The 144,179-nt window shown below is 41.4% G+C and overlaps 3 protein-coding genes across 6 annotated transcripts; 1 reads left to right on the top strand and 2 right to left on the bottom strand.

Annotated features, from left to right (window-relative positions):
- Positions 1-6,548: 6,548 nt before the first annotated feature.
- On the bottom strand, positions 6,549-17,338 carry LOC137661588 (histamine H3 receptor-like). Its single transcript, XM_068397195.1, has 3 exons — positions 17,092-17,338; positions 14,287-14,453; positions 6,549-7,343 (listed from the first exon to the last, which is right to left on the bottom strand). The coding sequence occupies exons 1-3, from the start codon at positions 17,336-17,338 to the stop codon at positions 6,549-6,551; spliced, it is 1,209 nt and encodes a 402-aa protein (XP_068253296.1).
- A 9,181-nt stretch (positions 17,339-26,519) lies between these two features.
- IMPACT (impact RWD domain protein) lies at positions 26,520-54,455 on the bottom strand. 2 transcript variants are annotated; one of them, XM_068396830.1, is made up of 11 exons: positions 54,366-54,455; positions 53,510-53,638; positions 52,687-52,739; positions 51,652-51,714; positions 47,307-47,392; positions 44,431-44,559; positions 44,042-44,136; positions 33,475-33,548; positions 31,869-31,959; positions 28,568-28,702; positions 26,520-26,719 (listed from the first exon to the last, which is right to left on the bottom strand). In XM_068396830.1, exons 1-11 carry the CDS (start codon positions 54,399-54,401, stop codon positions 26,648-26,650), a joined length of 963 nt encoding a protein of 320 aa, XP_068252931.1. In that variant the 5' UTR covers positions 54,402-54,455; the 3' UTR covers positions 26,520-26,647. The 2 variants fall into 2 exon arrangements, with proteins under 2 accessions (XP_068252931.1, XP_068252932.1); XM_068396831.1 differs by lacking the exon at positions 53,510-53,638 and having other exon boundaries at positions 54,366-54,440.
- Positions 54,456-65,503: 11,048 nt separating this feature from the next.
- OSBPL1A (oxysterol binding protein like 1A) lies at positions 65,504-143,680 on the top strand. Of its 3 annotated transcripts, XM_068396066.1 has the most exons (29): positions 65,504-65,590; positions 71,122-71,244; positions 75,813-75,898; positions 78,106-78,180; positions 79,293-79,404; positions 80,545-80,630; positions 84,160-84,304; positions 85,570-85,637; positions 85,725-85,769; positions 86,807-86,880; positions 86,962-87,025; positions 87,954-88,055; positions 89,509-89,634; positions 90,801-90,882; positions 93,682-93,788; positions 115,555-115,717; positions 124,537-124,693; positions 128,643-128,718; positions 130,220-130,354; positions 130,691-130,788; positions 131,502-131,684; positions 132,189-132,296; positions 132,388-132,477; positions 132,720-132,846; positions 136,460-136,576; positions 137,366-137,489; positions 138,650-138,740; positions 139,645-139,668; positions 142,497-143,680. In XM_068396066.1, the coding sequence occupies exons 2-29, from the start codon at positions 71,124-71,126 to the stop codon at positions 142,597-142,599; spliced, it is 2,889 nt and encodes a 962-aa protein (XP_068252167.1). In that variant the 5' UTR covers positions 65,504-65,590; positions 71,122-71,123; the 3' UTR covers positions 142,600-143,680. The 3 variants fall into 3 exon arrangements, with proteins under 3 accessions (XP_068252167.1, XP_068252169.1, XP_068252168.1); XM_068396068.1 differs by lacking the exon at positions 131,502-131,684; XM_068396067.1 differs by lacking the exon at positions 139,645-139,668.
- The last annotated feature ends 499 nt before the right edge of the window (positions 143,681-144,179 follow it).

The following is a 144,179-nucleotide window of genomic DNA, read 5'->3' as shown; positions in this document are numbered from 1 at the left end:
CTCAGGAAACCTGCAGGTCTTTAAGGACTAAGCAGCCTCTATGCACGAGAAAAGCCCATCCCAATTGTCAAGAAAACAAGTAGAGGCATCACTATCACAGAGATTGGCTAACCAGGGAAGCTACAATGCAAAAAGGCAGCATGGAGGAGTTTGAAGCAAGGACAGGCTACAAAGGAGAAATTTAGAAATGTTGCCTGGCTGCATAAGCATGATGTTAGGGAAACCAAAGCTCACCTAGAGCTGATGCCTGTAAAGGACACCAAGGACAACATGAAGAACTTCAGCCACCCCATTAATAGTGAAATGTTAAACAAGAAAACTGTAGGCCTCCTGCTGAATGAGGCCAGTGATCTAGTGACAGTAGACATGGATAAGGCTGAAGTACCCAATGCTTCCTTTGCTTCAGTCTTCACTAGCCAGGTCTCTCTCTCCTCCATGCTTAGTGAATGAATTCAAGGAGAAGATCTACAATTAGATCTGGCAATTACAGAGACTTGGTGGGATGCCTCGCATGACTGGAATGTGGTCATGGATGGCTATGTCTTGTTCAGGAAAGACAGGCCGCTAAGGAGAGGTGGTGGAGTTGCTCTTTATGTGAGTGAGCAGCTAGAATGTATTGAGTTCTGTCCAGGGGCGGATCAGGAACGAGTTGAGAGTTTGTGGGTGCGAATTAAGGGGCAGGCTGGCAGGGGTGATACTGTTGTGGGTGTCTATTACAGGCCACCAGATCAGGATGAGGAGGGTGATGAGGCCTTCTACAGGCAGCTGAGAGCAGTCTCGCAATTACAGGGCCTGGTTGTTGTGGGGGATTTCAACTACCCTGATATTTGCTGGGAGGACTACTCAGCCAGCCATCCTCAGTCCAGGAGGTTCCTCCAGTGCATTGATGATAACTTTCTGATGCAAATGGTGGATGAGCCAACTAGGAGAGGAGCGCTGCTGGATCTGATCCTCACTAACAAGGAGGGTCTGGTTGAAGAGGTGAAGGTTGAGGGCAGCCTTGGTTGTAGTGACCATGAGATGGTAGAGTTCAGGATCTCATGTGGCAGGAACAGAATAGCTAGCAGAATTACAACCCTGAACTTCAGGAGGGCCAACTTTGGCCTTTTCAAGCAATTGCTAGGGGAAATCCCATGGGACAGGGTACTACAAGGTAAGGGGGCCCAAGATAGTTGGTTAGCATTCAAGGACTGCTTCTTCCGAGCTCAAGATCAGAGCATCCCAGCAGGTAGGAAGTCAAGGAAGGGTACCAGGAGACCTGCATGGTTAAACAGGGAACTGCTGGGCAAACTCAAGTGGAAGAAGAGGGTGTACAGATCGTGGAAGGAGGGGCTGGCCACTTGGGAGGAATAGAAGTCTGTTGTCAGAGGATGTAGGGAGACAACTAGGAAAGCTAAGGCCTCCTTGGAATTAAACCTTGCAAGAGAGGTCAAGGACAACAGAAAGGGCTTCTACAAATACATTGCAGGTAAAGCCAACACTAGAGGCAATGTAGGCCCGCTGATGAATGAGGTGGGGGCCCTGGAGACAGAGGATAAAAAGAAGGCGGAGTTCCTGAATGCCTTCTTTGCCTCTGTCTATGCTGCTGGAGGCTGTCCTGAGGGGCCCCGGATCGCTGAGGCCTCAGAAGAAGTCAGGATAGAGGAGGAGTCTGTCTTGGTTGATGAGGGCTGGGTCAGGGACCAATTAAGCAATCTGGACATCCATAAATCCATGGGCCCTGATGGGATGCACCCGCGGGTGCTGAGGGAGCTGGCGGAAGTCATTGCTAGGCCACTCTCCATCATCTTTGCTAAGTCGTGGGCAACGGGAGAGGTGCCTGAGGACTGGAGGAAAGCGAATGTCACTCCAGTCTTCAAAAAGGGCAGGAAGGAGGACCCGGGTAACTATAGACCGGTCAGCCTCACCTCCATCCCCGGAAAGGTGATGGAGCAACTTGTTCTTGGTGCTGTCTCTAGGCACACCAAGGATAGGGGGATCATTAGGGGCAGTCAACATGGCTTCACCAAGGGGAAGTCATGCTTAACCAACTTGATAGCCTTTTATGAGGACATAACCCGGTGGATAGATGATGGTAAAGCAGTGGATGTGGTCTATGTTGATTTCAGTAAAGCGTTTGACACGGTCTCCCACAGCATCCTTGCAGCTAAACTGAGGAAGTGTGGTCTGGATGATCGGGTAGTGAGGTGGATTGTGAACTGGCTGAAGGAAAGAAGCCAGAGAGTGGTGGTCAATGGGACAGAGTCCAGTTGGAGGCCTGTGTCTAGCGGAGTCCCTCAAGGGTCGGTACTGGGACCAGTTCTGTTCAATATATTCATTAATGACTTGGATGAGGGAATAGAGTGCGCTGTCAGCAAGTTCGCTGATGACACAAAACTGGGAGGAGTGGCTGACACACCGGAAGGCTGCGCAGCCATTCATAGGGACCTGGACAGGCTGGAGAGTTGGGCGGGGAGAAATTTAATGAAATATAACAAGGGCAAGTGTAGAGTCCTGCATCTGGGCAAGAACAACCCCATGTATGAGTACAAGTTGGGGACAGACCTGTTGGAGACCAGCGTAGGGGAAAGGGACCTGGGGGTCCTAGTGGACAACAGGATGACCATGAGCCAGCAGTGTGCCCTTGTGGCCAAGAAGGCCAATGGCATCCTGGGGTGTATTAGAAGGGGTGTGGTCAGCAGGTCAAGAGAGGTTCTCCTCCCCCTCTACTCTGCCCTGGTGAGGCCGCATCTGGAATATTGTGTCCAGTTCTGGGCCCCTCAGTTCAAGAAGGACAGGGAACTGCTAGAGAGAGTCCAGCGCAGAGCCACGAAGATGATTAAGGGAGTGGAACATCTCCCTTATGAGGAGAGGCTGAGGGAGCTGGGTCTCTTTAGCTTAGAGAAGAGGAGACTGAGGGGTGACCTCATTAATGTTTATAAATATGTAAAGGGCAAGTGTCAAGAGGATGGAGCCAGGCTCTTCTCAGTGACATCCCTTGACAGGACAAGGGGCAATGGGTGCAAGCTGGAACACAGGAGGTTCCACATAAATATGAGGAAAAACTTCTTTACGGTGAGGGTGACTGAACACTGGCACAGGCTGCCCAGAGAGGTTGTGGAGTCTCCTTCTCTGGAACATTCAAAACCCGCCTGGACGCGTTCCTGTGTGATATGATCTAGGTAATCCTGCTCCGTCAGGGGGATTGGACTAGATGATCTTTCGAGGTCCCTTCCAATCCCTAACATTCTGTGATTCTGTGATCTGTCAGGAGCAGGTGAGAGTAAGGTAGGGATTATCTGAGAGGACTTGACCCATATGAGTCTATGAGGCCCGATGGGCTACACCCAAGAATGCTGAGAGAACCAGTTACAATCCTTCAAAGGCCACTTTAAATCCTCTTTGAAAGGTCATGGAGATAATGGGAGGTTCCCAACAACTGAAGAAAGGCAAATGTTGCACTCATCTTCAAATGATGCCACAAGGACGAAAGGTCAGCCTCCCTTTGGTCCCTAGGAAAATAATGGAGCAAGTCCTCATGGAAGGCATTTCTGAGAACTCGAGGGAGGAAAAGGTGACTGGGAACAGTCAGCCTGGGTTTACCAAAGGTAAATCATGCCTGAGCAACATGGTTGTCTTCTTTGATAAAATGACTGGATTAGTGGACAAGGGGAGAGTAGCCATTTGCTTTTCAAAATTAGGGAATAAACCAAATGTTAACGTTTTAATCATATTCCTTCACAGGGCTGAGGGAGAAATCTATGTCTCCTTCCTTCCTCCCTGTGGAAGAAAAATCATAGCCTAACACAAAGGAGACAGAGATTAGGAGATTAGGGTTAAATACTTGTCCCAGAAATAAACAAACAAACAAAACCACAATTTCTTCCAACATATATGTTTTATTTGTTATTTTTTTTTAAGACTCGAGAGGGTAAAGTTAGAAAAACATTGTTGTGGTTTGAGTTGAACCTCACAGTCATAGGTCTACCTGTCACCATGTATTTACAAGAGCTCTTGGACATCTGCAAAGACAGAAGAAAATGCAAGGGTGTGAAATGCTGAAATGTATGAGTGAGTGGATAGAGAAACTTGGCTTAGAAATCACTTTGGCAAGCAAAGCCCATTTGCATCAGTGCAGGAAAGGCACGCCCAAAAACAAATGCTGAATAAGCATCTTACCACAACCCTGCAAAATGTCCAATAGGGAGGAGAAGACTTAGGCTGCCACCTTGATGAAGACAGCTTTAATGCTGTGAGCACAGCAACTAAGTGCTTGACTTACCCTGGGAGCACTGAGCAAAATTTTCAACAATTAGAAAAATATAAAAAATTCTTCAAATATACAGGAGTGGTGTGACAAAAAGGTTTGAACACTGTGTGTAATATAGAACATCAAAAACATTGATCTCTAGTAGCTTCACTACTCTACGTGGTTTCAAATTTGCTGCACATTGTGCTTCCTGACAAACTCTAGTTTTCCAGGACTGCAAAATGTGGATACAGTTTACAGTCAATAATTTTGTAAGCCATTTTTCCAAAGTAAACAACACATTCTTTAATTACAAAATGCAAACTGAATTTTTATACTAAAAGCATAGGGATAGAAAAGCAGACAACTCAAATACTTTCCCATTTTGGGCCTACATGCAGTTTCTCTGTTTAACAGATGTTTATTTAGTACACCACCTATTCTATAAATGTTTTAAATGTGTGTGTGTGTGTTTGGTTTTTTTATGCCTCACAGAAAAACAAACCCCACAAAATCTATGCCAGCACCTTAGCACATGACAATGAAAACAGCTGTGCTGAATCAACGGCCTCCTCCTGAAGCTGCATCTCTCTTAGCAATCAATCAGGCTCACAATCCATAACGCTATCCATGTGGCAAGAGAAGTCTTCAGTTGCAGACCTCTGAACAGAATGGCATTTTAGCTCCTCAAAGCCATTGACTTTTGTGCTATGCTTAAGCTGTTTACATGCATTTGAATTGTGCTTGCAAAGGAGTACTCTGCTTTTGAAACACTTCTATAGCCAATTTCAAATTAGATTAAAAATACCATTTAAATTTACTATTGCTCTTCATTCTTCTGTGCATTAGATTTCTTTTTCCATATTTTATACATTTTTTTATATATATACACAAAGAGGAAAGCAAATTATATAAAAGGAAAGGAAAAAAAATTAACCAGTGACTCTCACTTCCCCATCCATGAAAGCCTTCTGGGTGAGTTGCAACACCCTACACAAGGTAAGAAAGTTTGGCACATGGAATGGATTATAATGAAGCTCCATTGCCTTCTCCAACACATCTACCCACTCCTTTCAGCACTTCATATTCAACTCCTTTGTTTATTAACAGCTGCTTAAGACACCTCTGTCAGCTTTCAGACCTCTGTGAATCCCATTCTCAAGCAGTGTATATGGCCCTTGTTCAGTGACAGAAAAAATCCAGTTTGATATTGGTTCAGTGGCAGAGAAAATCCATATAATGTCACAGTAACAGGACACAAAGAACTGAGCTAGTATAAAAATCACTCTGTCAGTTCAAATTTGTTCCAGACGTTTTGATGGAATATCTTTGCACTTGCATAACTTTACACCCAAGAGGGTATTGTCTATTCTCACACAGCCAGCCAAAATCATAAATCCAGCATGAACTTTGTATTGATTGCTCTGCTAATTCAACAGGAATGTGATCATGTGCCCAAGCCTGGCTTATCTTTTAGGTAATCAAATAGTGCACAAATCTGGCACCAAATATCGTTTAAACATGACCAAAGAGGCAGCCACTGTCAGGAGAAAAGACAGTACTGGTGAAAAGAGTAACAACCGTTTACGCCTGTGACAATTTTGATAACCAATCTCAAAATTCCATTACCATGGAAATTTTCATTCTCTGAAAATCATCCAGAATTACTAACTTAAGTGTACTGTGTCCTGCAACACCAGGTATGGAGTATTTTAAAATTAGAAAAGGACAGATATGCCGGATTAGGCAGTCCATTCACTTGCGTATTGCTCACTGTGGGAACTATAATGACTACAAGGCACTATCTTGTCTTCATAATAGTTTTTAAAAAGAAATTGTACTGCTCCTGTGAGTATTTATACAACATTTTGAAAATGTAGCAGAACCACTTCTTCACTAATAGCTTTAGGTTCACAAATAGGAATAAATTTTAACACATACACAAACAGGTGTCTCCGTCCAATGAACCTCTACAGAGATATCTACAGAAGAGTTCTTTCATAGTACCAGCTGTATATATATTAAAAAAAAAAAAAAGGAAAAAACAAAAGTACCTCAAACCCACAAACCAACAACCCAACGACATCCAGCAAAACTTGTTATTCTTTTCAGTGCACTAGATGGTGTTAAACCTGGCATCATACCAACAAAAACAAGATCCTGAAAAACAACAAAATCAAAGCAAATACATACCTTTGCTACACTCCTAAACAATGCCATTAGTAAACAAGATTTTTTTCTCTATTTCTGTTGAAGATACATATGAAAAAATAGCACTAAATAAGAGGAACCTTATCTGTAAGTCATTTATTTTAACTCTCTAAAAAGGAAGTGTGTTACGTGATCTCAGTGTTGCAAACTTTTTGGGACACAATATTTTCATGAAAGCCATTCGAAACCTCATATGACAGAGAGGATAAAGAAATGGATTCAGAGAGGAATTGAGCCACAAAAGCCAGAAGGTTATTTCATACAGGGAGTTATGAACACAGGTTCCTTGGCAGGCCCCACGAATAATCATTAGTAGAGTGTATGGGGCCCAGCAAATGGCAAAGACACACACAATTATTGCAAGTGACTTTGCTATTTTCTTGTCCTGCTGCAGTTTTGACCCAGTCCTTGAACGGAAAGAAACAGAAAAGTCCCCTTTGAGAGCCATGGGACTGGTTTGTGTTGGAGAAGGACAGTTAGCCATCACTGCTGGTCTCCATGACCTCATTAATGATGAAACACTGTCCTCTGCTTCCGATGGAGGAGAAGATGCTCCTGGCTTTGGCAAGAGGCAAAATCTCCAGGACAGGCTGCTGCTCCTTGGAGGCTCGCAGTCCTGCGTGCTGCCGTGCCGCTGGCGCCTCTGGATGTTCTGGAAGATGTGCACATTGAAGTAGGTCACTGAGAGCAGCGGCACAAAGAACTCCAGGGTGGACGCGCACAGGAGGAAGTACCAGTTGTCAAAGAACTCAGCATAGCACTGATCTGCCGCTACCACGCTGTGTCCGGCCACGTGCTCCCAAAAGAGGATTGCCGGGCAGTAGAGGAGGAAGGCAAAGACCCAGATAGCCACCATCTTGATGATGGGGTTGGACGTTATTCCCTGCTGGGCTCTGTAAGATACCTGTGAAGGAAAAGGACATGTCACGTATTCAGATAACATTTTGGAACAACTACCTCAAAAAAAACATAAGCAAGCAAGTCAAATGTAATATTTGTTCTGTAATTCCCCAGACACCTAGAACATCTTCACTTGTGTAGGATCCTGAAAAACTCCATTAGTATTGGTCATCAAATACTGTAGCTCTGTGATTGATTTTTAATGCTTGGGATTGGAGAGGAGCAGAAATTATGATGGCTAAACTACAGTTTGGCTTCCAGGTGTGAAAGGACATGGCTTGTTCTCATCACCACCACAGTAAGGTAGCAATAAGGAGTCAGTTTATGATTCATGAAATGCCCAGGCTCAGAGGAGAGTGAAAGCAGCTGTGGGACTTCCTTCCTGCACAGGCAAAAGTAGAACCTTTCTATATTAGACAGGTTGCCATGTGAGACTGCAAACACTAGACAAGTTAACTTTTAATACTGTTTCCTCTTGCCATAGTAGAAAAATCTATCCCAAACATGCTTTAACATCCCTTACTTCATTGAAACATTCTATTTTAACACTCACTCTACCTTGTAAACAGCTCATTGTATTACTGCAAATCTTGTTTTTATGTCTACCCAGACTGCATTAATTTATTTTACTCTCTAGCCATAAATATCTACCTTTTTAAAAAATATTAAGAATTAAATCATGTCATTCAAAATTAGGAAATATGAGAGTTAAAACCGTCCTTCTAATAGCCCAGCCAGTGTGTACAATACATACTTCTAGCTCTTGGTCCCCTGCATCTTTCAGAGCACAAGATGATCAGTTAATGAGAAGCTGGACAATTTTATTTCCTCCATACTGTTCAACATTTGTCATCCCAGGCTTTACTCAGACCCAGAACTACTGCCTTCCTCATCAGCTTCCTATGCTGTTCATTAGTGTAGCACCTGCATGCTACACAAATACTAATGAATGGTATCTTCACAGCCACGTACGACAGGAGGGGGATTATCCCTGTTTTACCAGTGAGTTACAGAGCAGTAGTGCAGAGTTACAAATATTCTTTTAAATTCTCTGTTTTAAACATCTGTAGCGTGAAGATTCAGACTCCTCCACATCTTAAAGCATCACCCCGGCTCAGAGCACAGCTCCAGTTCTGCAATAATGAATTTGCAGCCCTTTGCAAGACCACAAGCATCTCAATTTAGTAGGCAGAAAACAGGAAGCTCAGCACGGCTTCACAAAAATTTAAGTCTGAAATGACTGGCCCCTGGCTACAAGCTACATTTGCAGCAGAGGCAGAGGTGGATCCCAAGTCCATGAGGAAGCAGGGTATCTTTTCTTTAGACAACAGCCCTATGTTACACACACCTGGACTCACTCCATCCTAATTACCAAAAGGAGAAAACCAGAATGTGATCATGTAAACGAAGACCATCAACAGTGCGTAAGAACATGGAGCCCAGTTGGGTTGCAGAGGCCTTTTTAATTTACATTTCTCACATTCTGAGTTCTGCAACATCATTAATATTTTTCAATATTACTATTTTTAAATACAGGGATTTTCATACTTTATTGTTCAGCTTTAAAAAAAAAAAAAAGCAGCAACAGCCAACCCTAAAACCACAACACTGGGGAAGAGAAAGAGATTAAGCATTGTATCAGCACCTTCCAAACAAGAACCTCTCGACCTAACAGAGCCCATGTCACTCGAGCTAGCAGACTCATCAAAAGAAAAGGGTGTTGATTGGACAGCGGCGGCAGCAGCGAAAGCGGCGGCAGCGACTTGAGGTTAGTGCGGGGGCGGGGGCGACAGCGGGCTTAACCGGGCGGTTTTTCGTGCTCTGGGCCCCCCCTGAGCCCCCCGCGAGCATCAGCCCCGAGCTGCTTCCCTCTGACCCCGGACCCTGACGCTCCCGGCAACGAATCAGGAGAGGAGGGGGCGTAGCCGGAGGCACCGCGGGCGATTTAAACGCTCCACCCCCTGTTATCATTGATAAAGAGCCTCCTGGAGGGCAGGGACTAGTCAGAGGGGAGTGGGAGACTCAGCAGTGCCTGTGTGAATCTGCAGTGACTGGGTGTGTCCAAGGGCAGGAGAGGCTGCAGTTGTTTGCAGCTCGTTGGTGAGGGCACTGACTCCCTCCCAGTGCACAAGGCGAGGAAGGTGCCAAGGAGCTGTGAACCAGGGGTGCCACCAACAGGTATTTCCCAGTTCAGTGGAAGAACAATGGTATCTACCCGGCAGAAGAAGACCAAAATGGATGTGGGAACCCAGACAGAGCTCCCACGGAAGGAGGCGATGGTGCAGGTTGTGGGCTGCAGGGAATGCTACACTGTCTCTGTGGTGTCAGGGGGCTGTTTGCGCTGTGAACAAGTAGATGATCTGCTTGGCCGAGCGGCACAGCTGCAAAGCCAGGTTGAAAGGCTTCAAGCCGAAGTAGAAAGGCTTAGGAGCATTCGGGAGGCTGAAATGGAGATAGACTGGTGGAGCCAGGCTCTGCCCTCCCTGCAACAAAAATGGGAGCACCTGCCGGAGAGCTCCCAGGATCGAGGGACCCCTGTACTCTGCCCCTCTCAGGTGGAAAACAATAACCTAGAGGAGAGGAGTGAGTGGAGGCAAGTCTATGGCCGTGGCAAAAGGCGAGTGCCCTCCTTGCCTACCTTGCCTCCACAGGTGCCTCTGAGCAATAGATATGAAGCCCTAGTGGAATACAGCCGGTCCAATGGGGATGTGGTGGAGAGGCAACCTATATCAGAGGTCCCACCACAGTCAGAAAAACCTGACAGGCGTATAGCTACCTCCTCCACAAGGAAGAAGAGGAGAGTTTTAGTGGTTGGAGACTCCTTCCTAAAGGGATCTGAGGGCCCAATATGCAGAGCTGACCCCCATCACAGGGAGGTCTGCAGCCTGCCTGGAGCCTGAATCGGGGATATCACCAGGCAACTCCCCAACCTGGTGAAGGCCACAGACTACTACCCCCTGCTGATCTTCCAGACAGGTGGGGAAGAAGCTGCATCCCGTAGTCTGAGGGGGATGAAGAAAGACTACAAGGCCCTAGGGCGGTTGGTGAAAGAGTCTGGGGCACAAGTTGTTTTCTCCTCCCTCCTTCCATTTTCAGGTGATGACGTTGTTTGGAATAGTAGGATTCTCTCTATTAAAGCCTGGCTACGAGACTGGTGCTACAGGCAGGGCTTTGGGTTCTTTGATAATGGCTGGTTTTATAAGACAACAGGCGTGACAGTGATACATGGGAAAGGTTTATGTCGTAGGGGCAAAAGGGTTCTGGGACAGGAATTAGCAGGGCTCATTCGGAGAGCTTTAAACTAGATTCGAAGGGGGATGGGGTGGTAGCTGGGCTTGCACCACTGGGGCAACGCTCTAGTGTTGAGGTAGACCAGGAGGCCCCCCATCCCCCTGGGGTGAAATCAGGGGGTGAATCTGGGATGAAATCGGTGTGCCCAGCTCGCTCCCTGAAATGCCTGTACACCAATGCACGCAGCATGGGGAATAAGCAGGAGGAGTTAGAAATCCGTGTTCGGTCGGGGGGCTATGATCTAGTGGCAATTACAGAGACTTGGTGGGACGCCTCGCATGACTGGAATGTGGTCATGGATGGCTATGTCCTGTTCAGGAAAGACAGGCCGCTAAGGAGAGGTGGTGGAGTTGCTCTTTATGTGAGTGAGCAGCTAGAATGTATTGAGTTCTGTCCAGAGGCGGATCAGGAGCGAGTTGAGAGTTTGTGGGTGCGAATTAAGGGGCAGGCTGGCAGGGGTGATACTGTTGTGGGTGTCTATTACAGGCCACCAGATCAGGATGAGGAGGGTGATGAGGCCTTCTACAGGCAGCTGAGAGCAGTCTCGCAATTACAGGGCCTGGTTGTTGTGGGGGATTTCAACTACCCTGATATTTGCTGGGAGGACTACTCAGCCAGCCATCCTCAGTCCAGGAGGTTCCTCCAGTGCATTGATGATAACTTTCTGATGCAAATGGTGGATGAGCCAACTAGGAGAGGAGCGCTGCTGGATCTGATCCTCACTAACAAGGAGGGTCTGGTTGAAGAGGTGAAGGTTGAGGGCAGCCTTGGTTGTAGTGACCATGAGATGGTAGAGTTCAGGATCTCATGTGGCAGGAACAGAATAGCTAGCAGAATTACAACCCTGAACTTCAGGAGGGCCAACTTTGGCCTTTTCAAGCAATTGCTAGGGGAAATCCCATGGGACAGGGTACTACAAGGTAAGGGGGCCCAAGATAGTTGGTTAGCATTCAAGGACTGCTTCTTCCGAGCTCAAGATCAGAGCATCCCAGCAGGTAGGAAGTCAAGGAAGGGTACCAGGAGACCTGCATGGTTGAACAGGGAATTGCTGGGCATACTCAAGTGGAAGAAGAGGGTGTACAGATCGTGGAAGGAGGGGCTGGCCACTTGGGAGGAATAGAAGTCTGTTGTCAGAGGATGTAGGGAGGCAACTAGGAAAGCTAAGGCCTCCTTGGAATTAAACCTTGCAAGAGAGGTCAAGGACAACAGAAAGGGCTTCTTCAAATACATTGCAGGTAAAGCCAACACTAGAGGCAATGTAGGCCCACTGATGAATGAGGTGGGGGTCCTGGAGACAGAGGATAAAAAGAAGGCGGAGTTACTGAATGCCTTCTTTGCCTCTGTCTATACTATTGGAGGCTGTCCTGAGGAGCCCCGGACCCCTGAAGCCTCAGAAGAAGTCAGGATAGAGGAGGAATCTGTCTTGGTTGATGAGGGCTGGGTCAGGGACCAATTAAGCAACCTGGACATCCATAAATCCATGGGCCCTGATGGGATGCACCCGCGGGTGCTGAGGGAGCTGGCGGAAGTCATTGCTAGGCCACTCTCCATCATCTTTGCTAAGTCGTGGGCAACGGGAGAGGTGCCTGAGGACTGGAGGAAAGCGAATGTCACTCCAGTCTTCAAAAAGGGCAGGAAGGAGGACCCGGGTAACTATAGACCGGTCAGCCTCACCTCCATCCCCGGAAAGGTGATGGAGCAACTTGTTCTTGGTGCTGTCTCTAGGCACATCAAGGATAGGGGGATCATTAGGGGCACTCAGCATGGCTTCACCAAGGGGAAGTCATGCTCAACCAACTTGATAGCCTTTTATGAGGACATAACCCGGTGGATAGATGATGGTAAAGCTGTGGATGTGGTCTATCTCGATTTCAGTAAAGCGTTTGACACGGTCTCCCACAGCATCCTCGCAGCTAAACTGGGGAAGTGTGGTCTGGATGATCGGGTAGTGAGGTGGATTGTGAACTGGCTGAAGGAAAGAAGCCAGAGAGTAGTGGTCAGCGGGACAGAGTCCAGTTGGAGGTCTGTGTCTAGCGGAGTTCCGCAAGGGTCGGTTCTGGGACCAGTTCTATTCAATATATTCATTAATGACTTGGATGAGGGAATAGAGTGCGCTGTCAGCAAGTTCGCTGATGACACAAAACTGGGAGGAGTGGCTGACACACCGGAAGGCTGCGCAGCCATTCAGAGAGACCTGGACAGGCTGGAGAGTTGGGCGGGGAGAAATTTAATGAAATATAACAAGGGCAAGTGTAGAGTCCTGCATCTGGGCAAGAACAACCCCATGTACCAGTACAAGTTGGGGGCAGAGCTGTTGGAGACCAGCGTAGGGGAAAGGGACCTGGGGGTCCTAGTGGACAACAGGATGACCATGAGCCAGCAGTGTGCCCTTGTGGCCAAGAAGGCCAATGGCATCCTGGGGTGTATTAGAAGGGGTGTGGTCAGCAGGTCAAGAGAGGTTCTCCTCCCCCTCTACTCTGCCCTGGTGAGGCCGCATCTGGAATATTGTGTCCAGTTCTGGGCCCCTCAGTTCAAGAAGGACAGGGAACTGCTAGAGAGAGTCCAGCGCAGAGCCACGAAGATGAGTAAGGGAGTGGAACATCTCCCTTATGAGGAGAGGCTGAGGGAGCTGGGTCTCTTTAGCTTAGAGAGGAGGAGACTGAGGGGTGACCTCATTAATGTTTATAAATATGTAAAGGGCAAGTGTCAAGAGGATGGAGCCAGGCTCTTCTCAGTGACATCCCTTGACAGGACAAGGGGCAATGGGTGCAAGCTGGAGCACAGGAGGTTCCACTTAAATTTGAGGAAAAACTTCTTTACGGTGAGGGTGACTGAACACTGGAACAGGCTGCCCAGAGAGGTTGTGGAGTCTCCTTCTCTGGAGACATTCAAAACCCGCCTGGACACGTTCCTGTGTGATATGGTCTAGGTAATCCTGCCCCGGCAGGGGGATTGGACTAGATGATCTTTCAAGGTCCCTTCCAATCCCTAACATTCTGTGATTCTGTGATTCTGTGATTCTGTCTTCCATCTGGACAAACACCAGGTAGAGCTTAGAAATGGTGAATGATAATATTTACCACTGGATTCCTTCAATATCTTCTGAAGCAGAAGAATGATAATACTCAATAAACACCTCTTACCACTCCGCATATTTTGATTCATTCTTCTTTTTGCTTCAAGGGATTAGTTTCCACTCAACTGCTTATTGGCAGCACATGTCAATCACCCCCTGTGGTAACGCAGATTCTCATCTGATCTTCAGTCATTCCATCCCACATCTCTCTCCATGCCCTCTTCTCCTTTTAAAATTTTTTCCAAGCCTAAGTACATCCTTGACCCAACCTAGTTTTCATTACCACTCTTCTAATGACCAAAGCCCAAGTTTTCCACCCTTTCCTACCTTGACCTTCCCACCTCCTCTGTAGTGTAATTAAATAGTTTCTAATCCAGGCAGCAGTAGGGAAACACTGAAATCATAGGCAAGGCGTCATCCTATCTCTAAGTCCCAATGCAACACTGAAGCATCAACAGTCCTCCAGAAGAAAATGGTACAATAATGAAGGACTATTCAGCTTCTAGTATTATTGTGAACACTCTGAGTTTTATAGAAATCTCAATATATATAAAGAAATAATAAGAAATGTTCCTCTTACAGCTTTTGTAACTGACAGGAAACGGTCATAGCTGATAAGGACGATGTTAAACACTGAAGCTGTGCACAGGAGATAGTCCGTAGCTAGCCAGAGCTTGCAGACGCGTCTTCCCAAGTGCCACGTCCCTGTCAGGGCATAAGGGATGTACAAAGGCATACAGAACGCACCTATGAAAATAAACCAAATGCACATGTCAGTCAGCACTGCAGGCAGTGCTCATGAAAGCAAAGAAACGTTTCTGCAGTATCTGATAAAGGTGCAATACTGACTGGAATTGCCATGTGGAAGGCTTTGTATTCTCATGCAGCCAATGAACACTTGACTACAAACTAGGCACCAGTAACGTTCTTATAATTAATACCTTTCTGAAAGGTGTATCATGTTTATTGCGTATCATTATCACTTCTCCTGTTTATATCACCTGCTAAAGGAAGGAGCAGCTGACTTTTTTACCTGCTGAAGTAAACACTATACTGTATTAACTACTGAAATTAAAACAAACAAACAAAACCCATCTTTTTCCCCCTCTAATGTAATTTACTAACTGTTTTCTACAAGTAATGATCTAATTGCCATGCTTCTGTCCTCTTAGAAGCATGGTACGGTGTCCAAAAGTGCTCCAGAAGTAACTTTTATAGCAATACAATACGAATTTCAGACTAATGTTTAAAATTGTATGATCAAAAGGTTGATAAAACCTGCACAGTTAATTAAGTACACCCAGTCTAACATTTCTGCTCATCATAATTCTTGATCTTAACCACTTCTCAGTGGTAAGCTGATAGGGTATTATCTAAGGGAACACACCAAGCAGTGGGAACATACATGAGTGACCCGCACCCATGGCTATCTAAATTTAGGCTGTTAAATCCAAATGTTGTGAAAGTGCCAACATGACCTAATTTTAATGAATTTCTAGGTGATCACACTACACACACAGTCGCAACGCAGTCTTGCGAGGCTGAAGAGCTAACGGTGTAGTTTACTGTGACGCAGAAAGGCAGTGAACAGCATCAACACTGCAATGAAATGGAATCACTGCATCTACAGAGCAACTAACACTTGCTCTTTTGAGCAAAAGGTTATATTATAGAATTTAATAATCACGGGGGGGGAAGGGTATTCTTTCAACTTTAGATTTACTTCATAATATTGTGTACTCCTGCAACAGGTACTGAAGAGTATCTTAAGAGTTTCCATTTCCCTAAACACCTTACAATTCCTGTTATCCTCCCTCTGCTAAGAATCAAGAGATCTATTCAAATCCCGCTATACGTCCAGAAGCACAGAGACAAAGCAAAAGTTGGTGAAGGTCAAAATCAGATAGATTAAATATATTAAAAGAATAAGCAAAGGTCTCTGCAAGCATGGAAGTGTGTGCTTTTAGCAATTAGGATCAAGCAGAAATTAAGGATAATTTAGGTATACTGTGAATCTAAATTAAGTACCTACAGAAACACAAATCAGTTTGACTCTAAAATATGCAAAACTTTTAACCAAATTTAGAATGGAAAACTAGACATTCAGTTAAACATAGTATCATGAAACAAAAATTTATGGAAGTTAGGTAATACCAAGTAAGATCTACTTCTTTCTTTGATAGAGAAGTATTAAAGCTAGATCTCAGAATCTCAGCTAGATGCTGGTATTTGTTCAATATGGTGCTAGATTGTGAGCCAGATGACAGAACCCCACTCTGTCCCCTGGCTTTTTGTTCACTGCTGTGTTTTTTTCCTGTGTATCGTAGCCAGACAGCAGGTAGCAAGAGCTCTGTGGTACAACAAGGCAGTTATAAGCTGGAAGAAGACATAAGTGCTTGGGGAAGGGATCAAAACATTATACAAAGAGATCTGGACATCACGAGGACTGGACTATTAGAAGCTATGCCCCTAACAGAACTACTGACACTGGCAATAAACTTCAAGAAGAGTTTCTTCTGTTCTTTCAGTAGCCTTTTTAAATGTGTAGGTAAAAAAAAAGTAGAATAAAAACAGTTTAAAAAGATTTTGTTGTGATGTGACAAGTCAGAATACAGATTTCATTGAATAGCCACACCTGTTTAAAACCATCCTTATGCATACCCAATAATTTAACCGAGACTTTTACCAGAGACACTCAACACTTCACAGAATATTGCAATACATCAATCTCCAATTGCATACCACACTAGCGTTTTAATTGTACTTTTTCTCAGTATAAGTTTCAAAATAAAGTGTGTCCCTATGTATAAATACATATGTATAACATAAAACTTCTTAGAAACTCTTTGATTTGTTATTTTTATTTACCTATACAAACACATATTGCTAAGGTATGACTCTAGACAGAGCATGTACAGCAAAACATTTATTCATCGCTATTTAGTTGCAAACTTCAGGTGATTATCTGTATTGTGTGATAGTACATTGAAAAAGGAGACATCAACCATGTATGCAAGATCTGCCAGATAATATAGGCTGTATTCGATTCAACTATCTAGGCTTTAGTCAAGACTTCACAAACAACTCCCATTCTTTGTTATTCCACATAGGTTCACGCGTGCTAGTATTTTCTCCTGAAGCAATAACATTAAACATTACCTGTTTACCTGGCAAAGGATCCACTTCTTATGATAATGTATTTCTGAAAAATAGTAGGCTGCTAAGACAATTAATGCAGTTTCCACCATTCCTTACCCTTCCCCTAAACACACAGCTGGGAAGTAATTCTCTTTCTTAGAAGAAACCATCCAGCAAAAGAAGCCCCCTTGCTTCTTCTAAGATTACTAGGAAAAAAACAGTACATGCCTCCACGGCTGCAACTTACCCACTGCAAAGTCAGAAATAGCAAGATTGAGAAAGTAATAGTTACTCCGATGCCTGAGGTTTCTGTCCATGATGAAAGCAAGGATCACCAGGACGTTTCCGAGGATGGTGACCAGAGCTAGCAACACCATGAGGAAAGCCAGCAGCACCAACATGCCCAGTGACAACTCGGAGCTCGGTGGCAACGTACACAAAGTCTCGTTACATGTTCCAGTCGCGTGCAGAGTTTCGGCAGAGCTGTTGTGCATGTTGTGTATCCAGGTCACTTCAGTCTGGGAAGAAATTCACACCTGGCAGATTCATCCAAAAGGTTGAGATTCATAAGGAGTATTAACAGGATGGGCCAAAAATCCAATAAACATAAAAAATTTCCTCCGAAGGGGAAAAATTTAAAAGGTTCTGATGCTAGATAAATCTAGCTTTCCTAAGATTTTTTAAACCGTGTATATCTCTAGAAGAGTTACCAGTAAGAAATATGTAGCTTTTCCAAGCTCTTATTTTAAAATGCAAGTTCTTCTTTATGCAACCTGATCCTTATCTGTGGAGGTCAGGAGGGCTGGTTTGAGAATATCTCTTGCTTTCATCCCTTCCTCCCTCGCTCCCTCCCTTGCAGAAGTGTTTTGCTTCTAGCATTACAGACAACAACTTTTTCTGGAAATTTTTTCTTAATATCGAGTACATATCCCTATGAGAATTTAAACTACTTTCTGATTTCATCCTTGTTTATCTAGTGTCATTGTATTTCAGCAAGTCTGTGGTCCCTCTCTATTGTGTTACATCTTTTTGTTGACCAAAGGCATGGCCAACTTTTGTTGTCGCTGTTATTGTTCCTCTTTCTGTGGACCCTAGGGCTGAAAACTGATATGCTGTAAGTAAGCATATATACTATTACTTACCAGAGCAGTTAACCAGTAATGGTCCAACCCTCAGAGATCAGTTGCAAAACTCCCACTGAAATCAGTTTCAAAACTCTTAGCAGCAGCCTCAGTGACACAGCATCAGCTGCTGCTGATCCAGAACCAAGGAACGAAATATTGACTCCCTGAACGTGAATGAGAGCTCAGCAGTTAACTTTAATAGGACTAGGCTTTTCTTTCCACATTGATGGGAGAAATCATGTGTCTTCCACAAGTGCTTATATTTTGTATGAGTAATGAAGCCACTTGCAGAGAGCTGTGACTATTCTACAGTTGTAAAAATTCAATCATTTTTATTGTGGGTTCTAAAAACACTTTGGTGTCTAATTTTAGATACCTAAATTTGAAAAATGTTGGCTGTCATGTCTGTGTTTCTGTTGTGGAAACAAATTCATTAGCATTTTCCAATTGCTTTTACTAAATGTTTGAATGGCAGCAGTAGCAAAAATGCAAAACTTTTTTATTCATACAAATATCTTCACAGCATGCCCATCCATTACTGCTTTAAGCTTTATTTCATTTCCAGGTAATGCTGGAAATGTAGAAAACACGCTTTCACTATGACTACTAAGTAATGCCATTAGCCTTTCTTCTGCTAGCAATACTGAAGCTGATCTACATGAAGTTTTTGAGGTCCAAGCTACTATGTGATTGAAAAGAAAATAAAGTGGTGAACAAATGTAAGGTCAAATTAAGGGTTAGGATTCGGCCAAGTCTGTATCCTGTCTCAACTGCCTGTAGCCTAAGGAAGAGTGTAAGAACATGGCAAAATATACTGTAGGTGTGCTCCCCATGCCTCCAGTGATTTGTGGCTCAAGGTGCCAATATGGTACTAGCAGTGACATTTGATCATTTTATTTTCACTTCATCTTCTAAACAGTTACGTTTTTACCCCAAGAATTTCTGCTTCTGCATTTTATTGATAATAAAAGACACGCTAGGGCTCCTATAGGCCTCTAAGGAGGGTAACAGTCCTTCTGTGATTTCTTCGCTGCATTCAAATCCATGGAAGAGCAGGAAAATTGCCATGGGTACTGCCAAACCACATATCCTACATAAACTGTTACCATGTCCCAATTACATTTTTTTTTCCTCATACCTAACGCAACCAGTCCTTTTTGACTAGTCTCATCATAGGAGCAGCAGCTCCTTCCTGTGCATTCAAAGTGACAATCCCTTGGTAAGAAGCACTGAACCTAGGGCAGCTCATATGCACACAAACCTTCACAAGCGGGTGCTCAGAAACTGCAGAGAGACACATACCCTAGAGGAAAGCACTTAAAAGACTTTCTTCTAGTAGCCATGGGGGTGCTTGCTCTCAGTCGGGAAGGGGTCCTGGAATGGGTTTCCCCATACTCAGTAACACTCCCCGCTTTACAACTGCAGAAGATGAGCGAAGACCCAAGCTCTTCAGTATTCTTTACTACTGGACACTTTTGGATATACTTTGATTCCTAACTTGTCCTTGAACGGTCAGAAATGCCAGGTTGAGCTGGCAGGCTTTCTACAGACTGGTGTTTATGACGAATCAATGCACAGCCACCAGTCCCAGAAGAAAAGAATTTGTTACAATCTCCTGAAAGCCCCATGAGGACCAAAAGCCTGCAAAAATCTTATAAAAACAGAAAAATCATAGATCCAAATTGTGTTCCTAAAAAATATCATTTTGTAAAAAACACACAAAATAGAAAAGTCATCAGGCTGAAAGCCACTGTTTGTAGCAATTGCAGTTAAAACTGAATCCTCTTAATTGCAAAGCCCTGACTCAAGTTTTATGCATTTTTTTCTTCAGTGAGAATCTATGCTAGGGAAGTGATTGTTGCCCTGTACTCGGCACTGGTGAGGCTGCACCTTGAGTACTGTGTTCAGTTTTGGGCCCCTCACTACAAGAAAGACATTGAGGTGCTGGAGAGAGTCCAAAGAAGGGCAACAGAGCTGGTGAAGGGTCTGGTGAACAAGTCTTATGAGGAGCAGCTGAGGGAACTGGGGATGTTTAGCCTGGAGGAAAGGAAGCTCAGGGGAGACCTTATTGCTCTCTACAACTACCTGAAAGGAGGCTGTAGCGAGGCGTGTGTTAGTCTCTTCTCTCAAGTAACAAATGATAGGACAAGAGGAAATGGCCTCAAGTTGTGACAGGGGAGGTTTAGATTGGATCTCAGGAAAAATTTCTTCATGGAAAGGGTTATCAAGCATTGGAACAGGCTGCCCAGGGAAGTGGTGGAGTCACTATCCCTGGAAATATTTAAAAGACGTGTAGATGTGGTGCTTAGGGATATGGTTTAGGGGTGGACTTGGCAGTGCTAGGTTAACGGTTGGACTTGATGATCTTAAAGGTCCTTTCCAACCAAACAATTCTATGATTCTACGATTCTATGCTAAAATAATTAAAGCTACAGTGGCAGTTAAGTTACTGATGTAATTTGCAACCACTGTGCCTTAGAATGGTGCAATTACAGCTCTTTGCAAAAGTGAGCATAATGTTTTGGACCCTTTCTTCTCTCAAGCTGCTTTACAAAGTATAAATAGACTGATTCTCATTGTATCTTAAGCCAAAATCTTCAGTGCTGAGGAACTGAGTTAGAAGAGTATTATGAGTATTAACTAAGGAGGCTGTCCACATAATGGCTTCCAAGATGCAACGACCACATCCTCACTTTTGATACTAAACTATCATAGTCTTAGTACACATATATATAACAGCTGTGTTATACCTTATTAAGGTAAGACACAGAGAAGAATCTAAACAATTAAGCTAAGAAATATGGTATCACTTTGAATTCTCTGCTTTTCTTTGACATTTTTATTTATTGCTGCAAGAAGTAAGACATCAGCTTAAGTGTAATAAAGTTTAGCAGTCATAGAGTCCCCTGGGAACCTGGAAATTCTGGGCTACACTTCTAGTCCAAGTGGACCCCTCTTGTAACTTTTCAGTCTGTTACTTGATCTCTTTGCTTCAGTTTCCTCAACTCTAAGAGAAGGTAATGCTTAGTGAGCTTCTCAAAATCTGAGGGAAATTCTGCATTAATTAATAAAGTATGTCAGTGGAAGAGAGTGAAAGACACACTCTCCAAAGTACCTTTAGTCTATTAGTTAAGACAACTGATTTGGGAAGCAAGGAAGCCAGATTTCACAGCCTCCACAATCAAGCTGAAGATAGGATTCACATCCTAGCTGAGCACTCTACCCATGTATTCTTCAGTCTCAAGAGGAGATGCAGCAGCTTCACCGTTTTCCATGAGAAACAGCTGAGCTTGACAAATGGCTTAAATCCTAGGGTGCTTTCTAGGAGTATATAGCTACCTATTTCCTTTCCATCTCCCTCCCTCAACATTTCTTATTGGAGTTAACTTAGATCTAACTTTGTTTCTTGAAATCTTAAATACCTCACTCTTCTACACCGTCCTTGGAAAGCCTGTGTGCAGCAGGGCACCTAAAAATATGGATGCTACACTCGTGTGCCTTGTGAACGTACCTCTGGCATGACAGACCTATTTTGCACAAGTCATGATGCCACGTAACTAATCTGTTCACGTCCAGAAGATAATATACACCAGTCAGCAGTTTTTTTAAAACATCAGCAGTATAAGTGAAGTTTGAGAGAAGATTCACTACACAAGCTTTTAGCAGGTATTTCTTGTGTGTGTGGCTATAACTGTGATTAAACCAGTATAGAAAATGTGTCTCTAGCTAGAAAAATACCTGAAGTAGATAATAATCTGCTGATTTTCTACTGGGGTCAAGGCAGCATATGAACTGTTCAACGATAACCCTATAAAAAGATATGGAATTTTTATTCAAATAGACATGCTGGACAATAAATGCATAGCACAGATGAATACACCAAAAGGATCCATGAGTAAATGTTCCAGCCTTCTCTTCCCTTCCTTCTTCCCCAGGCGTTAAACAAGAACACATACTAAACAGTAGAAGAACCACTCTGAATTACCTCCTTATTGACATGTTCAGACTTTGCAATATCAAGAAATTACAAAGAGTCCAAAATTGCTATACTGCAATTAGAGAGACAATTATTTTCACTTTTAAAAGTTAAAGGCAGTAGATTTTACAAACAAGTGACCTTTCCATACTTCAGCATGGAAGACTTCCAGATATATGGTAGAACATTTAGATGAAATGTTCTGTCTCATCACCATTTCTTGAAGAGAAGCTGGTGAGAATGACGGGAGTTCTTTTCCACTGCTCAACTGTCTTGAATTCATTAAGGCTCTTCTATCTGAAGTCTGTTTTACAGAGAACCCACATGGCAGTTCTTTAGAAGGTACTTTGCTAACAAAAAACACTAACCAGAGACCAGATATAAACTCCAGCTCTTGGTCTAGTCACTGAAGTTTGAGCAACAAAGAAAAATACACCATTCTGATACTACCTTGTAGGAGACTGGTCCTGTAATGGCTAATCTGGTTTCAGCCATACTTCTGATCCATTTCCAGAAGAGCAACACAAAAAACTGTAAAAGAAAGAGATAAGACAATAGAGAGGCAAAAAAAAGACTAAATAGAAGTCACAATCCACCTTTTTCTGCTAGTATTTGATTCTTCACGGACATATTTTTATGATAGGCAACTGTACTTTAGGTATGAATTAATGCTATAATCCTTTTCTTCTTTTTTTTTCCAGATAATGAAATTTGTAACCCTTCCACAAGCAGAGGATATGTCTACAGCTTATATTGTCTTAAACAAATTTACCATATTTGATAATAAAAACTGTTAAAACTGCTGCTTCAGTTTAACATTATATATTCTGTTAGGACAATATTTTTAAAGTCAGAGTTGTTGCAAGCCATTTTTGTAATCTCTTTCCCTTGCTGGATCCCACTTGCTAGTTCACATACACATAATTTGTTTAACGCAATCTGATTTCTCATCAGGTTGCATTGTCAAGTTGTGGACTGAACACTGGTGCTCCATTCTAGTTTAGTTGATCTTCAATACATTTCTCTAGATCCTTATTTATAAATCTTTAACTTGCAGGAAAATATTAAACCATCATAGTTTACATTCATAAGATTATTACATTGTTTAGCAGTAGGAGTTTAGAATATCAGTATTTATAATAATGCACCTAACAGGAGTATGGTGATTGTGTCCCCAAGTTACCCAAAAGCAAAGGCTGAACCCACCCTTGTTACCTGGTAGGGGAGGAAGCTGTGCCAAATCTAAAGCAGATCTCTCAGCACACTTCAGATAACAGAGTGCAAAAATTCATTCCTTCCTCACCTCAGGGGTACGTTTGCTGGTTCTGCTTACCTTTGTTTCACCACAGAAACCTGCAAAAATGGTGACACATACCTAACAGAAAAGGCAAATCTTTCTCTTTTCTGCATAGACACATAACGAAGGCTGCTTCTCTCTTAATATCTGTAAACCTTACTCCAAAATAAAAAATTATTATTTATGTCAGCAACATAAAAAATATTGTTGTTAGTTATAGAAATAACAAGATTGTTATGATTACAATTAGTTGTCTATTTTGTTCTCTTCACATTTTTTAATTAATAAAGGAATATCAATCTAAAATTACTATAGTTTAGAGACAAAAGATGTCAGGACCGCCAGTCCGTTCAAGAGCAATACACTGGCTTCACATTAACATGCTTCACGTGCATGTACTTCAGCACTCTCAAACTTCATCAGAGATACCAGTTGATTCAAGGTTAGACTACAGGAACCCAAAACTTCCACAAATATTATGAAGTATGTCACTTTTTCTTTTTTTCTTTTTCTTTTTTTTTTTTCTTTTTTTTTCTTAAGATATCTGCATATTTTTATGGAGCAATGGCTTACGGCCTCAGAGCACAAGTGACTTAGGAAGCAAGCCAGCTGCTTGTAAGAGTAGGCTGACTTGTTTTCTTTCTCAAGTTCTGGGGGACCTCTGTTCTCCACTAAGAGAAACAAAATGTTTTATAGCCCAGTTTCTAAAGAATTTAGGTTCTCGATTTCTTTGTTAACAAGCCAAATGCATTATAGGCAATGATGAAAACGGGAGGAACAAAATATATTCTGTGTGTCTGCTGCTGATCTGCTTTACATGTGGATTAAGTTATTAGCATCCCTCGGTTACCAGTCCCAGTGTGAAGACACTCTTGACACCTCAAGTACTTCACCTGCTGCATCAGTGCTAAATTTTTGATCCTGACACTTAACGACCTCTGCTGCTCTAACATTTTCTCAATTACAAAGCAGAAGCAATTGTAATCAATTAAGTGATGGGATACAGCCTCCTTGAAGCATAGCTAATAATCAAAAAGCAAGAATCACAGGTTCTTCAGGCATGAGGTATGCTGAGGCATCGCTCTCAAAGGAAAGGACAAAATCCTGCGTTGCAAAACTCTTCTGGAGAGCTGCATGAAAACTTGTTCTTAGAATAAAGGAAGTTGAAACTTAGGAAATGCTTATAAACAAAAATAGGAAGAGAATGCAACTTCTCTAACCAAAAGCGTCCACAGGACAGCTAGCCAGTGCCTCATGTTCTCTCTGAAATAGCATGAAAATACACATTTCCACTTCGATGGTCTGTTTCCAGCTATTTTAAGGGATAGGGGATTCATTTTGCTCTCTGATTGGATGACCTATACAGTCTATTTCATTTACGCAGCAAGTGGTTATCAAAAGCTTGTTTCTCCCATTTTGGGGTTTTAGTTTTTGCTAACACACAACACTGAAACGCGAGGTTCCTGGGGACAAGATCAGTATTTTCTGAAAAAAACAGTAATAAAAAAAAATAATCAGACACCTAGCTTTCACATACCTCAGACTGAACACCCAAAAGTTCAGACTTTCAGAATCACCTGTTGATTCTGAGAGTTCAAGCTTAAAAGATGCTCTTTGGAAAAAGAACATGCATTACCCTGAGTGGAAGTGAATCCTGTGCACTGCAGCAGAACATCTTGCAATTCACCTGCTTCCCATATTAATTGCTACAATTTCAAACTGCCAGAAAAGCAACAGAAACTTTGGCCTACTTAAGTTAATAAGGTACTGGAAGCGAATGGCAAAATAAAAGAGTCTATCAGTAAGACAGACAAACTATGAACAAGAAATACTTGTATGACTCAAAAGTATTATGTTATGTATGGATCTCCTTCCCTGGGACAAATGCTATTTTATTATTACAAGTACGGATGCTAAGGCTGAACCCAAAAGAACTTTACTACGCTGACAAGGTAATGTAACTGCATAAAATTGTTTCAAAAAATCAATGCAGGATCTATCTGCCAGAGAATCAGTGGCAATTTTTTTTTTAAATCATGTATTTTAGTGCTACTTTTCAAGTTACTGAAATTCTTAAGGAATATCTCTGTTGCTCTATCAAATTCTGGAGTAGTTACTTTGATTAGATGAAGTCTGCCTCAGGAAAGGTTTTCTGGGGTACCCCTACTGGGGAACTATAGTGAACAGTTCAGTGTAAGAACATATTGGCAAAGAGCTATATACCGAACTGGTGGTCAAATAAGCTAGTCTTACAAATACACATTTAAACTATGTAAGTGCCACTAGAGAAATGCCATTAAAAATAGTCACAGCCCTGACATTACTATATGAGCAATCTGTATAAGGTGTACCTGACCTAAGAAAGCACCTGTGACTAGTAATTAATGAATCATAAAGTTTAGAAATTAACATAAGAAAAAAAAGAAAAAAGACCCAACACACCATAATCCTCCCCAAGTGGAAGATATCAAGGAAATGTTAAAAAAAAAACAAATTAAATCGTATCTACATAGCAATATGCTAATTAACTGACAAAAGGTCCTGTTAATTTTTTAGTAATGCATTGGAGAAAAGTCTGGAAGCTATTAATAAAAGAGTAGAAAATTCAAGTGTTTGTGATCATATTAACACTTGTTTTTCTCCCACTCTACACCAACGGAAGTCACTTCAGAATGTTTACTAACATTCACTACTAGCTGTAACAGTGTGATTTCAAAATCTCCATATTCTTTGTTGAAATCACTGGTTCCTTTAATTATACAACACTTAATCCTCAGCTTTTCAACAGGCTCCTAGACTCCCAACACTCACCGCATGAGCCTCAGAAATTCTGAAGTAATTTCTTTGCATTTCTTAGTTCATTGTCCATGTTCAGTCTTTCTTATGACCAGGCAGGCCCTATCTAGCATGACCAAGAACTGCAGAGGCAGGACCAAGCTCTCAAAGGCCATATAGCACTGGGCCACACACTTTCCTTTTAGGTGCAGGAAATCTAAAACTTTATAAGTGACCTGGTCTATGAATGACGCCGGTCTCACCCTTAACACAACAAACTAGGGAATTCAAATTCTAACACAAGACGGGAGTTCAAGTTCCAACCTAGGAATGGAGGAGATAAGTAACCCACGTTTTAAATTAGTCAACCATCGTTGGGTGGGATGGGTAAATGGTTCCAGATGTTACAATGCCCTCAAAGCAAGGAGCTAAAATGTATAAGAATACAGAAAACTTGTGTTTAAGCTCTACTTCACAACAGCAGAAGAAATCACAGAACAAGATGAAAATATATCTATAGCTTTACTGAATTCTCTTTTGAATACAAAATGTCTGTTGTATTGGATAAGGCACGTGTCCACGTTTTCTTTGTATAAATACGTGCAAAATAATCTTTTACAGTTTTAAAAAATTAGTGTTCTCTTCTCTTCTTGTTGTCCTTCTTTATCTTTTTGCTCTTTCCTGCTTGTTTAGATGACTCTTCCTGAAATGAAAAACAAGCATTTAAAAATTTAATCATCATTCTTATAGACTGTGAGCATTCTCTCAAAGTCACCCATGAGAATTATTTTTAATATGAACAGTGTTCATAGTTCACTGGTATTTATGAAAGTTTTGAGTTGTATAATATTTAACCACTCAGTTTCTTTAATTTGTCTGCTCATCTTACTATTGAGAAACTTTTGCCTTCAGCAAATGATAAAATTATAGACATAGCTATGCCAACAGAAATATATAATGTAAAAATAATCTAAGCCGGTTACCGGTATAGGAGTACATTTACACTATACTGCAAAACTGCTTCTAGTGTGGATGTGGCCTTATCAAGACGTATACTGTACACCAGTACATTAAAACCATTTCCCTAAGTGAAACAAACTTATGCTGGGAAAAACAAAATTTTGCCAGTCTTGATGGATCATCATTGTAATGTTCAGCTTACTCTGACTGCCAATTCTGAAAAATAAGACTTTTCTTCAGTAGGCATTTGTCACAAGCCTTCCCCAAAACGGTGAAGGAATCTGCCACTATGCCTGACAGAACCTGGGACATTTTAATCTTCTCCCTTCTCTCTCTTGTACATGGGACAGAAACGGACAATAACAGGATGTTTAAATTCTGCTATTCTGAAGTTAGCTATAAGAATACTTTTTCCAATAGCCACATCTATGGTACTAGAATAATAATTACCACAAATTCCATCTGTTATTTTTCTGATGGACACTGGTAGCAAAACACATTTGTTAATACACAATAAAGAAATACAGTCTGATTTAAGTTATTAAATATATAAAATAAATAAGTCATTTTTGGTACTAAACCTTCTCTTGAGGGTAAATACTTAAAAATCTTGTTAGAGCTTCCTTTCATTTTATGAGCAACGCATTCAAATAAGAACATTGATAAACTGCCAACAAGGTAAATCAGCAAGTATATTCAAGCATCTCTAAAATGCAAAAAGCACGTAACTGAAAAGGGCAGGGGGAGCAATGGGGAAGAATGCTCAGCTTTCAGCCACAGCAATCTTAGATACTTTCATATAAAAAAGAAAACTGTCAGTTTTATACTTTTTCAAGTACCCATTAGTAATTATTTCCTACTGTCTTAAACTTTCTATTGTTAGCACTTACATACTGTAATGTACATAGACATATCTAATATGCTGTTCTGAGGATGAAGAAATGAAATGCTGGAAAACAAGAACATTAAATGATTAAATGACCCAAGTCCCTTAAGAAGTAAAATGCCATTTAAAGACATTTGGAACTTTGTCTTTCAAGTTTTTTAAGCTCCCTTGAAACATTTTCCCTTAATCTTTTCTGTAATAGTTAATGTAACTTTGAATTCATAGAATCATAGAATGATCCTTCTAGTCTAAGTATTTTTTTTAAATGGTGTCTATCATCTGTAATTCTGAAAACTGCTTTGGGTCTAATAAAGCCTTCACTTTCTAAAATGCCTACTAGTTACAGTGATTCCCATGCTCAGTCTGCCTACATACTAGAACTGGTGGCACAGGTAAGCATGAGAAGCAGCAGTTTCCAGTTTGCTGAACATGCAGAAAGAGGCATCTCCCCTTCCCATCCTCCCCCAGCCCTCCAATTTGTGTTCTGGACCAATGTCCTCAATGATTGCACACTTACAAACTAGGTCACTAGCTTCTTTGGAAGTTGTTCAGGATTCTTTGCACTGATCCTGTGCATACTATGAGTGCATCAAAGCAACCAGACGATGACACAGGTAGCATGGCTTTTCTTCTGGCTTCATCTGACAGTGACAATTTACACAAGTTCACATATAAATGTCTTCATTCTAAGTGGCAGAAACTTACCACTGAATGTACATAGTTGTATTCCACAAGTACATTTCTTGCACAATTGTTTATATGTTTAAAACGATCTGGTCCTAAGAGAATACCTCCATACCAGCGGGATACCACGACTAACACATTGTGGACATTCAAAATCTGTTTAAAAAAAAGAAAAAAAAAACATTAAAAAAAGTTGTTATTTTTTAATTGAACTAGTAGTTTTTTTACTGTTGACACCTATTTTAAACATAGAAAAAGTCTACTGTCTTGCATTTTTAAGAAGAACTTACAGTCAGGTCTGTGTCACACATGTTATCTGAGGGTAAGAAATAAAGTCAGCAGTTGTGGTAAGTTTCCCTCTCCAAGCTCCTACCCAAAGGTAAATTCGAAGTAAAATGACTCAATATATATCCCTCAGAAAGAGCACAGAGCTATCTCATGTGCACTACAGTTGCTCATCCATGTGTCAAAGGCTTCAGTCATCAAAGGGAAAATTACTGAGTTACATTTATTATTCTTTGATATGACAAATTATTATTTCCAGAGAACCTCTGTCACTAAGCAGATTGTCTATCCACATTTTTTGAAGTGCTGATAGATGAGGCTAGTAACAGTCAGGTGACAGGCATGATTCATATCAATACCTAAAATGCCATAAGCTAGTACTGTTGCCACGTGCAGGACAGCACCTGGATAATACATAAAAACCTCTGCATTTTCCAGGTTTGATACATAGCCCCTTACAACCTAGCAGTTGCTCTCTGAATTCAAAAAGGCATATATAAAGTTCACACAATATGAAATAATTGCATTAGCAATTAGGATTGAAAAGAACTAAACAACCTTTATATAGCTTTTTTAAGAGTAAGTAAAATCAAGTAGAGAGCTAAACAGAAGAAAAGTGATGGTTTATTTTACTGCAATTAAAGGCAAGAAACCTGGAAGGCCTTCAACAGCTTTATTTTTCACTAAATGTGACTTGCCTAGACTGGAAAACTAGCATTTATTCCTCCTTACAGCAATTCTGTCCTCAAGATCCTCACATTGTCAGCAAACACTAGTCACACAGGGAACACCAATTGACTAAGTATCAGAAAGAAACACGCATCTTGTGAAAATTTAACATACACATTACTGCATGGAAATGTGGAGTGACAATCACCAGTTAGCATTTTTGCTCACATTTGTCTTGCATGGTTAGTGACCATGATCCTGAATTTGTCCCTCAGACTAAGGCATCTGAAATCTCTGTGGAAGGTTGTTACTTATAAACAGCTTTCTCTGAAGTCCTGTGCAGTACTACACAGATGGCTGGGAGCCAGACAGAGCAAACACAGCTTTATCTGCATAGAGCAAAAACATTGTGGTCTGTAAGATATCAGGGTGGTTTGGTGGAGGTGAGAAAAATCCCTTAAGAGCTAGCTATCAATAAAGCATGTTAACAACTCTTCATCGTCTCCATTACGGACAAAAATATATATATATGACTAATTTGAACAATACTATTAGAAGATTCTATCATTGTTTCTGAAAATAGAAATATTCTTAGAATTTTAAAATGAAAAGCATAATGTAAAAAAAAAAAAAGGATTGGGACAGGTTTTGTGACAGGCATTTTCTACCCTCATTTACTCATCGGCCATAGAGTCTATGTATAGCAACTGTTCACAGTAAACAGGATGCCAAACATAGTTGGGAAAGTTTTTAACTCTAACTTTGAAAGAATTAATCTAAAATACGGTTTCTGGTAACCGGAAAGTGCTATCTTCACTGAAGCGCTAGGTTTATCTGAAACAAGATAAGATTTCTATTGCAAAAGAAGAACTGTAAGTACAGCAACAATAAAGAGTATTAAACCACCTAATTTTCATGCCTATATCATATGTTGTAAGGGCTTATAACAGAAAAACTACAAGACCTGTGAACATCTAGAAGTCAGCCCATAAACTATTTTTATCTTTTCCCTATTAGTGAAAATTGCACTTTTCTGATCACTACAGCAGTACTCTTCCAAAACAAAAATATTCCCAGTAACTAGGACTACAGATGGAGAGAGATGATTCATACAATTTAGACACATTCACATTTGAAAGGGGAAAACTTCATGTCACCTTCTAAACTGGATTTTTACGGAACGTTAAGTCCCTAGACACTTTCAAAGTCTGACAACTTTCAAAAGTACACATTAACATGTTAAGAAAAAGCTGATAAGCTCAGAACAAATTGAGGTACAGTAACTGCAAAGTTGTTTCTTTGTATTATTTCTATGACAATAATGTTTTTACACTTAGCACATATACTTGCATATATTACATAAAGTAAGTTTTCCTTCCCAAGTCAGGTTTGAGTTACTTAGGAAGTTTCAAAAAGTTCTAAGTGAAGAATGTCAAAATATTTCTATTAATTATATTTTTTTCAGAAAAAAAAAGAAAGCTTTGAAATTAAAAAAAAAAAGCTTTAAAACATTCTCTAGGAATATGAGTACAACACATTAAACAACAGTATATGCAAGCAAGCAAAGGACAGGAAAAGAAAACCCTTGCTGTGAAGGGGACATCAATCTAAAAATCGAAATTAAAAACAATAATTAATTAGTGTACTGATACAGCTAAGTGACTTGAGGCACTTCATGAGATGTACCCAGCTGTCACCTGTAGTTATGATATTTTATTTATGGTTTTATTAGGGCTTGCATCATGCCAGTGAATCAAAATTTATCAATCTCAATTCACATTTAGTAGCAACTTTGTTGAGGGAGTATTATTTCAACACTTGAAAACTAAAATACATGTGAGTATGAGGGCTAAGGACCCAGAACTGGGAACAGCACAAAGAAACAGATTAAATGATGAAAACAACCTTAAACTCCTTCACCCCCACTACCTTTTGCATTTGAATCTCTACTCTGCAAGTTCAAATTTAAGCATCTTTTTTATTACAAATATCTGAGGAAACTGAATGAAAGGCTGTGCATAGGTCAGCTGTTACATTCTGTCAATCAGCTTCTTCCAGTCTTCATTTTCTATATACCTTACACTACATAGTAAGCAGAGGAATCAAAACTTATGTCTCTTTTAAACTGTTCAAACTATTACTACCATCTATGAAACACTACTTGTTTCTATGACCCAAGACTTGGAAATCCCAATTTACTACATGCATGCAACAGTCCGTGGTTTTTTTTTCACCTTTGAGAAAGCAATCATCTATTCGGCTAAAAGCAGAGCAAAAATTAAAATAATCTTCTACAAGTTTATTTACATTGTACTGATTTTTAAAATCTGTTCAAGACCTCCAGAAGTCAAAGATAAATTTCTGTAACCTGCATAAGATGAAGAAGTCGTCCACCTGCTGCTGTCTCCCCATCATCTTCACAATCCTGTAAGAATGTCTGCTTATCTTCACAGTATATTCTTAAAAAGAAAAAAAAAAAGAAAAAAAGAAAAAAAAAACCAGACAAAAAATGTCAATCAACTAATATTTTGACATGATTAATGAAGGGATCTTTCATACACATGTGTATCAATTCTACTTCTCTACTAAGGACATTTACAGGATGAGGTTTAGGGTAAACCACAAATATTTAACTGTACAGTACAACAAGTTTTGAGAATTTTTTACATAGACTTTAGCTACTTCAGGTTAACTCCAGACTCATTACCAGTGTCAAGTCCCTAATAAGAAAAATCCTTAGTTTTTAGCCTAATAATTATACCTAGCTGAAACCAACTCCATCAGGTACAGGTTCAAATTATGGTACACACCCACAAGCTGGAAGAACTCCGACAAAAATATTATTAATAATTAGTCAGGTCTATATTTCAGCAGCTGCGTGAAACTACTATTGAAAGTCGCCTTCAGATTCTCCATGCCATCTCCTTTCTCGGAGGGCACTCCAGGAAACTTTGGGTGTACTGTTTCATATAAAGGACAGCTGCCCAGGTCTAATTTTCCAGAAGTAATGCTCAGAGGTCTACTGCTTGTTACCAATTGATTTCATAACTTCCCAACTCAGTTAATACACACGTGACACAATGACAAAGAGGTTTGTCGGTACTAGATGACAATATATGAAGCAATAAAGTACGTTTCTGTTGCTTTTTTTGAAGTGTTATTTAAATAGTATGAGTGGAACAGAAGCCAGATCATCATCAGCAACAACAGAAACCCTCTCTTTTACTTAGGTAGCACTTTTTGGTAAAGTAAGCTTTCACTTCTCTCATTTCATGTTTCATTCGGGATCATGCCAGGACATGCATGAAAGGATCAGTGTCTATACATGTCTTTTCCAGATGGCTGGTTCCTCCAGTAATGAAAGGGGCTCCTTTTACCATCACTTGCATTCCTCAGAAAACCTACGTCACTATCTGGGACTGATGACCAATTCATTTCACATAAGTCTACTGTTCACCAATAGTTGCCAGAGACAGACCACTGTCAAACTCATTTTTACCTGTTTCTCATTTTCCCTGAAGTTTCTTGTATTTCAGCTGAAACTTCATATGTCACACGTCTGCATCAGGCTTTGTGTTTCAACTCTTATTTCAACTAAAAATTTTCAGCTATTTCTAAATATAAGGTTGGGGGGAAAAAAAGTTACTTTGCCCAAGTAAAAACACATTTAGTTCAGGATGATGTAGCATTTCTATGCTCACACACACTATACAAAATATAGTAACAGATGTTCAAATCCACCTTGTCTTTTTTTATTCCTAATGCTGCTTTACTATCTTGACATATTTCCTACTATATGTTCTTGACCTCAAATTCAAAATAAAGCCTAAAACCTTTACCATACAAATAAGAAACCTGCTCCCATAAAGATTTAATAGCAAGGAATTTCGTTGATGGATTTTACTTTTCTCATGTCCTGCACTCATGTCAAAGAACACTGAAAAAAAATAAACAAATCACTATTCATCTCTCACCTGTATGCATATATGTTGTGGGTAGCACTTGCTATTTTCTTATTCTCGTATAATTTTTCAAGAACTCTCTTTACCTTTAAAAAAAACAGAAATAAGCTTCCTTTTATAATGGGGATTTCATACACACCATCTCAATATCACTGTTAAACATCTTCTTAGTACTATAGTGAAACAGTTTTACACGTTGACATAAAATGAATTAGATATTCAGTTCGATAACTCAAGCAGCAGCTTCTCAGTACCCTCATGCTCCTTTCAAATAATTTTTCTAAGATACTGAAAACAGCTGTTCCTTGAATTTGTACATTGTGTACATTCATGTTATTGCTGAAGATGTAGAAGTGTCAAACCGCTTTACTAAACAAGAGAGACAGTAAGATCTAGAAAACATTTTAATCGGTACTAAGTATCAATTACGTATGCTTACTTTTTTCAACTATAACATTAAGCTGAAATAATATAACACAACTTGACATACATTTTCCCATTACACACTGCATTTACCTGTTTAACAAAAACATGTTACGTTTAGAAAGTTTTACTACCTGTCAAGTTTTTCCTTTTTCCTCCAACATACTTTTTTCAGAGTTTCCAATTCACAGAAAGAATAATAATAAAAAAAAATATTCTGTTATGGGTCTGAAAGTGTCAGTATTTCCCAGAAAACAGATAGTCCCACGATGTCCATCGCTCTGCTTTTAAGAAGCACCAAATTCAAAACATTTATCAATGTTCATCTTCTGTTCCTAATTAAACAGCTAGCAATTGTTCAACCCATTCCAATTTGGTCTAGCAAAAAGCAGAGCTTTCATGAAGACATTGTTTTAGTACATAATACAAAAATAATATTACTTTGAACAAAACATTACTGAAGTTGAGAAAGCTTGGGAAAACATCCTTGGCAAGTAAATTGCTTTCCACTCCAAAGAAAAATGTCTGAGAAGCAATCAATATACATATTTAACATCTGTCTTAGCTATACTGTTCTATTTCCAATTCTTCTGGAAGAAATTCAACTTAGAAAAATCACCTCAAATGTAAGATACCTCAATGAAAAAACTATTATTAACAGAGAACATTGCTTCAGACACCTGTTTTCTCCTTTTTTCCCCCCTAAAGAGGAATATTGAATACAACTTACAATACTTAATACACTTTCATAAATACATTTCAATACATGGACTTAGGGTACAAAGCATATGAAATTATCATCACCTTTGACGTTAGTTATTTGTCAGCTACTAGGCTTTAGTCCTAAAACCATACCTTAAAGATTCATTATGTGTCTGTACTAGCAATGAACCTCCAAGACAGACATCTTTCAGCTAAGCAACAGCTTATTCTTTTTCTTCTTGTAGCTCCTGAGCCTTTTTTTTTTTCTCCTGTTCCCCTCTCTATTATTCCTGCTTTAGGGAATTAATGGATGTAATTCTCTACAAGTCAGTGAGGCACCTGCTCATAAAAGACACAAGATGCTTAAACAAAAGATCAGTTCTTAGTCCCATTTTACTAAATTAATGTCAAGTCCAAGAGCCACATACATTTTAAATGTCAGAATAAGCCAAACTGAGACAAGCAAAAGCAATGGTACCAAATATAGCCTGCTACTTCAAATATGCCCATCACTTTATTTGCCCCATAAGGTTTATGGTAACATATTCTCCTATGTAAGTAACTACAGTATTACTCTGGCTATCATTACTGAAAACTAGATTAGAAGTAAAGTTCCACTATTAAAAATACTCAATAAAGGAATTTACACAGAAATCTGCGTACTGTCTTAAAATATCACTTGAGCACTGAAGCATCTCTCTTATGAGGAGAGGCTGAGGGAGCTGAGTCTGTATAGCCTGGAGAAGAGAAGACTGAGGGGGGATCTTATCAATACTCACAAATACCTTAGGGGTGGGTGTCAAGAGGATGGGGCCAGACTCTTCTCAGTGGTGCTCAGTGACAGGACAAGGGGCAACAGGCACAAACTGAAACACGGGTCCCATCTGAATATGAGGAAAAACTTCTTTACTCTGAGGGTGCCAGAGCACTGGAACAGGCTGCCCAGGGAGGGTGGGGAGCCTACTTCTCTGAAGATATGCAAAACCCGCCTGGACACAACCCTGTGCAATGTGCTCTGGGTGACCCTGCTTTGGCAGGGGTTGGACTGGATGATCTCCAGAGGTCCCTTCCAACCCCAACCAGTCCGTGATTCTGTGAGGTAATGTGAATCAAGATGAAAAATGCACGCAGGAGCATCAGTCACCCTCCCCAAGCTGCACCTTCCCGCTGCTCGGGCAACACAGCTGCTCTCCTCCGTAGTCACACTTACAGGCAAAGCCCTTCCATGCTCCAGGCTTCAACACCTCTCTGCACACAGAGGGAAGCCAGGCATCTCAGTCCCAGCGGGAGCAAAGCCCACAAGGCTTGGGGCAGCCACCGCTGCCAGTCAGGGCTCCGTGCAGCAATGTGCCCATGCCCCATCTTTGCGCCGGGACTGGAGAGCCTGCGCACCCATGCCAGAGCCACCCTTGGGTGCTGGGTCTGCACCGACACCCTCTGCTCTGGACTCGCAGAGCGGCAACAGCCACGATGAGAACTCGCTTCTCACATTTGCAGTTGAAAATACCCTTCGTGGCTCTCCCCAGAGCATCTCCTGAGCAGTCCACGAACAGCTGCTCATTGTCTCATGGGCCACAGACCACAGCTAAAGCCTTTGTCCTCACTCCAGGTTCTGCATGGTCATGTTTGAATGATGGGCTTCAGTAAAGCCAACACACATGTATGAGCTACTGAGAAGTGCTGATTCCTACCGCAGATAAATCAAACCTTTCCCTTACTGAAAAAACCACAGTCCTGCAGAGAGGCTGTAATTTAAAAGGTTAAGAGAACATCATGGAGTTTCCTGGTTTGGGTTCTAAACGTTCACTATTAAAGAACATTAAGTGCTCTCCAGCCACTCCTCTCCCAATTCATCCTTGTGCTGGCGTTACTCCCTCCCAGGTGCAGAATCTGGCATTTGCTCTTGTTCAGTTTCATGCCATTAATGATTGCCCAGCGCTCCAGTCTATCTAGATCCCTCTGCAGGGCCTCTCATCCCTCAGGAGAGCCAACAGCACCTCCCAGCTGGTATCATCAGCAAACTTGCTAACGGTGCATCCAACTCCTGCACCCAGATCATTGATACAAACACTGAACAGAACCAGCCCTAGGGTTGAGCCCTGAGGAACACCGCTGGTGACCGGTCCCCAGCCAGATGCAGCCACGTTCACTACAACCCTTGAAGCCCTGCCGTCCAGCCGGTTCTTCACCCAACGCATCATGTACCTGCTCATCTCACAGTTGGACAACATGTCCAGAAGGATGCTGTGAGGGACACCATCAAAAGCCTTACTGAAATCCAGAAAAACCACATCCACCACCTTCCCTTCATCAATTATGCAGGTGACTTTATCATAGAAGGATATCAGATTAATTAAACACGACATTCCCCTCGTGAACCCCTCTTGACAGTGCCCGATGATGGCATTGTTCTTTAAATGCCTTTCAGTAGCACCCAGTATGATCTTCTCCATCATTTTTCCACGTACTTAGGTCAGACTAACAGGTCTTCCCTCAAACCCTTCTTGTAGATGGGAATAACACCAGCCAGCTTCCAGTCAGAAGGGACCTCCCCAGAATCCCAAGACCTTTGGCAGAAGATCAGGAGGGGTCCTACCACAACATCCACTAGCTCCGTCACTACTCTGGGATGAAGCCCATCAGGCCCCATGCACCTAGGGACATTCAGCTGACACAACTGGTCCCTTACAATTTCACTGTCCGCAAACAGAAAGTCACTCTTGCCGTGGTCGTGGTCCTCCAACTCAGAGGACTGGGTCGATAGCTTGACAGAAGCTTGAGAGAACATCATTGAGCTCCCTGGTTAGGGTTCTAAAGGCTCTAGGGCAAAGAAAAGCAGAGGAAACCAACCCAAGAAAGGGGCGGGAGTGCAGAGCACCAGTTTATTTCAGTTGCAAAACAGATTTAGGTGGTGTTTCACTTCTACTTCATTCTAGACAGCAGCACGGAGAGCCTGCTGACAGGTGGGAGCATCACCTGGGTACGTGGCCAGCCACGACAGAAGCAGCGCTCCTGAAATCACACAGCGGGGGTTATTCACAGAAGAGGGTACGGCCATTTCTGCATGGGGGGAACATGCCCAAGGGAAAAACTTCAGGTCTGGGGCACTTTGATGCCCAGCGCTGCAGCCTTCCCCATCCCTCCCTGGGGACCAGCTCCCAGGGGCAGCGGGACGCAGCGCTGCCCCAGCACGACATGCCAAATGCAAACTCCGTTTGATTCACTTCGGGGCTCAAACCAGCTCTCTCCAGGAAAAGAAAACTGGGCTTTTTAGCAATTTCTTCTGACTGCCACATCCTGTCACCACGAGGTGGGTGCCATGCTGTGACGTCACCGTGATGCAACAGAGGCGTCACCTCGACGCTGGAGAACTTCCAGGCAGCTGGTGCCACAGCCCTTCATCCTGCTGACCGGCAGCACCAAGCCTGGCTGGTCGCGGAAAGGGCGACAGCTGGAAGTTGCAGCCAAGCTGTGAAGAAGAAGATAAAATGGAGATGCCTTCACCAGAGACATCCTGGGATTCCAGTACAGACGATTCAGACTGGTGGGCAGCTCCAACCTCTCCCGACCATCAAGGATGTTATACGGGAGCATCTGGGGATGCTGCCAGCGGACCTCCTGCAGACGAAAACATCCTTCAGGGTTTCCCTCATGAATCCTGCGCCCCCGCCACACGCTATCGTTTCTATGAGGACATCTGCCAGCACCAGCCAGTCCTCAGCCTGCTCCTTCCTCAAGAATCTCCGGAGGATTGTCGGCAGCCATCGCTTCCAGTCAATATGGTGGGGCGACGATGGGAACTGTGTCGTGATCGCAGACAAACTCTTCAGAAAGGAGGTGCTGGGGAGGAGGGGACACCTCAAGATCTTTCAAACTGAGTCCATGAGAGGCTTCATCCAACAACTCAAGCTCCATGGATTCTGCAAAATGGAACGGGATTCCTTCGTATCTGCCTCCATCAAGGAGATGCAAGCCCTAGCAGCAGCAGGGTCTGCTCTGGGCAAGGTACGTCGGTTCCTCTGCACACAAAAGAACCCTCGGGACATTCATGGGGAGAGGTTCGCGTTCAGATAAAATAAGGCTTTACAAGGTGGGAGATGGGGATGGGAGCAAACGGCCTGATTTCGTCTCACGGGTCATTGCCAGGAATTCTCGATGCAGGATTTCAGAGGAGCAGAAATGCTGATGAAATAGATTTTGGTTATTTCTGCTTACTTGGAATCTGTGAAACAGAAACATAGTCCCATCGTATCGTGCTTTTTTTTTGTGCTTGCTCTGTACCTGGCTGCACCAAAAGTTTACATCTTCTTGTGGCATCTGCTTAATGCTCACAAGATACACATCGGCATCAGCATTACTCCTGACATGACCGTTCCACGCTGAGGTGCCTGAAAACTAGTGGTATTTGGGTTTCTCCATCACTTTTTAGGCTTTTGAAACACCTACACTTCTCTGCTCCCAATTACCAAAAACACAAGGCTGGTTACTACTTCACAAAACCCTATCCTAACATTTTATTCAGCCTAAACTTGACGTTTAAAATGCCCCAAAGACTCCGTTTTAATACCCATGTTTGTCTTTGCTGATGCAGATGCTCAGTTATCAGATCTCTGCCCTTGTCCTTCTTCAAATGACTGCAACTAACTCCTCTCCTTTGCATTTTGTAGCTGCTCTTCTACCACAACCCCTTTTTTAAGAGGGATTACCCCAACCTCCTCGGGACGTGCATGCAAAGTGCTGGTGAGAGAAGGATGAACAAAGAGCACCCAAGAAGATGATGACGATCTCATAGTCAGCTGGTGGTAGGAGCTGCAGAGGAGGAGACCACCCAGATATCAGCAACCACCAGCTCCTCCCTGACCGAGCCACGGGCTGACACAACCACCCAGATGCGCGATGATGGTCCGTCCCCATCCAAATGGCACTGCAGCCACAGCCCCAGCAGCAACGAGGAGGGCAGCTCATGCTCCATCATCTACCTCACCATGCCATCTCACACCAGCCACAGACGCCCCACAGTTCCATCTGGGCAGCCAAATTTAGCTGCTGTGCCGGTCCCCGGGGCTGGCCTGACTCTACTCTGCGTTCCACAGCTGGGGATGGTCATACCAGCAGCAGCTTCTGCTGTTCCCATGCCAGGGTCACCGCACGGACAAGCTCCAACCCACTGCTACTGCCCAACCTGCACCTGCAGAGCAAACACTGCAGCTGCCGGCGACGGGGTTGGACCCCAGCAGGGGCTGGACTAGAAACAGCAGAGTTCTTAGGTAGCAAGTAAGCGTCATAGACATAGAAGTATATTAGTATAGAAATAATAGTACTTGGTTTGTTGTTTTCAGTAATAAATCTTTTCAAGTTGCCTCGTCTTGTCTCTACAGTCTCACAGTCACTGTCTCCACACCCGGGGCCGGGGGGGACCTTCAGGGACATGAAGGGTCTGGCTCCAGCCCGCGAAAGCCAAAGGCCCTGGGCAGTACTGCTGCACTCAGCAAAACCCAGCAAGAGGCCAGCCTGGGGCTAACCCAGGAGCTGCCCCAGCACCCCAGGGCACTCAAACCAAACCAAACCCAACCCTCACAGCTCCTGGGGAGACCATGCCCCTTCCTCCCCCAGCTCAGACCAGGGGCGAGGGGCAGCGGGGCTGCAGGGAGCAGACTTGGGCTTCTCCTGCCCATCCTACATCCCAGCTGGGGACGACTACAGCATCGCAGCTGGCAAAGCCACACAGCTGTCCTACGGGAGCCACAATCTGGGCTTACCGGAGCAAGAACCTCTCCCATCAGCATTCACTAAGGCTTCCTTTAGGGAAGAGGCTTTCACCAGGGCATGTAAACGAGATGCTACACCATGATCCCCCTCCTTTCCACACAACAGGGAATTTCACGGCTTGGTGAGAGCAGACCTGTAACACCGGCTGTGGAGGATGCTCCGCACTTCACTGCCATTTGTGCTAACAAAACACACTGCTCATGAGAAATTACATCACGAGTTCATAGGTTTGCAGTAAACATGCAGCGCTACACAGCACAGTCCAATGACGGAAAGATTCCCCAAATTAGGCCCCAAGGTAGGAGAGCTGAGCGTGTGATTCCACCTCCCATGTTAAGCATCCCTACACCAGATGAAAAGAACAACAGCCAATTCAGCTGGCACTGGGAAGCACCATACAAATATATTTAATCTCATGCCTTGTCCCGATGACTTTAAAATAGATATTGCTGAACCAGTGGCTTGGGCTACAGAAATTGGAGATCTTCAGTAGCATCTGAGAGCTTTCCAGGTCTGCACAAAGTCATTGAGGAGCAGCTCAAAGTGGGAACACTCATTCCCATCAGTGGGAAAATGAGAAGAGAAGACTGAGGGGGGATCTTATCAATACTCACAAATACCTTAGGGGTGGGTGTCAAGAGGATGGGGCCAGACTCTTCTCAGTGGTGCTCAGTGACAGGACAAGAGACAACAGGCACAAACTGAAACACAGGAAGTCCCATCTGAATATGAGGAAAAACTTCTTTACTCTGAGGGTGCCAGAGCACTGGAACAGGCTGCCCAGGGAGGTTGTGGAGTCTCCTTCTCTGAAGATATTCAAAATGTGCCCAGACACGACCCTGTGCAACATGGTCTAGGTGAACCTGTTTTGGCAGGGGGTTGGACTAGATGATCTCCAGAGGTTCCTTCCAACCCCAACCATTCTGTGATTCTGCGATATCATTACAGCACACAAATTATGCAGATACAGTATGATGGGCACACACTAATCTCTTCAGCTGGTAAAGCAGATAGCTTTCACTACAGGTGCAGTGTTTACCCCATTCCTCACCTCTTTTGGCTTTCTTTCAGAAAAGTGAGTCCATACCACAGTAAAGCTTCCCTGCAGTCTGAAGACCAATCACCTCACACTGTACAACAAGACTCCATGAAACAAGACGGATTTGACACTTGGGAGATTGCTCGATATTTATACTAACCACATACCAATAAGTCTTGACTGGAAATTCCTAGGTTCACTGAGTATATGTTGTCTTATAAAAAAAGTCATAATAGAAGAAATTAAGAATGTCTTTGCATGCAAAAGGGAAATTACTAACCTGCTTTAAGTGAGTACTATTTCTTGATACAGACCTGCCCTTTCCGAAATCCATGTCTGTGAGTACAGACTTCCTCATAAGTAGGACCACTCTTAATTATAAATCATGACCAAAGAGCAATTTTTTTAAAATGAGAAAAGGACATTAAGCCAATGATTCCAATTTCTTCCTTTTCTAAAGCAACACAGCTCATATGGATTCACAGTTCATAGTAACAGAATGCAGCTAAGAAAGTCCCTGATTGAAGTGTTACTTTAATGAAAATGGTAATGTACCGAGTATTTTAACACACTGAGTTAATCCACATGAACCTAATGAATAAAATTACTTTCACTTTGCAAGCAGTAAAAGAACTGCTCAGAAAAGCTGAAAGTGTGTTCAAAAAACCTCAAGTTGTATCCAGATACAGAAAAATAAGAGAGATTACAAGATAGATGTGAAAAGCACAGCACATTTTTGAAGGTGGGAAATAAAATCCGTAACGATTTTTTTCCTCAAACACATAAGAAGCTGAAGCTTACCAGAGAGCTGTACTGACAGCAGATAAATATAATATATATAAAAGAATCATTTAAAGAAAATACAGCTGTAGCACAAAAACCTAAATGAATGTACAATACATATGAACTTAAAAGGTCAGGTAAAGATGATACAGTGGAGTCTTACCACAGAATAAGGTTGAACAAGCTGATAAAATGAAAAGAAACAAATCAGCAAAACCAGATCATATTTATGTAAAAGTATAAAGGGAATTGGAGTATGAAGCTGTTGAACTACAGCTAAAGTATTTAACCTACCAGTGAAAACTTTCTGCAGCAGAAAGTGACTAATGCAATACCAACATCTCAAAAGTACTCCAGGAAGGCTGCAGGGAACTAAAGACGAAGTCTTATATCCATACTAGGCAAACTAATGAGGGGGAAGCAAAACCCAAAAAAACATAGACAGCTTAAAATGTTACAGCTATTGTTTAGAGAAATATGCCTCAAAACCCTGTCAATCTGTCAATATTCTTTCAGGGTCACTGAGCATGTAGTAGATCTAGCTTACCTGGAATTTCAGAAAGCATTTGACAAGATCCCTTACCAAAAATTCTTAAAATAAAAGCTATAATTGGATAAAAGGAAAGAGGAAAATCCTCTCAAGGTTTAACTCTCAGTTAACGACAAGAAAAGATGAGTAGATCAGTAGTTTCCCCACTAAACAGGGATCATCAAAGGAGACTGATGTTGATAGATGCAAAGTGATGCACAAAGTGACTCCAAACTAATTATTAGCATTTGCAAAAAGAGATCTTGGGGTTATAAGACATTTCTATAAAAACACCAGCTCACTGTTCAGTAGAGGTCAAAAAAGTAAACTGAAAGGTACTACTAGGAAAAGAACATGGAAAACAGAAAAACTCTTCACACCACTCTAGAGTGTGTGTGCAATCCTTAGAGTGATTGCATCTTCAGTGTTGTGTATAGTTGTAGTCTGCATCTCAAAAAGGTTCCAGCATACATTACACATACCAAAATAGACGGGGGGTCTTCAGCCCGGAAAATAGAAAACTAAGGTCTATAAAATACGATAGATGTCTATAAAATCCAACCACACAGAGAAAGCGGAGAAATGCAATAAACAAAGCTATGAGTGGCTGATTCACAGCAAACACAGGAAGACATATTTTCATACAATGCTGTGGATTCTGAAAGCTAATTCTGGTGCAAGACGCAACTGGACAAATTCCATAAAGGATAATAAAAAATCAGTAATATTAAACACAAGGATACTTTCTTTACCTTGCGTTAAACTGCTGAAAGAGGGGAAGCATGAAGGGAAACAAAATGTAGCTGCCCTTTTCTAGCACTCTGTATAGGTTTACATTCGCCAATGATTCTAACAAGAGACAGGAACATACTTTTTTACAACTCTAGAAGCATGCTTACTCCTCTCACTTAAGTCTCAATAAAGATTTACTTATGCGTTATCCAAGTGTATTTTTCAACAGAATTCCTTTCTGAAGGAGGGAAAACATTTATAAACTCTTTTAAATTCTTTTTCCAAGTAACACATGGCAGACTCAGTAGCTTTCAAATATCTTACAATAAACTTGCCAACATCCAAAAGTCAAATTTCAATGTTGTTATTCTCTTACATCTAATACACATAATGGTAAAGAACAGCAGGAAGCACTGCAGAGCTGCTATTTAGAGCTATTTAGCTGACAGTGAAAGCAAGAAACTGATGACTACTCAGACAATATTAGCACACAAAGATGCGACGACAGACAGACAGACATATTTGGCTAATCACAAGTATTTCAGTAATATTTTGTCAAGCTCAAAGTACAGACAAAAAGAGTAGAACTGATCTCTACTAACTTGTCTGGGTGTCACAACTGGAGCCAGATGTGCCTGGAAAGTACTCCTTCGATCTGTGATTGGGTTTCCGTGATGTATGAATGGCAGTTCTTCATCTATCGATCACAAACAAGGAAGTGTTTGTTTTCTTTTAAGGGTACTGAAACAATGTATATGGCTACATAATTAAAGAATGTCTCAATTTTAAAAAAGGGATTTGTTAAAGTGAAGTACACAAGATGACATACAGAACTGCCAAAAATATGTTGTTTTTTTTTCTTAAAATTGTTATTAATCTTTATTATAATTTTAATATTATTAATTTTACTCAAAAGCTGAGTAGAAAACCAGAATCTTAAGGCCTCTCTTGTAAATTATTTAATCAGAATTAACATGGGCATATTTTTTACCTTCTTGACTTCCAGATGTAATATAATTTAACATTTGAATTGGATCTTTCTGAATGGGTTCATAGTCTAGAGAAAAATAATCTCCATCATCTTCATCAGCTTCTTCACTGGTTTTCTTAATATCTGGTTCTATTAAGATACAAATAGTAGAATTTATTACAGATTTTTTTGTGAGACAAGTAAGACAAAATTTCAAATTTTTTTTCTCAAAAATCTCTGGCTTTTCAGTTCAAATCAGTTTGCCATTAAAAATTATGAAATGCAGAATACTAACATTAATCACAACAAAACCCAGAAACTCTTAGTCCAGTATTAACTAAAATCTTCCTTAGAATTAGGAATATAATACTCATGCTATGGGATCCTTGCATAATGTGTTCTGTTTCGCTAGTAATTAACAGTATTTCTAAGAAGAAAAGAACAATAATGTTTACCATTTCCACTAAACATTTACAATGTTACCATTAAATTAATCTGAATTTAGAGACCAAAATAATCTGATGTTTCACAAGAACTCCTGTCATTTATTGGTCATTTGAGGAAAAATGTAGAGCTGTTGTTCAATGCTACTTCATGCGGTTATAAAAATCATTATATTTGAAACATTTCTCTGGACATGTTTCAAGCACTCTGGGATTCCCAAAATCCTATTTCCCTTCATGCACAGGACATACAAAAAAAATACTCAATAGCAAAAGAGTAAATATCACACAGAGTTAATGCTCTGACAACTGGATGTAGACGGAATCTACCATACATACAAGTTAATATATTACAGTCTAATCTCCTATTTAGAGGGCCTATGATGCGGTGATGATGCAGTTTTGATAACACAGGTATTTTCCACAAAAAAGCAGAGGGGTGATACAGCATGTTCAAAAGGCCTAAAAAAATCATTACACATATGAAGTAGAAGCCACGAGACTGTTGTCAAAATACCCAACAAACTTCGAATATTGTCAGTAAAATTTTCACTTGTCAGTATCCACTCCTTTAGTCATGTCAATGAAAAATGACTTTTTAAATGTTGTGATGTAGCAACAACATGCACACTTTATTGAAAGACTAAAACTAGACCTTATCATGAAGCAGCACTGAAAATATACTTTTTTTTTTTTCCTCTTCAGTCTTTTATTCCTCACAGGACTAAGCTAACATCCATGACATAGAAAAATACTTCTATTTCCTTTTGCCACAACTGCATGCACGCACGTCATTCATGCATTCCATAGCAGTTTAGCATTTTAATGCACAAAAAAAAAAAACCCACCGCTTTTTGAAAGAACAACTGTGAATTTACACAAACTCTCTCACTAAAACAGTAACAGCAGAAGAATCACTGCAACTCTAGTGATGTCCTTCTCATCCCAATATAGTAAAATGCAATTAAGATGGAATACTTGGTCATTTGTGCATGTTCCACTGAAGTTTTTCTCTTGAGGCTAATCCCAATCCTCCAAGAGTGCACTCAACACCAGAAATTAATTACTGATATGAATGATTCCTTTGCAGAACAGACGACAATGCATAATGTTCCTGTGTGCAGCACTCCGCTTTCATGCAAGTAATTTAACTCCTGAGAGAACTGAGGACCTTGTTCTAGTTCACTGAGGCCACCCCCCTCCTTTTTTTCCCCTATTGCTTTTTAAAAAGGGAAGCTATCATTGTAAATGGGACAGCTACCATTGTAAATGGTCAATGGGACTGAGTCCAGTTGGAGGCCTGTGTCTAGCGGAGTCCCTCAAGGGTCGGTACTGGGACCAGCACTATTCAATATATTCATTAATGACTTGGATGAGGGAATAGAGTGCGCTGTCAGCAAGTTCGCTGATGACACAAAACTGGGAGGAGTGGCTGACACACCGGAAGGCTGCACAGCCATTCAGAGAGACCTGGACAGGCTGGAGAGTTGGGCGGGGAGAAATTTAATGAAATATAACAAGGGCAAGTGTAGAGTCCTGCATCTGGGCAAGAACAACCCCATGTATGAGTACAAGTTGGGGACAGACCTGTTGGAGACCAGCGTAGGGGAAAGGGACCTGGGGGTCCTAGTGGACAACAGGATGACCATGAGCCAGCAGTGTGCCCTTGTGGCCAAGAAGGCCAATGGCATCCTGGGGTGTATTAGGAGGGGTGTGGTTAGCAGGTCGAGAGAGGTTCTCCTCCCCCTCTACTCTGCCCTGGTGAGGCCGCATCTGGAGTATTGTGTCCAGTTCTGGGCCCCTCAGTTCAAGAAGGACAGGGAACTGCTAGAGAGAGTCCAGCACAGAGCCACGAAGATGATTAAGGGAGTGGAACATCTCCCTTATGAGGAGAGGCTGAGGGAGCTGGGTCTCTTTAGCTTAGAGAGGAGGAGACTGAGGGGTGACCTCATTAATGTTTATAAATATGTAAAGGGCAAGTGTCATGAGGATGGAGCCAGGCTCTTCTCAGTGACATCCCTTGACAGGACAAGGGGCAATGGGTGCAAGCTGGAACACAGGAGGTTCCACATAAATATGAGGAAAAACTTCTTTACGGTGAGGGTGACTGAACACTGGAACAGGCTGCCCAGAGAGGTTGTGGAGTCTCCTTCTCTGGAGACATTCAAAACCCGCCTGGACGCGTTCCTGTGTGATATGGTCTAGGCAATCCTGCTCCGGCAGGGGGATTGGACTAGATGATCTTTCGAGGTCCCTTCCAATCCCTAACATTCTGTGATTCTGTGATTCATTCTGTGATTCTGTGAAAACAATAAGCCATGACACTGGAGACTGTTGGTTTCTGTTATTTAGATCCAATACAAAACTGGGCATAAAGCTTTAACTTATAATGAAATCTTACTTTGCAGTTGAACAAGAAGTAAACTGAAAGAAAAAGTGTATTTTCTGAAGTACCTCGATCTGATGACTGTGCCTTTTCTATCAGAACTTCTCGTATCTTCTCCACCCATAAATAAAGTATACTTTCACCAAGGTTCTGTCTGGAAGTTAAAACTCAGAGTGAATTAATAATCATTTTTGCAGATTTCACTTGGAAAGTACACCAAATAACATACAGATTTCAGACATGCAGAAATAGAACATTATCATCTAGTGAGATAAAGAGCTTAGACAGGCTTGTGGAAAGTTGTGTCTCAGTAGTTCACTGAGTGAAACGCATGATATCTGCATCACCATATACTCTCTTTGTGACTTGCTCTTTTTTCTTTCTTTTTTTTTTAAACATTAAAAGCACCAATGCTGGAGGAAAACAGGCAATTGACAGAAACTGGCCGCTAAAGAAAGGGAAAGCAACTGTGAGAACAGTAAGTTGGACAGTCCTCAGTATTTTCAAAAGAATACTAAGCCAGGATATCTAGCCTTAGAGCTTGCTCTGGATCAATTTTCTCTACAAAAAGTACTGTACTGCCAGTGATGAGCTCCTTCAGCCACTCTCTGGCTGTGGGGGACTCTTTCCCTTCATGTTTGGGAGAGGGGCTCTTCCTTGGAACAGCCCCACTTCCTCCTCAAGCAGTCAGTGCAGACACAGCAGAGGTTGATCTCAGTGGACTGTGATAGCAGGTCAGTGGCAGTAGACTCAGTGAAACATTGGACTGATAGGCTAGAGTTTGGGTTACAACCTGTCCTATAGGACAGGGAGGTAAGGATTGAGGTCTAGGAGTCCTTAGTCAGGGGGCACAGGTGTGTATTAATGTACTGGGAGAGGATGGGATGAACATGGTTTTTATGTATATATTCAAAGTTAAGAAACACTGCCTTTATGTGCAGCAGGACTAAACAACCCAAAATATATTTTAAATGGTGTTCTGAAAAGTTGTCTTTACAACTATATTTTAATATGTTTATGAATTGTGCATGTTTGTCAAAAAAAACAAAACTAAAGATTTAGCTCCGAAGGTAATTCATGGTTTCTCATTAGTTTTATTCTTACTGCCACCATCTGGGGCACCACGTAAGTACGTATCAGTGACAAAATTACATTTTTAAATTCTTACTTTGCTTAATGCATACAGCACTACTGCTGAAAGCAATCAGAAATTCAAACAAATATACATATTTGAAGAAAAATATTCAAGCAAAACCAAGGAATTTATAAACTTGTAGCTCTGTCTTCAAAATCTGGGCAGACTCCAGAACAATTCAATGCCCTGATTTCATGCTGCTTCTTATCATACAGAAGCACTACTTTAATACATGAAGAACTATACTTGTTTTAATGATGGAATGAGAGAGATCAGGCAATAAATAAGGTTTATCTGTTTTGCGGAAGTCAATAGCAATTTCTTCAGCTATAACCCAATTTGACTTTCTGCCTATTAGCAAATTACACTTAGTCTGAAAGGTTACCTTTCTATGCTGCTATTTTTCTTGTTACTTTTGTCTAAGTCATGAAACAAAGCTTTTTATAGAATAAAAGTCTTAGAAGAAGAATATCTGGGGGGCGGAAAGAAAAAAAAACAAACTAACAAAAACCAAACCCAAACATTTGCTACCTTTTTAAGAACTTTGGGTCTCCCGCATGACATCCTTGTCTCTAAATTTGAAAGACATGGACTTGATGGATGGACCACTCAGTAGATAAGGAATTGGCTGGATGGTCACACTCAAAGAGTTACGGTCAACGGCTCAATGTCCAAGTGGACACCAGTAACGAGTGGCGTTCCTCAGGGGTCGGCATTGGAACAAGTCCTGTTTAACATCTTTGTCAGCGACATGGACAGTGGGATTGAGTGCACCCTCAGCAAGTTTGCCAATGACACCGAGCTGTGTGGTGCAGTCAACACGCTGGAGGGAAGGGATGCCATCCAGAGGGACCTTGACAGGCTTGAGAGCTGGGCCTGTGCGAACTGCATGAAGTTCAACAAGGCCAAGTGCAAGGTCCTGCATGTGGGTTGGGGCAATCCCAAGCACAAATACAGGCTGGGCGGAGAATGGATTGAGAGCAGCCCTGAGGAGAAGGACTTGGGGGTGATGGTTGACTAGAAGCTCAACATGAGCTGGCAATGTGCACTTGCAGCCCAGAAGGCCAACCGTAACCTGGGCTGCATCAAAAGCAGCGTGACCAGCAGGTCGAGGGAGGTGATTCTGCCCCTCTGCTCCGCTCTCATGAGACCCCACCTGGAGTACTGCGTCCAGCTCTGGGGCCCCCAACATAAGAAGGACATGGAGCTGTTGGAGTGAGTCCAGAGGAGGGCCACAAAGATGATCAGAGGGCTGGAGCGCCTCTCCTATGAAGACAGGCTGAGAGAGTTGGGGCTGTTCAGCCTGGAGAAGAGAAGGCTCTGGGGAGACCTTATAGCAGCCTTCCAGTACCTGAAGGGGGCTTACAGGGAAGGGGGCTTACAGGGAAGCGGGAGAGGGGCTTTTTACAAGGGCATGTAGTCATAGGATGAGGGGGAATGGTTTAAACTGAAAAAGGTAGATTTAGATTAGATATTAGGAAGAAATTCTTTACTGTGAGGGTGGTGAGACACGGGAACAGGTTGCCCAGATTAGTTGTGGATGCCCCATCATTGGATGTGTTCAAGGCCAGGTTGGATGGGGCTTTGAGCAACCTGGTCTAGTGGAAAGGTGTCCCTGCCTGTGGCAAGGGGGTTGGAATTAGATGATCTTTAAGGTCCCTTCCAACCCAAACCATTCTATGATTCTATGAAAACAGACTCGTGATCTATAATTATCTGCTTTTTCTACCTCCTTAAGAAGACATAGTGACTGACAATATAGTTCATACTGTTTTAGATTGCAGAACTACACAATTTAGATCACTAGGGACTAGAAACCTGGTAAAACACACAATGTATATGATACAGAGTACCTCTGTTTATCTGACAACTATTTAGACACTGGATAGATAAAAGGCTTTCACAAACACTGTGCACATCAGTGACTACTCCAAAAGGTTTTTAAACAGTCCAAAATGACATATATGGCCTAAAGTACAAACGCATTCATTTCCTGCTGAACAAACAAAAATGAGAGGAGACCAGTGAGGGCTCTGACCAGCAATTGATACAGATAGAATGGAGCTCTAAGGGACTGATCTAACTAGCCAATTTAACAGCCTACAAGACTGCAGGGGAAAGAAAAGAAAAAAAGAAAAAAAAAAAAAGAAAAACGTTTCACAACCATGTTATTTCTCCTCACAGTCCCCACGTGGCAACTTGCACCAGATACTCAGGACATTTGAAGAACCACCTACAGCAGCTCTACCTCTGGTAGAGACTCCAGCAAATCCTATGAATCTGGACAGTTAAGGACCATCTTTGTCCTTCTGCTCCACTGAACAACTGTGGTTAATACGATCCCACAGAACTTTTCACTTAAAATCCTTGTGCATTTTTAACACTCCAAGTTCAATTTTACTTGCTTAAATTATCTGTTGCTTAATAGATAAGAGACACAGTTAATCAAAGTAACTTGAGTAAATAGATAAAAAACCCTCATGCAAGCTAAGTACTCTCTTCCTTATTTCATGGCATTAAAAAACATTTCTTATGCAAGATGTTCAGATTTCAGTATTTTGGGCATGACTGTGCTGCCTTATGACATATTTTCATTTCATTTAGTTTATGTTATCTTTGGGATCCAAAAGAATTAAATGAACCATATAAAATTACTACATTTACTGCCCCAATTTCACAGCAATTCAAAACCATGTAATTTGCATATTTCTAAATGTTCCATTTATTCTCATGCATTCATTATGCGTTGTTGTTAGCTGCACACTGTGATAATAAACAGTCCGCTATGTTACAGATTCTAGTTAATAGATTCTACATGTGTTTAATTTGTTTTAAAACCTACTTATCCCTTAGCTATCTTTTAAGAGAAACTGTTTTGCCACTTATGCTCTAAGACACGAACTAGTATTTTCACATCCTGCAGTTTAACATTCAAATGCAGAACAGATGCAGAAATCTCACACTTCATAGCACCAATTCATAAGCAATCTCATAGATTCTAAAGGGAGTCTATTCTATCAGGAATCAGACTTCTATCCTTATAGATAGGTCTAAACAATATAAAAGAAATTTGTCAAGAGTTTAACACAATTTGCTCTTGCAAAATGCTTAGTAAATACATGGCATCTTTAACTGTTAGATTTATAAAAGAAACGTGCTGTTTCATTGCTATTGCAGCAATCACTTCACAACTACGAGTTCATGCAGGTACATGGAGCAGCTCATGAAACTGAAAAAGCATTGTCTCCTTTTACAACATTCCACAATCTCTAACTTACACATATATTTCTTCCAAGCTATTTGCTAGTTCCATATAATCTTGTCCTCGAAGCCAAGGGGCACTATAATGAAAAGAAATACAATGAAAATTGTGCCCATACACTGATTCCAACACCTCAACAAACATTCATTTTAAAATAAATGTGATAAGCACCTTGAAAATAAAACATTGTCAATCATTCCCACTTAGCAAGATTCCAGTTGTAAAAATCCTGGTAAAAGCTTGATCACCCAGTTCTCCTTGAAGACTCCTAACTTTGGCTGCCTTTTCTTACTTCAGGTAAGAAAGCTGGACTTGTTTTTCATGGTAGGCCATTGTCTCTCCAGAGTCACCTTACGTATTATTAGCTTACCTCTCCAACTCCTTCAGCACCATAGTACCTACTCTATTTAGAATGACCCTTCAGTTCTGTACTTGTATCCTCCTGGTCTCATGTTAAACTATAAACTTTGCCTCAAGTTTACCAGCACTATTTTGTATTGCCTTGTCAATACTGCTGACCAAAACTCAGTAGATATGCTGTGTATCATGTCCCTCTATCATCCAAATCAGGGACCTGGCTTACACATCTCCATTCCCATTTTATTTACATGTCAGGAGACAAGGAGAGATCAGGGAAGGAAACAGGAAGATGGCACATGCCGTGGCTCCATCCCAACAAGAGTCAGCGCTCACATGAAAAGCATGCCTTATAATCTAAAACAAGGATCCAGACAAGAGGAGTACACCTAAGGAAGCGATGAGACATCACTGTCCAACACAACAGGCAGCAGCCGCCATACCTCCACAGCCTAATTGCTGCCTTGCCACAAAATAATGCTGCAAGAATTAGAGTTGAGGGAAGAGAGCAAATTGCCATAGGGAGCTCCATGAGGCTAACTCAGGAGAAAGAACAGAATATTCTTGCTGGAAACATTCCCCACTCCCAGTATACTTTAATTCAAGGAGTCATCTTGACTAAACTTCAACTTACACTGTAAACAGTGGTAATTTACAAAAGAAATACAAAGGTTTGAAAGAAAACTTCACTTACTTTAGTTGATAAATAGGTGGCTCTGCAGTTGGATATCCTGGCGGCAAAATCACCTGAAAGAAATTCAGGATAAGTATTCACTGGACTACCCTTCTCAGCTAGCTGAGCTTTACTGATGGACTCTGATGTCAAGCACTAGGACTACAATCAGTGTTACAAATAAAGAAAATAGTTGGCTACGTTGTTACAGAATGACAAGAAAACATGAATATCTGTATTTAGTATTCCAGTAATGGTAATGCATACAAATATTATATTTCATAGTACAATTTTTGTGGATGAATTGTCATGCAAAATAAAGCGCAGAAAAAATTTGAAAGAAGCTGCATACACGGCTATTGGACTTATTTAAGTGGCACTGCACTTCCATAAGTAGACACTTCAGTGTTTCTTCCTCTACACAAACTCACTGTTTTCAGTTCTGTAACCATAAAGTAGTAAGTTACTCAGTTAAGTGATTCAAATTTTGTTTTGCCTCCACACTTTCCAGAAAGTAAATCTAGAAGTAGTTACAACAGATTCACTGAGGTGTCCTACACAAAGTCAATGTAAAAAATACTTTTAAAATTAGTCTCTAGAGAAAACCACTGAGATTAGTTTTTGTCAAGTGTGGAATTAGGATATGTAACTACTGAAAATGTCACAAGAACATTGACATGTTACAAGAAAGATCACTCAAAAGCCTATCACAGATTCCAATCCAAAAGCTCCTTAATCCGAGTAGACAATGAATCCTATTTAAAAGGGTTTCACGCAGGCACAAGATTTTGCCTGCATCAGTCCAACTGCAAATTCTGTGCCAAACTCCTTTACAACACTATACCTGCAGACAGAGAGTCCATTTTGGTTGATCCTGACAATCATTAATCTTAATGCAGTAGATTTTTTCATCTTCATCAACAACACACCAATCTTCACCATATATGGATGAAAGGGCTTCAATTTCATCAATCTAGAAAAAGTATTATACAAAAATAAATAAACACACTCCCCCCCCGCCCCAAAGCCCAGAACCTTGTGTGCCAATCACAGTTTTAAGCCTTGCTCTTCTACAGCTTATTTACAGATGAGACAAGATTCACTACACTGGAAGGCAGTAAGTATTGGGGATCCAGTCCCGATTCACAGCGTAAGTAACCTTTGCCCAGTTCTTCCATACACACACCAGCTTTTGCATTTCTATGGATAATCCTGTAATTCTCAGCAGTGACAAGGTGAGCAAAGTGACATTGAGCACTTACAACACATCCCTGCAGCTCTCAATCAGTGCTGCTCCTGGTTAGGTCATCCCCGTGCAGGGGGAAGACCCCAAGGCCTCGGTACCCGCTCTTACTGAGTAAGAGTGAATACAGTTACCCAGCAAATTCCCACAAAAAACCGGACAGACACCTTCCACCTAGAAACTCAACACCTGAAATGGGTCTTCAGTGTAAATGTGCAGTCACCCGCTGGTGCCTGAACAAGGGCAATCGCGCTGCCACTTTGCCAGCACCGCGGCCCATGGGCACGGCGCTCCTCACAAGGCCGGGGGTCACCAGAAGCCACCTGAAGTCACCGCTTTCGACGCGGCGCTCATGCTGCCTGCCCGAGGACGGCGCGGCCCGGTCCGGCTGGACCGTAACAGCCCGAGCGCACCCGCGCTGCTCCCCGCAGCCCTCCTCACCCCCGCCACCGCTCACTTGTTGCTGGGCCGTTTCCGTGTCACACGCCGCCATCCGTACCTGAACGGAGGAGAGAAACAGCCGTCATCTGCCCGGCGCAGAGCTGTGTGCGCATGCGCCAGAGGCGGAGTTTGCGCAGTAGCGGCGGTGAGGCTGCCCGCCCTTCCCCCCGCCAGCATTCACTCCCGTGCGGCGGGCGGGCGCATGCGTAGTGCTTCTCAGTGGGGCGCTGCTGTTGAGCATCCGTTCGCGGGCGGGTGGGCGTACGTGTGGATTGCCGCGGGGCTCGTCCCGTCCCTCTTTGGTCGGCGTGCCCGGGCGGTTCCTTGTGTCCCAGAAGCCGGATCCCAGCCGGCGGGAGGATCGAAAGGGCAGAGACGGCTGCTCAGGGGGACTCAGACGGGAGAGCCGGGCTCTGTTCGCCCGCCCTCAGGGCAGAGCCGGGACTCCTGCCGGGCGGGCCCGGCCCGGTAACGCCCGGCTCAGCTAGTTCTGTGTGAGGCGCTGCCACAGACCTCCCTGCCCTGCCCCTCGGCTCCGGTTCTCTCAGGACTGGCTGTGCTTACCCCGCTCGCCTCAGCACCCGCTGCCTTCCCTTCCCAAGGCCCGTGTTTCTCACGTACAGTGTACTTCAGAGCAGGACTGTCCTGTGAGCCAAAGAGCCCTTCAGACACCAAAGCATAGCTACATCCGAGCCTGACTCCCAAATAACCACTGCAGTAGTTCCTCCTTCTACGCCTTTGTCTTCGGTGCGCTGCCACGCAGTTCCCCTGAACCGTTCTTGCATGTTTCTGAAAGAATGAGTGATCTGGAGTGACCTATTTGTTTCCAGGTTAGCTTTAATTGCTGTCTCAAGTAAAGGAAAGTTAATGTATTCCTACAGTAAGTAGCCCAAATAACTAGGTCAAGATGTGGCATTAATAAATTGTTACAAAATCTACTTCTGTATTGCCACAGAATCAAGATTACGCTTGTCAGGTGGTATTTTTGCCCTATTCATTACATCCTATATTTAAAATAAATTGTATAAGCAGTTATACTGCAGTGACGATTTTACAGATACAGTAATTTTTTACCTTGCATTTATGTCACTCAAAATTAGCAACTGGCATTCCTATAACTACCTAAAAAAGGATTGAAAAAAATTATAGGTGTTCCAAGCAGTTTTCATTACAGTTATAGAAATGCAGTTAATTTATTTAACATTGGCAAGTTTTATATATCTCTTTTAGAGACAGCACTGATCAGTAAAGATCTCTTTTTGCTTGAGTGCAAAGTACGGGTGTCACCTTTTTTTCAGTTTGTAGTTCATATGTTTTCTTCTGATGTGTTTTTATACTGACATAGTCTTGAAGAATTCAAGGTAAGCTTTGTTTTCCCCATTCTCAAAAGCTGGGAGAATCTGCACCTACTCTGGAGAACAGGATTAGAGTTCAGAATGATTGTGACAAACAGGACACGTGTTCTAAAAACAAAAAACAGCAACAAAAAAAGCCAGGATGCAACTGAGTAGAGACAAACCCAGCACTGTATTATCAGCTGCATATATTCAGGATGGAGAACTACTGGTTACACAGCAGTTCTGCAGAAATGATTTAGGAATTACAGTGAATCCCAAGCTAAGCATTTGCCAAGAGTGCCATGCTTTTGCTTAAAGTAGAACCATCATGCCAGGATGTCCAAACATATGTGAGGTAATGTAAAGACATGTGAGGTAATCCTGCTTTGTACAAAACCGCTAAAGTCCGAGCTGGAATTCTGTGTCCAAGTCTAGGACTGCACTTCAAGAATAATGTGCACTAACTAAAGTCTCGATTAAAGCAATGAAATAAATCACAAATCTCAAAAGCCTGAATTCTGAAAAGACTGGAGAGGAGGAGTTTGTTACTTTAAACAGAAGTCTGAGAAAGGTAGGCATCCTTAATGCACTACAGATTGTTGCAGAGAAGAGACTACATTTTTCTCCCTCTCAGATGTGGAAAAGACGCAAAGTACAAAGATTTAATTTTGAAGGCAGAGAGATTCAATCATGCTACAGAGAATTCGTCAACAATGAAGTCAGTTACCCTGAGTGAAGAGGGGTGGTGGTGTGATAATCATCCTTATTTACACACAAGCTGTTGCAAAGATGGGCACAATATGATGTGCTGATGAAGCAACATGTTACCTTACATTGCAGGAAGGAAGATTCAGGTAACTATGAGGAAAAGCTAAGCACTGAGGACTTTATTGAGCTGTCATCACTGGAAGGTCTAAGAGAGGTTAGGCCTGGACAAAGTTAATCTTGTCTTGGGGCAGGAAAATGGGATAGATAGCTGTGAAAGCAGTAATTCCTAGGATGCTTATGTGAACGTATTCTTGGGCTTGTAGTTCTATTGGAAATTAGATTACCACTATTAACTACAACCCTAACTTGAGGGCAAAAAGATGACAGAGATAGTACAGAAGGCAAAATTTGGTTCCACATTTAGACCTAGGCTCAAGAAAATATTTCATTTTTATACTCCTATTTTGGCTCCTAAATTTTAATCACTTGGCATTTGGAAGCATTTAAGAACATGTATATTTTTATATGCATATCAGAACTTAACAAACAATGCTATTGATGCTATCTGAGCCCAAAATCTTAAATCCCACGTTCAGATTACAGGGATGAAAGTTTGAAAAAAACTTTTCTTTTTTCTTAGTTTAGCCAATCTATAGTAATTGAAAAATAAAACAGAGCTCTATCCTGATGTTGTTTGAGTACCAATATAGCTAAATATATAACTTTCCAGTTGTGAGATTATAAATACTAAAGGTTGTTCCATATTTGATAACTGGAAAGGTAATTTTTTCCAAGATCAGTGAGGCTTCTTTGTCTTCAGTGTCACGGACAGAGTTTCATGGTTTAATTATTTTTGGAACAATAATAAAAAGAATATACCGAATCTCAGAACATGACAAAAATGCATGTCTTATCAGGCAAAGTCACATATTCCACTTAATTTTAAAAGAGAGCGACAGAAAGAGAAAGGGCGTTTTTAAACAATTGCCTTCTGACCAAAATAGAACAGAAAGCTTTAATCTGCAAGGACCTAGAGAAGATGGTGCTGCATCTGTTCATCCTAATACTAAATTGCCTTATAAATGTAAAGAGAGAACTATGACACTACAAGACGTTTTTTAATGTTGATAGCAATCTCTATATAGTGCTTGCACTTTATAAGTTGCTAGTTTTGACTTAGCTGAACAAATGAGTTTACGTGACTATACACACTATTTATTATTAAATAACAATGTCGTTATTGACATCTTTTATGACTGTTGTTGTCTATAATCCATATAAAAGCATTGTTATGAAGGACTTTAGCAGCCTACCATTGGGCCAGGAAGAAACTGTACCAGATAAAAAGACACAAAGAATAAATCACAAAAACTGTATGGACTGTAGACATCTCTGACAGATTTCTGAGGACTCTGTAATTCCCCTTCATTGTCAGTTATATTTGTGATAAGTCTTACAAAATTGAAATGGAGATAAATGTGGTTAATGAATCTCCAACATGTTTCTATATACTAAATTAATAACAGAGTAGCTGCATTGATATGGTGCACAGGAGTATTTAACAGCTAATTAATTTCTTTGTCTGAAATAAACATTCTATTAAAGCAGGATACCAAATACATAACCATATCTTTCAAACTAGGGATAACAGCATAGTAAAGTTTACTGAAATAATTGGGGTCTTCTCTTAGTACATATCTGAACCTCACTGTTCTTTTTTGGTGAAGCATCTCCCAGACTGATACTCTTCACAGCAGTGCATGAACTTTGATATTTAAAATGGTTACTACATCTAACCTTTAGTCCATCAGTTCTGTCTTCGTGAACTATAGATAGCAAGGGAAAACATTTAAACTCAAATCAAATCAATTAAGCAAAACAAGACCCTGAAGGTCAGGAAGTGGCCCAAATTACTATAGGGAATTCAAATTTTCTGTTCTGTCTTGTCAGGGCAAGATAATACACTGGTATTATCTGTAATGGTAATTACTGATGCCTTTCTGGAACCACAATCTAATCCTAGAGAACTAAAAGCTTAAACCAGATACAAATAATATTCACGTAGTTAAGGAAGCAATAGTTACATAGCATAAATAAGAAGAATGTTATTTAAATGCAACACATGTAAAAGCTATCAACAATTTTGAAGAAAAAAATTTTTTTAAATCAGAAATTCTTTTTGATTTAATGAAATACCATTTACATTCTACTACCAAATGTGTCCAAAGGGGGGAGGTAAATAGCCACATTTTTATGTTACCATGAAGGAAAAGGAACTAGCTGAAAACACCTATTTTCCCTGTGTATATAACTTCAGCTCATGTGAGATTTATTTGTTGCAAATTCTTTTATCTCCGCTAGTCATTTTTTTAACTTCATGATCCAAACCTTAAAAACTTTAGATTTGCATAATAAACCAAGGTGTTACATAAATGATGTTAGGAAGACAGTATAGAGCTCGATGGCACAAAGTAAATGCTTATTAGGAATAAAATGCCACAATTAAGATGAGTGAAGAATTCTGATTTGTGACTAAGAATCACCTGTAAATCATACATTGTGAAATCTTAACTGCACTAAAGCTGAGGGGATTTTGACTATTAACTTTGATGGGGCCACACTATGTAAACATAGAAGGATAAATCAGGATTGGATTACAAATAAATGAAAAATATAGAACTAAGAAATATATGAGAACTAAAACATTGGAGTAAAATATCAATAACCCTGCTTGATTTTGCATGCAACAGTTCAAGCAGCATGGTGTATTTGCAACTTCTCTTTTACAAAAAAGACGAAGATTAAGAACAAATAAAGACAATGTCATGTCATGTACTACCAATTAATGCACTCAGTTCTGTATTCTGCTTTTGAGCACAATTTTCTTCTACTGAGGGTCTGCCAGTTCTGTAGCTTTATCTTACTAATAGCTCAATGAGAGGATTTTGCTATAGTAACTTACCAACAAAACACAAAATTTTCTCTAATATTCCAATTCCACTCTACATCCAATATAAATCTCAATCTGGGCCATCCATTAAGGAGCATATACACATTTAAGCACAAAGTAGTTTAGCTGATTTCAGTTTCACAATGATGTGTTTCGCTAGATTGCGGTCTAAACTGACATAAATTAGCTATAAGGCTTGTAGTTCTAAGGTCTCCACATGTAGCTAATTTATCATTTTGGAACTAAAAAAAAACTGATTCAATCAGAAGAACAAAAAAATGCATTAAACAAGCCTAAATCTTGGTCTAAGACTACATGTCTTGTAAGACTAAGGAGAAGTATATGTACAGGTGACTTACACCTTGGTTAAGAATGCTTCTTCTCTTTTAGCCACAGCCCAGCTGTATGCAGGCTATAGCAGTGTAGAGTTGTCTTCTGTAGAGCTAGAGAAATCCAAATCCAAAATACTCCAGCATGAGAGACGGAGGCCTGGGGCTAACGAGAATGACGAGATTAATCCCCAGTATACAAGCACGCAGATTGCACAGACTTGCACAATCTTCAGATGAAACAATCAGAACTATTGTAAAAGATGAAAACATTGAAAAAGATTTTAAAGGACTATGGGTAACAGCTGGTGGAGATAAAGAGAAAATACCATCTATATGGGACCCCAAGACAAGTGTGGTGCTGCAAGCTGACATCCATGTGGAAGGAGAACTATCAGAATGGGAAACCTACACCTAAAACAATCTACCCGAGACTATGCAACTGGTGGAAACAAGAATTCAGTAACTGTATCCAACTACAATCCCAGGGCTGTGGTATTTCCAACTTTGAAAGGGATAAAATCAGTAACAACTGGATAGAAAATTACAGGGGCATTCCTCACAGAAAGCTGCTCACGGCATTACAACTAAGGGCAAATGTATATCCTACGAGAGAGTTTCTTGCAAGGGGCAGGCAAGAATCTCAAATTAAATCCTGCCGACACTGTCAGGTGGAAAATGAAACTAGTGCACATGTAATTGGCTACTGCCCGGCAGTACAAGATGCGAGAATAAAAAGACATAACCAAATATGCGATTTATTAATTGGAGAGGAGAAAAAGAAAGATTGACTAACTTTCCAAGAACCCTTATTAAGGGATGATAAAGGCAAATTATTTAAACCTGATATAATATTTGTCAAAGAAAGAGAGGCGTACGTAGTTGATGTCACAATTCGGTACGAAAGTAAATTAACATCCCTGAAAGAAGCCGCAGCAGAAGAAGTTAATAAATACAAACATTTGACGGAACAAATACAGGTACTAAATAATGCGAGTACAATAAAGTATGTGGGTTTCCCACTAGGGGCACGTGGGAAATGGCACAAAGGCAATTATGAATTACTTGAAAACCTTGGGCTTTCGAAATCCCAACAGGACAAGGTCACCCGGCATTATTTACTTCGGTGGATATTGTCCATACGTTTGCAGGGAAGGCGCGTGTTTTAACGTAAGTTATCTGTCACTGTTATTTATATATTTGTTGCATGCTCGACTGTCGCACTTTTGTGGTATCTATGTTCTAATTTAATAAACGGGACTAATTGGGAACTCATGATGATTACAAATATCATGACGCCGTCACACAACTGACCATGACAATAGGTGGATGGGCCACCTATACTTAACCCGTAATAGGTGCATGTACCCCGTACATGCTCAATAAATAGCCACAACCCAGTTGTATGCAGGCTATAGCAGTGTACAGTTGTCTTCTGTAGAGCTAGAGAAATCCAAAAGCTTTTCTATGAAGTAGTAACTGCTAGCAGGTTTTAGGAGCCTCCTGGCAGAAGAGGGTCAGTGAATTCTCACATTTTCTCCTGCCATACCTGCATTCAGATAAAAAGGGCGTGTTAAAATGAATTCTATTATATGATTTTTTTTTCTGCTAGAGGGTACCACCAGAAACTGCCTGAGCTTGCTTCAGCACTGCTTTGAGCAGCAAAAAGCATTCCTAATCTCAGCAGTTAATCCGTTTTACCATCTACAAATTAACCACATTACATGGTTATTTCCTGCAAAGTATGAAATAAATATCAGCAACAGACTTGCATCTGTAAAAATTCCTATTGCAGACAGTTCAGAACAACATGAGAACTTGCTTTCATCACTCACTGGAAGCTGGTCTTGGTAATCCAGGGAGAAGATCCCCAGGAATCACATCTGATAGTGTCAACACATTAGTTAATTCTCCTGTGCCTGTGTTTTGTCAGCTTAGTAAGTAAAATCAGTATGGAAACATGACTTGCTGCATTGCTTTCCAGACAGAGCTGAGAAGCAACTTTCTCAAGAAGTGCACCAGGGCTGCATGCAAGCTACTAAGGAACAATTTTTTAGTTTCTGTCCAATGACTGTTGGTTAGTTAACAAACAGTCATTAAACATTTTATTGTGTGAAAACATATATGCAACCTGTCGTGTATCATTTATTACTTCCATTTATCATTTCCATGTTGTACACTCCCTTGTTAAGTTGTATATCTCAAATTTGACCAGTATGCTCTAGTCTGAAGAGGAAGAAAACAGTGTCAGTGCAATAAAGAGTTGTTGAATCATAAATAAAACTGTGAAGTTTCATGGCGGGTAGCAATATAAGTGCCCAGTAAATCCTTGTCCCTTTCCAAGTCTCAAATGCTTTCCAAAAGTTCTTAGTTCAGCCCTGGATAAACCACGAGCAACCTAGGTCAGCGGTGCAGGGGCGGAAAGGGGTGGTACTGCTTGTCTTCTCTCAGCTGCAAATGGTACCTTGCAAAATGAGAAATGATCAGCATCTTGGCTTGCATAGATGCTAATGATATCAACCACAATAGTGTGGTTATTTCTTTTTCAAGTAATGGCAATGAAGAGTGGTATTATTTCAAAATTTCCAGCTGAAATACTTCTAGTCATAGGATTTTATTGCCTGCAGCAATGAATTCAACTAGTTGATTATACACTACACCCAGCAGAAGCACCCTCCCTAAATAAGGTTCTCCTCAGGAAGTGTTATGGCTTCACAGCTTTGAATTCTGCAGTCAGGTTGCCCCATTGCCCCATCCCAGAATATGGGATGATGTAAAATATACTATGCTGTGAAAATCATTGACAAAACCGTTCAGTGAGTTCTGTGCAAGGCTGTTTGCCAGTGCATTCAGCCCTAACATGGGAAGTGTTTCATCCTTTCTGCACCACTGATTTCAGCAGGTTATCTGAAAAACGAAAGACGTGAAAAAAAAAAAGATAAAAGATATGCTCAAAACAGAAAGGATCCTTGATATCAGTAACACTGTTTTTCTCATTTACACACTTCAAAATGCACTGGGTTTTGTCTGGGATGTGCAAGGAGGCAAAACATCAGTGAAGAACAGACATTCCTTGAAGACACTGGAAGCAGGGGGATCATAGTGATCCTGAGCGAGACAGCACTGTACGTCCAGGAGTCAGTGATCCACAGTACCGCTAAACTGAGCAGGCCCAGGTCTGTGCTGGGCTGCCCTCAGGGCTGTGTTGCGGTGCACAAATGCTTGGCTGCAGGGTAAACACCACCAGCTCCTTGTCACAGAGGAGCCTGCAGGCAGCTCCCACTTGGTGCAGGTGATTACACCACCTGCGTGGCCTTGCCTTTAGCTAGAAATGCAGCAAGATGTTCTCATGTGAACATCCTTTATGTTTTCTTGTAAGAAAATTAAAATAGCTCGCATGACCAAGGAGGAGCTTCCCTCCACGGATAAGATCTGTGCAGTGTGCAGTGTGCCGTGGGAGAAGTCCATCGAGGGTCAGTCTAAAGCTGCAGGAACTTGGGGGTTCACAGCATCTGAAGGGACGTAAGATTTACTCTCTATCTGTATTACTCTTCGCTATTCTGTCTTTTTAAAACAGATATTTTATGAAGCCATTTGTTGTCAGGCCTTTCTAACTGAGATTCAGAAAAAACCCTGCACAGTCCCTCTCAATTCATTGTCCCTGCTCCCTGGTGCAGCACAGGGAGCTACAGTATAGCTGGCTGGCTGAAGGGTAAAGCTCTGTGCTGTAAGCTCTGTACTGCATCGCAACAGGTTATAGAGTAGGGGGTTGCTGATACTTTTATTTTATTACAAAAATGATAATAAATATGAGGAAATAATGTAAATATTTTATATAGTATTTGTGTATGTAAATATAATTATAGAATCATAGAATGGTTTCAGTTGGAAGGGACCTTAAAGATCATCTAGTTCCAACCCCCCTGACACAGGCAGGGACACCTTTCCACTAGACCAGGTTGCTCAAAGCCCCATCCAACCTGGCCTTGAACACATCCAATGATGGGGCATCCACAACTTCTCTAGGCAACCTGTTCCCGTGTCTCACCACCCTCACAGTGAAGAAGTTCTTCCTAATATCTAATCTAAATCTACCCTCTTTCAGTTTAAAACCATTCCCCCTCATCCTATGACTACATGCCCTTGTAAAAAGTCCCTCTCCAGCTTTCCTGTAGGCCCCCTTCAGGTACTGGAAGGCTGCTATAAGGTGTCCCCAGAGCATTCTCTTCCCCAGACTGAACAGCTCCAGCTGTCTCAGCCTGTTTTCATAATACAAAATAGGGAAAGGGAGGGATGCCTGATTTTATTGTGAGGTTGGTGGGAGCAGTTACAGCATTGTGAAAGATGGCTCAAAGCCAGAAGCAAGAGGAAGAAATAAAGGGAAAGAAGCTTAGACAGACTGACACCAGTGGCCAAGAGCATAAGAAAAGATAAGAATGGGGGCATGAAACAGGTAGTGCTCTGAAAGTGAGGACAGCAACTTGAAGACCTGCTCCTAAGGAAAGAAAGTCAACGTGATCCTTCACTAAAGCCTCTCAGATGTCATATACTTACTGCTGAAGCATCTCTGGAAGCAGGGCTCTTAATGAAGATAAACTAACTCAAAGTAATGAAAAGCAGGAGAAGTAAACACAGTAAAGGGGGAACTGTTCCTTTCTTCATCTGGTATTTCATTCTTAAAACATTAAAATATATGTAGTTATAGACAATACAGAAAAGTAAAGCATGCCTCATTATTTATGTCCCAAGAGTTTCACAAGAATTGCTCAAGTTTAAACTTGCCCACTTTTGGAACAGAAGTTTCATCCTAATATTTTGAAAGTTTCTCATGGCACCTGTGGCTCCTGCCCTGCCTTTGCAGCCCTCCTTCTGCACATGACACAGCCTCAGCCATGCCTCAATGCCACAAAGCTTCCCTACTTCCTTAATAAGTTCCTGCAGGATTTCAAAGGCACTGTGGGAGCTTTCAAAATGCAAAACCCCTCTCAGGTGCTGAAGGCAGAAAAACAAGGTGCCGGCTATTGGCTTCAGGTGAAAGGCATAGTGGAGAATGAGTAAGGGCAGAATGAACAGATAGGAAGGAGTGGTGGACCAAAGGGTCTTGAACCAAGGGAGAATGTCACTTTTTGTCCCCAGTAGTACCCAATCTCTCGCTCTCTCAGGCTGCTTTTGGCAATGCTGTTCTTAGTAGTGTGTGTATTCACAATTTCCTCTTACACCGCATTTGTATACAAGACTGACGTGATTTCCAAGGACACCCTGTTTACCCTCTGGGGATACATCATTCTCGTGCTCTGACTGTTCTCTTTTGAGGCCATTCGGTCCAAGCCCTCTACGCCTCTGTGAACGTCTGTCAGCGTCTTCGCGTTCCCGCCGCCTGTTCCGCGCCCTTTCGCAGCTCCCCTCAGCAGAGGCGGGGGCTAGGGTGCTCTCAGGGCAGGGGGAGCCCAAGCCGCCCACCCAGCATCCCGGGTTGCGGCGGCAGGCAAACCCGAGCGACAGCATCTGTCGGGCAGCCCCGGGGTCGCAGGGCCGTCACTGTCCCTCCCTGGGAAGGGCGGTCGCCGCCGGCTGCGCCTGGTGGGGCCTCGTTTCCCCCACAAAACAGGCGGGCCCAGGGTCCCCTGCGGGGCCCTGCTTCGGCCCTCCTGGCTCTTCGGGTAGGCCCCGGCGGAGCCCTGGGACCGGCCCCACGCGTACGTAATGACTCCGCCGCCTACTCCCACCCAGCCCTGTCAGGGGGCCGAGGGGGCCGCCCTCAGCCCCGGGGGCGGGGGCGGGGGCCGAGGGGGCGGGGCCGTGGCGGAGGGGCGGAGCTCTGCCCCTCCGGGAGCCCGCACCGCCCGCCCTGCGCGGCAGGGGTGGGGGGAGCGGCCCGCGCCTGCCGAGGCGCTGCCGCCGATCACGTGCAGGGCCGGTGCGTATAACACAGCGCGGGGGGGAGAGGAGCGGGAGCGTCGCGCGCGGGGTGGGCAGCGGCGGCGGGATCTGCACAGAGCGGCGAGGCGAGGCGAGGCGAGGCTGGCGGCGGGTCAGCCCACCCGCCCCGGGCGTGTTTTCTTCCGTGGCGCGGCGGGGGGACACGGGAACGGGAGGAGACGCGCCCCAGCCGCTGCGGTGTTGGCTTCGTTGCTGCCGTTGTTATCTCTTCTGCTCCCTAGGCTGTTCCCGAGCCGCCGCTGACCCGCCCGTACCCGCGGGGCGGGAGGGGGCGCCACGTTCAGCCAGAGCCGGCTGCGGGGGACGCGGCGGGGCTGCCGGGGCGGGAGGCGGTGCGCGCCCCCACCGGGCCGCCCGCCCCGGAGGACCCCGGCTCGCTGGCCGGCTCAGGCGCCGTCACTGTGTTTGGGGGCGGGGGTGTCTCTGCTTCCCCCCCTCAGAGCCTCTCGCAGCGAGACCCAGCGAGCCGCCCGCCGTGCGGGGGGGCGGCCCGAGGGAAGGCTGGGCTCGAGGCTGAGGAGCCGAAGCAGAGGCAGCCTCGGTAGCCGGGGGCGGGGGGCTCTGGCCTTCGGGAGGCGGCGTGGGTGCCCGCTACCGTGCGCGGGTGGCCCTTCCTCCTCCCTGCAACTGCCCCGTTGCTGCGGCGGAGCTGCAGGCAGGTGGCGGGTGCCTCCAGGTGTGGTGATCCGCGCCCGGGCTCCGAGTCCACGTTTCCCATAGGCGAGAAGTGCAGTTGCTGTGACGCATGAGCCTGTTGCCTTCAAAAGTGTTTAATTACCGGTGCTGAAACGAACTGCTCGGTTCCAGACGCACGTAGAGAACTTCAAGTGGTTCTGCTGAAGTTCTTGGTACTTGGGACGGTGCAAGCACTAGCTGTGGTAAGCTTATTCAGAGCTCCTGGGCTGAAAGTAAGTCTTCGATGTAACAGACCTAAACTATGTGCAGAAAAGAGCCAGGAGATGCCTAAGAACAAGGATTAGTCTAAATTTGCCTTGGCAATGGTATTGAACAGATATTGTATTATTGCATACATGTTAATTGCTACTGAGCAGACAGTAACTTTATTTTAGATAGGTGGTGCTTTCACATGAAGTATCATAAGACTGTGTCACAGAAGCGTGTTCACCTTCTACCTCCTAGAACCCTTTAACTGAAGATTAAAGTAACTCCATTTAGATAACATCACTCGTGCTTCTAGTACTGCAACTCTTTCTTCTTGGGGAAACTCCTGTCAGTGCAATGTGTTGTGTGGGTTTGTAGACAGGTTCTGTCTGTTGGTGCGGTTTGGTGCATTTTGTCCTCCTTTACAAGCATCGCTTCATAATGTATGCGTGCTGGGACATGTAAGAAGTCTTCCTAAGCAAGTATCATCCTTTCCTACAGGAATCTAGTTTTCATTGCTAGAGGGAGATCTCTTGAAATACTAGCCAGTGCTGTGCTTTTTACCAACCTTTCTATTTGTCATGAATAGAAAGCTTCCTATGTAACCAGTAGCTGCTGACTCAGAGCCTTAATGTTAAATTGGGCAGTGCCAGTACTGCTGCTGCTTATCATGCTGCAGCAGAGTGAAAACCAGCCATGTTCTGGTAAGTGTGTATTGTCGCTGTTGTGGGCTGTGTATGTGGCAGGAGGCCTCAGCAGGAGAAGAAATAGAAGCAAAAGCAAATGGGTCTTATCCATAGTGCTGCCCCACAGTCAGGGATGGTGCTTCAGGTCTTCGTAGACCACTTTGTGAGAAAAGCAGCTTTTTTTTCTTGGATTCTTTCCTAGCAGTTGGGTAAAGTTGGTAATTAGTGTATTGGTAGTTATGTGGCCTTTCATGGCAAAGTATTCTGCAAAGCTTTATTAAGGAGGCGTGTAGGCAGAATAGTAACCTGGGCTCTCTACTCTGCATTGGAAACAACCGCCGTGTGAAGACAGATGCTGTAATAGCATGAGATCACCACTCTGGCATAGGTCTCATAGAAGATAAAAGTGGAGCATCTCAATGCTATTCTTTATACCTTCCTACAGGATAAGATTCAATTAGAAGTCAAGTACTGCTTTTGTAGTCCTAATGAGTTCAATGGAAGTGCCTTGCAGTTACATCTCAGCTGTATAGGAGGCACTCAATATTGTTCTTGTGGTGTTTTCTCATGGTATACCAGTGATTGTAGAGACTACCCTATGAGCCTTTCAACAGCACAAGGCATAAAGATTATCTGTGAAAGGCAGTTTAACCTATATCAGCTTATTAATGGAATAAGGTAATGATGGCAACACCACTGGCTGAACAGATGTCCGCTCTCTTAAGTGGCTGGTAGCTTTGCATATAGGCAGCACAATTCATATAGATTAACCTGCTAGTAGTATCTTATGGCTAATAAATCCAGACTAAACTATTAAGTTTCTCCCTCAGTGCTGATGTTCTGGCTCAGTACCTCAAAACTGGCGGGTGGGGGTTTTGGGGCTCTTTCGGTGGTGGGGCATGTGACCAAATAAGCTCTTGTCTGCAGGGGAATGCAGGTGTAGGAAGTACAGTTGTGAGCGCATAGTGTTTGAGTGCCTGTGTATTGTTTTCTTTTCATACTCTAAACTTGCTGCTCAAACTTCTGTTGGTGGTTGCTCGTCTTCATTATAGAGCAAATTCCGTTGCTTAAAACAGTCTTTTCACGATTATGCTAAGTTCTGTTAAGATCCCCTTTGCTGCCAACTTCATTTAGGCACTTCATTTAGCTTGTTAGATAAAACTTTAGGTTCTGATTCACTTGTCTGATGAGTAACTGCACGCAGATTCACTTTCCAGCCCCAACTGTAGGAATGTTTTCATGTGAATGATACTTCTAACTATGGCTAATAGCCAGACAGTCATTCTTCTGCATCACTGCATGCTTCAAGCTTACAAAGTGTATTTGAAATTGGAGGCTTGGCCTAAACAGCGAAGTCTTTGGGGGCTAAACCAGTGAAGCAGACAGACCTTTCTTAGCCATGTTACTATGTGTGTCACTCTACTGCTAATATTTGCTGTAAGAGTACAAACAAATCGGTGATTTTGATCTAATGACTACTTGAGGGGAGAAAAATCATGCAAGTAATTTTACACAGTGATTCAGCTTTCTGTGTATCTTAAGCTGTTTAAGATTCTGTTCATGTACGTAACTGGCCTTGCTGCATACAAGGGTTGTGCATTTGGATCAGCTTCTTGGTTCACTTCCCAAGCAGTCTTTTCTTCCTTCTCATCAATATCAAATGGAAACTGCAGGCTCTTAATGTGTTGAAATTGCTTTGCTATTCATACCTGCTGTGTATGTGGGATGCTGACAAATGATATAGGGTAATGATAGGAGTATGTTTCTCTCATCTGAGAGATCACTAAAGAAATATTGTGTGGGAGGGAATGAAAGTGAAGGATGAGCTTTGCATTTTTTTTCCTCCCATCCCTGATGGGTAGGTCAGCCAAATGAGCTCGAACTATCCTCTTAGCTTTTGTCTGTATGATTATCAGTGCTGCATTCTGCATCCCTCTGAAAGAGTGTCACTCAGCTTCAGAGAAATATTACAGACTGATAATAAGTAACATATTTGATTTTGATCTTTCTCCAGACACTGGTAGAATTAGTTCACTGAGGAAAATTACACCTGCCCCAGTAACAACAGACTGTGCTGTGTTGCCTCAGGCAAGTGGATAGACTCCTGTTTAAAGGAGAAGGTAGCTTCAGGGCTCAAAGGATTGCTAGAAGGACTAGTATTGTTTTGTTTTTTTCTAGTAGAACTGAAAAGCAGGCACAAACGAGAGTATTGTCTAACCACTGCTGGAGAAGGCATTTATATCCTGTGTCTGTGGTAGATTACAGGTGACTGATCCAGTCTGTTCTGAAACGTGCTGGAAAGGGCTTACTTAGTCTCTCACAAATTCTTTGGAAACTGATTTCCTCTCTCCCTTTGCTGATTGAGCAAAAGGTAGGGGAAAATTCGCTTCTCTATTGCTAGCGCTTTGGCAGTCTGTCCTGTTCTAGGCTTCTGTCGCAGTCTTGAAGATTACAAGATCTGTCACTGTTACAGGCTTTTTGTTGCTTACCCAGTGTTTTCACTGTCTCTTTTCTTGCTGAATGGCTTCTCATCTTACAGTAGTCGAAGAGCTCCCTGCATCTGTTTTAGCTGTGTGTGTGGTGCAATCAAGCTGCCAGTCCAGTGCAGCAGAGTGTAAACAGTTCGTGGGACCAATCAAAACCACTGCTAGTATGGGAAAGCTAACTTTGTGAGGCCAGTAATGTTCTTTGCAATCATTAACTGACTTGAGAAATCTAAATTCTGCAGGATCTGGTAAACCTAGTGTGTCAAGTGAAGATGCTAAAATGGAGACAGTAAATTTGGGCAATCTCTTCTTTTACTGTTGTTTTTATAAGCAATAAATGGTGTATTACAGCACAGTCCTTTGAGGCTGCTTTTAAAATCACTTCTTGACACCTCTTAAAAGCAGTGTATTTAGATGGGACATTAAAGTTGGGTTTTGCCTGTGCTGAGCTGTGCTGCTTCTGGGTCTAATTGTTGTAATAGCTTTCTTTTTTTCTTTTTTCTTTTTTTTTTTTTTTAAAAAAAAAAGGCAAACCAGCTTCAGCTTGTGGTTCAGTCAGTGTGAAAAGATCGGTCAAGACATTGCTTAATAACTGTATTTAGTGAGAGACCTGGGAAGTAGCAGTATCACTTGCTCAAAGGTCTCAGACTCGCTGTCTAGTAGAGAGCTGTAAAAATAGCGATAAGAGGTTTTGTTTTCTCCATTCTTTGAAAGATGTGAATGTACCTTTTTTTGTAGTTCAAAAGAAATGGTAAGATGAGCATGCTAGTTATGTTTTACAGTTCTGTGTTAACTTCTTTATATTGTACTATTGTGCTTAAAGATAAGGTCAAATCTACAAAGTAGTTTGAGTATCTGGCTCCCTTTCAAGTCAAGGTTGGAGAGGGTCAGGTATCTGAGTTGGAGAGCTGATGTGTCAGTCACTGGTGCGTATCTGAGGCCCACCACGTGAAGATGGATTCTGTTCCCCAGGGTTGGCAGTCAAAATAAGTCTCAGTTAATTCTGAAGAAACACTTGCACTAAAAGGCATACATATGTTGTTTTTTTTTTTTTCTTATTGCCTGTGGAAACCTTAAGGGGTAAAGGTGAAAACCTTACGAGGAAAAAAGTAAACGCTTGCTCGTTATGCTTGTAGCAAAGCTTGCCTCATTTGTGGCATACAGTTCCAACTCTCAAGGCACACTTAGAACCTAGAAAACCAAGAAGCAAGAAAACATGGGTATTTTGTCATTTAACTGCTTTGTTTGTATGAGGAATTTTAATGCCTCTTAGTGGCATGACTGGGTGCTGGACAGTTGAAAACAGCTTGCACATTAAATGTGTTCCACAGAGGAAACAACTCTTTCTCATACCACTGTTAATATTAAATAAGGGAGAAAAGTGACATAATATTAAGCCGTAACTTATAGCAGCATAAGAGATTTCAAAGTTGATTCTTTCATATCTTTATTAGAGATGAGTACTGAAGCAGAACAGCAGCTTCTCCATGATGCTAGAAATGGAAATGCTGAAGAAGTTAAACAGCTTTTGGATACCATGAACAAAGGAGAAATAAGCTTTGATATCAACTGTAAAGGTTAGTAGCCTTCCTAAAATGTTTGTGATCTCACTGTTGAAGCCACAAGTAGTGAAACTGTTACTGATAGCATAACCTTGCTTTCTTTGAAGTGCTTGATAGAGTAATAAAAACACATATACAACTGTGACTCTTAAGGCCATACTTGCTTAGGGGAGAGATCATAAAAGCAGACTACAGGTAATTGTAATGTACAGAAAACCTCAGAATAATTCACAGAATCTAGAAATGTCAACAAGACAAAGAATCAGTACCTCTTTCTGCCTGTGTTCATGCTTATGCCAAGTTTGGAGCTCTATCATATTAAACAAAACAGACTGTGGTGCCATGGGATGGTTCAAGGAGGTAAAGAGTCTCCAGCAAGGCTGCAGAGAAGGTTAGGTTGTGCTCTGCTGGGTGTGATTTTTTTTTTTTTTTTTTTTTTTTTAAGGCCCATGTTTCATAATCATGTACTAGGAGCAGCTACATCTCTTGCCCCTTGCAGGAATGATTGGAACAAATTTATACTTTTTACTATTAGCAGTATACTAGGTTACTTGGGAAAAGAAAGTAAAACTGCCAGTCATCTGTGTCTGGGTCTTTGGCCAACATTAAAGTTTTGCACATGCATAGCTACCATAGTTACAGCTAAGCAACTTGCTGAGCATTAAAACTTCAAATTGGGGCTGGATTTGCAACCTTGTTAGCAGTTGCAGACTACCATATTTTTTTATTAATTTAGTAGCTTTCTGTTTCTCTTTATTTACATGAGTATGTTTCTAGTTCCTTCAAAAAAAGTGGATGTGTATTCCACTCTTTCTACATGGGCTGGTATTTCTTTGTTCAGCATTTAACTGTTAAGCAGCACTGAGAAGATAGTGCTGCAGAGGGGAAGGGGAGAGAGCAACTATGCTTCCTCTCAGCCATGACGGAGGGAAACACCTTGCCCTAAAGAGCAGGGAAGCCTGTTATCTGAACAAGCTCTATCCATTTCCCAACTCTAGTTCTTATTCATCAGTTTACTCATCCTTTTGTTTGACTACTCAGCCATGTCTGTGTTTTCCCAATAGTTAATGTGTTCACCTCCAAAAAACAAGTTGTAAAACCCAGACCCTTGATACTTCATCTTCAGGGAGCTAGTTCATAATTTAAAGGGGAACTAGACAGAGCTGGATCAAGCTAGAGTCCTCAGCCCTCACAAGTATGTCCTTTGCAAATATCCATGACATTGTGTGTAGTGCCTAAACAGCTGGAACACAAATACCTTGAGATTCATGCAACAGTACCCATAAATAATTTGCTGAAGTCTCTTGTGCTTAGAATAGATTTCAGAGCTCCTCAGATGTGTTCCTAAACATAATCTGAAGTCAAGAAAGCATAATGAAATGGCATAATCTGCCATTCTGTATTATATCAATCAAACTCGCTTTTGGTCATCATTCCTGCTCAAAGTCAAGTGTTAATATTGTGAAAGTCTGCAGCTAGGTAGAAGAGACTCAGCTAATGAAGGGAAAGATGGTGCTTAGCTGTTACTCTCCTAGTTCAGCAATACATGGCCAGTCAACTAATACATGCTTGCTAATGGGAGGTCTAGGAAACTAGAGGGAATATGTTGGTGATAGTTTAGGTTGAACAAAATAGTTCTGAATATGCAATCTAAGTTCTAGTTCTTCTAAATGTCAGAGGAGACAGGAGTGTAAATAAGTGTTCTCTTGGGGAACTGTTCTGGTTGTGTGAAACTTCAGAGTTAAACCTCTGTTCTCCACAGTCACTCTTCAGAGACTGATTGTTTCAATCACTTTGTACCTGTAGAGTACCCCATTGGAAATAGTCTAAGACAAATTCAGGCCAGTCAGCCTCTGCAGTATAACTACCCCTGCCATTCTGCCCCCTCACTGCCAAAACCACTATGTCTTGTTACAAATCCTGATCTGTTAGGTACTACCAGATAGTAATTGCACAACCACATGATGATTAGTTAAAATAAGGCTGTAGACTGTAACTGACTTTTTGCAACGCTCAGTCTTCCTTCTCTTCCCTACAGCCTCTTGTCCTTCTGTCATTATCTTCTGGATTATCAGATATCCCTAGAAAGTCAGGGTACAGGGAATGTCTTCAATGCTGAAGCAATTCCTTCAGGACTTGCATCTGATGTGGCAATGGCACTTGGCTTGGAGTAAAGTTCTTTTGGGGCAGGTGGGAGGCTGTACTGGAGATAGCGTGAACTTCCCCCAGAGCATGCCTTGGGAGACATAAGTCTGGCACATTAATGTGCTTGGGTGTCAAAGCCTACCTTCAACATCTTGTAAAACCTGTCTTATCTTTCCAAGGGTTATATCTGAGGCTGTGCTCTAGATTCACAAAAGTGATCCCAAACATCCTGATTTCAGCCAAAGTGAAGGAAGAGAAAATCAATCCAGGCTCCTCTTCGTTCTGTTGTGACTGGATTCTAGCCAGTCAACACTTGCGAATTCAGCCAAGTGGTGTGAATTTCCATTTCCAGTTTTCTCAGTTCACTGGTTTCAAAAGAAGGCATCCACATTAAAACAGCACTAAACCTGGGGTTCATCCAAAACAATCATATTTTCTAAGGCTATGTTGGCTTATTCTCCTTAAATACAAGAAAATAGAATAGCTAGGACTTTGCAAAGTAAGAAAGTTGTAAAATAAGGTCAATGGTCAACAGTGTGTTTTTCAAATCTATATTTTGGCATGACTGCACAGGAGCCTGGCAGACCACAACCAGGAGATGACTGCCTAATTTGTCTCCATTCTCTAAACAAATGGTAACACTTACAGCTAACTGACTTCAAAGCAAAGAACTGGGGGCAGGGGAATTATTTTTTGTTGTGTTTTTTCTACTTTCCTATCGTTGCGTTCTCCCCAGTGTAATGATGTCCTGGTTCAAAATAATAATTAAAAAGTGAAAACACTTGTGGTCACTTGAAGGGAAGTAGCAAACACCTCAAGAGCTTGAGAAATAACTGGTGAGCTAACATCAGAAATGCAAACATTGAGTGGATGCAAAACAAGGGCCTCTGGCACTTTATTCAGTAAGAACTACAAATCTGGCCAGGTTCCTGATTTTTTTTTTTTTCATGACCAAATTTCTTGGCAGCAGCACTGTCTTGTCAATGCTGTAACTAATGACTGTCTTGGGCTAATTGTATGAATTCAGTGCAACTCAGAGCTCTTTTGTGTTCTTTGAAAGAACCTTCTTCCCTACTAGACTGAGGCGTGAGTGGTGTCCATTTAGTATGTTGTCCAGCATAGGTAGCCACAGAATTAGTGATACACACAGTATTTATCTTCTGTGCTACTTGAGCCCATCAGTCACATGGGGCAGGAGCTCTGTTGTAGGCCAGACTGGGATATGAGGAGAAGCTACTAAATATGGGGTTGAAACAACAGCAGGAGTTGAGAAGAAAGAGAACCAAATAACAAAATAGCCAACAGAGGGCAGAAATTTTAACTGGAAGCAATTACAAGAAATGGGGAAAATATTTCATCTGTGAACTACATTCTAATGTTAATTTGTAATATGAGAGCAGAAAGAACGATGAACTTGCAAGATCAGGAGTTCTCTTTTCCCTTGTGCTAGTGGCTTGTCCCCTCAGGGCAAACTTACGTTATGCATGTTCCAGACTTCAATGCTTGAGGATATGTGAAAAGGGAAAACTTAATGGTGGCGGTAACTTCAAAACCGTTTCTAATGCCTCATTTTCATTTTGCTTCCAAATACAAAATGATAGCTTTTAGGTGGCACTTGGAGTGCTGCGGGTCTGTTGCTTAGTAAAAACAAAGCACAAACCAGCTTTGCTTAGTACAATTGAGTGTTGTAATTGGAAACTAACATAAGTTGTTAAATTAGTAAACTCTAATACTTTTAATATCTTGCTTTTAAAGAGTGATTGTAGGACAGTTCTTGAATTTCATTCGTACAGCCAGTCTTCCAGGTCATGCTCTAAAGCATACATGATAGTTTCCGTTGCACGGTCGCTTCTGTGCCTGCTTCCTAATTATGCTCATCATTCCTGTGGAGGCTTGCAGCTGTAGATGGTACATGAGTTCTGCAGTGCACAAAGATTTCAAATCTGATACTTAGTAAGGCTATCTTTCTTAAAATTGAGTAGAAGCACAAGAGAACAAAAAACCCTATCGTTAGGCTATTCCACCAGTTTTTGTTTGAATCGTATGTTTGGAAAGATGGGTTGTCCTACCTCTCATTTGTGTGCAGGATATAAAATCAGATAAACCAAACTGGTTTTTGATAAACAAGAGAAACATGTACTTGCATGTGCTGTTTTCATAGTGAATGAAAGTAACTAAAGCTTCTTGCTGCTGTTGAAGAACAACGTATTACATGAAAACAAAAGTTTTATTCTCCATCAGACTATATGACTTTCCTTTCAGAAAGATTTTGTAGGTTTGAATCTAATGTTCTCAGACTGCATCCTGATTTAGTAATTCAGATGACGTGAATAGTATTGATGCTTCCAGCCTCCTTGCTCCTCTGTTACAGTGAAGATCTGACAAGATCTTTTCTGTACTGTGTGACCAAAACTTAATTTATCTGTTTTGTCTTTTAGGCAGAAGTAAATCCAATATGGGTTGGACACCTCTTCACCTTGCATGCTACTTTGGACATGCTGTTGTGGTAGAGGATTTGCTGAAGGTATATTTCTGTTTGCCTCTGTGTATAAGGCAGAAAATTCTTTGTTATGCTAGAAGCAGTTAGTATTTATTCAGGTTTTTGTGATAGAAGAAAGGTGGCTTTGTAGAGAGGCGGAGCCACTCCTACAGTTTATCTGCATGTAACATAGGGATAACTAAGCAGATTGTTAAAACTAAGGAATAAAATAGTTGTGGTATTAAGATCAGCCCAGTTTACAAGGACCCAAAATAGTGACACTGGAAGTTTATACAGTAGTATACAGCTGTTACTCTGAACAGTGATTACAGCTATTGGTACTTAGCTAACTTTCTCATGAAGTATGTGTGTTTGTCTGTGTAACCATCTGAATACAGGAATTAAAGACATACAGTATATAGGTATGCAGTTGTGAAAGCTTCAGCCCTTTTCAAGCTCGGTGGCTATCTGCATACAGTAAGCCAGCATCTGATAGTAGTAATGCAAATGTTTCAAGGGCCTGATCTAGCTTACTGTAGTACATAAAGTATATAATTTAGGCAATTTCAGTTACTGAGTTGCAGGAAAGTCTAAAGTGTTTCAAATGCAAAAAAAAAAAATCTGTGTTATATAATTGGATGTTGTGCATAAAATTATGTCCAGAATTCTGTGCAAAGTAACTTGTATGTGTTTCTTTTCAGGCACAGGCTAATGTAGTTTGACTCACTATTTCTTTCTGACATCTTTGAAATAATGAACTGTGCGATGAACTTCGAAATGATAAACCTCTGTGGTCAAAGCTGACCTATTTGTATCTTCATAGCCACGTCTGCACTGCATTTGCAGTTGTTTCTGGCTGAGTTTTTTTTTTAACACTCAGCTCTCAGGGTAGCTTCAATCAACCCTAACTGTATTATAGCCTATTCCTGTTTGAAAGGTTTTGCTGTAGATGGCAGGAACATGCTAAACAGCCTCAAATACAAAGGCAGCTAATCTAAACTTGAATTTCATTCAGAAAAAAGGCTACCAGCCATAACTGTGACTAAAGCAGGGAGCAAAGTTGATATTTCCATGAGTTCTTCTCTAGCCTACACACCTGCTCTGCAGATAATGCTGTTCTCAGTCCAAGAGGGCTACTTAAAGCAAAAGGTAAAGTTTTGTCACTTCATGCATTTATCAACAGTTCCAGAGCTGGAAGAATGTATTTAACTTCGTGCTTTCTTCTTCACTGATAGGGCTCTTGAAAGGGTATTGTTTAAAGAATGAGTGGAATAACAAAGGAGGCTGTGCACCTCTGAAAGCTAGGCATATATAAGTGTCTCTGTGTACTTGTGCCTAGATTTTGTGCTCAAAGAGCGAGTGAACAAGATATTATCAGAAACAGCTCTGGAACTAGAGTCAGGTTCATCAGTTAACTTCAGGCAGGCAGCAGTGATCTGGCTAGATTATGTGATCTAACATGTCCTGCCCACTTTCTGACTTTTTGAGAGGTTAGGTAAAGTGGTGTAGAAGAAATGCTTAAAGAAAAGGGTAGGATTTCTTTATTTCCTGGAACAATGCCTGTGCATGTAGTCTTCCTTTCAGAGGAAAGGTACGGGATGGACAAAGTGTGTGACAAGAGATTCAAGACAAAGATTGTAGAAGATAAAAGCGAGGAGAAGAAAGGTTAAGTTTCAGATGGTACCATCTTAATGCTGACATGGAAGTTTTTACTTCAAGTGAAAGAGCAGCAATAGGTGCCTAGAGAGAATGTCACTTGTTAAGTCAGGAGCACCAGGAGACTGGTGCTACTGTGTGTACATCTGTAATAGTATGTGTATGCGTGTTATCCAGTTCCATTGCAGTCCCTTCAGTAAGTTGTTTGGGGTTTTTTTGTGTTGGGTTTTTTTCCTGACACCTTATACCACCCCACCCCCCTCCCCCCCCCCCCCCAAAAAAAACCCAAACCAGCACCACCTCTACCCCCTGTGTTAAATTTGTGTTCTATATACCTTGTTCTCAAAAGTGAGAGAGATGTCTGGAAAAAATGCAGGAGACTTCATTTTTTGAAGTGGTTTATAGAATGCTGGTTATGAATCTTACATATGTACTTTATCTTTGTTTCCAGGATGGCTGTGTTACAGTTCTGATCTGATTTGCCACGCAGCCTACATTAGTGTCCTGTACTGTCCTCCCACTTCCCCCAGTCAAAGGGAATAGCTATGTAGTTCTTGTTCAAGGACATTCGTATGTCTTTTGGTCTTGTTGTTTAGGCTGGTGCAGATGTGAATGTGCTGAATGACATGGGGGACACTCCACTCCATCGTGCAGCTTTCACAGGACGTAAGGTAGAGTATGTTTGCTTTTTTTTTAAGCCTCAATCATAGAATTATTAAAGAAATACTAGCAATAAGATCACTTCAAAAAAGATGTTTTTACATGTCTAAAAATGGCTTACCTGTTTTGGTACAGTGTGTTCAAGAGAACTAGCTGGTATAACTGTCCAAAACAAAAACATGGTACAAATATCTTGAAGACAGGAGAAGACCTGTCCATGATTTTCCTTGGTATACTTTGTCATATCTTTTTTAGCTTTTTATTGTTGAAGATTTTGCTGGCAGGCAGAAAGAAATAGTAGTTGTCTTCTGTTGTAGCAGCGTGCATCAGTTGCGTAACTAACTGATGCTGCCTTTGTTCTGTTTCTGCTGTGTGCTGGAGAAAAAGCTGAAACATAGCACTACCTCTAGCTGCAGGTGCTAATTAACATGTGGAAATGAGTATAAATATCTCCCATTTTACAACAAATTAATTTGTGTTTGTGCCCAGTGTGTCTGATACAGTAAAAGGAATAGGGATTGTTCCTCCTAGCTAATTGCATATTTACATAGAGAGAAACCGCATTGTTTTAATCTTAGTGGCTTCTGGAGGGGGGAAAAAAAAACTATGAATTAGGACATGCTGGTCCATTTGGTGTCTGGAAGTGCTGTTTCTTCACAGAAAACAAGAACTAAAGAGCTTTTTATAGGCCTGTAATGTGAGACTAGTTTGATTGTTCCCCACATGCCACCATCATTCCCAAACTAGTACTACCTCTATGGATAACCTCTTGGCCCTTCTGAAGGAGCAACTACTTAGTCTCTTATCAGAAGAGCAAATGGTACTATTTTTACGTGTCAAATTCAGCATTCACACCAGGTACACCAGCTTTTAAATTGGGGCGGGTCTGTTCAGCTGTAACTAATGTCCTGTTAGTTCCTTCAGCCTGACTGATGTGAGAGAGAAGGTTGCAGTTAATTCCACTCTTCAATCTCTCTAAAACATCCCTTCCTGTTTTCATAAGTCAGCAGTGGTGAGAAGTCGTTATACAGCTCATCTTACAGGATGTCAATAGCTGGAAAGCCTGATTGTGGCCTTGCCATAACAGAGACAGATAAGCAGTGTTTTTCAAATTGTTTTCCAGGAGGTGGTGATGTTACTCTTGCAGCATAATGCTGATACTTCTATTGTTAATGGGAGTGGAGAGACTGCAAAAGAAGTTACTCATGATAAAGACATAAGGAGTATGTTGGAAGGTAACTTTAATAGGTCATAGCCTGTTTTTTTTTTTTCAACACTTGTACATTCTGAAAGATGATTTTCTTTTGCAAGTTACAGAAGCTCAACTGAATTTTTCTCTTTAAATTTGGTCATTAGGAAGAAAAAAGTTGTAGTTTTTGGTTCTTGTCTGCAGTACTGACTTTTTTTTCACAGTATGTCTGCAAGTAGCTTGGAGAGTTAAGTATCAGGAATGCTAATAGCATTATTCAAGTAACTATTTCAGTCTTGTTGGGGTAATCCTTGCTACAGCTCTGAATGGTACATGGCAGTCAAAGCCTTAGCTCTCTGGAAGAGGAACAACTCAAGTCAGGAATAGTTAAGTGACTTTGTGTCAACAAAATCATGAAAGAGCAAAATTCTGAACATTTTGCAAAGGGGAGCCAGTTTTAGATCAAGTTTAGGATTTGCTATTGCAGTTTTAGAGGTTACGTCAAAAGGAAAAAAAAAAAGTAAAAACCCTTCCCCTCACTTCCTCCATTGCCTCACAGGTGTTGAAGGTGAGGGAGATGGTGTCCAAATACCTATATAGGCTCACTGCTTATAGTTTTGGAGAGTTAAAGAACTGTGTTGCTTCCTGGTATTATTATGTGATACCCCTAAATACTGCTGAAGCTCTGCGTCCACTACCAGAGACTGTATATGTGAAAAGTGATCTCCCTTCTGATTCTACATGCAAGTGCACAGATTACAGTCCTTTCTGCTGCTCATCTGCTGTATTGTTAGAGAAGAATAAAATTTCTGTAGGATGATAGCAAGAGTAGAAGACAAACTGAAAAGAACACAGGGAAGATCTGATGGCGGTGTCATATAGTTCCCTTGTTTTCCCTTTTACTAAGGAGTGGGGTTGGATTGTAAGTGTTTAAGAAGTAATAACATACATATGTGCATGTGTATACACTCTCACACATCTTGTCAAATATTACATATTTTTGAACATATTTTTTCTCTGATACACACTTTTCTGAATAAATATTCCATTTATATCTCTCCCAAATAAATAATACTGGAAACTCTTGTTTCTCCAAGCTTGTTTTGATATAGTTTCTTGAATGCTGTACTTAACGTACTCGCTGCTTTATTGAGACTGACCTTAAATTTGAGGTTTTTTTAAATAGCAGTGGAAAGGACACAAGAAAGGAAACTGGAGGAAGAACTCTTAGGAGCAGCAAGAGAGGGGGAAACAGGGAAACTGACTGCCTTGGTAAGAATTCAAGTGTTTGTAATACTTCTCTGTCTAGTGGTTCAAGCCATAATGCTAATATAACAACATACGATAGTAGGCCTTCCATTTCAAAGTGCTGTGACTTAAGAACATTAGTGCTGTGTACTGTGTTATGTTGGTAAGGTGCTTGAACCCTCAAGGGTTTTCCAGCCTCCTTGTTGGAGGCTGCAAAACAATGGTTTTCATCTTCTTTCATGTTCTGGATTTCTGAATACTCTGCAGTTAGTTGTAAATAGCAGTGTAATGGCTCTAGATCTACTGACCTAAGCTTGTTATGTTTTTGTGGATATCTTAATGTCATGGGTGCTTAGGTTTTCACCACAGTATGGCCTATTTTAAATCTTGAAAGGAAGCTTTTGTCACTAGCATCTGTTGCAGCTGAAGTGTCTGCAGTTTTTAATGGACAGTCATCTGCACAACACAATTTCATGCTGAGCAGGACTTGAAAACTACATGTGCATGCACACTCGTAATTTAAGCTGAACAACACTGTGGCATGGTAAGGCTAGGCTATTGGAGAAGCAAATCACAGAAGAATTGAGACTGGAGGGTGCCTCTGGAGATGATCTAGTCCAATGCCTGTTTGCAAAGGAGAATCAACTAGAGCAGCTTGCCCAGGACTGTATCCAGTTGGGTTTTGAAGCAGGATCTCAGTGCTTGAACTCAAGCTTTTGAGAGTCCTGAAGAGTTTCCTTGGAAGTAAGACGTGCAATATGGAACACTTTCTACCTAGTTAGCACCTTTAGTAATACCTTTTAAGGCATCAAAGCAGTCTGAATACTTCTTACTTCTAATGGAAAATTCACAAATGTGAGATTTATAAATTGAAAAATCTGACATTCTTTACTTTTCTGCCTAGAAGCTCAAGTGAACACCTATTCAGAATTTATTTCCTTCCTCTAAAATTATCTCTTCTAGTCTGAAGATCTCTTGTCTTTCTAACTCCTTCTTGCATGGAAACTCTTTTTAAATCTTTGGTAATCCTTGTAATTCTTATTTGTCCTTTTTGTACTTTCCTCTCTGAAATGGAGAGAGAACCAGAGCTGTACACAGTACTTAAGATGTGGAAGAATAGTGCATTAATACACTGGCATGATTGTATTAATTGTAATTAACACACTGGCATAAGTGATCTGTTCTTGATTCTGGTAATTTGTAACACTTGTTGCATTTGATGTTGCATGCCTGCTGACTAAGCCTTAAACTGGTGTGGAAATAATTAGAAAAAGGTGACTCCTTATAGAAATCTGTCATTGAAGTGTGCTTTCTCTCATGTGGCACGTAACCATGCATGCAAGTATAACTCTTCCGGTAAACACTTTGATTTCTAAGTGATTTTTTTAGTATTTAGTATCATGGAGCTCTGTATATGTGAGGACAGCTATATGTTGACCTCTCAAACTTTTCAAAGTGCTTACCACATTTTTGAGCCTGAGGCAGTTTTTAAGTCAAGTTGTAACAGGTTTTTCTTGGAATCCTTCAGTGAGTACTTGGACCTGTGACCATTGAATTACAATTTTAAAACTCCTGCTGACTCTTGAGGAAGTCCAAAAAACTTTCTTCACTTACAGTTCTATGGTGTAAACCTCCTTGACTTCGCTACCCTTAGGTTAATACCTCTGCGGAGAATTTATGTAGCTCTTCTGAACTGCCCTTTATCTTGAGAACTCCTTATACTTTGCCTACTGATTTTCAGGCCTTTCTGCTGCTACTGTATCTTAGTCTACTTCAGGCAAAACCAGTGTGTTCTTCCCATGAATTCTCCAAAACATAGTGTACATTTACTGAAATGACTGGGGAGCTTTTTATCTCAATGAGTTGATGGATGAAACTTTCTTCAAAATATTGCCTTGTAACAAGGTGTAAGCTGATGAAAGCATAGGCATGTGGCTTAAAAGGTGTGGAGGCAAGAAGTCAGGAGAGGTGGAGATAAGGCAGATGTAAAACAGCTGGTCAGAAAGAGCTAAAACCTAGGAATCCTCAGGAACTCAAGTATTTAACCTCAGTATGAATAAGGTTACACTTCCACAAGCTGTCTCTTCTTGACTTGTGTTCTCTTTTCAGTTGAACTGTAAATAACAGCTGTAGCAGTTTATCCTTTATAGGACTATTTCTGAAGCACATCTAAGGTGGTTACTGTTGATGCTAACTGAAATTGCTGCCATGGGAATTCTGTTATTAGGGAGTAATTTCTCGAAGATAGCATATGGCTAATGCAGAAGACTTAAACTGAGTTTCTCTAAAATTGTTGTCACGCACTTGTGACTCTAGTCTCTGAAGACTGCTTAACAGTAACTTAGCCTTTCTATTAAGGCAGTCCCATTTGGCTTGGCAGCTTAACTATAACGGCTGATATTGCATAGAATGGTTTCGGTTGGAGGGACCTTTAACGATCAGCTAGTCCAACCCCCATGTACACATCCAATAGCCACATATTTGAGTAGAAGTGTAGTGGTATTTTAGGGCGCTCAGTAGTGTCATGCTTAATGACCCTTCTCTTTTATGGGGTCAGTTTCTCAAAACACTTATGTCCAAGTAAAACTCGTCCAAGATTTTTTTTTTGTTTCCTCAGTTACATAGCTGCTCTAATCTTAAGTTCCCACAATAGTTAGACTCCAGAATGCAGCAAAACTATTTGTATAACAGACTGCCTGTACTAGGCGCTTCTAAATGGCCTAGGATAGCTCTGCCACTGAGATTGGCAGGTCTGCAACCCTTCTGTACAAAGTTCTTACTCTTTGAAACAGGGTGGCCATGCAAACTTGTTTTGGATTTAGCACTGGCCTGTGCTAACTTTCAGACTGTTACTGGGAGTCTTCTATGGAGAACAGTAGATTTTGGCAGTAGAAACAAGCAGGGCCATTCTAGCAATATAAATGACTGAACTGCAACTCTGGCACTGTGCCATTGTGCAGGATAAATGTTTCCATGTGTGCAGTAGAGGTGGAAAGGGTAGAGCACGCAAAATAAGAGAAGCTCCTTACTTTCGCTAAACACTTGATTGTTGTAGTCCTTGCCCTTCTCGTAATACCTTCCTTATTGCAGTCTACAACTACCTGAAGGGAGGTTGTAGTGAAGTGGGAGTTGGCCTCTTCTCCCAAGCAACTAGCGATAGGACAAGAGGACATAGCCTCAAGTTTCACCAGGGGAGGTTCAGGTTGGACATTAGGAAGAATTTCTTTTCAGAAAGGGTCATTAGACATTGGAATGGGCTGTCCAGGGAGGTGGTGGAGTCACCATCTCTGGATGTGTTTAAGAAAAGACTGGACATGGCACTTAGTGCCATGGTCTAGTTGACATGGTGTTGTCAGGGCAACGGTTGGACTTGATGATCCCTGAGGTCTCTTCCAACCTGGTTGATTCTGTGTGAACACTTGCTACATGCCCTCTTTGTTGCCAGATCTACACTGAAGTACCCTAGTTAGGAACAGCTAACTTTCAGAAGAATGAACATGGCATCTGGAGAGGGAGGAAGACTGATAAGTAAGCAAAACTTTGTTTTTTCCAGTTGAACAAGCCCAAACCACCTGATATCAACTGTACAGATCAGATGGGGAACACACCGTTGCATTGTGCAGCATACCGTGCCCATAAACACTGTGCACTGAGACTTCTAAAAAATGGAGCAGACCCTAAAATAAGAAACAAAAATGGTGAGTACCAAATGAAAGTACATAAAGTATTAAGAGGAGACAGAAATTTAACAGCTTCTCTAAGCTATGTTACTTACCACTCAATGTTCAGGGAAAATCTTAGTGCTTTACAAGCTTTGTATCACTAATAAAGGAAGGCCAACACTGACTGAATTGCAAGAGACTTAAGAATTGTAGCAAAATACTTACAATAAACTTACCCATTTCTAGAAAATTTACCTGCTGTCTGTCTTAACCATGAATCATAGAATCATAGAATGTCCTGAGTTGGAAGGGACCCACAAGGATCATGGGAGTCCCAACTCCTGTCCCAGCATAGGAAAACCCCAGAATTCACACAATGTGTCTGAGGGCATTGTCTAAATGCTACTTGAATGCTGTCAGGCTTGGTGCCATGACTGCTTCCCTGGGGAGCCTGTTCCAGTGCTCCACCACCCTCTGGGTGAAGAACCTTTTCCTGATATCCAACCTAAACTTCCCCTGGCATATCTGCCTGCCATTCCCTCGAGTTCTGTCACTGGTTGCCAGGGTGAGGAGGTCAGCGCCTACTCCTCTACTTCCCCTTGTGAGGAAGTTGTACACCGCAATGAGATCTCCCCCCAGTCTTCTCTTCTCCAAGCTGAACAGACGCAATGACTTCAGCTGCTCCTCGTACGGCTTCCCCTCTAAACCCTTCACCATCTTTGTGGCTCTCTTCTGAATGCTCTCTAGTATCTTCGTAGCCTTTTTATACTGTGGTGCCCAAAACTGCACACAGTACTCAAGGTGAGGCCGCACCAGTGCAGAAATGTGCCTGGCTTTTGTTTTCTTGATGCTGAACACAGGTAACAAAGTGATAAGAGTGAAGGTGTGGCCTAGAAAAAGTGACTGTTCAGAAAGCGGCTTCTGATGGAAGTAAATCCAGGAAAATTTTATGTAGGTGTTAAGCAGACTGTGTACTTGTCATCTGAATAAAGATGCCTTTATCTTGATATTTGTGAATGTTCTGTACTGTTCTATATAGCTGAAGTGCAAAAAGAAACTTAAGTAAGAGCAAAGGCCTCCTCTGTAGCCAGTAGAACTCTGAAGGGTAGTTCTGTGTACTCGAGAGCCTTTTTAGTCTTCTGCCCCTGAGGAGTTTATGTCCCCCAATTCCAAATAAACTTGGATGCTTGTGAGACCAAGCATTAATGGGTAAATACAGTGTCAGTGTGACTGTTTTTAAGTTAAGTATGTCTAGGTTTATATGCATCAAATTCTCATGCCTCGTTTTGGTTACTAAACAGATCAGACACCCCTTGATCTAGCCCAAGGTGCGGAACTGAAACTGATCCTGGGAGGTAAAACTGGAAAGGTAGGAACTTTTGTACGCGTTTAAAATGCCACTTGCCAAGGTTTTCCAGTTGAGACTATTCCTACATAAGCTTTAATTTCTATGCAGGTTATCAACAAACCCCTGAGACGATACGAAGGTCTCCTATGGAAGGTATGTCTTATTTCCTGTTCTAAATTAGCTTTTCAGATCTTGAAGTATGTCATTTTCTCTACTTAAGTGAGAGTAGATGAATGAGAGAGCTTTTCAATAATACATTTGTTAAATGACTTTACTTTAATCTGATATATTGGATAAATTATGTATGGACTTGCTGAGTGTAGCAGTTACTAGATTCATGGCACTCTAATCTTAACCTCAGTCCCTAAAATCTCTCTTCATTTCTTAGTAATTTTTGTGGCAAAGCTTCACTGTGGTAAAAGTTTTGTGCCTTGTCTGTGTGGTGGGCAAAAAGGTAGTGGTGTTTTGTTTTTGGTTTTTTTTTCCCCTTTCCTGAATAGATGTCTCACTTTCTAATCATCTATAACTAGTATTTTGCCATAAGTTCACCTTCTTGTGGAAATTTAGAACTTAGAGGGAAGATGTCAGTCAAATGCTTGTTTAAATCTTGTTCTGATACTCGAGTGAATCGTGTTTTTTCCCTTGTTAAAAACAAAGTTTTCTCCATCTTCTACATGAATGCTTTATTTTTATGTTCATTAATGAAATCTTTGAAGACTTTGGAGTTTTCTTCAGTGTAAATTTTCCTATGTATTCACTCACAATTGTAATATAAGGAACTGTTTTTAGACCAGAACTATGTACTAAAGCTTGTGAAAGGTAAAATGTTGTAGTTAGATATCTCAATGTGTTCTGTTTCTCATTTGATTTTATAAAGTAGAATTATGTAATGATCAGCCATCCCAGTAATGTTAAAAAATGCAGCATTTTAATATTTCAGTTCTTACTGAATAGCAGGCTCAACAAAACTTTTGTCTTTAAGTATGTCCAAAAAAGAAAATAGCACTGTAATTGTAAAGTATTCTCAGGTTGCTGTGATCACCAAGATATGTAAAACCTAAAATGTTTTCCTAATGACTGCCAGTTTTATGTAATAGCCTTCAAGCAATCAAACTTAGTGGGAATAGTTAAACTTCAGCTGTTAACCTTACTTGGCCTTTTTTGTTTTGCCTTTGTTTTAATTTTTTTAGAACTCACGATTTTTTGGTTGGAAACTCTACTGGATAGTTCTAGAACACGGAGTGCTTTCCTGGTATCGGAGACAGTAAGTTCTGTGTTTAAATTTCTGATAAGCGATTTAAGTAATTCTCATCTTCAATTTATTAACTGTCTCTTTCTTTCAAAGAGCTGATGCAGTAAATAATGATCATCGTCAGGGATGCAAGCATCTAACACAAGCAGTCTGCACGGTAGGAAGTGAAATGATTTTAACTACTGTTTTTTTAATATGATGGTGTTCCATACCTAAGACAGTGAAAACTTCATCTAAGTTGGTAAGCATGCCTTTGTTATAAAAAAGGGAAAAAGCTTGTGCTGTTGCTTGACAACAAACAGTGTTTCTTGCGAAGTATTCTTGTATGTAAAGTGGCCATAAAGCTCCTTCTCTTCTTTACAAAGTCATGAAGAATTAAACAAACATAAGGCTTCCTAAAAGCATTCCCCTTCAATTGTGCAAAATAACAATTTGGAGCATGTAATACAGAATAGCAAAGCTCTAGTTCCTCCTGTTGCTGTCACTGGCTACTTGTGACTGATTGTGTAACTTCAGTTCTCCAACTGAGATCAGCTTACCAATTCTGAAGGTGTCTTTTGGAAAACTTTCTTAATTGGAAGGGACGAACAAAGGACAGAGAAAAGACAAGCCAGGTGTTGTGTATAATGCACAGGAAGATGAAGTGTTTAAGGAGAATGCATTTAGGATAATTTCAGTGCTTCCATAACTAACCTGTCCTAGTTCTATAGATTGGAGCCACAAGTTCTGTTAAACTACAGTAATATATGAAAAGTGACTCTTGCTTTTCTATATCTACAAATTCCCTAATATTGGTGGTCTTGCACTATTGCTGAGATTTTGGCTAATCAAGTGGTGCAAATATGTGCAAATACAAAATTTGGACATAAAGAATCTCTATATTCTCATTCATGATGTAAAGTGCATGACAGGACACTTTGCAAAACTGTTCTTACCAAGCTTTTTATAAACTATAGTTGTTTCGCATCAAAACTGAGGCAAAAACTTCTGAGTTAAGAGTAATTCTCTACCTTGCTTACTCTTAAGTTTTGTGTTTTCTTACTGATTCATTATACTAATTTTGTCTCTTCTCCACATTGCTTTAGGTAAAATCTACAGACAGTTGCTTCTTTTCTGTCAGATGTTTTGATGACACTGTTCATCGTTTCAAGATTCCTAAAAATAGCCTTCCTTCTCAAACTAGAGAGGTAATAATGACTCTTTACCAAAGGCTGTAAAATGTAATAACTTCTGTAATGAATAATTTGCATTCCACCTGCTATGGCGGCATTAGTAGTGGGTTCAGTATCTTCATCATCAGGACTTGATAACGTAAGTGCATGTATTGAATCTTTTAGCATGACTATAGACTAAGTATCAAAAATGGACAGACTGTCATTCTCTTCTTTAAAATTAGTGCCACCTTGTTTTCCAGCTCTATGCCTGTATTAAGCCCTGTAGTATAACTTCCTCTTTTTCTTTAACTTCTCCATGTGGTAAATTTCTATTGCAACTTCCTTTTGTTGCACTTTCTTTCATAGTTCGTTATCCCGAACAAAAGAATATTTAGTGGTACATTCTACTCTTAGCTATTCTCCAAGATGACCTAATAAATTATATTTTCTTAAAAGGTGGATCTGAAACAAGAGAATAACTTTTTTTAGAGCTATTTGTAGTGTAGTTACAATTGTACTTCTATAGATGTACTAACTATAGATGAAGTAGGGGTACTGTGTCCAGTTCTGGGCTCCCCATTACAAGAGATATGCAAACATACTGAAGAGAGTCCAACAAAGGGCCACTAAGATGAAGGGACCAGAGCATCTCTAATACTGGGAAAGGCTGAGAGAGCTGGGACTGCTCAGCCTGGAGAAGACAAGGTTCAGGGCGATCTTGTCACTGTATGTAAATACCTGTAGGGAGGGTGCAAAGAGGGACAGAGCCAGGCTCTCCTCCGTGGTGCCTGGTGACAGGGCCAGAGGCAATAGGCACAAACTGAAAACACAGGAGGTTCCATCTGAACATAAGAAAAAAAGTGAGGGTGACCAAGCACTGGCACAGGTTGCCCAGAGAGGTGGAATCTCCATCCTTGGAGTTACTCAAAAGCTGTCTGGACATGGTCCTGGCCAACTGGCTCTAGGCAGCCCTGCTTGAGCAGGGCGGGATTGGACCAGAGGATGTCCAGACATCCCTTCTAACCTCAGCCACTCTGATTTGATGAACGGGAAAAGAATCTACCTCTTAATTATGAGAGTGCTTGAGGTTTTATACACAGAGTTTGTCCTGCATAAGAAGGCAGACTTTGTCACAGGGACCTTGCTGTCTGAACAGAAACCCAAAGATTCAAAATACATTCCCTATAGTCTTTTCTTAATTGATGCAACTTTTTTTATGAGACCTTGGATAGACTGAGGGGTAGGTTACATCTGTGCTTAAAGTTTGACAATTAAGTCTGTGGCACTCTGACCACAGAGTATCTAATCTTCAATACATGTTAAAATTTTAAACAATCTATTTTCTGCTTTTTAAGGTGTCTCATTTTACTAATGAATATCTTATTCACATGAATAGAAAATGTTAATGTGTTCTTTTGCATGTATGCTGTTGCCTTCTGGGGATGACCTTTGAAATGTGTATTAACTCTGTATTTTTTCCATTCAGAGTTGGCTGGAAGCAATAGAAGACCACTCTGCATATAGCACTCATTACTGCACACAGGAACAGTTGAGTAGTGATGACGAGGAAGATGATACAGTATCTGTTACAGACCTACAGGATACTCTGAAAGTATGTACTGTACTTATTTGGCTTATGCATCTAGCCAGTTGCAGATTAGTACTCTTTTGTGTTGAAATAACTTCAGTGTACTTTTGGCTAAAAGTAAGGATTCTTTTGTCCCATGGATGCATAAAAGCTGCTTCTATTTACACTGCTTACTGTCATGTATTCCTGTTTGGACTGTAGGCATAAAATGGCACGTATATCATAGTTACAGGGTTGTGATTTTTACCTTTAGCAGCACTACTGCAAGATAGAAAGTTGCTTGAGACTTTCAGCCAGGAGAGGGAGCCGTGTGTACTGTACTTGGTGACACCAAGAGTGAAGGATAACAAAGCTAAACTTCAGTGAGCTCTACCTCTATCAAACAGGCAATGGAATGGCTCAGAAATGATCCTTTAACACTTCAGGTCACATTTAGATGTGTTGTACAGTGATTGTTCAGGCCTCCAATGGAAACAAATCTTCCTTGATAATTCCAGCATTTGGCCTGTGATTCTTGCTTTTTGCCATACATACACTTCTAAAACCTTTTACTTTAAGGGCAAGTTGACACTGCAACGCAAAAATCTTCATGTGACTGAACTCCAAGTGGCTTGTACCATACCTTTTGGTACAAGAACTGAAACTAGCTCATGGCAGAACAGAGATGGGAGGATGACTGTTGCTGGCAGTTCCCAGCAGCCAACAGAAGAAGATGGCGTTATGTAGTAGATAACTGTCTCCAAGTTCAAATGCAGGCTTGGAATATGATCTTGGCGTGGGTTCCTGCATGTCTCTGTACTTGCCATACATCAGTTATTCTATGCGTTTGCTTATTTTGGCCTTGTGGCCAAAGAAATGTCTCTTCCTGGGTTTTCGAACTTTTTAATAAAAAAGGGAGGAGAATGCAAAAACAGTACATACAATGTAGTTTTGGGGTTTGCTTTGCTATGCTAATTTAAACAAAAGCTGGTCAGCAATATAATGTGCATAAATCTTCTGTTTGCTTGTGTGTTTTTGAAGGTACTTCAGGTAATTTCTTTCAGTTTTAATGTATCAGTCTCTGTCACTGGGAATCTTTGTTAAGATTCAATGCTGTCCAAATTTTAAAATTTCAGTATAGTTAAGAGAATAAACATACACTTTCCTTAGAACAAGGCGCTTCTGAACTAGCCATCCTTGCTGTCTTTCAGAAAGCACAAGCATGCCAACAAAGACTCAGTAGAGAGACTTCAGACTTTCTTGCAATGGTTAAATCCTTGGATGCTACAAAAGGTAAAACTTATTCTTCTAAAATGCAGTTTGTTACCAGGCAACTATTTTTTTCTTTTAAGCAGCACATGCTTTAATTTCACAGAAATTAAATTTTCAGGAGCTTGAAAATACAAGACTGTTTTCCTCATTGAAAAAGATTGAAATAAAGTAACATAATAATTGCTAAAGACTAAGATTTCAGATTTGGAGAAACAGCTAATAAGTGTGTTGATTGAAAGAAATTTTATTAGTGGCTGTAAATGTAGTGAAACTGCCTTTAAATATAGTACTTACTGAGTAGTATCAGAGGAAAATAACATAAGGGTTCACTTTCAAGGTTTTTAAAAAAAATCTGTAGTTGGTAGCTTATTGCAGAGCATAAGTGTCCCCTGACAGGTACAAAGAGCTAGCTGTCTTACTCTAGCTTTTCCCCAAAAAACTTGTCTTGTCGTGAGTAGAAACACAATGAAAGCTAAGGCATGATAAATGGGGTGTGAAGTGAAATCACAAAACTAGACAGGGAACTGCAGGTATGGTGTGATGGGATATATTGCACAGACTTCTGCCATGAGTTTTATGCCAGATTTGAACTTCTCAGGCTTCGTTTTTAAATAGTAATTCTTAAATTAACATTTACCTGGATTTTTGCAGCATAACTGCCAAAAAACAGCACAGGCATCGAGCTGTTAGAGATTAGAGCTTGTGATTTAATGCTTAAAACATGTACAGAAGTTGCTAATGTATTAAACACACAAAGGAGTTCTGTCAGAACATTTAACTGTTGCTCCTTTGAACCTAAGTCCTAGTTTCATATTGTGACTAAACTTTTTGAAGCTCAAACTAGAGAACAAGTTGTTTATCTGTACAAATCCATAGTCTGTAATAGAATAGCAATTTTGAGAGGAAAAAGTTCTTCCTCTTCCATCCCTGTGCCTTCCCAAAAGGAGTCTAAAAATACAGCTTTTTCTCCATATGCTACTGGGGTAAGTTACTGTGTGATGTTAACCTATCTTGCACTATGTGAGTTTCTACTGAATTTTTATTTCATAAAGAAAAGTAAGATTTCATAATACATACGAGTGTTTTATTGGGAAGCCTTTGTGATTAATAATACAATAACAGAATTCTTAACAAAAAGCAGTTTGAGAATTAGTATGAGGTAGATAAATTCCCTTTGGTAGATGTAGGGGCAGTTCCTCTGACCCCATATTGCTGACCTGAAGAACCAGTGAGGACATTCACTTTTTTTTTTTAAAAAAAATACACAACTTGAGTAACCAAAACAACTTTTACAACTTGAGTAAAGCAAAACCAGATACTATCTCTTTCCTAGAAACTGCGAGTCTTGGCCAATAGCAATAATAAGTTCCTATTTTCCTCTCAGTGTATGTTTGTAACTTGATGGGTCAGTGAACTGTTTCCAGGTTCATGTGTAACAACTGTAGATCTCAACAGAAAAAACTGCTGCAGCTCTCACAGTTCTCACATTGGGTTGATGTGGTATCTTGAAAGTATTCAAGTCCTCGGGCTCCAGAAGAATGCAAACTTCCGAGTTAAAAGTCCTTCCATGTGGAACTTCTCCTAAAAGCTTTTGAGTAATATAAAAATGGCTATCATGGGACCTGATTTCAGAATTCTCTCCTGAACTGTCTCAACATGCTATTCTAAATCTAGGTATCTTTGAGATTTATGCATATTATTTATTACAAATAAAGATGCCTCCTGCTGCTGCACTCAGTGTGCTGCCCCTCTTTCTAGAGGCACTAGCTGTTCTTGATAGCTGCTGTAAGCAGAGACTCCTAATTACAGTCAGTAGTGAGCTTTGGTATCAAAGAAAACAATTAGCGTGTGGATATGCACTGTGTCTTGTCCTGTACAAGCAGTATAAGATCCAAAATAAATTCAAGAACTGTCACTCTCAGACCTCTTAATCTTTAGTGGTGTAACATCAGCTTGAAGCACCTGTGTTACTAAATGGCATCAACTGATCCTGGAGTCTGTGGCCACTAAATGAACACTTATTTTAATTGCAACAAGTATGCTTCCTGAGGGAATGACTGGCTTGACTTCTGAGGAATTGCTGCACGTGACAAAACCTCAAAGAGGAACTCAAATATTAAATAATTTCTACCAGCTGATTGGGTTATCATGGTTTCCTGCTGGTTCTAGACATGTAGTCCCTTCTACAAAATGGTCATAGAAGTCAGGATGGGAGGTGACATTGCTCTGCAAGCTGTACTACTTATCCAAAAGATGAGGCCATGAGAATAAGATCTCCTTCCCCTTTTATAGATCAGTGTCCTTGTAACTCCCCATCTATTTTTCAAACCTAAATCTCCAGCTGTACTGTGGTAAGCTTTTTCTCTTCTATATAATACCACGGCAGAAGGCAAAAAAAGCTACATTTCTCACTTTAACTTACATTAAACCAGTGCAGTATCCTTTGTATTTGAATTCTATCACCTGGCAACTCTGAGGCTTTTAAATCTGGAAAATGCTTAAAAGCAGATTGTTGCTAGTCACTTTCCCAGTGCCTTGCTGCCATAGCTTACTACCTCTGCTTTTGTAAGCCATGCTGAAACAGAAACAGGATCCATTCATGTGCCATTTATACCAGTACTAGGGAAAGGATGCAAAAGAAAGAACTTACGTTCCCTCAGTGCTACTTTTGCTTGCCCTTTCCTCACACAGATCTTGCAGTGCACCAGCCTTCCTGTAGAATATGAATGTAATGCATGTATGTATTAGAGGAAAAATGAATGAGAAGAGTCCTGTAGTTTACAATGTCCCCCTAACACTACTAATCTTTTGTGCTTTCAGGAATATCTTCTCCCCTCCTGCAAAAAGTTGATGTAGTCTCTGAAGTATCCCAGGAAACCTGTGAGGCCCTGGCTCACTGCCTCAACCTATTCACAAAGCAAGAAGGGGTATGTATTGTGCTGTGTGGGTCTATAAAGGGTCGAATAGCTTCGTATATTTTGCTAGTCCCCTGCTTACCTGTTACAAAAATAAATACACATGAATGTGATGAAAACTTACGCTGCTAGAGGAAAAGTAGCTAAGTTCCTCTATAAAAGGATGTCTTAGTATTTGAGTGTTCAGAAGAGACACAGATTTTGCCTACAAACTACTGCTTGGCATCTTGCTTCAAGCCAGACTAAAATAGCTTTCCAGAGTGGAGTATGGCAAAACATTACAAGCTTGAATGCTTAAATTCAATAAAGCAGTTGCTTTGCTGATTTGAAGGTTAAAATATTGAGAAAATTAATCTTTTTTTTTTTCTACTGGGTAACTGAAATGTTGAACAGTACTGCTTCTGAATTTGTCTTTTAGACCATGTGCTTAGTGGGTGTGCAAATGCTGTCTGTTGAACTTCTGGCTTTCCCAGTGACAAATATATTGTATGGTGTTAAACATAATGCAAACGCTTCAATTTGGGAATATATGTCAAACTCATTAATTCCTGGGGTAGGAGATCTGGTATTTTTCTCCCCTTTCGAAGACACCCTCGTAGATACCCTAGTATCATGGAATAAACTTGTCTTCCTGTATTGTGGTAACAGTCATCCCTCAGTTAGGCTCTTGTCATCAGTAAGCTGTGTTTCAAAATGAGGTTTGTGTTGGTGCTGTTAGTCTTCCAGTTATTTAACAGTGAGCTGCAAACACTGCCTCCATTGTCTAAGTTTGGTTTAAGATTTTTTTTTTTCCTATTCCGTTCCAAGCTTTTTTGTCTCCAGTCACAAGTCTTCTAGACTTACTTGCGTCAAGCTCCTGCAGAGTGGAACAAGCATTGCTTTTTTTTTTACATTGGGTTTTTTCTTTAATATTAGATTTTCTTAAAGTTGCCAGTTCCATTTGCGGATGAGGGGGAAATTGTTACAACAGTGGGTGTATAGTGTTAGTATTTGTTAATTGTGTTGGCATCTTGCTTCAAGCCAGACTAAAATAGCTTTCCAGAGTGGAGCATGGCAAAACATATGGTGAGATTGTAATTTCACCTTACTTGAACTTGAACGGTCTCAGTAGGTGTTGTTAGAGGCCTTATTTTAATCTGGAAGCACATAGGTTTGGGCACAGAGGGATAGGCTGAGGTGTGAACTTGAATTTCCACCATAACTAGTGAAATCAGTCAGTCATGACAGAGGGAGATGATGTGATCCTGGAGAGTTTTCTGTCTTGGTATTTTTAAACTGCAAGCTATTGCCATTCCAGAATATAATGCAGGCTTTTAAAGATGCCAGAAGCTTGTAAGGGAGCAGGAATCTCTTCCTGAGACTTGAACGTTTCCAAACAGTTGTGTTCCTTGAGCATTACTGTTCTTAAACCCACAGCATTTGGTTTTGTTGTCTTTTATAAGACAAGGCCTTTTCTTTGCCATTCAGTGTTGATTTCTAGGCTGTACTTCTGTTGGCAATGCAAAAGCAATATATTGGGTTTTGCATTAGCAAGTAAATGCTTTAATATTCCTTCCAAGTATATTGACTAGTAAAGCATAAGTCTGAAGTATCAAACTCTAATATAAAAACACTTGTCTTCAAATAAAGACCTTCTTTTAGTGTTTGTTTCTCTTCTGATGATGATCTCAATAATGAAGTTACAGCTCAGGTGTTGTAAATGTTTGGGAATAACTGCCATGAATGCTCTGCTCTGGCAATGATTGTCTGCTGTTAACTTAAAACTGCCAGACTACCTTCAGGAAGGATAATTCTACAACAGTTGTATAAAAGCTGCTTTCCTGCCTGTCCCGTTGTCTCCAGGCCTCTTTTGTTGTCAGTGGGACTGTTTGAGACTGCAGCTTGTCTGACAGGGACTCCTGGTAGAACTTCCTCAGAGTAGACAGAGGGATTTCTTGCTCCACAACACCTTTCTGCTGTGGTGTGCATGTTCCATGAAATCTGGTTCTCTCTGGAACATATGTGTTCTCAAGCTTGGTACCTTTTTATCTTGCCTCTTTAAGGAGAATTCTTTTCCTCTCTGACTTTAAATTGTCAGCATACCAGAAGCCACTGATTGACTAAGGAGGAGAGGCTGCTAACTTAAGTGAGGATAACCACAGTGCACGCACTTTTTGCCTTTTAGAGAAGACTGTTTAGTATTGCCCATCTCTGTGCTGTGTAAAGTGTGGCATAATTATGCAATATGCAAATGAAACTGCTAATGCAGCACTAAAGAAAAAAAAAAGATATGTTCAACTCTCTTCCCCTTGCGTTAGAAATGGTGCAGGAGCGTGATACCCAAACGCTCCCTCTGCCCGCCGCTGCTCCTTCCCCCCAGCGCGGCGTCCCCCCCGGTGCCGCCGTGCAGGGCCCGGCGTGCGCGTTGCCTGTGCCGGCGGCGGTGACGCTCCCGAGCGGGTCTGGGAGGGAGCGGGCGGGCGCCCCGGCCGCTCGCTCCGGAGGGGTGGCGCGGCCCGCTGCGGTGCTGGCTCCGGGAGGAGGGGGGGGGAGCCCGCTGCACGGTGCTGCCCGCCATCCGTGACGGTGAAGGCGTGACCTCACTGCTCCGCACGGCGGGAGCTGCTGGGACGCCACGGAGGGGAGCAAGGGGTGGGGGAGCTTCCAAAAATAACCCACTGCGGCGGGGCGGCCCCGGCGGGCTCTGGGACCCGCGTACCCTGCGGCTCTGGCGGGGCCGCCCCGCGCCCGCCTGGGGAGCCGCGGCCCCGCTCCGCCCGCGGCCCGTGAGCGGCGTCTGGCGCCCCGGGGGCGGGGCAGGGGCGGGAGCGCTCGGCCTGTCAGGCCATTTTTAGCCGGGCTGGGAGCCGGCTCGCCGCCCCGCTATTTCGGGTCAGTTTCCCCCGCCCCCTCTCCATCCCCCCCGGCGCTCGGCGGGACCCCCTGGCCCTGGCGGTTGCGCGCCGCCAGGGCGCGGAGCTGTGCGCAGGGTGCGCAGGGCGGGCGCGACTCCCCCGCCCTGCCCTGCGCCGCGCTGCGCTGCGCCGGGGCGTCCGCCCGAGCCCGCGGCGTGGTGCTGCAAGGTGACGGGGCCGGCCGGCTCGGCGGGTGCTGCTGCCGCCGCCGCCTTCCCGACATCGGTATGTAGGGTGCGTGATGGGTTGGGTCTTGGTGGGGCTTTTTTCCTTCTTGACATTGGGATGAACCCTTCAGTGTCAAGCGGAGACGGTAGAGATGAGCGCAGATACTTTTTGCCGAACAATTAAAAGATATGAGGGAGAAACGAAGATCATTTGGCTGCTTTGAAATGAGTATTTATCGAGGCGTTTCTGTCCGAGCTAGTGCAACTTGAAACGTTTTCTGCAGTGACTTTGGCACAAGGTTAGTAAGTATTGTTTCAAAGCAGGACTTCCCTTGGACTATTTCTTGCAGATATCCGAACCTGCATTCCAAAACCAGTTTGATTCTAGTGTTTTTATATTCTAGGGTATTTTTATATAGTTGTAGGAGAAGTTTAAGTTAAGGTTCTTTGCACAGTATCATCTCTGCTAGATTTTTCTGGCTGAGTTTAAAATTTATCTCTAGTACCTGAGCTTCATGCACTGAAGCTGCATGACACTGATAGGAAAGGTCTTCTTTTAAACAAATCAGCTTTTTTTTTTTTCAGCTTGTTTCTTCATTAACCAGTGCTAGATAAAGTGTACTGATGAGTATCTTGTCTCTACTAAGTTTCACTTTTACCATCAAAGGTTATATTTAACAGTAAATTAAGAGCTTGTATTGCATGAGTTGAGAACAAATAGCAGTTGTAAGCTGACTTTGTTTGTAGTCTGTTTGTGGCTTTGATCTTCCTTTGTCTGTAGCTGTTGTCATTCTTTCTAGTTCGTGTTTGGTGTATTTTGGTTTGTGTTTTTTTTTTCTTTTTTGAAAAGGGGATTTGTTTACAAGTTGATGAAAAACCGTAGCTGATGAGATAAGGGATTCAGAAAAGGCTTCTTCATTTCTTGGTTTAAATGGGTTATATACTCAGGTAGAATTTGTCTAGTATTGCCTTTAAGCTTGTAATTTTTACAGAAACTTTAAGGTCAAAATGCTGTGGGTCATAGTCCTTGGATTTAGTTAGCTTTACCATGGCGTAACATGCTGTCTCTTGTATGTATAACTGATGTACTGTAAATAAAAAATGTGCACACAGTTCAACTAGCAAATACTAATCTCTAGGAGTTCAGTGTACTGCCTTAGTTTATTTCATATTTCTTGGAAACATAATTGAATGTCCAAGGGTTAGATGTGTCTGTATGTGTTCTGGTGAATGAATGCATGCATGCTCTTTGGCATACAAATTGTTGTCTTTAATATGTGTCTGGTTTGTGGTCTGGGAGACACGTCTGAGCATGGCTGTTACCACTCAGACCTACCAGTTTATTGGATTGTGAATGAAGAAGGTGCCTATAAGCTGTGTCCAGGTGATGCCTTAATGAGACTTTATTATCTGTTTCCTGGTGGGACTAGAGGTGAGGGGAGCAGTGATGACACTGCAGTCAAGGGAGAACTACTGATATGGGCGCCCTGAGCAAATCTGTGTAGAAAAGTCCTGGAGTCCATCAGCAGTCCTTTTCTGCCACCTGTCAATATAGTCAGCTACATTAATCTGTCAGGTATTGGGAGCCTTTGGTGTGGGGGAGGCAGAGATGAAGAGGGGGTGGGGAATCTCAACTAAAATCATGGAAGCTAAGAAAGGGGTTAATTTTATGATTTCTGAGTTAGGGCTGAGAAAGGGATCATGTCTTGGTTGGCTGTTGTACTAGTCCTATAACCATAGAGTCCTTAACCCCTGCCCCTCAGATCATGCAACCAGTGCCTGTGTTTCTCTACTCTTTTCTCCTTGTGCTTAGAAGCAGGTGACAGCCCCTTTTTTTTTTTTTTTTGCTTCATTTCAATCACTGGAGCACAACAGAGCAAGTCTCTTGTCTATTCTGTTCTGTGGCTGTTGCTGAAAGTAGTGGAAATCGGGGCAAGACCTCAGTGTGTCAAGGCATGTAGGCACTGCCCCAAACAACTGAAACACTGTTCAGCTTGTAAACTTGGAGAAAGGAGGAGAGCAGTTTTCAGGCAGTTGATAATTGCACTGGGCACAGCAAGAGGTGTCTGGTGTTGAGAGACTCAAGGTGTGCCTGCGTCAAGAAAACCTTTATTGGCTGTATGAGTCTGTAACTGACTTGACCCTGTTTCTTCCCCCCTCTTCCAAATGAGTAGAAATGTACCAGAAATACCTAGTGCAGCTTGAATCTTGTTTGAAAGTAACAAGTTAATTGGAAGGTTCTCTATGCTCAAACAGGTGCCCAGGTAAAGACTGATAGTTTTCACTTATGCAGAAGAGCCTGGGATATAATATGTTGTGGAATGATATGTAGGCATGGCATGTAAGAGAACAAAGCTACCAACAGGAAAGTCATTTGGCAGATTGCTTCTCCTGCTAGAAGGTCAGCAGTTCTTGTCATGCCTTGATGATTCTTGCTGGACTAATTTTTGGCTGCTGTACATGCATATGTCTTTCATCTATGCTGAAGCTCTAAAGATGAGGTGTTCAAATCAGAGGAACTTAATAGTGAAATGTTTGAGGATGCCATAGTGTTCTTTCCCTGGAAGTATTTTCTTTCTGCTGCTGTACTGCAGCCTTGCAGATAGAAAGCTAACTACAGGTCCGTGAAGACAACATCCTTATCAGTATTATGTAAAGCAGCCTAGTGAGTCCAAAGTATCTAGGAGATAGGGGAGTTAAAGAACATAAGTTTTTTTTTCAGACACTTCCCTACAACAACCAAGACTGAATAGGTCACCAGAGTGGGCAGAGAAGCTAGGCGGCAGCCCAGACGGAAGCTTGTTAAAATAACAAGTACTGGGACTCCACTCAGAGAAAAGATAAGTAAATATTACTGCTTTTCTTTTATAAAAAAAGGTTATTATGTGTGTTGACAGAATGCTTACATTTTGAAGCAGTTGATAAGATCCGTGGTCGAGTGCTGCATTGAAAGGCTTCTGGGTGGCAGATGATCCTGGCTGACAGAAGGATGCCTGGATGTTACTATAGGGCAAAAGATGAATGCTACTGGTCTTTGGAGTGCAACGGGGTCCAAACTTTTCTTTTTTTCCTTAAGAGCGTGCACTTCAAAAGCCAGCCTTTTTCCTTGCAGCTGGTGATGTGTTTGAATATAATCTATTGGCAAAGTGACATACTGATTTCTAGTGACAGGGAGACTCTTGCTGATTTGTAGCTCTATGAGCCCGTACGAAAGCTGGTCATGCAACTTGTCTGAAGGCATTCTCTACTGGGCACTGCATTGCCCAACTCAAAGCACGCTGCTAACCTGTTCTTGCACTGTGGATTAATGCTTTTTCAAAGCTTGGCTTGTAGTTTTTGTTTGTTTTTTTGTTTGTTTGTTTTTGTTTTGTTTTGTTTTCTCTGTTCTTGGCAGTTGTTAAGCAGCCTTGTGTAAACTAACTTGGAATCTGTTCATGGATTCCATGGTTCATACTAGTTTGAAATGAGACCCTTTCTCACTGGGCTTCTGCAGCTCCCACTCTGAGGTTTACTTATGAGGTCTTGTCTACGACTTGTTTGGGGATTTTTTTTTTTAATGCAAAAACATGGAGAAAGGGGGCTTAGCTGAGGCTGCAGGGAGGAAAGATCAAGCAGCAATCGAGTTTAATGGAATAGTATTTGATATAGTAAGCTTCTAAAACAGGAATTAGCAAGTCTGTTTTCTGTGAATGTATTTGAAAAATGGTGCTCTTGTCTCTGTGTAAGCTCGTAGGAACAAAAAAGAAATGGAAATTTTCTTTCTGTGTTCTCGCTACTTACTGCTACGAGGATATTCTTTGTTTTCCTCTCCATCGTGCTTGGAAAATGAACTGGAGTGAGAAGAGTGCACACTTATCCTTTCAGTGTCATTGTGATTTCATAATCGGGATATTAACGTGCTTTTCAGGGAGATACGATATTTGACTGTATCATTAACGTGCTTTGTGTGAAGTTGTTTTAAAGGTATTGTCTCTGAATAGCATAAGTAACTTAAGGCTTCATGTCACTTAACTGTTGTCAAATCATCTTAAGTTCGCCATGTGGTGGGATTTTTGGTGTGTTTTATTTGGCATCCGTAAGCATCAGTGATTTCAGATCTCTTGCCTTATGGCCTGATAGGCTGTCCCTGTGCAATTGTGTAGCCTTTCCTTGAATAAAGGAGGTTGGCTGAGTCTAAACTTGCTTTTCTGCTGTTCTTTGGTGTGTTTTTAGTTGGTTTATTTTAGTCACTTCTTGTTCTAGGAACTATAGGGGTCTTCTAGCTGTGAAGAATAAAATGGATGATCTCTCATTTAGACTTTAGTGTGTGAAGGAGGGGGTGTTGTCTTTTTTTTTTTTTTTGCTTCACCTGGCCACGATCATGGCTTTTCAACCAAAACTGCCTTTTTTACTTTTTTATTCAATGACTCCTCAGAGCTGATACCATTTTTATGATAGAGGTAAACCGCTGTGGAATTTGACCTCTTGTCTGATTTTTAATCTCGTGAACCGAACATGTACTTGTTGGCCTCTCTCTCCCCCCGCCCCCGACTGCCAGTGACATTAAAAGCATTTTTGGTTTTAATATTAATATTCAGAAGTGCGTTATCTCTGCTTGCTGTGCTGTCCAGTGAAGAAATGTGTTTGTATAATGCAGAGTGCTGAGTCACTGAGGTTATCACTAGAATTGGTAAATGAACTGGGTTTAGAAAGTGTTTATGTACTGAAAATAAATCACTGGTATTATAGTTTTCCTTGAAGGTACATGCCAGGTCATCAAGGAATGTTAGTAACCTCTTTTAGTTGTATTGTTCTTAACATCACTCCCATTTAAATCCATCAGTGATATACTTTAAAAATAAATGTGTTCAGTATTATGTACAAATGGGAAATGCAGGCCTGTGCTACCCTATAAGGATAGCTGATAAGTGCACACAAAGCAAATGATGCTCTCTTTATAGTAAAGAACTGAGCTGAATGTTGCTGCAAAGGAGTAACAAGATAGACGGCCTCTTTGAAATAAAGTCTGTCCATTTGTTGCGAATATCCTAAAGAGTCCAGTATAAGAGGATGTCCAGCTTTGATGTAAGGATACCCTTCATTTGTATATCTTGTCTTTATAGAGTGCATTTGGGGTGACACCTGTGATGTGCTTACATAGTTTCATGTTAAGCCACTTGTAAGGTAAACAGGGACTCAGTCAGTGGTTTTGAACAGCAATGTTTTCCCTCCTCTCATGCTTGTCGCTGCTATATTATTAGTGTTAAAACTTGAACATCAATGCAATAACTCTTGGATCCATAGGTACACTAGGAGACTTTGAGAATGGCTTTAAAGCATGCTTTTTTGAAGGAAGTCTGCAGTGTACATTGTAATGTTAGGGGTACTCCTTAAACAGAACAGTTTATTTAGAGAAGCAGACTATAAACTTTTTAATCTGCTTTGAACAGTTTTGTGCTGCCAAAGCTACACCGCTTCCACAATATAAGCCTATTAAGATATGTTGTTTGACCCTTGAATAGAAATACAGCTTCCTATTAATCTTGAAATTTAATAGTGTTGGTATTGCAGATCCCTTGAGTCAAGAGCTGTGGTGGGAGAAAGGGTAGGGAAAACAAAACTACTCTCGCCTTGTCTGGAAACATTCAGTTTAATTGGGCAGAGCTTCGGCCTCTAGGCCTTGTGCAGGTCTACTGTAGCAGAAAAGCATCTGCAGGAACTTGGAGGGTTTGAACTGATAGATGTGAACTAGTGGGGCAGAGTCATACACAGGGATTTTATCGTTGTGGTGGGGAATAATCTTGCTGAGATAATGGTGTAGCTCCTCTAGGTAGTATGGTAATCCATATATGTCAGTAGTTTATACCTTTCTGGAAATGCCAACAAGACTATTAATTGTGGAAGTATTCTGTGCTATGCATGCAAATAGGACAGTCTGTTGTTCCAGTGAAACACCTTGCTGCAAGGTCAGACCAGTCAAATTGAGGTGAAAAGGAGCTGGCTGAGCCTTTAAGACAGCTTGAAACCATGGACAGTTGCATCTGTGCCTCTGGATAGCAGAAATCTAGTTTTGTCTGACCTGTATCTCCCCCAGCTCTGAAGCCACATTTCAGGCTAAGGGCTAAACTCTGTTCTCACAGAATAACAAAACGGCTGAGGTTGGAAGGGACCCCTGGAGGTCCTCTGGTCCAACCCTCCTACTCAGGCAGGGCCACCTAGAGCTGGTTGCCCAGGACCATGTCCAGAAAGCTTTTGAGTACCTCCAAGGATGGAGAGTCCACAGTGTCTCTGGGCAATTTGTGCCAGTGCTCAGTCACCCTCACAGTAAAGAAGTGTTTCTTGATGTTCAGAGGGAATCTCCTGTGTTTCAGCTTGTGCCTACTGCCTCTTGTCCTGTCAGTGGGCACCACTGAGAAGAGCCTGGCTCCATCGTCTTTTCAGCCTCCCTTCATGTACTTACATAGATTGATGAGATCCACCCTGAGACTTCTCTCCTGTAGCCTGAACAGCCCTCAGACATGCACATAGTCCTTAAGAGGCAGTCCGGTACAGTAGTTTTAGACAGTTTCAGGGAACCATGTGTCACAGATCAGCTGATAACATATGGTCAGTGTTTTGTTACTATTGTCTTTGCTCTCATGTACAATTTATTGAATCTAAAAAGTGACATGTCACTCTAGGCTGTTGGATCCTTCAGCTTGCGGTGGGGAGAACTCTTGGTGTTCCTTTAGACTTAGACTTTTATCAAATCTACCTTCTAGTTTTATTCTAGCAGCCAGTGATTTTTATTGGAGAAGTTCATAAAAGAGGTTACTAGAAGTTTAAGCTGGGACCACTTTTTCCTCTGAACTGTAGATGCTACTGATTGCCTATCAGGGAGTAATAAATAGAAGATTTATCAGTAAATAGCTTTGCTACAGTGTTAAATATGTACCTTAGGGAGAAGCAGGCTTGTTTTATCTACTCAGTTAATCTTTAGTTACTTTTTGCACAAGAAGGACCTGAGTGGCAATGAGTAACACACTGAATTCTTGCAACAGAGAAAGTGGAGAAAAAAAACCAACCAAACAAAAAAAACAACAACAAATGCCACCAGATAAAGGCAAAAGTGTTTGAGATTGTTCATAAGGAGAGAAGATCTGTTCCACTGAGTTAGAATATTTTTCTTATCTAGCTGTTCTGCATGGCAGCGGCGGTGCTCTATAGTGTCTCCTTGTAATATATCAGTAGGTATAATATTTCAGGATAATTGTAGTGGGTTTAGACTCTAGCAATTATTCCTGACAAAAATAAGAACTGGGAGGCAGTATTTCAGTTTTCATTCTCAATATGCCAGTGTCTTTTTCTGCTAATTTCATCTAAGGTTGTGAACTTTCAATTTGGATTACTGTAGCCCAAAGCATCTGTCTGCCCTAGCTGCCAGATGAGCTTCCGTACGACATACTCTAATTTCAGGAAATGTCTTATCAGGCTACGCAGAGCCTTGCTGATGTCTACTGGCTGTTGCCTGCTTAAGGGTAAGGACAAAACAGTGTCTCAGAGGAAAAGTGTCCCTAAGAAAAGGCACACTTCTTAGTGCTGCGAATCCTTCTAAAATATGAAGTAGAAGTAGGAGTTCTGCATTTGTGTCTGTCTGTGAAGTCTGATTCTTTAATATTAGAAAGTTGAGAAGAGCCTGTTCGGGGCTATAACAAATGAGAATGCTTTCCAAGATCAGAACTCCAGCACCGTGTTGTGAAAGTCGCTGTCTCTAGGCCCATCAAGGACAGGGGGATCATTAGGGGCACTCAGCATGGCTTCACCAAGGGGAAGTCATGCTTAACCAACTTGATAGCCTTTTATGAGGACGTAACCCGGTAGATAGATGATGGTAAAGCTGTGGATGTGGTCTATCTCGATTTCAGTAAAGCATTTGACACGGTCTCCCACAGCATCCTCGCAGCTAAACTGAGGAAGTGTGGTCTGGATGATCGGGTAGTGAGGTGGATTGTGAACTGGCTGAAGGAAAGAAGCCAGAGAGTGGTGGTCAATGGGACAGAGTCCAGTTGGAGGCCTGTGTCTAGCGGAGTCCCTCAAGGGTCGATACTGGGACCAGTTCTGTTCAATATATTCATTAATGACTTGGATGAGGGAATAGAGTGCACTGTCAGCAAGTTCGCTGATGACACCAAACTGGGAGGAGTGGCTGACGCGCCAGAAGGCTGCGCAGCCATTCAGAGAGACCTGGACAGGCTGGAGAGTTGGGCGGGGAGAAATTTAATGAAATATAACAAGGGCAAGTGTAGAGTCCTGCATCTGGGCAAGAACAACCCCATGTATGAGTACAAGTTGGGGACAGACCTATTGGAAAGCAGCGTAGGGGAAAGGGACCTGGGGGTCCTAGTGGACAACAGGATGACCATGAGCCAGCAGTGTGCCCTTGTGTCCAAGAAGGCCAATGGCATCCTGGGGTGTATTAGGAGGGGTGTGGTTAGCAGGTCGAGAGAGGTTCTCCTCCCCATCCTACTCTGCCCTGGTGAGGCCGCATCTGGAATATTGTGTCCAGTTCTGGGCCCCTCAGTTCAAGAAGGACAGGGAACTGCTAGAGAGAGTCCAGCGCAGAGCCACGAAGATGATTAAGGGAGTGGAACATCTCCCTTATGAGGAGAGGCTGAGGGAGCTGGGTCTCTTTAGCTTAGAGAAGAGGAGACTGAGGGGTGACCTCATTAATGTTTATAAATATGTAAAGGGCAAGTGTCATGAGGATGGAGCCAGGCTCTTCTCAGTGACATCCCTTGACAGGACAAGGGGCAATGGGTGCAAGCTGGAACACAGGAGGTTCCACATAAATATGAGGAAAAACTTCTTTACGGTGAGGGTGACTGAACACTGGAACAGGCTGCCCAGAGAGGTTGTGGAGTCTCCTTCTCTGGAGACATTCAAAACCCGCCTGGACGCGTTCCTGTGTGATATGGTCTAGGCAATCCTGCTCTGGCAGGCGGATTGGACTAGATGATCTTTCGAGGTCCCTTCCAATCCCTAACATTCTGTGATTCTGTGATTCTGTGACTTCTGGCGTATGTAGGAGTTCAACCTTTTCCATTTTTAACTAGTTTGGTTAGCATCCAAAATGAAATAAAAACTAGCAAATCAGATGTCTGAGTTCTTCATAAATGCAGAACAACTGTACAGCATGCATGTTTATTTTGGAATTGCTTTTCTTAAAAAAGATGTCAGTTATTCTTCATAAATAATTAACAAGGTTCCCAATGTGCAGAGCTTGTAGAACAGACAGCCAGCTTCAGAAGTGTTAATTTTTTAGTAGGAAGATGGCTTCACTCTGAGTCAACAACGTGTCCGGTTGTGTAGCAGCTCTAGTAAGCCAGTAAGAGCCAACAAAAACATAGCAAAAACATGACAGTTGCTTCAAAGGAGAAGACACTAACACACGTATTCGCTGTGATCGAACCGGGAAGAAGCGTGGGGGAGAGGATGCAAAAGGGGTTGATCAAAGTAGTCAGTGGTGTATACTGAAAAATACTTAAGGGAAGTAGTTAGATCAAAACTGCCTTAAGATCTATTTTCAAAACAGTCCTTAAGAATAAAAAGGAAATGTTTCCTGTGTGCGTTCTTAAGAACCCTTACATCTTAAAGTCTGGTCTCTCTGTTTGTGAGACTAGCGAACTTCAAAGATGTTCAGAATCTCTCAAAGGGAAAAGGCACAAAAAAAGGTCCCAACCAAATCTGACAACATGCAGCAATGTACTGTTCTAGTCCTGTTGACATCAGTATATCAGCTTGAATGAGACCATTACTTTGGGTGAGGTTACTTGTGGCATATGCCTCTGAGGAAATAGATGCTTAATCACACTAGGCAGCAAAATATCTTTGGGGTGTGTTTTTTTCTGGTAATCTTGTAGCCGTGCAACTTGAAACGAGCTTCCCAAACATGTACATCACTGCTGATGTCATTCTTTCCCAGCTTGTTTTGGCATAAGCTATTGGCAAACGTGAATAGCAACCATATTTAATTTCAACTTTACTCAGAATAGAAACAATACTTAACAGAAAATGACAAAATCAGAAGGCTTTTTGTTTGAACTCCTGATGTTTGACTAATCGTTATCATAATACTGGAACATGACTAGGCACAGAATGCACTCTGGAAACTGGCAACTTCTGCAGCTCTCAAACCTAAGTCGACTTCATGAGATTTATTAGTTCACAGTTAAGCTGTCAAAGTAAAATGTACAAAACAAATACTTTTCAGAGGAAGACTTCGAATTGCCATTAAGTCTCACTTTAGAAACAAACCAGAAAAAGCTCTGTTAAGTCTTGACCAGTGCAGAATTACTTTGAAGAATGCAGTTTCTCTGACAGAAAACCTTAAACCCAAACCTTAAACCCAAGCTTTTAAGCCAGAACCGTCCTTCTAATCTGCAATCGGAAATGAAGTCTTTGCAGTTTGTTTTTGTACTTCTAGATGGATTCTTGGCTCAGAATGGCAACATTCTCCGCTGGTTAAAACTGTGGTGCTTCATCAGCCTCTGAATAAACAAACTTTGACATAGCCAAATGTGGAAACAGGAGAGGGGAAGGAAGGCAGCAAGGTCCATGTTGAGGATGAAGTGTCTGTGTCATAGAAGGGAAAGGTGGGAGGCAAAGAGTCGTTGTCCCCAGCATGTGAATAGTTCAGAAACTTAATCCAGGCAGTCTTGAATTATGGATTTTTATAATAGACTTGTATGTTGGAAGAAGAGTGCTGACTGCTCTCAGCATCTCCAGCTCTTCTCTTGAATAACAGTTCTCTTTACTGCCTTGATGTCTGTCTGTGTTGACATGATCCTGCCAAAGTCAGGATCTTCTCAGAGAAGATCTTCTCAGAGAAGATACCTTCACAGAGTATCTTCTGTGTGGACAATAGCTTGGCTCTTGCTTCTAGCAGTGGTTCCACTATCTCTTTCTAAGTTTTATGATTATATCTGGTCCTTTCCTTCATTAGCAGAATTTAATTATTTTAATAAATCAAATACAGGGAAATATTATAACTCTGTACTCAGAATGAAATGTAGCGTTTCCAAATCAGCCCTGCTAAACTCCTCCTCTTGAACTTTTGAGGTGAATATTTGTAGTTGACTAACAATGAATCCTTGTGTTCATCTGGGGAATGATTGAGGCAGAGTCTTATGACTTAACTTACAAAGTCTTTGGTTTCTTCTGTAGGCTTTGAGTTGGGATGTAAATGGCTAGATTGCCAGGACTTCAAATTGGTATGTATGGGGTTTGCTTGTGTGTATTGGGGGTCTTTCAGCCTTTGATAAAGAGGAACTTTATTGGTGATGTTTCCTGTATATGGGTCTGAAAGAAAGCAAAATATTGTGTTAGCTTTCTGAGTTTTTTTCTCTTTTGAATTTGATGATCTCAGTAAGATGTGATACTCTGATGCTGTAGCTGTAGAGTCAGCTGGCCAGAGTTCTAAGGTGAAGACTGATGCTGTCTTACGATACAGTAAGTAACACTTTACCTATCATCAGTGAGCTCATCTTAACTCCTTGATTAACTGATCACATCTTGTTTTGCATTTCAGAGGTTGCGCTAGCAGTAGTTCAAGTCACTGGCGAGTGCTATCTAACTATTCTATTTTTAACTAGAGATGTGATAGATCTCTGAAGCTGGGTAAGTGGTAAGCTTATAGCACAGAGAGAAAACCTGAGCAGGAAACAGTGAAGTTGAAGTAAAGCGTGACTTTTTTGGACCAGTCCTCTGTACTCTGGGGTGAGCCAGGGCCATGATGAAGTTTACGAGAGCCAGTTTACTCTAGTAAATAGTTATAATACAAGGCCTTAACATATGTTAAGATAGCAGATGTTTGCCACGAGGTCCTTGTGGATGATGGTGATGGGGAGTGGTGAGTCAGCAGGGGGACTCTGTGTGGAAAGGCCTGTGTGTAAACAGATAAGAACTCCCAAATTTCTGTATAAAACATTTGCATGCTTGAGGGCTTTAGCACTCTAGTGATGTGTTCATGAAACTGATCGCATCTGTTTGGGAACACTTACTTTTTGCTTTAGTGTGAGCTGTCACACTTGCAGCTTTATGATGTGTCATAGGAGTATTCATAAAGTACTTGTTCCCTTCTCTAGTACTTCAAATACCTGAGGCATGCTTTCAAAGAAACATAGTGAAATCAAAACTGTGCCTGTTTTTTGGGGGTGGAGTGGGGGGGAGAGTTAGGAGAAAAGTAGGATTATACATATTCAGATCATATACTAATATGTGCTTAGTGGGAGTTAAATCCCATGAGTAGAGGTAAAAGTCAAGCCTTTTTTAAAATTTGTTTTCTTTCTGGAAAACTTCCTCTATTGAAGCTCAAATGTGGTTAAAATTATGAGAACTCCTCTTGAGAGCAACTGGTTTCGGTTTTTACTTCAGTAGCAGCTTAAGCAACAACTTAGTCCTACTCCACGTAGCAGAAGATCTAAAAGCACTTTTCCATAGAAGCATATCCTGTAGAATTAGTGCTGCAGTAGCAGGCTTCAGAGTTGGCTAACGAGATACATAGAACTGTTCCATTTCTAAACAGATATGCCTCAGGGAAGATATTCAAAGTCTTTACATTTCTTCCATGATGAAATGAAAGGCAAGTTTTGTTCAAGACATGGAGGCAGGCCTGACTCTTCTCGAAACTATGTAGTTCTCATTCTACATTAAATGTAAAAGAATAACATATTTACTCAGCACTAGTTTAAACTGGTCATCACAAAGAAGTGGCTTATGCAGAGAGGCACTAGCAATAGGGACTGTATTGTACTAACAGCAAAATTGCAACTATGTAAGCTTGTCTGTTAGAATGCACAAACAGTGTACATTTCAAACTGTCTGCACTGAGGTTGTGATTTGCACTGTTAGCCTCAGATTTTTTTGGTAGGGATTTTTGTTTGGTATGAAGATCACAGAAGAAGGGAAAGAATCCTCGCTTTGGATTCCCGGTGCTTCCTGTGAGTAGTTTTCCATCGTGTAATGTATTACAACACAGAGCTTTGTAGGTTCTGTCTTTCAGAATAGTATGTCCTGTTGGAGTAGCTGACCCTGGAAACTAACACTTTCATATAAATAGATGTAGAGTGAAACAAATGGCAGGTTTGATTGGCATTTACTTCATTACAGAAAGCAGGATTATGTTTCTTAATGTCAGGAGGTGTCCACAGAAAACTGTCAGTTCTACTATAGCAGTGTTTTTCTAATTTCTTGGTTATATGTTAATTTCCAGCCAGGTATTAGACTGGCCCCTAGCTTGCTACTGAAAACTTGCACCTTGTCTGTGCTTCGTGGCCAATGTCCCATAAGCAGTGACATTTTTGGGAGAATGGAATTTCTGACAGTTAGACAAAACTATTCATTTTGAAAACCAAAACCCCACTTCTGAGTAGTCGGAGACATTGGTGAGGCAGTGTCATAGGCTGCTTGCCTGCACTCTGCTTAGTGCAGACAGAACTGGTATGAGGCATACTGACACTCCGGCAGAGTCAGGCTTCAGATCTCCTGGTGGTTGCTATGTGAAAGAGGTAGTTCTTCCTTCCTACACAACTCGAAATCTGCATATTTTGGGCATTCTTATTCTTAACACTGAAGATGAGTGCTTTTGAAAGTAAAATTCAACTAAATCCCACTGCCGTGTTCTTTTCTCTCTCTCAGTCCAGGGGAACCTAGAGCTCAGGAATGCTGTCTCTTAATTTGCTATTCTAATGTTAAAGGCAGGTAGCCCTACATATCGTTGGGGTGTCTGTATTTGTTCTATGCCTTGCTTGCTCTGTGTTGGTTTTAGGATTTGCTTGCAGCTGCAATAGCATGTTGCTGAGATGATAATTTATTAGCTGGGCATACAGTGGTGTGACCCTTTCCTACCCCACAAAAGTGCCACTGTTGTTGGGTATTAATTTAAATTAGAAGCATCCAGCACCAAACAAAGCAAGTATTTTGTGTATTGTACTGAGATGTCTTCAAGATGGACAGAGAAGCCTTGGTTACAGGCTGTGCTGATATAGTTCAAGACTTCAGGCTTTAAAAAAGAAGAAAAATAAAGAAAAAATAGCGATTTGGTGCATGTTACTAGTCTCCCACTTATCTCATGGAAGCTGAGTGTACAGGAAGGAATGGGACTGGCTATTGTTACACACAATGAGCTTTTTGACATTTTGGAATAGGCATGTGGACTTTCTGCTAGTAATACACAGTGAAGGAGTTAACTTTTAAACCACATTCTTGTGCTTAGCAGGATTTCTAATAGCATGGAAAGACAGTAGAAGTGTCGGCAAAAATCTTGGTTCTTCCCTTTTAAAAAAATAACTAGAGGTCTGACTGCTAAAATAACTCAGTTCTACTATTTAAACTCACAATTCAGTGCTTACAGCCTGAAGGACTCAAATATTTATGGGAAGCTGTTGGAAGCAGATTCCCATTCAGTCAAACCAGAAGTGAAACCAGTTACCAGAACTTGGGTATCAGACCTCTTCAGTTGGAGAAGTATTTTTTTAAAAAATAAATTGTTGTACTGACCTAGATACACTGACACAGAACCACCAAGACTTCAGTATCAGGTTACTGTAGCTGTAAGGTTAATGACTGAGTGATTGTTTACTTCTGTGAGACAAAGCTAGATAGTTTCCATCAGTAATTATAAACCTGAAATTTCATGATAATAATATTCTCTTTAGAGATTAAAACAAGACTGATCTTAACTTGACTTGACTGATCTGTCATTGTCTAAGAGTACAAGCACAAGCCCAACTTTAATTGATAACTCTAATTGTTCTTGTGCAGAAAAGCTCCTGACAAGGGTAGGGTAGGAAGCCTGACCAGTTGAACATTGGGAACTTAGCTGGCCTCATGCCAGGCTCGCTACAGCACATTGTGCTGCTGTCCCTGTGATGCTCTGTGGAGAGCTTATAAGGCTGATGGTGGCCCTGGCATTGTGGGGACCAGCAGCAGGGATCAAAAAGATGACAGATGTTCCATAGCTGGAGGATGAGGAGCTGAACCCAGTACGATGTGAGTTGCCATCTGTCTCTTTCTCAACTCAGGCACCACTACTGAAAGTACAGAAACCACTGCTGTATCACAAACTGTGCCTTATACAGGCTGTCAGTAAAATAGCTCTTCTGATATTTTTCTGGGTGTGCTCCGACTGGATTTCCAGAGCTGTGTATACACTGATACCTGCATCATTTTGGTGTCATATTTACTACCTTGTGTAAATATTTGTGTCACTGTGTAAAATAGTGCAATACTCAGCTAATGTGATTTCACGAAATCAGATGTTATTTCACTGAAAAATGTTAGTCTGTCTGCATCCAGTTTAATAGACTGAAATGCGTATGCTTCCGAAAGCAGGTGTTTTCTTTGTCATCTTCCTGCTGTATACATAGATCCTGAAGATTTTATGTTAATAAGCATTTTTAAAACTAGTCTGAAGGTTCCTTCTGTAATCTTGCAGTTGTTTTTGTGTTGGGACACTGAAGAAAAAACTTTGGGGAAAAAGGATAAAGGTGAAGTGTCATCTCCAGAAATGGTGGTGGAGTAGCCAGGAAGATGGAATAATTTTCCTCAGAACTTAATCATTGGCCAAGTCTTGTGAATGAAAATTGGAGTATGGCAAAATTATGCATAACAGCAATCTACTTCTTACATTTTGGGAAAACTATCACTCAGTCAATTATGTTGTTGAATGAACTTTATGCTCTGAAAATAGTGCCAATCTGCCTGCATATTTCTTATTAAGCTTGGAAGAATGGAGTATGTGGTTCTGGAAAGACAAAAACATCCTGCCTTTGCAGTCAAATTACTGCAAGAAGGTTTTAGATGTATCTTGTCAATAATAAAAGACAAGGTGACAAAATGGTGATATTGCTTAAAGCTACTTTGTGTTTAAAAATAAACAATATGCTTATTTCAAACAAGGTTGTTTCTCCAGAAATACCTGTATTTTGAAGCAGAGTACATGAAGGTCCTGCTAGCTCTTACCTTTTCAAGCATTGCTTTTCTACAGGTGAAATCAGTCAAATAATGGTAGTGCAACCATCTGGGTTGTTTTCTGTGGTGTGTTGTGTGTGGTGTTTGGTGGTTTGTTTTTTTTTTTTCCCCCCCTCACATTGACATGGTAGAAATGTTTTGGTGCTTAAGGACATAGTGTAGTTACAGACAGTATTTCCAGACTACTAGCTTCAGAGAGCTGCTGGTGTAAACTCTTACCCTTCACTGAGTACTGGGCTGTAGAGGTTTGTGGAGCCAGCTCTTGGCTCTCTGAATGTGTGTGTCCATCCCACAGGCTCAGTACTGTTGACTGAAGTTTTATACTGGACTTTACATCTCCAGCCCCCAAATATTGAATTAAGGTTGCTTTAAAACCAGTACATTCAGATATGAATGAGCATCCCAAAGGTTACAAGCAACAAACTTAGACATGTGTTCTTTTTTTGTTAGCTTCTGGCTGGCGTTGTGCTGCTGACGTAACAGATTAAAAGCTTTTTTTTTTTTTTTTTTTTCTGTTGTTACCTATTAGTAGTGTGTAATTGCTGTACCAGTAGGTGTTTGGCATCTAGGAAACCTGGAAGTACACAGAAAAGTGAATTGTAAAGCTGGCTATTTATTTTCCAAAAAGGGAATTTATTTCTAGTACAACTTCTGTAATTCTGAATAGCTCTGCCTTATGATAGGGAAGAGAAACCTTAAAGTCAAAAAAAGCCTTTTTTGAGGGAGGCGCAAAAAATTGTGTCTTTCACCTATATCTGTTGTTGCTTGTTTAGTCACACTACTGTGCTTTTAGAGGATGCAAAGAAAGGTTCATCTGGGTTTTGTTAGATATATTCTGATTTTCTTTCAGTTTGCTGTTAAATAACATTGAAACTTAAGTTTTAGGTAAAGTTTTAAACCACTCGATCATTTATCAAAACAAAACGTTAGAGCATAAAGGCATATCATTCAAGACTGCAAAAAAAATGCAAATACCATTTAAAATAACTGGTTTTTCTTTGCTGTTCAATAAGAATGAAAAGTACCATTTTATTTTCAGTCCTCTACCCTCCCTTTCTCAGGAGAGTGAAATACTGATGCTGTTTCTCTAAATGGGCGGTTATATACAAAATGTAACCCCTGCAGAAACTGCTTAATACCAGCTCTTTTGCAGTGGCATGTCTGATTTGAATGAAACATTGCAGTAATTGGCTTCATTGGTACTGTCAGAGTGAACTTTAAATGAAAGTGACAGTAACTAGTCCAGACTCTTTTCATTGTGTTCAAGGTAAAACTATTAGACAGTAGGTGACTTACTGGTTATATTGCTTTCAATTAGCAACCCAATTTTATACTTTTAAATTATCATGTAATTGGATTGCCCCTTTACCTCAGAGCCTGGCAGCCAAACCGGCTAATTTAGTATTTGGTGCAACTGAGGGGGTGAAAATTCCTTGCATAAATCTTTCTCCAGAAGGTATGTTACTGCCAGCATAGAAGGTCTTCTCTGGAAGTGGCAAATCTGCTTTAATACCTCCATCCTAGCCTCTAAATTTGCACCCCCCCATTTGTGCCTGATTCTGAATCCACTGTTTGAGTGGTTGTTATAACTGAGGGGGCTGAAGCCTCCAAAGTGAAGCTTTAATGTAAAATGTAGCCAAATAGGATATATGAACGGTTCTTAAATTAGATTCAAAAAGGTGATGTTGGTATGTGTGTAAGTTTCTTAGGAAAGTGTGTAAGTTGTTCCTGTAACTGTTCCAAGAGACTAATTGTCATATCCTTGCATGTTCTTAGCAGAGGAGGAATTGACATTGTAAACTAGAGGACAAGGCAGGGGCTGGGGATGCTTTTAAAAAGATACGACTGGAAGGGAGAAAGGAAGAGGAAAAGAGTCATTGGTTGGGGGACTGAAAGAGAAGTAGCACATTGAAACCTTGCTGGGCTGGGACCTGAGCCTTCAGCTACAGCCCTCTCCCCTCCCCTGGAAGAAAGAGGATACGGGAAAGCACCAGCAAAAAAAAAACGAGGAGGAAATAGGAAGGACATGTTGCTCTCCCGTTATTAGTCCTGGACTCCAAACGTGGATCACATCATCGTCTCTGGAGCTGATTGCATGTGTGGGCTTAAATAAAAGTCCACCATCTGGTGGCTGGGCTTTTTTTTTTTGTCAGCTTCTGGCTCCTCTGTAAAGTGTTTTGGGAGTGGGGAGGGAGGGCTGTTTATATTGACGTTAAATGAGTTAGAGGAATCTCTTTTTTAACCTCCTTCTGTAATCCTTAGGTTTAAATGTTTTTAGCTCATAGTTCAGTTGCAGTTATTTGTAGCTGGCATTCACATTTGCTCTGTAATTCAATTTAGGTGATGCTGCTTGGCCCAAATTAGAGCAGACTAGTGCAGGGAGTTTGGTGCGTGTAGGAACTGATCGTTAACTCTGTAGTTAAGGTCATCCAAGTGGAGCTGTAAATATTTCCCTTCAGTTTTAGGGTATAGTTATCTGGCTTGAATTCACTTGTGGAATTGTGATTTATACTGTCAGATGTTATTTGTCAGGTTTCTCAACTCCTGAAAATGCTGAGTAACAACCTGATTGTCATCACAAAAATACTGTAATATTCTCATTAATCTGTATGGTTTCAGTTCCAGCTGTTTGCTAGTTATTTGTTTATTAGGTTTCTATTTTCTGAATAGCTTCCAGCTACACATTCTTCAGAGACATGAGATTTTATTCATACATGTATCTACTTATAGGTGAGGAATTTGAAACTGGAGCATGAGCAGGAGAAAAACAAGATCTTGTCAGAAGCATTAGAGACACTAGCTACCGAACACCATGAACTAGAGCAGTCTCTGGTTAAGGGATCTCCACCTCTCAGCATCATCAGTGAAGAGCAGTTCTATGATGCTGTTTCAGGTGAGTAATGATGTCCAAAATGTGAGTGTGTAACCAGCATGTATGTGGTGAATGCCTTGTGGAGCCAGGGGGTGGGGAGCAGTCTCACTGTAAGTGAAATCTCTGCCTTTCTAATATGGAACTAATTTTAGGAGAATACTTCATGTGCTTTATGAATGGGCCTTTAAAAATTTGCCTGACTTCACCTGTTAGAATTGTATCATTTTGCTTTAGAGTGACAAAAAGTTACAAAACCACAGGGCAGTCAGGAAAGGTCTGATTGCTGGTGTGTCTATGCCCTTTTTTTAAATAGCAAAACTTAAGGCTTCTATTTTAGGAGATGTAACTGTATCTGGTAGCCTTCTGACTTGCTTTCTCCATGGTGGTCTATGTTTTTACTTTTGTTCTGTTGTTAAGATCTGTCCATGAAAATCGCTAGTTTTGAGGGATAATGAGGTTAAGAAAGGCTTGTTCTATTCCAATTTTGTATACCTTAAGCGTCACAGGTGGAAGAAAAGGATGAATCAAAATCCTGCGTGCATTTCTGAAGTATCTTTTCTTTCCCTGTCTGCTCTTCAGTTTAGTATCTTTCATATTTTCATGTGCAGAACATGCAAATAGTGATTTTTGGAAAACTCTGAACTGCATAAGATGATTACAATCTGCATTTGTACAGAGAGGCTGTACATAGTGCAGCTCAATACTAGCTCCAACTGGGTGGTCCCACAGCACAACGCTGTCTACAAGTATGAAGGATCTGGAAAAGCTTGAGGGTGAACATGGTCTAACTGTAGCAGATAATTAGGTTGTGATGGCATACACCATGTGCAAGTATGGGGTTGCTTTTTCTGTGAGCTGAACTGTCTGATGCTTCTGACAGATGAGAAAAGCGGTGTTGCCAGACTCCTTGATAGGTGTTCTGCAGTGCGCAACTTAAGCAGAGAGTAAAAACAGGCAAAGTGGAGTCTATGCTTGAGTATAGCACTAGCACAGGAACACAGGGAATCAACAGCAGACTTTGCTGCTTGGCATAGTAACAAATTTATCAAGCCTTCTAGAGGAGAAGAGATTGAGGAACACTAGAAACGTGTTCTTCAACCAGAACCAAAAGAACAATTCTGCTGAAAGGCCTCGGGCTCTTTTGCTTGTCGCAACAAAGCTGAGAATAGTGGTTTATCTGGTGCTGCTGGAATGTAGTCTCTCCAGCCAGGCTTGCTTTGTGTATATGAGAGAATAGTGAGCTTTAAAGAGCTATTAATCTATACATCTCATAACTGACCCAGTCTCTAAATCTTCTTGAATGGAAGTGTCCAAAGCCTCCTCTCTAGTTGGGAGAGGTGGTGGTTTTGTCACTTGAAGCTGCAAACAAATCACATCGAGTGGATTTGTATAACTATGAAACTTGTTGAGTGCATGTATAGATATACACACACGTATAAAATCGTGTCAATTCTCTCTGCTTCGGGAGAAGTTACTTGACGTAACTTATCTTGATTGCAATTTAAATAGTTTTCCAGGACAGACTCGCTTTCTTGGCTGTCAACTTCATCAGACTTGTGTTAGATTCTCTTTTCTAGGTTGTGCACATTCAGTGCTTTGCAGTGATTAGGGTCCTCTCTGTCTCTGAAGACACGTGTTTGGGGGAAGGGCACTCTCATTTATTTTTTTTGGGGGGGGGGGGGCGGAGCTAGAGAAAGGGAAATGTGACACATTTTCCTGGCTGCTGGATGCATGTTATGACTTTCACTGTAAACACAAAAGGAATTAGTTCTTGTGGGTATGGTTTCGGGTGGGGTTTTTTTCACTAATTACTGGGATCCTGGTAATACTTTCTAACCCTCTTTCTTTTCTGCCATGTCTGTGGAGTCTCAACTAGAAGGCTTCTTGTGTCTGTATGGCAAGAATACAATGAGAGTAGAGGAGTTGCGAATATATGGCACTAGGTCAGAGTTTGGGAATGTGGGTCTTCTTTCTTGGGCTAGTGAGACATATGATCATAAATATTTTCATAACAGAGAGTGGCGACTAGGCCTAATTGTTAGAAGTTAAAAATTTGGATCTCCAGAAATCTAAACTACTAGGGCTTTGTCTTAAAAGCTTTTGCTAAACCTCATTTGTAATCTGATAGTATTTTATTAAGTTAAATGATATTGATTTTGGATAAATAGACGTATTAATGAGTTATCTTACTAGGCTGTATAGGAGATTGAGCAAACACCAATGTATTTTAACAGGATGATACGACAAGTTATAATGTCTCGCAGTTGAAAAATGCCACTACTTTGAGAGTATTTTTTCTATTGGGATACCATCTTTTTCTACTTACAGTTATCTGAGTTTTTAAATCTCTACCATAGGAGTGAGTTTAGAAGTGAGAGTATTGCATAACCAGGCTTGCACTTTGAGCTGAAGAATTGTTAGCTTTGACTTGACAGGTTGAAAGAAGCAGCCACTGCTGCTTTTTGTTTTTTGTTTGTTTGTTTTAAGTGTGTTGTCTGCATATTAGACACTTCTGCTTGCTTACTCCCAACAAAAGTATTCACATTGTAGAGCGATCTGATTGCATGAACCAGATTCCTGAACGAAGCTGAATCAGAAGATACAGTCCAGTTGCTATTGGACACGCAGTCCGTGGTAGGAGAGTAGAGCTAATCTGAAGAGAATACCACTAGAAATGTATCTAGTTCAAGTGTCAAGTCCTCAGCACCATCTGTTTGGCTTGCAGATCTGCTCCAGCTGAGCCATGCTACCTGCTAATGTTGGCATAGACTAAATTAGTCACTGATAAGTCTGTGTTGTGTAGTTCTGTTTGTAGAAATTCTGGACACGATTAGAAAAATACCCTCTTTCTTTTCCAAAACTGGGGCGAGGAAAATGTTTGTAATGTGGTAAGATTGCTTACTGAAGTAGTAGTTTATTTGCTGAAGTCTCTCCTCTTTTTATTTTTAAGTGATATGCTGTTATCAATGCTTTCTGACTGTTGGCAGTAACTCCTAAATCCCTACAGTGGGAGAGCTGCAGACACTGAAAGTGAAAGGAAGAACCTGCAGGAAATGGGAGTTATTTGTGTTACCAAAGCATGGTATCTAGTGTTAAAATCAGGAAAGTTAAGGGTGTTATTAATCTGAACTCTGATAGCAATAGGTCAGTTAACAGTGCTTACTGGTGTGCTGATTCTCTCATCATGGGAGTGGTAGAAATGTGTAATTAAACTCGATATCGTATGGAGTGCTGGAGTTCTTGGTTTCAGGATTGAATGCTTAACATGTGTCAAACTCTTCTTCTGTGTTTAAAGCAGGGTGGGTCAGGGGCATTGGTGAGGGGAAGAAGCATTAAACAAGTAGCAGAATTTAGTAAGACCAATGGCATCTCCTAGAGAGCTAGAGAAGTTTTTAGCTTTGATTAAGTATACACACCTCAGGAAGCATATGAAAACAGAATACAAATGCAGAGTCTATCCACAGTGCTGAAAAATGGCTAAGCAGGTCAAGAATTAAAGGATGTCGGTACTTGATTTTTGCCTTGCAAATAAGATTCCCTGATTATGTGCAAATTGCACACCCACTTTGGGAAGAGCTCAGAACTGTCCTGATTTTTCTCTTTAACAGGTTTTATTTGAGAGGTGGAGTTTCTCTGCAAACACATCTTTTTTGTGTGTTGAGGGGAGTTTGATAGTTTTACATAGATGCAATCTTACTATGAAAGCAGTTATTTAGCTAAATGAATATTTAGATTATGCGAAACCTAACCTAGTACAGCTCCAAATGTTATGGACCACTAATGGGTGCTGTGTTTGTAAATAATGCTCATAAATGGCACAAGTAGTAGTAGACTAGTTCTGTCGCTTTTGCTCACTTCCTAGTTTGTCTCCAGTTATCAGCTCACTTAAAAGTAAAAATATTACAAAAGGCGTAGAAACTTACTGCCCTTCCTTCCATGATTAGGGTAATTTGTCAAGTGGCTTTTTTTGAACGTGTACCAAAAATACCCCACAAGCTCTGTGAGAGCACTGCTGCCTGTGGACTTCTTGCCTTGAATATAGTTAAAAGAATGAATTCAGGTATCTCGAAAAGCGATGGGAAACACCTGGTCATAATTCAAACCCAACCTTACCAGTGGTTAAACACTACCTTTCTTGGGTGTATTTATCAATCAAAGACATTGGCCAAATTTTTCTGTCTGGAACTGAAGACTTACCGGTTGTTGCCATAGGAGATGAACTTCCCTTGAGTTAAGTTTCTGTCATTGCTTCTGCTGTTTCCCCTTGTTCTCCCACTCTTGCAAAATGTAGCTGGTGTTTTTACTGTTACCCTGACACTTCAGGTCTCATGAGCTGGAGAGCTTCCTAGGCAGCCTGGTCTTGTCTCAAAGATCACTTAAAAATTTTGGTTTCTGAACAGGGTCTCTTATTCCTTCTCCCTCCTTCTCAGCCCACACCCCCTTAAGTTCAATAGGAAAAAAAACCTCATTTTCTCCCAGTCATCTGTTTGACAGCTGCTCTGTAGCAACTTGTGAATATAAATCTTTTTTTGCAGTGACGGGGGAGTATGCAAATCTTAATTCAGAAAAGAGCTGCAAGTACACAGGGAAAAGCTCAGTTTGAGTTGCCTGTTGATCTGTGCTCGCAGTACAATACTAGGCTTGTTTGCTCTGATACCTAAACAAATTCTTAAGGCTTGTTAAGCTCCTTGGGTCAAAGGAGGTAGCTGAGGTTTAGGGACTGGAGATTGAGGTGTTTGATGGCAGGAGCTGTTGTAGGCATATTTTTCTCAATGGGAGCCATTTCTCAAGAAAATGGGAGAGGTGTCTCTAGAGAGCAATTTCATATAACAGCATCTGGTTTCATTCTTCTGCTGTTCGTTATTGTATAGCATGCTCTTGTATTAAGTATCACAGAATCACAGAATGTTAGGGATTGGAAGGGACCTCGAAAGATCATCTAGTCCAATCCCCCTGCCGGAGCAGGATTACCTAGATCATATCACACAGGAACGCGTCCAGGCGGGTTTTGAATGTCTCCAGAGAAGGAGACTCCACAACCTCTCTGGGCAGCCTGCTCCAGTGTTCAGTTACCCTCACCATAAAGAAGTTTTTCCTCATATTTATGTGGAACCTCCTGTGTTCCAGCTTGCACCCATTGCCCCTTGTCCTGTCAAGGGATGTCACTGAGAAGAGCCTGGCTCCATCCTCATGACACTTGCCCTTTACATATTTATAAACATTAATGAGGTCACCCCTCAGTCTCCTCTTCTCCAAGCTAAAGAGACCCAGCTCCCTCAGCCTCTCCTCATAAGGGAGATGTTCCACTCCCTTAATCATCTTCGTGGCTCTGCGCTGGACTCTCTCTAGCAGTTCCCTGTCCTTCTTGAACTGAGGGGCCCAGAACTGGACACAATATTCCAGATGCGGCCTCACCAGGGCAGAGTAGGATGGGGAGGAGAACCTCTCTCGACCTGCTAACCACACCCCTCCTAATACACCCCAGGATGCCATTGGCCTTCTTGGCCACAAGGGCACACTGCTGGCTCATGGTCATCCTGCTGTCCACTAGGACCCCCAGGTCCCTTTCCCCTACGCTGCTTTCCAATAGGTCTGTCCCCAACTTGTACTCATACCTGGGGTTGTTCTTGCCCAGATGCAGGACTCTACACTTGCCCTTGTTATATTTCATTAAATTTCTCCCCGCCCAACTCTCCAGCCTGTCCAGGTCTCTCTGAATGGCTGCGCAGCCTTCTGGCGCGTCAGCGACTCCTCCCAGTTTGGTGTCATCAGCGAACTTGCTGACAGTGCACTCTATTCCCTCATCCAAGTCATTAATGAATATATTGAACAGAACTGGTCCCAGTACCGACCCTTGAGGGACTCCACTAGATATAGGCCTCCAACTGGACTCTGTCCCATTGACCACCACTCTCTGGCTTCTTTCCTTCAGCCAGTTCACAATCCACCTCACTACCCGATCATCCAGACCACACTTCCTCAGTTTAGCTGCGAGGATGCTGTGGGAGACCGTGTCAAACGCTTTACTGAAATCGAGATAGACCACATCCACAGCTTTACCATCATCTATCCACCGGGTTACGTCCTCATAAAAGGCTATCAAGTTGGTTAAGCATGACTTCCCCTTGGTGAAGTCATGCTGAGTGCCCCTAATGATCCCCCTATCCTTGATGTGCCTAGAGAGAGCACCAAGGACAAGTTGTTCCATCACCTTTCCAGGGATGGAGGTGAGGCTGACCGGTCTATAGTTACCTGGGTCCTCCTTCTTGCCCTTTTTGAAGACTGGAGTGACATTCGCTTTCCTCCAGTCCTCAGGCACCTCTCCCGTTGCCCACGACTTAGCAAAGATGATGGAGAGTGGCCTAGCAATGACTTCCGTCAGCTCCCTCAGCACCTGCGGGTGCATCCCATCAGGGCCCATGGATTTATGGACGTCCAGATTGCTTAATTGGTCCCTGACCCAGCCCTCATCAACCAAGACAGATTCCTCCTCTATCCTGACTTCTTCTGGGGCCTCAGGGGTCCGGGGCTCCTCAAGACAGCCTCCAGCAGTATAGACAGAGGCAAAGAAGGCATTCAGTAACTCCGCCTTCTTTTTATCCTCTGTCTCCAGGGCCTGTCAAGTAAGGCACGTGCCCTGGAGAAGACTGGCTGGTCAGTGTCTACGGCTCTGGAGAGGTTTGCAGGTGCTGAGCTCAGTCCAGCATAATTGTCTCTCAGCACTCTTAAAGCCAGCATTAGGAGAACTGATCATGTGTAGTGTTTAAAAGTCCTTGTTATATTGAGAAGCATATCAGAGAGTGGTCAGCAGTTCTGCTGAAGCTTACCCATTCTTCCCTTTCTGACTCTGGAGTCCTAAGTCTGTTGCAGAAACTCAGGTTGAGGGAATTGCGTGTTGTGCCTCTTGTCTAAAAACAAGACAGTCACAGATAATAGAGGAGAAGAAAGGAGCCTTACAGGAGGCAGTCTCTTTGCTTTATATTACAGCATTTGCTTCATGCTTTTCTTATCACGGTAACCGTTGGCACAGTTGAGCAGCTCTTTCAACGGAGAGGTGGAATACTTACCCTGAAGGGATTTATAGCTTGTCATGTGGTCAGGATGCTGAGGCCCAAGTTGTGTTACGCTGCTAGAGTTCTCTTCCTCTGTGGTATTTGGATACACAACAGTGTTTTCCCGACTACCTGGGCTTATGATCTCTGGAGAAATCTGTATTTTATGTGACAGACTTGTCCACAAGTGAAAGTGCTTCTCTTTATCCTACTTGTTATATACAGTACCCACCAAACTAATGCTTTGATGTGTTATATCATAATTTGGCACAGAACACAACTGACAAATTTGTGGAAACTTGTGAGAAGATTCTCTGGAGTGCCAGTCCACTTTTTTAACATATCCTCAGCACCAGCTGGCAGTTCTTTTCATTCCCTAGCAACTGGCTTAATTTCGGTACTGTTTTGATGAGGATAGGGATGGATGTTTTTAATGAAAAGAAAGATCTCCTCTATGCTTCTAGATCTCACACTCTCTAGAGAAGATGGAAACATTGTGGCACAGCTCATCCATTCATCAGGATTTTGTCCTGTTCTTGACCCTTCTGTGGTCTGGATGTAGTAGAAAGTCCTCTTGTCACTGCCCCCTGCATCAAAACAACATATAATTTACATGTTCTGGAGAAGCTACTGGTATCATTTTTTAAGAGAAAACAAAAAAGCACCTGGCAATGGACAGCTGTGACTGAGATATTCTTTTGGGTGGACTGCTACTTCAGCAGGTTTTATTTACTAGTTTTGAATTAGAATCAGTGTGTGAATGACTAATCTTGCAATTATTTCTCTGGGTATTTGCAGCCAAGAGCAGTAGCATATGCTCAAAGTATGTAGCAGGAATGGTGTCTACTACAGTTTGGGTTTGCTTTTTTTCAGAAGTGGTGAGGCTTACATTGATCTGTTTACCATTCAGTGCTGTACCTGGTTTCTGCTAAAGAATTTACCAAATGGGATAGAAATTGGTGCATCTTTACTTGTCTTGAGTTGTTCCATTGCTTCCTGGAACTTGCAATTGGATAATCCTTTGACAGTCTTGTCAAGTTTGAAAGAAAAACATGAAACAAAAATACAGCCTTTTGCCAGAAAATTTTTGCTTTCTGATTTGGGGCAACTCTGTCTCTTCTCCAGAGCTGGTGAAGCATTACCTGGCCAAAACACTGGTTGGAAATAAGGTGGTGTCATTGATGTTTTTAGTTTTAGGTGTGATGTGGATTGTACTATTAACCTACCTTCCAGAGTACAAAGTTTATCTTATTGATTGGTGAGCTTATCATTTAGACTTTGCTGGGACTTGCGTGACTAATGTAATCCACTGTGTACGATACCTCCTTCTGTTCTTTGATACTTGTTCAGTAAGTTGGGAAGTGAAGGCTGCTGAACAGCACCGAGTGTCGATGAATTTAGACCAAACTTAAATCTTACATAGGAGGAGTCAATACTTGAATGTTGAGGTAACTGTTACTTAGGTGAAATACTGGCATCTGTGTAACACTGGCACGTGTCCTAAGCAAGTTATAGTAGCTTCAGTTTAATAAAAATGTCAGATTTTGGCTCAGTTTGAGAGAGGATTTTTAATCTACTGTTTGGGCTTATCTCACAATCTCTTTAGTCTATGTCTAGAAGCAGAGCTGCAGTGGTCTGTGGCAGTACTAGTTACTTACCAAGTGGATGCTTTCATCAGGACACGGTAGCCTACTTAGGTTTCAGTTTTGTACAAAGAGGGAAGATCTGTTAGTGACTGAAGTCTAGCACACGCAGTGGATTTATTAACATGCACCTGCTCTTTTGCAGATTCAGAATCTGAAAAATCATTAAGTGGGTTTGAAACAACAACAGCGTACTCATTAGAGGACAGCATGGATTCAAAAGACACAATAACTTCAAGCATGTCTGAAGAAAAGGTTTGTGGCAGTGGGGAGTCGCTGTCTAACGGAATCAAAAAACACAGGTACGATGTTGCCCATTCTTAAGGTATTATAATATGCATCAATGGTGAGTAAAAAACCACAGGAATCTCTGAAAATTAACTGTGAAAACTTTTAGAACTTTGTTAGGGATTATGGACAAGTAGTTGATTGTGTTATGATTTTATAAAGAATATTTTTCCAAGGCTAGTGTGCTTCTTTGCATCGTGCTTTTTAGTGGTTGAATCTGAATAAGTAAAAATAAAATACAATGTGCTATGTAAAAATGGACAGATTTTTTTTTTAATAGATGTTATTGAAATTTACATGGATTTTAATTCCTTCATGTATCTTTAATGACCTATGCCTCCTATTGCCTCTTTAATTTCCAGTCATTTGATCCTTCTATTGGTATCAGGAATGAATGAAAAATATTGCTAGCCCTGGCATCAGAAACTCAGATGTGGACAAAGGGAGTCTTATTCTAAAAGTCTCATCTATGTTTCATTTGCTTATTTTGTGTTGTCGAATGATCCATTTTTGTTTGTTTCCTTGCTGATAAAGGAGGACAATAGGTCTGGAGTTAATGAGATGTAATAGACACCACTATTCTCAAGTTTCAGTGAAGGGACAATATAATGTTTGTGCTGCAGATCAAGCCAGACTTCAGTGTGTTTTAAAAAGATTACTTTGGGAGTGTTTTGGATGTGCAGAATTATGATGGGGACACCAGATTTCTGTAAAGACAGGAAATTAATATTTAATTTTACAGAAGCAAGTCATGCTTTAATTACTTGGTATCTTAAATAGTTAAATTGCAGTGACTGTTGAAGCATGTGGTAATGTCAGAGACCTGATGAGTCAAGGTTCAACCTCTGCATGTATATCCTTCCCATACTAGGCAAAGACTAAGGCAAATGAGGGCTTGGGTGGAGTAACAGGGTGGTTTGGGAAGGTAACATAAAGCAGCTGAGTAAGCATGCTGCTCTGCGCTTGTGTACTGTTAGCAAGGTGATATATTTATGGCCTTGGCTAAGTGCCTTTCCTAATTAGAGCAGGAAGTTCAGGGGTGGGGGGAGGAAGCTCTAGGTGAAGGTGGGCATCTGAATTGCATTCATTGCCTTGGAAACAATGAGGAGGAAGGAGGCAATTCGTGATCAACATGAAAATGGTGATGCATGTTGACATGCATTGCCTTGAAGAGTTTTAACAGGAATTGATCTTCTGTTTACTACAAAAAAGAAATAACTTGGAAAGTTTCTGTAACGCTGCACTGTGTTGTCAGAACTGTAGGGAGCAGGTGACTGGAGGAGCATTTAAGATCTGCTGGTTTTATAAGGGGGAATGAAGAGTAATAAACAGTAAGTAAACGACTTACGTCTGCTTAAGTCGTTTCTCTGAGTTGGGTGTCTTTCAGTAGTAAAGAGAGTATAGGATGTTGGAGTAAAATGAGTGCATAAATTGGCTAATTTACTGCTAAAGTGGAAACATCTGTTTTGCATGTAGATAAGAATGTATGGTCATATTTTATGCGACTAAATGGCTATAGAGCACATTCTAGGTTGAGCTGTAATGTCAAGCTTTTTACCTGGCACCTTGGTGACACATTGGGATTTGTCCACAAATATATTGATGTAGACTGTTTCTCCCCAGAGCTCAGGCAATTTAAATGTTACCTCCAAGAGAACCTTCTCAGGGGATGGGAGTTGTGTGGTGTTTCTGAGGCTCTTGGTGGCCGTGATGTTTGGTCTGGTATGGGATCTGTTTGCCATGTCTGATTGCAGTTCTGACTTAAGAACTGTGTTACCTACCCGGAGCTGCTTGCTCCAGTTTGTGTCTCTTGTGGTTTTGGGGCTTCTTAGAGGGCATGTGATCAAAGATGTATCATCTGTGATGCTACTTGTGTACTTTTGGGAGCAGAAACCTTAACTTCTTGATGCTATGCAAAGTGAGGGGGTCAGAATGTTTTGACAGCACTTAATTCCATCCTTTTACCCTTGGGTTTGCTGTAACTTTTTTGTTTAGCTTCTGTTCGTGTTAACCACATGCAAACAAGTCATTTAGAGAATAGACCAGATTAATTTCTTTTGCATAAAATCTTGATACCTTCTTGTAGTTCCTCAGATGAATAGAGGATCTGCAGCTGCATTGGGGTTGCACATGAGAGTACCTAACACTGTTTAGCAGTCAGTATAAATAAGACTATTTCCTACCTTCATCTAGAAAACCTGAGTTCTAATCTGCCTCTCTGATCTGAGTGGTGAGGGTTTTGCACAGGGAGGTGGAGGTCGTTTTTTGATGGGGGGTGGTGTTTTGGTTTTGGAGATGTAGGAATAAATCTGTTGGTTCCAAGGCATTAAAAGCATTGAGATGTACATATATAGATAGGTAAAGCCAGTGCCAGTTATAATCTGCTGTCTTGTTCTCATTTTTTAAATGTAGTTTGTATCCTACTGATTCATAGAGTGTTTGAAAGAGTGTGGGTGACATGACTTCTTGTAGTTTAGGTTGATTTGAGAGCAGACTTAATTTTTGAAAACTTCTTGGGAGAGGATTTGAAAGGTAGGAGAATAGTACATTAGATCTGGAAGTGTTCAAATCACTTCTTTTTAAGAGGGAAATTTTTAATCTGAGCCAAACTTTGGAGAAAGAAAAAAAAAAAAAGCGGGGGGGGGGGTGGGTGGGGAGGAACAAACCACCAATCCCTGCCTCCCCTGAACCCTTGCACAAAAATGTTCTGTAATACCTGCCAGCATTTAACATCCATTTATCACTTCTGTTTCCTTCATATTGCTCAGTTTTTGTATTCAGCTCTCCCTTAGGTCCCCCCATTGGGGGCCTTTCTGAATGCAGACATGTTTGTGTTTGGCTTTTTGGGAGCCAGGTTATTTGATCAGGTTTATGTGAAAAGCAAGCTAAACATGCCTTTTTCACACCATGTATCTTCTTCCTCACAAGATTCCTGTAGTAGCTGTTCTACTATAGATAATGCTTCAAACAAGTGTTTTTGTTTAAGTGAATGATCTTAAATGCATCTTATGTTCTACTGCACAGAAGTTCCAGCAGATGTTTTTGTCACTTAAAGCTAAAATTAACTTCCTGAGTTGTTTCTAAAATTGACATCTGGAACGAAATTTTTGCATTAACAAACCTTCCCCTTAATCACAGGGAGTGTGTCAAGGTTAGTAGGCCTCAAGTCTTGGCTGCCTGTCATTTTTCCACATGTCCTTACTTGTCCCTGGGATTTTTCTTGGTGGTTTAAAACTGCTTTGTTTCTTCCGTATGTGTGTGTTATATGGAGAAAAGAACTGACTCCCATATCAGGTTTGGCTGATACATGTAAGAAATATGTATGAATGGCTGAAACTGAATGCCAACTTTCAAGTAATTAAAATATTAAACAGAGGGACAGGTTAACTTTAATGAAAATATAAGTTTTAATATGTAAGGAAAGCAGTCCCTGTGTATACTTCAGCAAACTAGAGACATGTGAGTGTGTTTTACATGCAGAAGGGCTGTCTTAAACACAAATACCCACTCTGCTAACTGCCTTCATTAAAGAATACACAGAAAAAAATAAGTAAACGCTAAAAATTAAGATAAGACTAAATACTTGCTGGATAATTTCCTCTCCTGTACATTTGTATCAAAGCATCCACAGAAGTATTTTATACTTAATATTGTTCAAGAGGATCTGTTTTATGAAATATTTTTGTATCAGTGGAAAATCAGAATAGGGAGTGAGTGAAGGGAATTGTTCTGATTTTGGAGAAATTCAAGTTTCCGTGCAGGTAAATGCTTCAAAGTTTAAATGCTTCAAAAACATTTTAAAACAGTTTAAATGCTTCAGAGTAGCACTGTCATTCCCCCTTGGTTTTCAATTTAAAAATTGGAAAACTGTTACTTTCAAAAAAGAGGATTTGAGTTTCTTAGTCATGGTTAGTAATGGAAAACTTTCCTTACTTCTGCATTCTTCCCTGTTTCTCTCTGCAGAACAAGCTTGCCATCTCCGATGTTTTCCAGAAATGACTTCAGTATCTGGAGTATCTTAAGAAAATGCATTGGAATGGTAGGTAATCAGAAAGCTGTGTTAAAAAATGTGAAGCGATTGTTTCATTTGAGGCCCAAATAAAAACTTGTTGGGGAGAGGGATTTTTTTTTTTTTTTTTTTTTTCAAATTTGCTGCTTATGCTTTATTTGCTTTAACGACTGAAGAATGTAAGATTTGGTCAGAGCAATATTCCTTCAGTAAAAGCATTTTGTCTTGATTTTAACCCTTAAAGTCCTTTGTGGTAGCAAAAAAGTTTTTACTTTGACTGTGAAAAAAAAAAAAACAAACCAAAAACCCAACTCCTTTAATTTTGCTCTTCTCCCTTTCCCTTAATATCTCAATCTTCCCTCCCATGGTGTTACTGGCCAAATCAGAGTTTAGCTGGTTGGCACGTAATCTGCTTCCAGCTAAGGGTGAATTGAGAAAAGTTCTTCTCTCCATTAGATCCTACAATAGGCTGAAAGTACTGACTGCTGATAAACTTCTGTCAGCCTGTAACAGTAGGGTGCAGAAGGGAATGTGTGTGTTTAGTCGCTGTTGTTTTCTCCTCCGCCCCTTGCTGTAGTTAGAAACAGCACCAAGCAATGAGATGGGGGAATGCCTGTATCAGCAGCTCCAAGTCTCGTGAGTTGTTGTGAAGCATCTGAGGCTTCTCACAGTGGCTTTAGCAGAAAAAAAAGTATTATAACTTTAAAATACAAAGAGCAGTGTGAAAGCCTGTCTTTCATAAGGTGTGTGCAGGAAAAAAAAAAATCTGTAAAGGTCTTAATTCTGCTTTGCAGAAATTGGTGCACAGAAGTTGCAGTTTGGGTTGGGGGGGGGGTGGAACTTGGAGTGGATTGTACAGAAGTGTCTGCCAAAGCTGTTAGTGCCAGGTGCTGCTCTTATGATTAAGATAATTTTTAATTTGCTGCTGCAGGCAGTTTAAAACATTGCTATGTTATGCGTTCAAGGGGCATGCTTTTTAAAAATGGTAAATAGAATAAACAGCATCAAAACTGCAGGACTTCTCTTAAATTTTTATTCCTGTTACAAAAATTCCTTTTTTATTCAGAGTACAGAGTCCTGGTTTGTACTCCTGTGCTGCCATGTTTTCCTGTCCTTTCTCATCCTCCTTCCTCCATCTCCCTCCAAAAAAGATAATATGTTTAAGTAATTAGATGGCCTGTATCTATTTTAAGCATAACAAATAACTTAGTCTTTAAAAGGGTCCTTAATACTTCATTCCATTGTTTCATCTCACGTTCTTAATGCATTTGTTGATAGGAAGTGTGTTTGTTTGATGTTTGCTTTTCTTTCTGTTTTAAAAGTAGCCTTAACGTCAACACAGATAGGCCTATCAAGCTCGTAAGGGATGTGCAGGGTTTTTTCCTTTCAGCATTAGCAGAGCCAGGTCAAGCACATTGCATTAGCACTAAGAACATAATTTATTTTTGTAATAAGCCAATTATACTTGGGTTACTGTAGGTCAGTGTATCTAATCATTTGGTTTTTCACACAAATTTCACTTGTGCATCAGGAGTTGTCAAAGATCACAATGCCGGTTATATTCAATGAGCCACTGAGCTTTCTACAGCGACTTACAGAGTATATGGAGCATACATACCTCATCCACAAAGCCAGCTCACTTTCCAGCACAACTGAGCGAATGCAGGTACTTTGGGCGTGGTAATTTATGGTAGCTCTTGATGGCATGGATTGGGATTTTTTTTTTCATAGGTAGTCTCATTATAGGAGGAACTTGTGTAATTTGCTGTATGTCAGATTCTCTTATTCATTAACCAGTTTCACTTATCTAGGAAAATGTTTTGCGTTTCGTAAGGCTTTCTTTTTTATCCTTTTGATGACAACTGTTTATTCCCCTGCTTTGCAAAAAGAACTTCGATTCTTCTGAAATAGCTTAGGGTTCTGTAATACCATGACTGCTGTTGATACTTGATAAAGACTAAAATCCAGGAGATTAACTGTGTGCTCTTACTCTTTTGAATAGTGTGTTGCGGCATTTGCTGTGTCTGCTGTAGCCTCGCAGTGGGAACGTACAGGGAAGCCATTCAACCCATTGCTTGGAGAGACATATGAATTGATCAGGTAATGAACAGAAGATGCGCAGAAGAGTGGAGGGTGGTATTGTGTGTAACTGGTGTTTCATTAGACTTGTCAGGTGGCTTGCAGACTGCTTTTCAGCTTGTAAGATTCCACCCATTCTCCTAGCAGCTGCCAGAGGTGCTTGCAATGCATGTTGGTGTTCAGCAATGTGCTTTCCAGTGAAGGGAAACTACTTTTCAAGTCACAGCAGGCAAATGAAATTTGCCAGGTTTAAAAGCAAGTTTTGTTTACAAAAACGATGTTTTTTTCTGAAAAGTTCTGAATGACAAGGCGCATGGTACATAAGGGAGGCGTTAAAATTGTAATATTCATTATATGAGTGTCCAGAATACAAATAGGCAATGTTAGTCTATTAGTGTGCAGCTGCACTTAGGGCAAATTTTTCTCTCACATGGGGTTTTGGCCTATGCTTATGTGAAAGTTTAAGAAAGAGGTCACTGTCAAAAGTAAACATATTGGCTGATCAGATTTGCTAGTTCTGTTACCTTTTTACATTATGTCCTCAGTTATTTATAATGAGGATATTCAACGTATTAGTTGATTTTTTTGGTTTATCCTAGGATTTTAACTAACTCTTGCACTGAGTACAGCAGCTATGTGTGGGTCCAACTATTTATTTCACCCTGGGGAAAAGAACTGCACCTTCACTACACTTGATATGTAGATACATGCTTTTGGTTATCTTTATTTTGCAGAGATGATCTTGGATTTAGACTTCTCTCAGAGCAAGTTAGCCATCATCCACCAATCAGTGCTTTCTATGCTGAAGGTTTAAATAATGATTTTGTGTTTCATGGATCAATTTATCCTAAACTCAAATTCTGGGGCAAGAGCGTGGAAGCAGAACCAAAAGGCACAATGACTTTGGAGCTTCTTGAGTAAGTTGATAAGTAATAATTGCGTAGGCACAGTGGCCACATCCATGATGATTAGGGTGCATTAGAGTCCCGTGGCTTAGGAATGGACGTGTCTAACACCCACATCCTAATGTTTGATGGCAGATCACTTTGCAGGGAGGAGGGGATGAGAAGATGAAAGGAACTGCCATCATTTCTCTTAATATATTGCATACTCATAGTAGCAGTAGTTGAGGCTTGTGTCTGTGTGTTCTGCAGATGCCTGGACATCAGTCCTGCTAAGACTAGCATGCTTGGGCCCTGTTGGCTTTGCTCATGTCATTCAGTGCTAACAGTGACCGCATTGAAGTGGCTGTTCTAAGGTATTGATAATATCAGTAGCAACAGGTTAATAAACTTCTTGAGTTTCCTGACATATTGCCATGTCCATTTCAAGACGTGGTGCTATTTGTAGATGATGGCTTGTTGCAGGAGTGATATCCAGTACAAAGATACAGTATTTTAATTTTTATTCCGCTCCCTTAGACACAATGAAGCCTACACGTGGACAAATCCTACGTGCTGTGTGCATAACATTATTGTGGGCAAACTTTGGATTGAGCAGTATGGAAACGTGGAAATAACTAACCATAAGTAAGTTAAGAGTGTGAGTGCTTTCACTTGCTGCAAGTTTGAAGAGGAAAAGCATTTGAAAGTAATTAGTGCCTGCTTGTTCTGCCTTTAGAACTGGTGAGAAATGTGTACTAAACTTCAAGCCCTGCGGCCTCTTTGGGAAGGAGTTGCACAAAGTTGAAGGCTACATTCAGGACAAAAGGTAACAGCTTCGTTCCTAAAAGGAGACAAATGGCTGCCCTCTGTTTCTGATGGGAGCTGTAGAACTGAATGCCTTTAACAGTCTGTCAAGGGCATGAACCTGCAACAGCAAGGTTACGAATTGTGCAACACCACTAATGGAGTTTTAAGAGTTGCTCTCAAAAGTTCTTCTTTCAAATATTTTTGTCTGAAATGATGAAATAAATCTCTTTAAGGTCCTTTGTAAACTTCTTTTTTTGACAGCAAAAAGAAACTTTGTGCGCTGTATGGGAAATGGACTGAGTGTTTGTACAGTGTTGACCCAGCTACATTCGAAGCTTACAAAAAAAATGACAAGAAAAATGCAGAAGAGAAGAAAAGCAGTAGACAGGTATTAATCACGTAAAGTGGTGGTATCTCAAAAGCATGAAGACAGCTAAATATTTTAGTAGCATTTAAGAGCATTAAGATTTCTTTTCACTTATTCTCTGTTTTCTAGTAGAACGTAAAATGGATTGGATGAATACCAGCATTAAAGGATCAAATGCTTTCTCTCTCAAGGATTTGTATTCAAACTTCCCAAACTTGGAATGATCTAAATACTGTCTGGTTCATTACCTGCCTCTTCCTCCCAACTCGTATGGAAGAAATGGCATATCCATTAGTTGGACTGTGTTTCTGATCACATATGATAACAATTTGTATCCTAATAGGAGAATTTGGACTCCTAGAGGCAGGATAGACTAGTTTCTCATCTTGATAGAAGATCATATTTTCCAGCTTTAACAAGGAATTTTTGTATTGCTTTCTGTTAAATTTTCACAACCATAGAAATGCTTGCCTTTTTTTTTCCCCCACAGTTGCATTTTTTTTCTTCTGGAAGAACCTCATTCTTAATTCTTCCAGATTTCTGGTCAGCAGTATGCTTTTTGTTTAAGGTGCATGGTGATGGTGACAACATACAGCTTGATGAAGAAAAACCACTTATGTACTAGCTTAACACAGGGATTGTTCCTCTTTGGTGACTGAGGCCAGATTTTTTTTTTTTGTTGGTTTGGATGTTGGTAGTTTTTATAATTAAGAAAAAGGAGACAGAGAACTCTGAAAGCAGCTGCTCCTGTGCAGGTTCAGATTGTTGCTGTACCTGAGACTGCTCCAGTGCTTGTCATCAGGAGAGTGCTAAAGCACTGGGGATTACTGCTTCTCTTCGAGTCTGACCGTGTGAGCTCTAGGGAGAAGGAGCAAAGAAAAACATACCTGTGTCTTTGTTCAGCTACCACTTTGCATTTTCCAGCAATGCTTAAGATGATCCTTGCTTTTCACTTCAAAATGAAGCATCCTATTGCATAAAGCTCAAGATGCAATGTTGCTCCGACTCTAGAAAAGCACACTTTTTCTACTCCTTTAACAGAATTATTTATGTGTAGAAAACTGAAAGCTTTGTAATGCACACTATAAATCAGATAGTCTTTGTTGCATATGTATTCCCACTGCCCCCTCGTGTTTGAGGAGTTGATATTGGTTTTGGTTTTTTGAGCATCTAGGTGAGCCAAGTCTCATGTATAACGTATGGATGTGGTTTGTCCTTTCGTGGTAGTAAAGGATTCATTCAGGCATAAAAGCACATGGTCTTTCAAACTTCTAATTAGAATTTTCAGATTTATTTAGTTGTGTTCCAGCTATTCCTTCATGCTGCATTGCTGCTAATGAAGAATAGCTTCTATCTCCTTTTAGGGGACCTGCTTGGATGTGAGTCCTTTTGCAAATTGCCCCAGATTTTGCCCTGAATCCCTTTGTTTTTTTATAGGGATAAAACTTAAAGAAAAATAATTTTGCAGAGAGCTAAACAAGCCTCCATGTATGCAAAGGTGTGATATTTTACCAACATCAGAAGAGTTATAGTAGACCTGGGGTTAGGCCAAGATGATTCTGCTCTGAATGAACTAGGGCCTTTTTTTAATCAAGATGAAGCATTTTGTGCAGAATTTTCAGTACTAATAATATGGAAGAGCAATAATGTAAGGCAACAGCAACTGCCCTCACATGTGCCTGGTTTACACACACCACAGGTCTTGCTTTGGCAAAGTCTCTCACTACCGTTCTAGCAATATACTGAGAGGCTGAGTAGCACTGAGCATAAAATACGGATTATTGTGGCAAGAGCATATGAAAATCCACTTTTTACCTAGTTCTTTGTAATTCTTCTGACATTTTTAAGATTTTGTATCCACAAGGCACATTGTGTGTTGTAGCCTTTCTATAAAAGTTGTAAAGGGCAAGTGTCATGAGGATGGAGCCAGGCTCTTCTCAGTGACATCCCTTGACAGGACAAGGGGCAATGGGTGCAAGCTGGAACACAGGAGGTTCCACTTAAATTTGAGGAAAAACTTCTTTACGGTGAGGGTGACTGAACACTGGAACAGGCTGCCCAGAGAGGTTGTGGAGTCTCCTTCTCTGGAGACATTCAAAACCCGCCTGGACGTGTTCCTGTGTGATATGGTCTAGGCAATCCTGCTCTGGCAGGCGGATTGGACTAGATGATCTTTCGAGGTCCCTTCCAATCCCTAACATTCTGTGATTCTGTGAAGTTGGTTTGGAGTTTGACAGCCTGGTATTGAAGTGTCTTTGTTTCGATTCAAGGATATCTTTCTGATCTATTCTGCTTCAAATTCCTGTTTTCTGAAAGATTGATCAGGGTCCTTTAAAGGACAGAATGGCAGGTTGCCAGCACAGTTCAGATGTAGTCAACTAAAAGCCCTGTTTATGTTCTTAACCGAGGGACTGAACCTGGTCTGCCTGTTGTTCTGGTTACTTTGCAACCTGTTCATTATTAAAAGCACTGTGCCCAGGTGCTCCATAGTGAAACAGAATCCTTAATGCTTCCTAATTTTCTTGGAGGCATAACACATGTATTATCTCAGAGGACAACTGAGTCCAGTTTGGGTACTGGGGGTTTTTTTTGCACTAAAACATCAGTCTATGTTACCTGACGCCACCATCAGAGAGCAGAGCTTATTAGCAGCAGGATTAAAGCTGTTGGCGTGTAGCCAGAGTATTTAAAGCATTAGTTGCCTTTAAGCTCAGCTTTACTCTCCAGTGGTCTCTGAAACGTGCTGCTGTTTTTAGCTGTGATAGTAACACCAGGTTTTCTTGGGAGAGCCATATTCATTGTCTAGCTGGCTTTAGTTCAGTATCATAACATACACTTGTGTGGTGGAATTAATGTCAGCAGCATTGGACCCCAGCTGCTTTAAAGCAGTGCTCAAAAAGGGTGATGGTTTAGAGCTAGTTCAGGTCACATCTACACTGTGACCACCAGTTATTCTCTACTGCCCTAGTAATCCTGGGTGGAGTTTTTCACTTTCAGGGAAAACCATTTCACAGTGCTGTGGCTGTAGCTGCCTCAGGCCGTATGTATCAGCCTTCATCGGATACCCTCCCCAGAAGAAGTAGCTAATTTAGAATTTTCTTTTAACGTTTGCAGTTTGCCATTTCAGTGGTGTAGTGGTCAATGGAAAGGAAGGTTCCTCTGAGCAAAGAGCAGTAGCGTAGGGCTTTCTGTTGTGCACAAACTGAAGAAAGCATTTGTATTATGTGCTGGAGTTTCTTTGATGTGGAAGGATGAGGAATGTGACTTCTATTCTTGAACTTTAATGAAGCAGTAGTGTAGTTAAATAACAGGCATGGAAATGCTTGCATTTGAGGAAATAGGACATCTCTGTGCTGGAAAAAAATGACATTTCTTAATGCTTGAACATTCAGATTATGTTTACGAAGATGTAGATGCAAGAAACTGTTGGTAGTCCTCCACTGGGAGGGAACTGGGAGTATGTATGCTATGTTAATGATGTTACCCTTCTTGACAAGCATCTAGAAACATTTCTTTGTTGCTGAAATTATTTACTTTTGGTCAAGGAAATAATTTTATGTAAGTTACAGTGTTGGAATGAATGGGTTTATGACTCCAAAGAACTCCCTCTCTTTTCTTTGTGTGCTGCCTTTAGGTGAGCAATACTGAGGAACCAGATGAGATGCCGTTGCCAGATTCTGAGAGTGTGTATGTTATTCCTGGAAGTATTTTGCTATGGAAGATAACTCCAAGACCTCCAAATTCAGCACAGGTCAGCTATGCTTCTGATTATTGAAAGTGTATGCTAGCCTGTTATTCTGTATGTTCAACACAAAGCAAATCCATTTGTTGTCTTTTTCATTAACAAGTCTGGATTTGCCTGTTCATTGCAACAAACTTTCCCACTACAATTGTAACTCTATAATGTGGGGTTGGAGGGATAACTGCTACAGGCATGACGCTAGAGTTAGTGGAATTGCTCTGGAAAATGGGATGCTTCACGTAGCTAGCAGTATGGGGGCTTTCCCCCCCTCTTCTCTCCGCCCTCTTCCCCCCAGCTGAGGCACCTACCTTGTGAGAAATCTCTTCTGACGGGCTTTATTAGAGGACAGACACTTCCTAGGAGATGCTTGCAAAGCCTGCATAGCATGAGTTGGTGTGTGAAGGGCTGTGGAGCTGCAGAGCCAGTGGGCAAAATATAAGCGTATGTGTGCAACTGGAATGACAAAGAATTGGAACAAGAAAAGGTGCCCTCAGTGGGAGGGGGAAATCTCTCTACAGAGAAAGGGAAAATACCAGTAGGACTGGAAAAAGAAGATAAGAGAGAAATAGCGCACTGAGTAATTGGATGCTGGCCTGCTTAAAAGAGAAACGCCAAGGATCACCTACACTCTGCCTGACAGTGCAGTTTTGCTGGTATCTTGAGTATCCCCATCTTGAGTGATTAAATAATAAAAAAAACACTTGGATGTTTGTTTTTAGACAGCAGCTTTCTTGTATATTAAGACTAGCAGCTGGAGGCATCGTAAAGTCACCTTTTATCTTTGTCTCTGAATTTCAGATGTATAATTTTACTAGCTTTGCTATGGCTTTGAATGAGTTGGACAAAGAAATGGAGAGTGTCATTCCCAAAACTGACTGCCGGCTACGACCAGATATCAGAGCCATGGAAAATGGAGAAATAGGTAACACATTCAAGTTGTCAGATGAACTGTTAAAGTAACTACACATAAAGGTACATTCCTCCATGCTGCAAAACAGTAACTGTTTAGTACAGCCTTCTGCAGGTTGTGGTATGCTTCTGGTGAAAGGTATGTCACCCAGCTGTACTGGGGCTGGTTTTTTCTCAGTTTTTTTTCTCAGAAGCTGATAACCACTTCTTTGAGGCTTTTAAAAGAGCAGATCAGTGAATTCCCACAACTAGTCTCTCCTGTATGATTCTTTTATGGCCAGCAGGATGGATGTACTTGGTTCAGAGCATACCAGTAATTTGTTTATCTAATCTTGCAGTGCAAATAACTATGCTGTTAGCAGCAAACCATATTCCTTAACTATACTAACAGCATAAAGTTTGTCTAGCAGATAGACTGGTAATACGCAGGGTGTTAGTAGCTGGCAGGGTAACTGGGAATGGCTGATAGTCTTCCAAAAATGCTTCTTTCAACTACTTCTTTCTAAGATGTTTATGAAATGCTTTTTGAGGATTCAGGTATGAAAGAGATCACCCTTCACCTAATCTGCATCTTAGTCTGACTTACTCCTCTGACCTTCTGACCATCCTTTCTGCTTAATAGAAGCAACTGTTCTGCTTGTTTAGGGTCATGACCTGTGCTACCTTAGTACGTTAACAAAAAAATGAAAGGATGCTACAGAGACAATTCTTTATGGTTTGGAAATGAATATTCCAAACCCCTGTTGATCAGGAACTATGCATCAGTAACAACTTACCCCAAACCTTAACAAGAAGCACGTGGCCACACTTCTGAAATAAATCTAGCATATCTTAATCAGTTTCTCTACTGAAATAAATTCTAGGTAAGCCACCTCCCCTAGCTCACATTTGCTGTCACGTAAACATGATCTCAGGGTCCTCAGGCCATGGATAAACATGTATTTAGCAGTCTTAAAGACTGGAATTCCATTGGCTAATCCTGTGCCACAGCTGGCCTGGCTTTGCTCTTAGACTAAACCAGAAGTTCTTCTGTGTTATGTAGAAGGCTTTTTAAATGGACGACTTTTACTACTTCCCTTATTTATTTGCTGAGTCAGATGGAGTAATGTCCCTGTCTTATATTACACTTTAATATCTTCTGTATTTTTATTTGTGTATTTTTATTCCTTCAAGATCTGGCTAGTGAAGAAAAGAAGAGGCTAGAAGAAAAACAAAGGACTGCCCGCAAAAATCGTTCAAAGTCAGAGGAAGACTGGAAGACAAGGTTAGTGTGCTTGCCTCTGTATGCGTGTGTGTAGTTATATAAAGGTTTTGAACGTTCAGGTTAACTGCCTGTCCATGCCAGTGAATTCGCAGTGTTGTGTCAGCATGAAGAGCTGACATCAGCAGGTTTGGTAGTGCCACTGTTGTATTTGCAGACTTGGTCCCTGCAGGCTGTAGCACTTCAGAGAGAAGCATGAGACATGGTCTCAGTTCCTTCCCTCTCACTGTTTGCACACCCATATTCAAATACAAACTGTGTTGCCTTTTCTGAGCATCTCTTGGTTCTGACATGAAAAAGAAATTGCCACTGATAGCTGCTTGTAAGGACTGTTGTTGCTGATTAATTTATAATTGCCTCAAATTTGCACGCTTGGCTAAAGAGAGGAGGAAGTGCTTCCTCCAGTGAACTTGATAGCTTATTGCCCATGACTTCTCAGGTCAGTTGCTGTGTGCTGGCAACACTGTATCCCCACTGCATGCGGTTATTCTCAAAGTTGGTGAAATGCCCAGATATCCAAGTCATTGTCTCATTTCTGAGAGGATTACTAGCTACAAAAGTTAGAAGAGCTAAGGAAGAAATTACCTTGCAAGGGATCTGCCAGGATGGTTGGATTTTTTACTGTGAGAGGGGTCAGTTGGGAGCTGTTACACACAAGCAAAGTAGAAACCATGAAAACATGACCAGATGAATCTAGTTTGACCAGACAAGGTCTATTTAAAAGTATAGTTATAAATTGGTGGTCTCTTCACAGAAAAAAAATGGTAGGGCTAAACTCTCTAAAAGTAAGCAAGCTTCATCTCTTCCCTATTAACTAGCTGTTAATACACATAGACACTGTGGATTAAATATCTTTAAAATGTCTGTTTGTAACTATAAATCACTTTTTTCTTTTTTTCAAATGAAGTCACCCATCATCCCAGAGTCCCAGGTTTGGACATGTCTGCCTTTATCTTTTTCCTGTGCCTGCTCTCCTGAAGTGTTTGGGTTTTTGTGTGCCCTGAAACTAGTGCAAAATAACATCTTTGTAATGCTTCCAAGCAAACGTGTTAAGTGCTGGCCAGCCTTGCACCTCCCTCTTCCTTTCCTGGATTCAGAGTGGTTCTAGCTCTCACCAAGTCTTTTCAAAGCAAGTAGCTATACCGTGTTCTTCCAGGTGCCAGAAGTAGCTTAAGGTACAGTAGCTTAAGGAATAGCTCAAAGCTATACCTGAGGTTGGTATTGGAAATTGGGGAGTTCCCAGGGGGCAACTCAGAGCAGTGGGTTTTGGGGTGTATAATTAGTGCAGACACCATTCACAAGGTTCTTCAGTTGCTGTTGTGCAGGTACTGTAGATCTGCTCAGCGCTCGCCTGGGATATCCTTTAGGAACTCTTTGTTCTCCAGGATGTTTCTAAAGCTTTGGCAGAAAGTTCCTAGTGTCTGATCTCTCTAGTAGGAATGCCCAGTGTGACTGCCTCCAAAGGGTAGGTGTAAAGTGTGGAGGAAGAGTGGTGCTTTGGGGAAAAAACAAATGCATACTATGAAGGGAAACTCTTCTGCTTGTTCCCAGGTGGTCAGCTGTAGGTCTGAATCTGTGGTGTAGTATAAATTGATGTAAACTACTGCAGTTTCCTTGTCACAGAAAAGCAGGCTTCTCACTTTGTCTAGTAGAGTTCCTCCCTCATAAGAATTCTCCAAAGTGCCTAGTGATTTTTTCCTAAATTATTTTGAATCCAGTTTAGACGTCGGGTCTTGGTGTTTATGAAGAAGTGATTCAGGTTGAATACTTAATGTTTTTTGAGACTGACCAGTAGCTTTAAGTCTTGAATAAAAGACTAGTTCAGTTCTGAAACACAGCAGTGGTCTGTTGCTTTTGATGAAAATCAGTCCTCTCCTTCCCCATCACTTACCTGGGTAGATTATCTGGTTGCTTTGGGTCTCCTATGTCTCTCAACCTTAGTTCTTCCCATCACCTTTCTCCTTCTTATTGAAGTAGGTGGTCACTGGAGGAGGGGCACAGTGTCCTGACCTGTACAAGTGTTGAAGACGCACTAGTTGAGGTATTGGGTGGTGGAATTCCTTGATGTGAGAGCTGTGACTGTGCTTATAGCTCTGCCTCTCAGCAAACTCTTTGTGCTCTGGAATGAGCTGCTGTTACCTGTGAACTAGGAGGCGAACTAGACACATGTGCACATGGATGTGCCAGTTACTTTGGAATAGCTGACACATCCTGTGTGGAGGTGATGGAGTAGTGAACCACGTGCAGTACCAGGGGTGAATGACTTCTGTCTTATGTTGACTTCAGTTCACTTAACCAGGACAGCAAGAGAATCAATGAAGTGTTCAACTGTTCAGTTTACCACCTTGAAGACGGTACAAGGCACTTCTTCCGATACGTGTCTCAAATCTTTTGAGCCAAGCAAGATTTGTCTATTAAATGCCCTGCTTTCTAACATGGCGCTGCAATAGTGGTGGCCTTTATGCTTTTGCTTTTTAAAGAGATAAGTCATATTTGGTCCCAATGTGCTTTGATTTCTGTTCTGAAACCTTATGGTACCCTAGAAGGGAAGAGCTGAGTTAAAATGGGCTGCCTTGCACACGCATGATTTACTTAAGTGAGTGTGTTTGCTGCAGTGAGGCATATAAAGCAAGAACTGGCTTTTGTGGCCAGGGAAGAGGTGAAAGGAAGCCATGGAGCATATTAACCACAGAAACAGCTTCTAGCAAGCTGACTTGTGCCATAAACGTGGCTTGGCAAAATACAAGAAGTTAAAATGCTGGAGGTCTGGTACTGTGCAGCATGCTGTTGAGGCAGAAGATTGAGTAACTGGGCACAAACGGAAAGCGATGTTCAGTAATGGGCTGCAGGATTGCCAGAAAGGGGTGTGGGAGAGGAGGAGGAAGGACAAACTTCTGTCCCATGGTGATTTGACAGGGTTGTACTCATCACTGGGGGATACTCGCCAGCAGTATGGCCTTGTAAGTGCACCTTATTTTACAGATAGCCCCCACCACTGAAAGGTTATATACATGTGCACATGTAATCTGTGCGTGTGTATACACAGTGCCTCCAGATTAGGTAGGAGGGGAGAGGGAAGGAAAGAAAGAAGGTGCTAAACTTCAGTGTTCCTAGCAACAACCAGCTTAGTAAAAGCTTGCAAGTAATTTCATGCAGTCGGAATCAGCTTTCTGGCCATTCAGATTAGCCCCCCAGTGCTAGCCGTGTAATGCAACACAGTTAAGCTGTAATAAGCCAGGAGTTTTCCTGCAGCCTGTTGGTGGTATTTCATAGACACTGAGGGTAGCTGGCACTCTTGTTCTTGAGTTAAGTGCATTGCAAAATAAGGCTTTAAAAAACAAGGGGAAATCTAGGTCCTGGGGAAATACTGGTTTTCTGTTTTCAGGACTGCAGTGCTTGTGGTGTTTACATGTCTTGCAAAAACCGTTACTGTTTATGCATGCCAAAATGGTTGTTCACAACTGCTTTGAAGTAAAACTGTACCTGTCCTTTTTTATGTGATAGGCTTGACTGCTTCAAATGACAAAATACTCGTGTCAGTAATTTCACCTAGGAGACATTTAAGCGGTGTGGCAAATGGAGAGATCGAGCCACTGAAGATGACTTCAAGTTCACTTGTGAATGTAAAACCAAAAGGGCTTCTGCAATCACAATAATTACTTTGAACAGTAAACTGCTGAAGATGCAGCAAAGCAGTTCTGAACTTCCATAAAAGTGTGTGTTAATAGCTTCACTAACAGGCTGTATGTTTCCTTGCAGATGGTTCCACCAAGGCCCCAATCCCTATACTGGTACGCAGGACTGGCTTTATTCTGGCAACTACTGGGACAGAAACTACTTTAACTTGCCTGATATTTATTAAAATGCAATAAGGAGCCTGTGACTGATACAAATAAGTCTTAATCTGTTTTAATGTTTTCCCTTGTTTTACTTACCTCCTGAAAAAACTGACATGTTATCAAACAGAATATTAAGCGTCTCCACAGTAAATCTGGTGGTATGTGATCTGCAGTCCCATAGGTAGGGGAATAATTTTTCTGTCTGATGGTGGGTCCTTTGTGGGTCCAAAGTAAGTTGCCATGTTTTTGAGCTGCCCCGTTTGCAGAATACACCTATATTAGGTTGTGGTGTGTGAGGATTAGAACACCTTTGGCTGTTCTGTGAATACTTTCTTTCGTAGATAACATTGGCACAAGTAAAACTGGTTTTATTTATTGTGACATGGGAATGTTTAAAAGCACACACAGTAATTGCAATATTCTGTTCTTAAATGAAGAAGGGTGTGTCACTTTTGTAAAGATGTAATTTTTCATAAAGTGAATTTTCTTTTACTAAAGTAACTCCCTTAAACCCGGTCAGAGATTCCAGAAGTCTTCCTGTCTCTAGAGCATTAATGCAGTTGTTGTTTAGGCTGGTAACATTACTCAAGAGGTATTTATTCAATGTTCTGTGCAGTGTGTTTTGAATTTTGCTCTCCTGTTTTGCTACCACCCTTATGGTTTAAGGAATTAAGAGCCATTTAAATATCTATGGATTTGATTTGAACTGCACACTAGTAACAGGTTTTAAAAGAATCTGTTTCATGCACTAGAAGGTCTGGTGCCCAGCACCACTGCAAAAAAGGCAAGAACCTAATCAGTCCAGGATCCGGTGGAACATGGCAGGGGGGACAGGACCTGTGTCTGTGCTGTGCAAAGTCCCTGGGAGGAAGTCTCGTGCATTTCAAAGGTAGTACAGCACCTCAGTGAGGCCTCCTGTGCACAGCTGCTTTACCCCTTTTCAGTGGGGTGCGTTCAATCTTAGGGTGTAAGTTTATATTGAACTGTGTACAGAGCTTCTAGAGGGCAGGCTGCTCTTTGTACAATATTTTAACTGCTGTCTGGAGGTTAATGTTAATTGAATAATTTAATTGCTACTAAATAAAGGCTTCAAAACTTCTTGCATCTAGTCTAAAGTGAGTGGTGGTTGACGGGGCTGACCGTTTCTGAGGAAGCCTACTCCAAAAGCGCGTTTAGTTCCTGCCTGCTCCCCCAGGTTCAGGAGAGGGAAACTTCTGCACTGCATGAACTTTTCTTCTTTTCTTTTGAGTGACTTCTGTTTCGTAAGAACAGATTGATTTCACCCCCCCCCCCCGCCCCGCCCCGACCTATTGATACTGCAAGAGTCTGGCACATTTAAGTGACCATACCTGTAGCTGTGAAAACCCTAAAGCAAAATAAAGGTGGTACTTCTTAACCCCTTCCTCAAAGCGTAACCTCAGCTGTCCTCCTTGACAAACCTGTAGTTTGAATGGATTGACCATGCGTGAGAATAACTCCTCCTCCTCGCTGAAAGTATGATGTCCTTTTGCTCCTGCCATTTGGGTACAGTTCCTCCCTAGAGCATAACCCCAGCAGTATAGACTACACCTGGTTACTACGAACTAACTTTGGCTCTGGATGT

This window comes from Nyctibius grandis, chromosome 3 (genome assembly GCF_013368605.1).
Source record: "Nyctibius grandis isolate bNycGra1 chromosome 3, bNycGra1.pri, whole genome shotgun sequence".
NCBI lineage: Eukaryota > Metazoa > Chordata > Aves > Nyctibiiformes > Nyctibiidae > Nyctibius > Nyctibius grandis.
The sequence above is the reverse complement of the archived record's forward strand: the minus strand, read 5'-3'. Positions and strand labels throughout refer to the sequence as shown.

Coding starts and splice junctions, on each gene's coding strand:
- IMPACT (XM_068396830.1), bottom strand. CDS start 54,401: ATGGCGGCGTGTGACACGGAAACGGCCCAGCAACAA. Junction 53,639..54,365: donor CGGAAACGGCCCAGCAACAA/GTGAGCGGTGGC, acceptor TACTTTTTCTAG/ATTGATGAAATTGAAGCCCT. Junction 44,560..47,306: donor GGCACAGTCATCAGATCGAG/GTACTTCAGAAA, acceptor GTATCTTAATAG/AACCAGATATTAAGAAAACC.
- OSBPL1A (XM_068396066.1), top strand. CDS start 71,124: ATGAGTACTGAAGCAGAACAGCAGCTTCTCCATGATGCTAGAAATGGA. Junction 75,899..78,105: donor TGGTAGAGGATTTGCTGAAG/GTATATTTCTGT, acceptor CTTGTTGTTTAG/GCTGGTGCAGATGTGAATGT. Junction 79,405..80,544: donor CATAAGGAGTATGTTGGAAG/GTAACTTTAATA, acceptor TTTTTTAAATAG/CAGTGGAAAGGACACAAGAA.
- LOC137661588 (XM_068397195.1), bottom strand. CDS start 17,338: ATGCACAACAGCTCTGCCGAAACTCTGCACGCGACTGGAACATGTAAC. Junction 14,454..17,091: donor TATTTCTGACTTTGCAGTGG/GTAAGTTGCAGC, acceptor TTATTTTCATAG/GTGCGTTCTGTATGCCTTTG. Junction 7,344..14,286: donor TCCTGTCAGTTACAAAAGCT/GTAAGAGGAACA, acceptor TTTCCTTCACAG/GTATCTTACAGAGCCCAGCA.